The 130,543-nt window shown below is 41.1% G+C and overlaps 2 protein-coding genes across 2 annotated transcripts; one reads left to right on the top strand and one right to left on the bottom strand.

Moving 5' to 3' along the window:
* Positions 1-12,963: 12,963 nt before the first annotated feature.
* ENO4 (enolase 4) lies at positions 12,964-34,326 on the top strand. Its single transcript, XM_086616803.1, is given in 19 exon segments — positions 12,964-13,135; positions 15,734-15,778; positions 15,781-15,860; positions 17,090-17,117; positions 17,120-17,205; positions 17,207-17,252; positions 17,255-17,279; positions 19,275-19,306; positions 21,076-21,245; positions 21,472-21,603; positions 22,985-23,063; positions 23,792-23,838; positions 25,835-26,002; positions 27,746-27,782; positions 27,785-27,885; positions 30,202-30,382; positions 31,346-31,413; positions 31,975-32,092; positions 34,163-34,326. Coding segments are annotated over 19 exon segments (1,779 nt in total).
* Positions 34,327-36,617: 2,291 nt separating this feature from the next.
* Positions 36,618-91,936, bottom strand: SHTN1 (shootin 1). The gene is given in 20 exon segments (XM_086616801.1): positions 36,618-36,652; positions 36,655-36,821; positions 45,143-45,192; positions 45,194-45,297; positions 45,300-45,326; positions 46,249-46,369; positions 49,218-49,271; positions 49,892-50,019; positions 50,662-50,664; positions 53,730-53,812; positions 55,541-55,646; positions 57,798-57,951; positions 59,265-59,411; positions 70,882-70,976; positions 73,599-73,680; positions 74,653-74,750; positions 78,038-78,206; positions 80,366-80,460; positions 85,008-85,068; positions 91,892-91,936. Coding segments are annotated over 18 exon segments (1,710 nt in total). The 5' UTR covers positions 80,453-80,460; positions 85,008-85,068; positions 91,892-91,936.
* Positions 91,937-130,543: the final 38,607 nt, after the last annotated feature.

Genomic DNA, 130,543 nt, shown 5'->3' with positions numbered 1-130,543 from the left:
GGAACCAGTGCTGCTTCTGCACCAGTGCCTATGGTTTATTTGAGGAGAGGAGGGAGAAGGACTGCTAATGATCTCCCAGAGATAAATGAAATTGCTGATTTAGTCAAGCTCATTCTTGACCTTGACACAAGACGGGACAGGCAAAGGGAAGAGCTCAAAATAGAGTAAGTGAAAGAAAGGAAGATCAAAGGAATGCTCAGGTCTGGCCAAGACCCCCCCTACATTCAGCTAACACCTGGCTGAGTTAGAAAACATGACCAGTCCAACCTTCCTGTTGGAGCCGATTGAAGCTGTCAGCTCCCGGCTTGTCACCCACTGCATCAGGAGGCCCCTGGGCTGCCACAAGAGCCCTAATTAGGCAGAAATGGCACTTCGGCAACTGACCCGCCAGGACCTTTGGCAAAGCATTTAACATCATTAGTTAACATTTTTATTAAAAAAAGTGTGAATGTAAATGAACAGCCAATGCATTTCAATAGGGTTTGTCGGTGGCATTGCACGCCCCCCCACTCTCCCAACCACACACACACTTTTTTGCATGAATAGTTCACTTGTTTTCTCTAAAGGGGGATGGGGACGTAGAGAATGTTTTTCCAAGGGAACTAGACATGTTCAAAGCAGAAGCAAGGTCTTAAATAATCAGACACAAACTTTTGCCTTTTGGGGAGCGTGTTGGTGAGTGAACAAACAACTAAATGCAATCTTACCTGCCATATGCCTAAGGGGACATCTGAAAGGGAAAGTATGCATAACCCACACTGGAACACAGAAATACACAATCACATATTCGTCTGATTGTTCCAAGTGCATTCATTGCATTTTTGTTCTTTTCTGTCACATCCAAGAATAGGTACCTAATCCAGTAAGCCTGCAACCCTTTGCCGGAGCTATCAAATGCTGCAGCGATGTAAAAGGATGAACGTCTCAGAATATACTGTCCTTCTCTTTCCTTACAATTTCTTTAATCGTTGCATATTAACTTTGACAGAAGATTATCAAAAATACCACTCAGGCAAAATACCACTCAGGCATATTAACAACACACCTTAATTAAGTCTCCACTGGCAGCAATTTATGTGTGAAAAGTTATTATTCATACAGAAGAGTATGCAGCCTTGAGACAGTTTGTTAGGACTCATTTTTTTTCTGCAGGTTCTTTAACTGAAGAGTTTCCATAGTTTATCAATACTTGACCAAAATCCTGGCACATTTTTTTGGAGGTAAGAGACACAAGAGAATGAAATAATTACGAACAGATTTTGTAATAAAGAACAGGACAGGACTTGGAAGGGTATCCAGTCCTCAGATATTTTATGTCTACTTCCCAGGATATGCTCCAATCCATGCTCCTTTTATTTTCTTTGAACCCATTAGCTCCTTCTTCCTCCAATGGAAGCTACAAAATACAGCACTGAGGTTGTTTCCTTAGCCCAGATAAAGACTAAAAACCTTAGGTTTTGGAATTTGCTCCCTCAATCTGTAACAGCCATATGTTACCAGCAACACTTTTGTTGCACCAAAGAAAAGATTTTTCATTTGTTAGGAAATCATTCCATTACATTGTAGCTTTATGGACTATCACACGTTCTAAAATAAAGTAGAAAAGCAGTAAGAGATTAAAAAAGATCTTCCACATAAGGTACTTTTGATGAAGGATGCTGAAGATGTTGGTTCAAAACCCAACTCATCAGACTTGCTCTGCAGCCAATGGAACGTTATCCTCCTTCTCAGAGCCACATATTAGAAACTGAAATAATAGTCCTGTCATTTTCGCACACATTGGCATACCCAGAGGTTCTGGTCCCTGTTTCCAAGCCTCATACATGCCATATCAGGGAAAAAAAAAAAACAACCAACCAAACAAACAAACGAATGAAACCAAAAAAACCCCACCTCGGCTATGCACCTTATCCCTGTTTGTTCCGTTTGTTAAATAAGCCAACCTTCCCCCTCAGCCCTGACCTCAGTAGAAAGGGAGAAGCACTGCACTTCTGTACACCACCTGCCAGGGAAAATCAGAAGACCATACCTTCAGACTACAGCAGATGCCTCACAAATCTCCTGTTCTGTGACTGAAGCACAGCAAATTTGGTATCCAAAAAGCCAGAATAAGGCTACACTAGGACATACCTCTACTCCACAGTGCAGATGCAATCATTGTTAACTTGTTTAGTTCCTTTTCAGGAAACTTCTATCTTGTGTTTGTGCTACGCCTGGTATAAAAATGTCTGCTGACTCCAGGACCTCTGCACTAATAATAACATGCATACACAATAGCAAAAGAAAAAAAAAGGAACGTTACACACGTACACAGTATACAGGAATACACTCACGCACAAGTATTGTCTGTTCACAGGATGGGTAAAACCCTCTCCTTCATAAATACTTTGTGATCTATAGATTATGTCATGGAAGTTCTTACTGTGTGTGTGTATGTATACACAAACAAGAGCTTTCATTCTCTTTTTAAACAAGTGTGCGTAGACTTTGAGGATAATCTAGAAACTTAAAACAACATGGACTACATTAAAACAAATGTAGATTTTTAAAGCACGATACCAAGTCTAGAAATCCATGTAGAAAGCCTGGTTTGATCTTTTGACTCACCTGTGAGCAGCTAATTTTAGCAGTATTCAAATCATTTTTTCTAAAAAAAATCTGTATCTTTCTTTCTAAAGCAGAAATAGGAAGAGATAAATATTTTAAAAAATCTTTTTGCTGACAATAATCATATGGTGACTTGCCTATCCCAATGATGCAGTTTTTTAGAAGTTATTAGCTTTAAAACAGTGTTAGCAAAAAGAATAAAGGCTTTTTAGGAATTACTCTAAAAGCTGAAACATACTGGGCTCAGAAAGTTGGTAACAGTAAGGTGTCTATACCTGACCCCTTTTCCATCACATGACTCTTTTCCAGTCTAGTTCTTCAGTATGGCTTCTCCTCTCCCGCCAGGAACGAGCGGGGTGGGTGAAGGGAGAGAGAGGTGACAGCTTATTGAAAAGCTCGTGCTCCCTGCCTAGTTTTGGCACATTTTCTGCAGGTGCCTCACACTATAGCCACAATAGGCTCTGGAAGAGAGGATTCAGACCTGTCAACAGCTACAGGAGGCAACTCCACAGCTTTGTCTTACAGGCTACCGTCATTGTTTGCTGTTCTGAACCCTGCAGCACAGGCAGCCACTAATGAGACGAGCCCCTTTTCCCTCTGTTTGTTCCTCCCTCTGTTTCTCTTGCCTTCTATAATGATTTAACTTGATCGTATTGGTTCCTCTCTAGTGGGGATGGCTCCAACGATCAGATAAGATAATTGCCTGTAGAATACTGCTCAGCAACAACTATTACTTCCTTGGCTGAAAATGTCAGAGCAATTGAAAGCTCTTAGTGAAGTTCAAGAACAAGGAGGTAAAAAGAAGCAGCTCCTATATATGGATGCATCTGTGTATATATAGCGAGCCTGCAGTGGCCTGCTCTCCTGGATGGTCCTGCTTTATAAGCACCACTTGCAGCATATTTATATTTTCATGACTTTTTAAGAAGCTAAACAACATAAATATACACACACCAATTCACATAAGGAAGTATTTCTCTCATTTACTTTGGATGTGTATGTAATTTACTTCAGCTTTGGAAGGCAATATTATATAATTGCCTGTTTTGAATTTTCCCCACATCCTATTCCATTTCTTAGTAACAAAGCTAAGGCAATTTCTTTTTAATCTTAAAATATTGTCTGCATACAGAAGACGCTGAGGGAAGGCCTAGAATTGTTTGAAGAAGTGGGTGGAGTTATTGAATAGTGCTGTGAGTTTAATGCCCTTCAGATTTAGTCACTTGCTAGCAACAGTGACTTGCCAAATATTCCAACAAGACCATGTTTTGTGTAGCTCTGCTCTGTAGTTTTACGAAGTGACAGCTGATAGAAAATGCGACACCGAGAAAAGATCATGTGAATACCGCACTCCGAATTAAAATAACTGAAATAGTTCGGATCATTGTTTAATTCATTTCTTCATCTGAAACATATGCTGTCACTTCTCACAAACATGTGATGTTATGCGCTGAGGAACAACTCAAGAGTGCACCCAAAGACATCATGCTTTTTATCATTAATGTAGGCCTAGAGATTTTGTATGAAATCGAGATCTCCATTTATTTGACTGACAGTACAAATAAGCAAGGAAAAGACGACACTTGTAAAAATTTACTCAGAGCAAAATCAGAGAAGCTGCAGAAAATCTCATCCTTTACCATTTTCCAAGTCACATTTTTTCTAAATTACACACGCACTGTCACCAGTAATACACCATCACAAAGTCATAACCATCAAATGTTTTTATCATAAACTCCATAAAGAATAAATAGCTTTTGGAAGCTGCTTAGAGTTTTGCAAAAAGGATGGAGAGCTGAATCAGCAGCTGGATCACTACAGGCTATTCATATGCTGAGCTGCTGAGGAACCACCACAGGGAAATTCCTTTTTCTGTGGTAAGGAGTTCCAACACAGGCAACTACATGAGGGCTGTTTTTGTAGTATCACAAGATTACAAGCACTCAAACCAGTGTGACTGATAAGATATCCGAGAAATCCAGGCTCCAATCTTGCAACATAATTGAACCAGACTCACAATAGTTTAACTACATGAAGTAGAGAACTAGTAACTTTTTTATACATTGAATATGTCAGAAACTGAACTACTATTTTAGAACTAATATCACGGGTATGTTTTGTTATATACAGCTACCTGCAGTAGGGCTTGCTCCTTGATGATCTGAATGAATCATACTGCAGGTATCCAGTTAAACTCAGCAGTGATTTCTAAAGTCCATAATATAGTTTACTCGGAATTACTTTAAAGCTTTCCTGGATGATATAATGTTTAAAGCAGTGAAGTAAAAGGATTCATCAGACATGTGAAACACCATTTTTTCCTCTTACTCTTTTCACAGGTATAGTTGGAAAACTCGATAATTGCAATAGGATCAATTTTTTTCAACTAGGCAGCCCCATAACTTGTTTGTCAAAATAGAGTGGAAATTCTATTTAAAACTTAGACATCAAGAACTGTGACACAGGAAACTGAGAATAACTGATCTCTCTTTGTGTCTGAAGCTTAGACTAGCAGTCTGGCTCTGGAGCCCTTGACAAAAACTCACACTTCTAGAGAAAGGCTGGAAGTGGTAATTGCTACTGATGCTTGTCCCGAAACAACATGGCCTTTGAATGAACTCCCATCACAGGGCAAGACTAGCGCAGTAGCGTCACAAACACTTCATGGCAGTCCTGAAAAAATGACCATTTATTAGTAGGAAACACAAAAGAAAAACTCTACTGTCTTCTGACGAGTAGCCGGGGAATTTCAGATGTTCCTGTGCTCTTTTTCTTGCTTATTATAGTCAATGCTTACAGAATATGGGTAGAATTAAACCACAAAATTGCTAATTAAGAGCTATGCTGTTTATTAAGGCAGTTTGCTGCAAGCAGGCAGCAATTCATCTCAAATTAAAGCCTAAAAACCTTTCAACTTGTAGATCATATGCAAAAAACAATGCAGTGCTTGGTATACGCAGGAGGTCAAGAGTAGGTGATCTGACAGTCCTTTGTGGATTTAAGCTTGTAAGTGCTAGGATACCATTTAACTTCAAACAGAGCAATAGTAAGCACTTCTCAAAGTAATCTCGTTGTGTTATTTACATACACACAGCTTGCACTGCCAGAATGTTTCTAGGTTGTGTGTGATGGACTGCTCCCCCGCCCGTGAATGGAGCCAGTAACTGAGTGTTAATAAACCAGTGCAGCCAAAAAACGTAAAGGTTTTACGCTCTGACAGTTGTGTACCCTTGGTGCTACTCTTAGTTTGATCATTAGATAACAGTTGACAATAAATAAATACTCTTTCTTCGCTGAGGAAAGTGGTGATTTTTATGATGGATGTTGGGACACATGAGGTGTACTGATGGCTTCTGGGTTGAAGCCTGATGAATTTTACATAGTCCTTCTCGTTGCTTTAGGTTTGTTTCACAAAACATACAACTGCAGATGTACTCTCTTCCTCTAGTTCTAGAGGGTTTTTGTCAAAAACTCTTATCAGCTACTCCCCGCACGTTGCATACAGTAGTTATTTGTATGAAATGAACACCAGAAAGCAGCAGTCCTGTATCACAAGTAAAGGTGAATTCCTACCAGTGCAATATACAGCAAGCAGGAAGTAATTTCAGTGGGAAACATGCATGGTTTTTAATAAATATTCAAATCCTACTATAAATTTAGAGTCTGGCATTAGGTTCTATCCTTAAACACAATTCCAGTTACACTGCATCAAACTGAATCTTTCTTACACTAATATAGTCAAATACACCATATCAACACACCATAACCAAACACAGTTACACCATTTCCAACAGGGCAATTAATGCAAGAAAGATACGGACTTACTGGAGTGAGTCCTGCTCTGGGCACAAAGATGGTTAAGGGAATGGACTGTCTTTCATGATAGGAGAGGCTGAGACAGCTGGAACTCTTCAGCCTGGAGAAGAGAAGGCTCAGAGAGTTCTCATCAATGTGTATCAATACCCGATGAGAGTGAATGAAGAGCAGGAAGCCACACTCCTCTCAGCAGTGCCCACTGGTAAAACAAGAGGCAATGGGCACAAATTAAAAACCAGTACATTCAATGTAAGACAAGAATATGCTTTTTGCTGTTAGCATGGTCAACACTAGAACAGGTGGCTCAGAGAAGTTATGGATTCTCCCTCTGGGAAGATATTCAAAACCTGACTGGACATGGGCCTGGGCAACCTACTCTAGCGGACCCTGCTTGAGCAGGGGAGATGGAGTAATGATCTCAGGAGATCCCTTCCAACCTAAATGATTATGATTCTGTAATTTACATCATAGTTTAGCTTCAAAAAAGAAAGATCAAGTTTTGTGAAAACTCTTTTGAGAGCCATACCCTTGTGCTCGAGGAATCTGTAATGTTGGGTTAATATTAAACAGCATTTTCTTCTAAATGTCATCATGTTAATTACCTTACTTATTTGGCATATTTCTCAATCATTTTGCAGAACCAAAAATATTTTCCAAAACCAAACCACATTCAGAAGCAGAATATTTCTACATTTGCCCACGTGTTATTTGATTCTTGAAACCCATTTATGAATGTTTAAAGAAGAAAATCAAGGGAGTTCTTGTATTAGAAACAGTCTCTATGTCTGCATCAGCCACTGCTTAATTTTAGAAAATAGGGATATTTGAAATCTGAACTAATCCTCCCTGCCTGCCTATTTCTCCAATAGTCTTACCTTTTCCTATACTCTGCAGACCCACCAAGCTGACCTCATGTTCATAGATCTCTTGAATTTCAAACCATTCTGTAAGAAACGCTATGGATTTACAAGCCTCATTGACTTTCAGCAGAAGTCAAAGGTGTTCAAGCTCGCTCAAAATCTGCTGCTTCGAGACAAGCCACACAACTAGCTTTAATAAACACAGACTTTATAAAAACAGTATTTGTGGAAGAATACACACCCCTCCCAAGCAGTAATACCAGTCGATAGATTCTTTTCCTTCAAAATAAGGTATTTTTAATTGCATCAGCTGGATGTTATTCAAACGTATGGCTGAATGACTATCTTGTATGGAACTGTGACTATTATGTATTCTTCAGAAGTCATACTCTCAAAAGCTTTTCCATTTGCAATCACATCTAGCTTCAAAAACAGGCATACTTTTTTAAGAATACATAGGAGCAACATTTCCTTTTTTTTTTTAACTAAACGAGTCTTGAACTGAAGAAAACTATTAAAGATAAAAATGGAAGCAGGGGAAAATAGAGAATTTTATCTTCACAATTCATGCAGCATTTCCCTAGCCTCAGGGGAACTATTTAAATCTTGTTTATAGAAAAAAATTAAGAGCAAAATGGTTAAAAATGTAATATGATTTGCACACAAGATTTAAAAATTGTGGGGGGTTGTGGAAAAAATACTGGCAACAGGAGGCAAGTTTTTTGGAAAAAAAAAAAGAACATATTTTTGAGTTAAAAAACCTGAATTAGTGCAATGGAAAAAATGAAGTCAGTTATAAATTCATATGATCTTATGGGCTTATCCTGAAATGACAGTGAAGCTTTTGCTCCAGATGGTGCAATAGTGTTTGTGACATCCACTTTGAACTGCAATCTAGTTATGTGTCAAGCAGGAGAGTCCATTATTCACTGCATCAGTGCTGGGGAAAGAAGGTTAAAAGTTCAAGACATGCCCCAAGTGATTAAGGTTGTAAAAATCAGGCGATATACCATGGGGAAAAAAAAATGCCATTCTTCCTTTTCTTCTATACTCAGTTTGTCCCCAAAAAAATGTGTTTAAGCAAAAAAATCACAGGATGCAGGAAAGCCCCAATTCTCAATAGTAACGTAAAAATTACCTTTTTATTTGAACTCCTTAAAATCTTCTGTTACCAGCTTCAGTTTTTTCTAGAGAGAAACAGAAAGGCTTCTCTTAAAATCTATCAGCAAGTTACAGGGCTTGAGACCGCAATTAACACTATTTTGCACTCGTTGCAACATTCACTTCAGCTAGTACGTACTTGTAAGTAGCTCTGATTTCAAACTTTATTTTTGTATCCCACAGATCACCAGTTCATTTGCACTAGTCATGTAAGCCTTTGATCTGCTAACCAGTAACAGACAACCTACAGCTTGCTTCCAACCACCCCAAAAGTTTCTGTATTTGGAACTGCAAGTACTGCTTCCCAAATAGATGAGCAAGTTTGGGGGATTTTTAACCCAATATAAAAGGAAAGAGGAAGACCCAAAGCTTGAAGGGTGAAGCTAAAAAAATTTAAACTGAAAAAAATCTTCTGCAAAATTCTTTATAGTGAGAGTAATGACTGGAAAGATTTACCAAAAAAAGGTGCTTTAGTGCTTAGAACCTTTAAAAAGATATCAAATCATTCTTTTCAGAAAGCTATCTCATTTCAACAAGCAGGTCAGAAAACTAGAAGAGAGTAATTCCCTTCTAACTAATACATTGATTTCTCTGACTGGTGCTTAAGCTGCAGGTTCAGACTAGAACATCAAGAAAACCATTCTGAATATAAAAAAAGAAATAATGAACAAGAATAAATTCCATCGATTTATGTAAAAGCAAGTTTTTCTTTAGCAGCAATTACCCAGCCTCAGAACTAGAAAACTTAAGCACATGGTGCCGCTTTTCCAACTCTCTGCTCACCTCTGAGTTTGGCTGCTGGTTTGTGCAAGTTGCAAAGGTATTGGGGTCACGTCACCACATCAGCTTTGACATCATACCAATACCTCATATTCAGTAACTGATGTACGAGCACATATTTTTATTTTCATGTCACAGAAAACATTTAATATGAATTTCACCAAGCCTGGTAACATTCAGACTCTGTGGATATTTTTAAGTGTATTAACATTTCAGAGTATGATATTGACAATGTACTGATAAAAATCCCTCTAATCCATCACATCAGGTTCTGTGAATGAGGCAGGCTTCAATAATGTCTTAAAGCTTCTAAGGGTGACTTCAAAATGCACTCACAAAGAAATCACGTAGTAAACTCCTGATACCCAAGACTAAACCGAGCATGTATCAGTAACCTGTGCATTACTTAAAAAAAAAAAAATCTACACACTACAAAAAACAGCTATACCACAGAAATTTGAGGACAATCTTCTGCAAACTCAAAAATCAGCTCAAAACTTGTCTTTAAATACTGAGCTTTCCAAATTAACTTTAGAATGGTAAGTCAAAGCCTATCAGCTCTCATGGGTTGGTTCAGCAGGCTCCTTTAGCGAAGGCTAGGCTCACCCTAGCACAGCAGGAGCTGAGCAGACCCACAGGAAGAATCCTCAAACTTTAGAAAGAAATTAGTACTAAAACCCACTCGACTTGAAGTAACCGTTGGAGCGGAGAATGATTACTCAAGGCAAATGAACTCTTATGTGAGTACTCTGGAAATTAAAATAATAATGCTAGAGGGGGTGGGGGAAAAAAGACCTAAATCATTACTAGAAATTTCCAAATATCCAGTAAATATCTGTTAAACAAGTTCTTGGAAGTTTTTTAATCTAGACTCAAAGCCCAATCTAAACGTTATGTACTGCTGCATCCTAGGACCAAAGCTGTTGCTCACTCTTGCACATAAAGTTATATTCAGCTTTGTTACAAGTATGTTCTTTATAGAACACAAAACATTAAGAATTAAAAGAAACACTACAGAAGCATTTTAGGTGTAAAAAGAAAAGAAAATGTAACAAGCCTTTTTCATTTAAGAAATTGAAATGCCTCGAAAACAGTGATGTACAAGAGTATTATCGTTGCCAAGCTAAAACGGCAATCCTGATTTTGTTGGAAGCATCATGCAGTTTTTATGTACTCAGACTTGACTTCAGAGAAGACCCTGTCAGTGGAATGAGCCAGCATTACTCTTCTGTGAAATCCTACAAGAACACAGATGGCAGTGAGACCATGATCTTAATTGATTTAAGGGGCAAGTTTGTATCTTTAAAGCAACATTTTAGAACAGCAAAAAGCAAACCCTTTATGCGACACTTAAGCATTCCATATTCTACCTGGTTTTAGAGTGCCCTGGAAGCACCACGTATAAATACTCAAGTGAGATGCAAAACATCTTGTGGAAAAAGGAATGCACACGATGCAGCATCGTAAATGAGGCATTGATCATAATTTATTTCCTAGCACAAAAGTTATAGTAAAGGCAATAAAGGTGATAAAAAAATTACGTATAGCTGCTTTCAAAAGGAACACAAGTCCATTTCTCTCTCCACCCAAAATACTATACGATCTAAAAGATTTGGGGAAAAATCTGTTGAGAAGACAGATGACAGATCAAAATACGGTGTTAGTGGACATGCCTAGGAAAGTGACGATTGCAAGCTCACACAGCCGGTTTGTACATTTTAAACGTACACATTGATATAAGTGAAACATATTCATTGTTTAAAAACAAAAAGAACTACTGTAGGATGTCATTTGCACCTGGTCATTTCTCAAAGGCCAGAGGCTTCTCCTCACTGGGTTTGTTCCTTGGGGCTTGCTACATTTACTTTGATTAGAGAGTTTTTAATTACACTTTAGCCTGTTAGCACCATGGAGCAATAAAACTAAGAGAAATAGAACTAAATTCTCTTCATTCAACACAACTATTAACTAAACACCAATTAATTACACCCACACAAGCCTAATGAAGATAATGGGGTTGCGGAGAGTTCACCGATGGTATGAAGTGGCTTGCAGTATCCTAACCTTAATCAGTTAACTACTTCATAATAGGCAGGATCATAGGATAAGCCATCCTCTTTCTACTTGCTTACAATTACTATTACTGTTAATGGAAATTACATGGCCATATAGATAATTCATGTAACGCTTGATCATGAACCAAAAATGCTAAAATACTTCAGGACGATAATCTTACACAATTGTTGTTGTTCAGAGACTTTTAAAACTAAAGAGTACCTGCTCGAGGCATTCTGACTTGGAAGACTTCAGGGGAATCCTTACTGGTTTATCAAATGGTTTATTAAAACAAGAGTGCAAGGTTATCAAATAATCTGCTTCCACTCATTGTTTTTCTAAAGCAAATTTGACAAGTTTCTTTTCCTAGACTTGATCAATACCCATAGAGCAATAAATGAAGCTGTTTCTCCACGATGCATTTTATTTAGAGCCCTTTAAAATGCAGAAGGGGTGAAACTGACCTAGAGGTACTTTGTACGTATCAGAAGGTGTAACTCTTGCATTGGGTCGTGTTATCTAGCGTATGATGATGCTCTCAGAGCACCACACCAGCACCGTTTCCTTCTGAAGTCTGTTCTTCCAGGAATATTTAGTTAAACCGGAGCTCTCTGGGCCAAAGCAGACGCACGTCACACAGCTCTGGCACTCCTTCACTATTGCTGCCTGGCCCACCGGCAGCGCGAGCCCCTCCTGAGCAGCGGCGGACCCAAGGAGCAGCCTCCACCACGCTAACCTGCTCCGCATGAGGAAAATCCAGCGAGGAGCCCGCTGCCCGCTCTCCTTCAGGAGTGAGTAGTGTCAGTTTAGAAACTTCTTCGGAGGAAACGTTTTAAAAAAAAAATGAGTTTAACTCTCTGGAGAGGTACCATACTATTTCTGAAGGATGTGAAAGGAAAGGAAAATGATTCAGTAGGGATTTTTCTTCATTATCAGCCAGCCTAGAGAAGTGAACACACAATGGCCGAAGGTCTGCATCTATTGATTTTAGAGCTAAGGAAGTGTGCTGCTAACAGCTTTTTAAGTATCTCCATTTTCAGTTACTTCAACAAAATTACCAATGGACGGTGTAACAAAGCGAAAGTTTTTGTAGGAAATTGCAGACTAAAAATGATCATTTAGGTTGTGAAACGTTCTTTTCATCGTCAGTAAAGGGCTTTTAAAGGCGGCAGCAGAGTTACCGGGGCGTTTTGCAGCGTTATCCTCACCAGACGTCTCACAAACCGTAACCCGTCTCTCTTTCGGGGACGGCGATCTTACACAATTGTGTTGTTCGGAGACTTTTAAGGCTAAAGAGCACCCGCTCGAGGCATTCTGACTCGGAAGACCACAACCAGCCTCTGAGGGAAGCGCGCACATCGCACGGCACCAGGAAAACCGAAGGGAACCGCTCCCCGGCTCTCCAGCCACGCCCGGCCCACCCCAGCCGCCGGGACAGGGCGCTCCGGAGCGGCTCCGCGGGGGCAAAGAGCCGTTCGCGGCGGAGCGCACCAGCGCGGCCGGGGCGACGGCGCCCGTGAGGGGAGCGCAGCGCCGTGAGGGACCGCTCTCCCGCCCGGGGACACCGGCCGGCGCGAGAGGGGAGCGCGCGGCGACCCTGCGGGCGCGCGGCTGTCGCGAGGAGCGCGCGCGCCTGTCGCCGTCGCCTAGCAACCGGCGCGGCCGCAGCCGCCGCAGCCCCGCCATGGAGCCCCGCGGGCGGCGGCGGCAGCAGCAGCAGCAGCAGCGGAGGCTGCAGGGGCCGCGGCAGGAGGCGGCAGAGTACTACCGAGGCCAGCGAGTGCCGCAGCGCATGGAGGAAGCGCTCAACGCCCTCTTCCACCCGGCGCCCCGCGGATCTCTACGGGGAGCTGGTAGCGCGGGGAGGGGACGCGGCGCCCCGGTTTCCTCCCGAGGGAGGCCGCCCGCAGCGCCGCGCCTGGCGCGGGCTGAGCGGCCGCCGCCCCTCGCGGCGGGTTTTGGCGGGGCCGGAGGGGGCTCTGCTCGGCGGGCGGCCGCCTTCGTGGCCCCGCTTCGGGGTGCGAGGAGCGGCGTGGAGGGGGGAGGCGGCCGAGCGGCGCTCCCGGGGCGGCCGCGGTTGCTCGCCGTGCCGGGCCGTCCCCGTAGCCCACTGCCCGCTGCTCCGGCCCTCAGGCAAAGGGTTGCTGCCCGCCCTGGTGCTGCCTGCCCGCCCCAAGGGTTCGATCAGCCGACAGGCTGGTGCGAGGAGCTCGATGCCTCTGGTTGCAATTGAGCTTAAATAATTTCCCGATGACTCGGGCCAGGCCTGCGATGGTTTTGTGTTTGTGACCAGTGGCGCTTTGACCCTGGGACACATACTTTTCCGCAGCAGCGGGGCTCTTTGTCCTGTGCTGGTTGCTCATCTCAACACTAAAACAAAGTGTGTTACCTTATGAGGGCACCGATGGACGTCCTTGATGAAAGTGCTGCTCAGCGTGGTGATGTCTCAGCCCAGTGGCAGCAAGAGACTGGGTGCTGTTCACACTGCAGCTCTTAAAGCAAATGGGCCTCAGTGGAAGTGTCCAGAATCAGACCGATTTTATCTGTTCCCAGTTGGCAAAATATTGTGGCCAGTAGTCCTAATGAAAGCTCTATTAGTAGTGATACTGGAATTGTCAACAATACAATAGTGAGCAACTCTTGGAAAAAATAATTTCTCCTACGTTCTTTGATGTGAAAATGGCTGTGGAATGAAACATAGCATTACATAGAATCATAGAATGGTTTGGGTTGGAAGAGACCTCAAAGATCATCTAGTCCCAACCCCCTGCCATGGGCAGGGACACCCTGCACTACACCAGGTTGCCCAAAGCCTCATCCAACCTGGCTTTGAACACCCACAACTTCTCTGGGCACCTGTTCCAGTGCCTCACCAGCCTCAATCTAAAAAAATTTGTACACCATTTCCCATCTCCAACTGTTTTGCCATTGCCAGTGGAAGGGACCAGGACTGGTAATACCTCTTGCTTTGCTTGGTGTTTGGTGTGATCCTCTTCCATATAGCTGTAGGTGTTTCCTAGTTTTCCTGTTGGTAAGACATGGTTTGGTGACCATCTCTATACCAGACTAAAGAAAGAAATTAGTAAGGAGTATGTAGTAAACCTCAGGTAGCAACTTAATCCTTCTTTTAAAAGCAACATCAGTGTTTAATAATACGAACAGAGCCCCAGATATATACTCATAGTGGATGGTGACAGTTCAACAGGCCCATTAAAGACCATGTTGGAAGAAGTAAGAGAACTCTGCCTGCCAGAAGTCTAGATTTTCACCTTTCTGACCTGGGCTCGAAGCTTGCTAACCCAAAATTCCAGATTTCCTGTGGAGTCATGACCCCTAGCTACATCAGTTGTGTTGTGTTACTGTGTGTGGCATACCCACAACTCCTTAAAATTGTGCCAGCCCTGTTAGCTCAGTGCTGTCCAACCAAAAAACCACTTCTAATTAGGAGAGTTTGGAATAACCTTCCATCAAGTCTGTTCTGTAGGAGAGGAGTCTACGAAAGGAGTGGTGTGTCATTGTCATTGAGGAACTTGCAGAAAAACTTCTCCTCCTTCCAGATTAAATCTTCTGCTATGAAGATCTTTAATATTGCATTAGTTGAGTGTTGAGACATATGTACATATGTATTTGATGAAATGGCCTTGAAACATAGTTAGATATCTAGATTAAGTACTTTCTGTAAGCCAGAAGTGGTATTCTGAAAATACTTTCCATTTTTCCCTGTTTGCAGCACATACAAAATTTTATGCGTAGCATTTCACGTGAGAACTTTTTCTGAGCAGGAGGATTTTGATTAAAGATTGTTTCTATTATTTTTGTTAGGGAAAAAAAATTACAATATTATTCTAAAGCTTAATAAATACTTGTTAATAGATAAATAAATGAAAGCATGCCACAGGGAATTTTAATATAACATTAGGATGTAGCCAGAGTTCTGTATGGATTCCTAAGAGTTTTTCTTGTCCAGTATCTTTCTTTTCTCCTTTGACGAGAATAGAGACATGTATTTTTTCAAGATTTATCCACAGACAAAATCATTTTATAGCAGCTCACTGCACAGGGGAGGATATGTGGATTCTAATAGGAATGAGTTTCATGAGTAGCACAATGACTATTTTTGTTATAGTTTGTAAAGCCAAGAAAGCTTTGGACAAATTCCTGTTTTCCAGGAGGATTAAGGAGGTTGTGATACTCGTCACTAACTTTGCCAAATAAAACTCGTATTTGTCTAACCTGGATGTGGCTTTGGACTTCCATTTTGGGATCTGTTCTCTGTAACCTCATTCTCAAGCAGATAACACAGAAGTAAACGTGCAGTGTAACAGAAGTATTTTGAACATGGGACGTATAAATGGCTTTCTCAACGGTGGATTTGATTGAAATATATTTAATGGAATAAAAACCTCTTTGCATAGAAATTGTCTTTTAATGAAGTTCTTTTCTCTTTCATTAAGGCTAATACTTTTCTAAATTTTCAAAAGCTCCAGTAATATGCAATTTAGTGGAAGAAAAGTTCTCGATGGAGTTGGTCAGCCAACATTAGAAGTGGAAATATACTGTACAGTTAAAAACTGTGAGAAGGTATGAGCTGCTTCTTCCTGTTTTTTTTTTTTTATTTTATTTTAATAAGACAGTATCAGGGGGATGGTACTATTCTACTCACATCGTAAGGAACGTTTCATTTTCCATCTTTAATGAAAGGCTATCAATCTCTGTGACTCAGACAACAGTTGAGTGTTGTAACTTAGAAAAAAGCCTTGTCATGTAAGTTAGACAGTGGCAGCAACTATAACACTTTATTTTTGGTGAATTAGACAGTACTTGTCTTTATTTTTTGAGTGGAATGTGACAGTGCATCTTTGTATATTGAATTTTTGTCTGTCTTAATGATCATGTAGCTTTCCCTTACACCCCATATCTAGCCCTGTAAGATCATTTCCCTGTTTATTTTATTTTCAGATCCTTGTATTTCTGTTTGTATGACAGTGTTTCAGAAAAATACAGTACAGGTGAAAAACACAGTATTGATGAAGGCACTTTTTTACCCTGAGCTAAGAGGCTGATATGGGTGATACTGAAGCCAAACATGTCCACCTAGCATCTGCAATGCAAAATTGATGGTGCATTGCCATCTGTCCCTTAACCTGGAATATTCAAGATACTGTCTTTGCAAATTTAGCTGTTATGGAGTAATTATTTTACTTTTTCCGAGTTAAGCTATGGTTCACTTCGTTCTTGAGTTAAATATAATTTCATAGATCTTCACAGCGTGTAGAGTTGATATTACTAATGCAGGCAACTGTGATATTTGTAAATGATGTCTTTCATTAAGTGAGTTTCCTTAAGTATCATTTATTCTTCAGCAGTACAGAAAGGTAAGTTTTAATTACCCAGGTAAGACAAAATATTGCTGATGATGAGGGATAGCATTAAGCATGAATGCTGATGAATCATGGCTACAACAGGCCATCAACAGCTGCAGTAGAAGATGTCCTAGTGACTGTATGGTCTTTAAAATAGCTCCTTCTATTCTGATAACAAAATATATGTGCAAAGCAGATCCTGTCAGGAGGTTTTTGCCTAAGTAGTTATAATTTAGGTCAAGAAACTTGAATAACATCTGTGGTTACCAAAGTATATGAGGACTAGGAAGAAGGTGCTGGATGGAAAAAGATAAGTGGAGCAAACAGTAAACTTGGAGAGAGGGTACCTGTAGAGTTGGTAAGGACATATACTTCTTAGTCTTTCAAATGACATTTACAATTTAGAAATTAAATAGTGTCCCTAAGACTTTTGCATTTTTTTTGCAGAGGATTTGTTCCACTGTGATGTGTTCTCATCTCAAATACCTGAAAACGCTTTACCTGAAACAACTGAATCTGATGAGAAAGAGAAAAGTGACTCTGTTAACACTGCTGTGGAATGGGGTCAATGAGTCACTGAACGCAATGTTAAGAGACTTGGAGCCTACTGACAGTGTAAAGTTGATAAGGTGCTTGGGTAGGTCTTGCATATTATGCAAATTACTGCATTTGAAATATACACTGTCGATTTATATTGTAAATGAAAAACATATAGAATATTTCAATTCAGTTTTCTACTATTTTTTATATATAGTTTTAGGATGTGATCTCAGATACATTGCGCTGTTCTATTTCTACTTTTTTCATAATTACGATATGAAAATCATGCTGTTTTTTACAAGGTTTCCTATATGAGATTCAAAATAAGAGTCCCTAAGGAAAAAATGCCTGAACAAGTTCTTTAGTCAAAGCCTCCCTTTAAGAAACTCATTCAGTGCCAGTTTAATCCAGTGAGGATGTTTTTTTCAGACGGCCACTCCACTTCTGTTCATCGCACTGCAGAACGCAAGTGGTACCAAAGGCTGTGTGTGTCTTCTGCATTGAGCTAATCCGCAGGAAACATGTATATACAAACAGTTTTAAGGTTCTGGTGGAGTCTTCTTTCTGAGCAAGCTGCTCCAAAAGGCCTCTTACTTGGGCCAATTAGTTTCTTTGGAACATAGTTTTTTATTAAACATCCATGTTTATTTTTTCATACAAACATTCTTGAGAGCGTCCCAAAGTGAAAAGAGTGGCCGTATTCTTCACTTCAAAGAAATAAGTCTGTTTTTATCAGAAAAAAGACGTAAGTTAAAAGTATCACAGATGTATCTGAATGTATTTTTATGGTAACCTTAGAGGAGTTACCTGGCAACATTATGGCTTTCTTCACCCTGGAAGCAGTGGTATGGCCTGTCATCCTCTTCTGTAGCTGGAAGTGTTTCTTTCAGCTACATCACTGAGGGGAACGACACTGCATCCACAGAGGAACTGGTTGGGCTGCCACACTTAACACTGGACTGTGGCCAACAGACCTAATTCCTTCCACATGCATTAGCTTTGGGGAAACTTTGATGAAGGGAACAAGGACTCAATTGGAAAGAAATTCTTTCAACTGAAGTGAGTCTGAATAAGATTTAATACATCATTTACACTTCTTTATATATCTTACATACTCAGTTTGCCTGAATGGGTGACTGTGACCCATGAATGCAGTTTCCACTTCGTGCATGTATCATAGAATTATAGAACGGTTTGGATTGGAAGGGACCTCAAAGATCATCTAGTTCCAACCCCCTGCCATGGGCAGGGAAGATGTCATGTAATTGAAATTCAGCCACTTCTGAGCTTGCGGCCACGTAGATAACCAGTGCACAACTGACCTATTGGCTTGGCAACCTGGGCAAAGCTGTTGTGTGTCATGAAGTTCTGACAGGATCCCTTACTACCCATGCAAAGCAAATCCATCCTTCACGCTGAGGTTGTCTGCACAGAGCTGACTTTCCAAACCAGTGTGATTGGAAAGCATGTGTTAAGGTTTATAATACTTGCTTGGGATTCTTTTTGTTTAACCAACGCTTGCAGATGACTACCGAAAAATAATGTTATTTATTGACTTTTCCAGCTTCACACAATGAGTCTATGACACAAGCTCAATAGATGCCCTTAATTCACCTCTTAGCATGTTATTTAGCCCGTGTCTTGTGTCTGCTTGTCACACATCTAACAATGTTTTGAGCCTGTAATCTTTATGCCTTTCCCCAGTGAATACTTTGCAAAAACGGTAGAAGAAAAAAAGAAATCAAAAGCAAGAAGAAGAAGCAGAAGCCACTCTTGCACTTCGTGCACTCATCAGCAACAACGTTACCTGGGAAAAAAAAAGCAGGAAAGCCAGGTTTTAGTTTATTTGATTTTAATATTTTCTGCAATATGGATATTGATAAAGGTGCTAAAATACTTTCTGAAGTATTCTGTGGACACTGAATACTTCAGAACACAAGAGAGTGTCTCATGTTCAAACAGTTTGGTTACTCTTTCCTAAACCTTTCTGATCACAGCAGTTTCTACTGCCGAAATGAGAGAGGGGAAAATACAGAGTTTCCTCATCACTCACGTGCATTGGTTGAACAGAGTTTCTGCCTTTGTTTTACAGTTGGCTTAGGCAGGAGGTTATTACTCTTCAGAGTGAGGAATAAGAATGGAGGAGGATGCAAATGAAGAATAAAAATGATAAGGAAAGAAAAGGGAATCACAGAACTGAACAGGAAAACAGAAATAGAATTAGGATAGAAGTTGAAAAGAATTAAAAGGAGGAGGGAGGGAAGTTTCTTGCTAACACTGAGAAAAGGAGGAAATAAGGTGAAATTAAAAGAGAAAGAAGAAGGGATGAGATGGGAATGATGTGCAGTACAAAGAAGTACGCAAACAATGCTATTAAAGGAAAAAATAGTGTGAGAGTGGAGAAACAGGGTAAGTATATGTGGCTAAAAAAGAAAACTCCGAAGGAAAAAAATACCATGTGTTACCTCCATATATGCCTTACTCTCAGAAAAAAAAAAAAAAAATTATCAGTTATTGGAACGGCAGAAAATTTTGGCAAATTATTGTTTCTTATCAGTTTAGTTTCAATGGTCATATACTGTCAGTACACCCCTCCCCCCCCCCCAATTAATATGTTAGATGTGTGCACAGAAAATCAGAAAATTAACCTTTGGCCTGAAATGTGACATCTGCAGTTGTCAGGTCCATCCAGATGTCATGTTGAATGTTAACACTTCTAGTCAAGCTTCTGCTGATACACGTACTGCTTCTTTTCAATATTGTGTTTTCTTTGTATTTGTTTGTGACATTAACTGTAGTAATACCTGACTGTAGGAACCAATGATTATAAAGCTACTTGTTATTTCAGGGGACCATTAACAGACAGTGACTTCCAGTAGCAAGTGCTTTCCGAGGTAGCACCTGTGCTGGGATTTATGCAGGTTACAAAGCAGTGCAGTGTAAGGATCTCTGCCAAACACTGCAGTTTGTCAGAGTTGCATCTATGTGTGTAGCTCTTCGTTCTCTGTGTCAGAGGTGTAGAACCTGTGTATGGTATGCAAGTGATGTATAATCTAATCTGCATGTCCAGTTAAGTTTCTATTAAGAACATTTTCATACGTATCATGTAGTATTATATTTTATTGAAATCAAAGCCTGTGTGGCACTCCTGTTAGGAACTATGTGTTAATCTATTGGTCAGATTTACAAAAAAGTACTCAATGCATATAATTCTTGAGAATCAGATCACTTATTTCGGTTGGGTGCTTACTGTACATGTTCATGTAAGCATGGTAGGCAAGAAATATGACAGTGGGAACTGCTGGGTTTCAGGAATTTGGACAAAAGTTACTCTACTGTATCTGAAAGAGAAATAAGTTTTTTTGAAAATTTAACAAGACTATGCATGTGGAATATTTAAAAGACCTCTTTTCTCATTGGAAAGTTAATGGTAGTAGGCCTACATTTTTTTCACAGTCATTTTTAAAAGAAATCAAGTATGTGTACTCCCAATCAGGTTATAATGTAATCTTCCAAGTTGTCTATGCAAAAGCTGAGCGTCTAAGAAGGATGATGAAGAATACTGAAGTCATGCCTGTGAAAGGAACCTGAAAAATGAATAACATTACTGGATATAAACATAGATAATAAAAATAGAGATTTCAGTGGCTGAAAGATCTCCAAAAGAAATGAATTTGAAATACATTTGACACCAGAGTGAGGACAGATATTTTGCTTACTTGTAAGGTTTCATATAAAACAACTGACAAGATTAAATTTTAGAAAGAGAACTGATTCTTTTGTAGTACCTTGAGTACATACTGAAATGACAATATCGTATTTATCATATAACTGTGATACATAAACTCATGTTTTAAACCAAGAAAATACTTAGCTACTACTCTGTCTCGTAGGAAAGAAGATGTCAGTTGCAGAGAGGACAATCCCACCTGCAGAACCGGTTGAATCCGTGCTTTGTGGCAGCTTAGCCATTGGGGGAACATCACTTGCTATAGCTAAGGCTGGTGCCACCATTAGCCATATCCCACTGTACTTACATATTGCACTGCTAAAACATGATCAGGTACATGTCACTTTTGTAATTTGTTTATTTTATCCCACTTACCACAATTATTCTAGAATTCTGAAGCTGCTAGTCCCTCATGGCGGTGGTATTAAATATACCCCATAGAATACACCCTTAAGACCATTGCTTGTAGCAGTCTTTGAACCCTGTGCCACAGTAAAAATATATGAGAAATTATTCTGATTTTAACATTTTTCATTTCATGTGGTACCCCCAATTACAGGTTTCACCTAAAGAAATGACTCTACCACTCCCAATGGTTACTCTGTTGAACTGTGAAAAAATTTCACCTGCAAAACTGAAATTAGTGAAAGAAGTTATGCTGATACCACCAGTTCAGGTATCACTCAAACAGGTATTGTTTCATTTTGTTTTTATAAATGTATTCTATAGACTTAGTATAAACCATATATATACATAAGTATAGATCTTTCCAATATAGACCTTACAAACTGTATTTTTCCTTTTTGTTTGCTTGCAAGGCAAATGTTAGTGCAGAATTCTAACACAAGGAACATTAAAAGTAGTAGTAGATGAAGATTCAAGATTTAAAAGAAGACAGATGGAAGGTTTCAAGTTAAAAATGTAGTGTTAGTATAGAGTAAAAAATCAGTGCATTGAAGATGATGTAGGGGAATTGCATTACACAACAAGAGATTTGTTTAGAATGTGGTTTTACATTAGTAGATGTTGATTGATAGAACATACAAACCAACAAAACTTATAACAAATTCACAGGAAAGCATAGAATCTTTTGGAATAATTGCTTTAAAAATGAAATTGTGAAGGTAGAAGGGTATACAAAACAGAACAAAAGAGGCAGGAAAAACTGCATCAACCCTCTCTTTTGTTTAGCCACGTGTTGCATTAAAGAACATATCTGCAGAAGATGCCTACATTAGCGCTGTGATTTTTGCTTTTGGCTGGTGACCTGAAAAACAGCTGATCTCGATTCTCTTTCCTTTTCCTTTAACTTTTTAGAATTGTCCCAAGAGCTCTTAATAAGGTTGCTAATTCTGTACCTTTCAAAGACATAATGCCTCCTAGTGCTCATGGGAGAGCAGCAATCTGTTTGCTGCAGTGCAAAAATCGTAGCCATTTGTCCTGAGCTGATGTGTGTCAGCTGTGACTGACTTCTGCCCCCTTCGGTATTGCTTTACTGGCACAGTTTAAGAAAATCTGAAACGTGATGCACAAAGTTAGCATGAAACCTTTACTAACTCAGCTGTAAAGGAAAGAGTCTTGCATTAAAGCAATGGATCCATTTAATGGAGTGTTTCTCCATTTCCCAATGTTTAAAATGAAGACAGTGATTTTTTCCCTGCTTAGTAGAAATGTTCTAAAGGTAAATACATTCAATTTTGTCAGAGTTTCCAGTTAGGAAGTCATAGATAGAGTCACAATTGTGAACATAATCTCGGACATTACACAGAACCAGGTACCACTTGTTAGATTTGGGAAGAGTTCCTTTTGGGGAAGAAACCGCTTTTCTTGCTATCCCATTCAGCAGCATGATCAAATGTTTCTGTGCATTCCGCTACTACTAACCCTTTCTCATTGGACACTTGACTGCATTTTGTGGGTGGAGGGATTGTGTTGTTAGGAAGTCTATGCGTTTTTTAAAAAAGGCTATGTTAAGATTTGCATTTAGAATTAAGTGTTCTCTCTCTTTGATTTAAGCTGCAAAAATGAAATAATTTATCTTTCTTTTGAAGATTACTATTGTTTAATTTCAGGGCGTAGAAAGAGTTCTGGATATTCAGAAAGAAATGATGAGACTGTTGGAGCCTCCAGGCAAAGTGGTACAACAAAAATGTGTAATAATAATGTGATGTACTTCCTTTGGTCTTTCTACTACTATTGTCTTTTTAAGCTTAAACATGGAACATTTAGCCTGTGATCGGGCTTAGTCTTATGGCATGGAACAGATGATGTGTTTCTCTGACAGGTGAATACAGCATTGGCCATTTGGTGATATTAAATTAACACAGATAGAAAAAACATTGTTCTAAGCGTAGTAAGAGTTCCTGTTTACCTGAAGAAGTATACTGGGAGTGAATGGTCTCACAGTGAATATACAATATATGGTTCTGGTCTTGGAAAGTCTCACACATGTGCAACATGCATTATTCGAGGTACTATTACTGTAGTAGTATATCAGTCTTGATATGTGCATCTGCATTTTGCAAAGAGAGGTTTTGGGTTTCTCCAGTTATGGAGTCTAGATTCTCATTTCTGAGATGCCCTGTATTTTTGATAGGCTGGGTGAGAACTTTTTGAAAAACAAATGATGGTTGGGGTGATGCCGACATAAAATAAACATTGATTTGAGTTACCACCACAAAATGAAACTGAATAGCTGCTGATAGTACTCAAGACAAAATAGAAGCTATATCCTAACTTCAATATTTCCAATCTCTTTGGATCAAAATTCAGTCAACCGTTGGTTTTTTCTTTAATCCTGAGGTCTCTGTCATTTTTGGACTTTTCCATGGAATTGATATCTTTCTTCTTTCACTCTGAACAGCCCAGTCCTCAACTAGCAGACAGTAAGAAAGGCAGAGCACATAACACAGGGAAGAAAGCTCTGGTAAGAAAAGAGATTTTTATTTTAAGCCTTCAGCAAGGTATTAACAACAGCAGGGAACCAAAATGTTCTTAAGAAAAGAAACATTAATCTACATTACCATTTTGGAAAGGTCAAGGCAAGACTTTTAAATATTCCAAATGCTCATATTTTACATAAGAATTTGGATTCTTCTGACTATACCTTCCCTTTCTGTGGAACAATAACAGGAACGGGAAATTCTTCTGAAATCTGGTCATTTTCTCATCTAGAAATCCTGGTGTATTATCCAAATAGCATTTTGCAGGCCTGTAGCACCAGCAGAGCACATGCCCTTTTGACCATGTAGGCCATATAACTTACCTGTAAGACTTGCATGTTGTGCCGTTTCCTAATTCTGGGAGCATAACTCCCCTCTTACTCATGCTGCATTAAGTTCCCAGTTCCTGTTTGAGGTTATAGATAATGGCAGATACGAACCAGTAGCTAAAGGGCAACACTCACAATAGTGCACATGACATTATTTTATGTGATTCGAATGATCTTTTTTTATCAGTTCAAAACCTGTAGTTCATAGATGAGTTTTCCAAAGAGTGGAAAGGAAATGCCATGCGGTGTTTGCTCTCCATTCTGAGAGGATTAAAATATTATCAGGTGAGAATAGTTGCTGTTGTGGAGTATACAAAAGAGAGGATGAACAAAAGTTATCCTATTTTTTGTTGCTTAACTCAAAATTCATCATTATTAAGCAGCTGGCCAATGCTTTCTGGTGAGTAATTTCCATATTCTTATCACATATGTGTGCAAGTTAAAATATTTCCTTAAGATATGCACAAGGAAACAATGCATTAGCTTCTCTGAAAAAAATCCATTTATTTCAGTAGGAAAAAACTAAAGGAGATAGTAGTGAGACTAAATTTTAAACTGATAAGTTTGAACTTTTTAGGGGGAAAAAGAATGTTTTTATAAGGATAAACAATGCTTTAATAGAATGTAACAAGGCACAACGTATGGGTGCCTTGAAAATCACATGAAAATGCAGACTTAACCTCTATATCACATTAAATGCAGGAAGACTGCAGCATTTTGCTGTCTGTTGCTGCAGCTTAGTGTTCCAAAAGCAACAAGTTAAATAGATTGTCTCTCCTTGCAGAGATTACAAAATAATCTCATAACAATTTGACCTACGTTTTTTCCTAATTTTTTATGTGAAGGAATATTTACATATTCTCTGTAGCTGAGCCTGTGTTTTGTCTGCTGTGGTTAGTTCTCTAACTCTTGTCAAAACTGATGCTTTCCAATTGACTTCTCCAGTCTAAATCAGGATTATCCTGCTGCTTTCTGGGCAATTTAGTGTCATTCTTTATAATCAAAAATTCACAGACTTTAAAGTTAAAAATCGGAGTTTGAGAAACCTACAAAAAAACTGAGAACAGAAGGGCACGCGAAGTATTTGCTCAGTGCAACTCTGCTTGGGGCTCGTGTCCAGGAGCACTGTTCCTGAAGCAGACAACTCCATACAGCCGTGCTAGAGGTATTGCCCCTCTATGAAATTTGCTCCTTCTTGGAGCAAGAAGTCTTGGAAGATTCCAGTGTTTCTTGTACTCTCCATGGAGGCAATATCAAGCTGTAGTTGAGGATAAATGAGTAAAAGCTGTTTAAAAGTGGAGAATATGTTTTTGTGGTAAAGGGATGGTCCACAGCACTGGAAACTTCTACATAGCACCCATGACAACTCAGTGATTGTTAAGTGCCTTTAAAATCTTTTTGTAAACCAGTACTGACCATACAAGAACGAGAACTACATGACGAGTATTTCCAAGGACTATTATCTCTCTACTCGTTAGCACCTGGTTACTCCTGGTTCATAGAGAATTGTCCTTAAAGTTGCTAATGCAATTTCTGAGAACAGATTTGTATTTTGATGGCTGAATGCAGACTGAAATGACCGTGAAAACATATGTAAGTATTATGTATATACATGTGTGCAAATAACGTGATTATTTTGTTTTACTTTCAGCCGCGAGCCTTAAAAAGAATATCACACTTAGGTTGCCTAATAACAGGATGCGATAGTCTGGAACAACTGCTACTGCTCATGCAAACAGCTTGCAACAATGTAGGTCTGAAGCTAGGAACAGATCTGTATTTAGCAATAAATTGTGCTGCTCACGAATTGATGGATTACGTAAGTTATTTTCAATATCTATTTTGTTGGGTTTTAAAAGGAATGTAGCTATTTGTTAGCATTATTCATTATCACATTGCAAACTCATCTAGAAGCTCTAACTCTATTTTTTGAGGTAGCAATCAAGCAAACCAAAAGAATTGTCTCTGTGTTTATAAATTACGGTCGAATCAGTCCTACAAGCTTAGTAGATATGTTATTTGATCGTGAGTGCAAGGGGACGAGACGTGCAGACATCCCCTGGTAGCTCGAAGCAGCGGGGGCAGTGGGAACACAGGTGTTGCTCCTCCGCAGCTGTACCAGCGTGCTGGTGGAGCACCTCGCGTGGGATAAGGCTCGGTGGCCCTGGGCGGACCCCAGTACAGCTTGTGTCCTGCCTGCAGGCATCTCTGAGACTTTCATGATTTAACTTTAATCATTCAATGGGACAGGCCTGCCTGCATTTAAGGAGTAAAAGCCAGCTTTACTCCTTTTCTCTATTTGTTTAATAAGATTTTTCGGATCAGCGTGTGTCGAATGCAGCAAGCTGGTTTGCTGGGCAAACACCTGCTACATGCTCTGTGTAACGAACCAGCATCATTGGACGTTACATCTCAGACAATTTTGAGTTAAAGTATTAAGCGACGTATCTTGGGGTTCTGGTTTTCTTCATTTCGCCACAAGGTATAAATGAAATAATTATCTTCTACCCACCTTGCTTTCATGGTGAAGAACAAGAAATTATTTACACAAGTCTACTTCTCTAATTCCACTAGATCCTTCTTTCTCCATTCTATTACACTACATCTGTTGTTTTTTCAAACTAACGTGACCTGTCCGTATTTTTACTATGGTATGTGCGTGTACCCACTAACATTCATCTCATTGTGTATCAACACTCATTTTTTAATTTATTTTCAAGATTTTAATATGAAAAACTTTATTTATCTCCAGCCAAAGTCTTAAAGTTCTTGCCCCTGTTTGATGACCAATCAGGTTTCTCTCTAAGCAGAGAAAGAAACATCCTATTCCATGAATACCTCAGGAGATTTTGTGGGTTTGGGTGTACTGTACTGACAAACTTTCCATTATTAATATTTTGTGTAAGCAGTTGCGCTCCTGACAATTCCTGATATCGGTATCCTACACCAGGATGAGCAAAATCTTAACCAACGACTTACCAGTAATTCCATAACTTTCTGTTACCAAAGCAGTGGATGTTCTGGCATAGTCTGACAACGTGCACTCAGTAATCCTCCTGTGCTGCAGTTTGTGCTTCCCATAGTGATGAGACTGTTTTTAAACTAGTCTTTTTTTTGAAAGGGGAAAGAGCATAGCAATATTTATCCCATAGCAATATTTTCTTTATGAAAATGAGGACAAAAAAATTAACTCTTTTTGGCAGTGAAAGGTGAGATTTTTCAGCAAGGTTCAATAAAAATGTCAAATATTGCTAACTTTATCATAAAGTAGCATAGAACCAGCAGTGTTGCCTAGAAAATGCTGAAATAGATCTCCCTTCTTTTGAGAGTGGCATCTTTTAGAGACTTTGGCATGAGCCACTGTTAGTTTAGGCAGAGTTTTCTACAACAATGTGCTGACACTCAGAGTACAGCGGACAAGTGAATGTGTGTTTATTGAAGAACTCACAGTCCACCACCTTAATAGAGATACTACTGTCACCAGATCTGTGTGCTTGTGCTAGTACTCTGGGTTTGAAGTATTACCTTCCTTATCTTTTATGGGTTTTATTTTACTTTCTAGGTTAAAGGAAAATATGAAATACTCACTGGAACCTTCAAAGTCCTGATGAAATGGTTGACATGTATGTGGAACTGATTAATAAATTTCCTTTTATTATTGCTTTAGTGGATCCCTTAAGAAAAGAGGTAAGATACCACATTGTTGTCCTTGAAAAACTGATAATACTGTTAAGTGGCATCTCACTGAATTTTTCACATTTTCACAAACATATAAAACACAAAGCTTCTGGTTTTGGAGTCTTTGGGCAACATATCACTATAAAAATGTATTTAGCAATTCATTTGCATATTTGCTATTGATAATAATTCTAAATTTTTCTATACTTTGACATAATTCCTGACAGAAAATAATCCTGGCATGAAAGCATGTGGTCAGTACATATTTTAAAGAATTACAAGAAAATGCTTTTTTCTGATTCTACTTACTAAAACCACTGTCATTTTTATTACATTTTCATTCTTACATTAATAATTCAAATTATAAAATAAATTTATAAAATTCAAGTGTATATTATATATTATTATATATATTTATATTATATTTATTATATATATATATTATATTATATTAGCTGAAATTGATACAAAGAGAAAAAAAAATGAACATAGTTCTATATTCCTTAGACTCACTAAAAAAAAAAAAATTGCTGTTACTCCTTTATGATGAGTTTATATCCAAAGCCAGAATAAACCTGTCCCTGGCAGCATTTCTTGGCAGAATTTTAAAGCTGAAGTAAGATACCTCGTATTTACCACTGTGATCAAATTTAGAGGAGTTAATTTAGTACGGCCAATACATTACAACAAAAGTAGTTACATTACAACTTGTTATCAAGTTATAGATGGATGAAAGAAACAGATTGCCTAACCTTAAATATTAGCATTTATACATGAGATTAAGTTTCCATGTATTACAAAAAAGATAAAAACTTAACTGTAGCAGGACCTACAATCACAGACCTAGATTTGCCGTGCACAATTAAAAAATGTTCTTGCTGTTGAATTGCACACTTTATCTTCTTTAAAAAAATACGTGGGGTTTGTTTTCATGAACAAAACATGAAGACCGTGATTGAGGGGGGGGAAGCAAAGTGATGTGATCTTTGTGAATCTGCCCAGTACCTGAATCAATAATTCTAAACCAGATGAACTGCAAATCGATCTGATTTTGTTCTTGTGTGGAACTTTAAAAGTTTATTTTTCAAATATCTGTGCTTACTGTTACTCACTCTAGTCAGCCGTGCCTCCTGCGCTGTTTCAGTCCGTCTCTCTGAACTACCCATGTTCCAAAACACCAGATTATTCCCCGCTCCTGCCAGGGCTGCAAACTTCCTTGAGAATTCTTTCGAAGAAAATATTTGCAATATGAAAATCTGCAGGAGCATTACAGCAGATAGTGAAGTACAGTTTGAAATAGAACACTGTTAAGGGACTTGCCTCTCCTCGTCCTCCCCCTCGCAAATCTACAGTTCACCCGTGCCTCATCTTTGCCACAGATAATTAGGTCCGTGAGGATTAGCTCTGGTACCAATTCAACAATTCATCACCAGACAGCAGACCACTTAGTGCTTAAGTTTAAACATTTGTTCAGATGTCAAAAACTTCATTTTTGCTTACATATGGGCTGAAATCCTCATAGGAATTTACCCTTATACAGATTGCAACTATATAGGTACAAAAGTCTGTCGGATCTGCAGACCAAGGATTATTACTCTCAGAATTACTAAGTAGAAAACTAATTTTTAATGTGAGAACTGTGCATTCTGTGGACAAAAAGAAAGCAAATTAATTGGTAAATTTCTTCTTTCAAATTATTTCTATATCCTTTGTCCTTTTTTTATCCTTAAATCTCAGCACCATGTGGACAATGCTTTAAAATCAAAAAGACCCTTAAAAATGGAGCTTGTGCTGGAGAGAGTGTTGTATTCTGCTGTTCCCTACGCGTCAGTCTTACAGCTCTGATCATCCTGTCTTGATATGTGTCACTGAGTCTATGACTGCCTCCTGTTTCGTTATTTTGTATTGAAACAAATGTTATGACACTTAAAATATTAACACAACAATGAGTCCTCTGAATAAAACAATAGAAAATTATTTTATATTCCATTAACATTAAATAAATCTCAGGAAGGAAATCAAAATAGCAAACTCTACAGTTAATTTAATTTGAAATATTTTAAACTATACTTGTGTGCAACTAGCTTTAATTAATTCCAGATTAGAATTTAGGTTTTTTATCAAAATCTTAAAATCCTAGCAAAATTCTGTTTTTTCTTAGGTAGATTTAAAATACAGTATAAAATATAGTATGTTATATGAAGGATATCTTTAGGATTAAATCCAAATTTTTAATTTTTTTTTAAATTACTTTTTACCTCCTCAGTTAGGGTTTTCATTCAATTTAGTTTTCTAAACTCCAGTTATTTACTTGATTGTTTATGCAGGACCGACAACAAGGAATAATATTGTTGTGCTCTTGGTTCCAAATGTTACTTGATTGCTGAAGATGCTGCCACATGTATTTCCAAACTTAAAATTGACCAAACCATAAACATACCAACGTGCAGTGGTGTTGTCTTAAAATATATTAACCAAACGAAGGTCTCAGACCTCGTAGAACTTACTGGACTCTTAGAAGGTGAGTAGAGGGAGAAAAGGCTGACTTTCACACCCCACAAATCAATAAATAGTGTTGCTACACCTGCAAATACTACATCTTATTTAATTATTGCTGCTTCTGATTTAGAAAGTGCCTGTCAGAAGAAACTGAAATTCATGTTTTGATTCACAAACCTCTGTTCAGGTGCTTAAAACAGCATTCCAGGCTTCAGCTGCCGTCAGTACCCTGTGGATGCTGTGACACTGTGGTGCCCTGTGACACTGCAGCTCAGTGTCATACAGTTAGATATCAGAACTGAACAAAATAAAAAAAGATGTAGTTGAGTATTCTGAATTTGACTAATACTAGTGTTAAGAAATCCAAACAAGTCCAAAATGTTTGAGATGATTGCATTTTACATAGATATTGACCACGTACTACTGAGCCTTTGTGGTGACAGTACTAAGAACTCGGGCAGTTTCATCTGTAAGATTTCTCTTTGTATCAATTTTTCTTATTCATTTTTCTGCCTAAGGAATAGATGGACAAATTTAATATATCTAAGTCCCTTCCTTATTCCTTCAAAAGCCCAGAATCACCGTATCAAAGCGAGTAAATAGCAACTTAAAGATTTCATTCAGTCATGATGGCAAACTCTCTTTTACAGTGAAGAAAAATCATTACTGTAGTAAGGAGCACATTTAAAATAAACAGCACAGCCTCCTAGCCTGTGGAATACATTGCCAGACACATCAGTGAGAGACCTAGAAATCAGGATAGGATGTTAGATATTCCCTCAGCTATGCTGAAAATAAAAAGTAGTGTTAATGCAGCAAACTAACGTAGTTTACATCTTTATGACATGGGTTTCATTGGCTTTACGCCTGTTTGTGTTTAAGCTTAGATAGCCCAATGGTAAAAAAGAAGGAAAAGTCCCAACAATTTCTGTGTGGAAGATATAAAATATACACTAATGAAGGTTTTACACTCCATTATATATAGGTCAAAGACATATTACCATATTAGGAAGTCCAGATGGAGAATCTTCTGATGATAGCCTTGTGGATCTGGTAAGTACTGAGAGCTGTTCAATTGCAGAATTGCCAAAACACTGCTTTTAACATGAACTATTTTTTAAGGAGAAAGCCTGTTTCTGCTGAGAAAGAAACGACGTTTTACAAAATGGGCTTTTTCTAGAGGGTTGCTTTTTGTCCTCACAGAGAGTTCATCTTTGAGTTTGAAGAGAACACAGGAAATTTGCCAAAGCACGGAGTATATTCAAAAGTGTGTATGATCTATTTCGGCTGCATTAGTTTATAAAAAAGTGCGAGTCACTTAAAACATTTCTGAGTAGTAATAATATTTTAGGCAAAAACTCTTAACACTAATGTATTTAGTCTTTCGGATTAAATCTACATTTGCAAACAAAATTTCATTTCATACGCCAGTGAAAATTATTGTTTGCATCCAACAAATCTTTCATGAAGAGATTTTATTTCTGTTTAAAGGAGGGCTTTTATCTGTAGAAAGATAAGAGTGTTAAATTAGAAGTAGGCTACTGTGTTTAATAATTAGGAATGACTTCACTTCCCAAACCGTGCAGTTTTAAAGCGTGCACTTTCTCGTTTAAGGCTGTTGGACTGGGTGCCAGGTTTATCAAGTTGGGAGGTCTTTCCCGCGGAGAAAGGGTGACCAAATACAACCGCCTTCTTGCTATAGAGGAAGAACTGGCCAAGAATAGAACGCTACGTATGAGCTTCTTTCTTACTTTGTTTTCAGCTTGCAATGAATACGGGAACAAAGATTGGAGGGAGAATGATTGAAACTGCACCGCAGGAGGGAGCGAAATCAAAAGACTATAAATAAGTGCTGACAAAAAAAACCTAGGATAGCACTTGCCACAATGTATATTGTTGTCCTAATGGATTATCTGTTTATGAATGTTAAAATAGACCCCTTCTTGAAGAGTAGCCTACATTAAGCTTTTTTCCAGAATTAATTGGTTGGAGTCTTGAAGCCCACAGTGCAAAGGAACAAAACAAAACCCATGCATATAACACGGCGAAAAGCTGCCAGAACAGGATTTTAGGCCAAATACCCCACCTCCCTCAAGCCCCTAAACATATATTGCTAACAAAACTTCATTTCACAACCCTCTTTTTTACATTTCCAGCAAAATGTGTTTGGAAAGCTACAGTTGCATGGGCAAGCACTAAATAAAACCCAAGAAAAAACGAAGCTGACTAGGCACATTCAGCCTTAGCCACTTGTAGGCATCTGCCCCAGTTTCAGGATCTGCATCTTCTTTTTACACCATACTCTGCACTGTTAAATGCTTAACAGTTCATTAGAGCCATTCTCACTTGCTCAGGTATCAATCAAGGCAGAATAAAGGCATACAGTTGAAGGGGAGGCAGAGAGACAAGGAGAGGAAGAAAGGAAGGAAAGGGTTTGTGAGAATTTATTATGCTTCAGAAAAAGAAAATGAAGAATTGAGTCGTTTTACCCACTGTTTCTTATGATTTTCAATTTCCCATACATAGGATAGCAGCACTTGACGTGCACGCTATAGAACAAAGTTTTTATTAAAAAAAAAATATCGACAGTATTCTTTGAGTATTTGAAATCTCCCCCTTGCTCATGTATAGTCATTGCAAAAAAATTGAAACATAGCCAAAAATTCTTTTTTGCTAAGTAGTTTCACAGAATGCACTTTTCAAAAACAAGACAGATGATTATAGAACTCTGAGTTTTAACTGCCTCAGCACTATCAATATATTCCCTATTCAAATGGTATAGCCTGAACAGAAAGCTGGAATCTGACAAATATTAAAACCTGTATCTCATAAAATGAAATAGCAACAATTCCTGAAGCCGTTAATCGTTTGGCAGGATAAAATCCAATAACTAAATCAGCAGCAGGGAAATATTGAGATAGCATGTCTGAGCTGCATACCAAACCCTTCATCTGTCTGGGCTGCGAGCTCTGGAATACACCCGGGAGCCGGGAAGTAGAGGACTCTGTGAGTGGCTCAGAGATGGGAGGTGACACTGGCCCACCAGGAGTGCTCCCAGGAGCGACCCAGCAGGGCACGCAGCTGGGCCGGGAGCGCTGGGACAGCCCGCGGCCTCGGCTTGTCCTACTGCCTCGGCCCCCTCGCTCCGAGCAATCCGGGATGTGCCGGCGGCTCTGCTCAGCGCAGCCCCAGCACCCACGCTGTGTTTCCGCCGCCAGATGCACCTGGAAGGCGTGTGAACTGCTCGGAGCTGAGCCACAGAGCCCTTCCCTTTGCTGCAAAGTATCCCCTATAGCCCAGTAGCCAGTATGGGATAGGGTGGGCCTTGTGTGGGGGACAAGAAAAGGAACTGGGTGGGTGGTGAGGGAGGGGAAGCAGTGTCAGAACTGGGAAAACAGCAGAGGTGAAGTGCAAACGACAGGAGCAACATCCGAGCCTGTAAGCTTACGTGGTGTTAAAGGCTGGGGTAGAGCAGAGGCACGGTCAGCTGATGGGAACTTTTGCAAGAGCACCAGCCCAGAAGATGGGTGTTCAAAAAAAGGGCAGCAAGGTGAAACGATTTGATTAGTGAAGGGAATGCAATAAATATCCAAACTCCAGCTGCTGTGCACCATGCCCTAATCCTGTAATCAACATGCAGGGCTGTTGCTCCTATGTTTCTAAGGACCAGGTTTTAAAGGTGTTTAGAGACTCTCGTAAGCATCACGTGGCATTTTTAAAAATCCGAGAGCACCAGAGAACATCACAAGAAACCGGATTACAGGAAACATAAGAACAAGCTTCTTTTTCTTTTCTATTTCAGGTGAACCAGTTCTTGAATTTATTGCTTTTGCTGAAGAATCACAGCCAGAAAAACGACATTCTGTAGTCCCCCGAAGCAGGATTTGTTGCCTCCCAGCTCTCCCAGCCAGCCCTGCAGGATCGCAGCCTGCTGCTCAGCTCCCAGAGAACAGCACGCTGACCTAAGTTGTCAACATTAACATTTGGATAAATTTCTAAAAAAAAAAAAAATTCTAGTAGAAACTCATAACTATTCCTTAATCCATTTATTTTCCAGCACCTTAGCTAAACATTTTTAAAAGCATTCAGATATGAGCTGCTCTTTTCCCAGGATGCTGTTGCTTTCAGCTAAAACCAAGTTAACTGAGCAGTGGCTCTAGTTTGAAAACATCAGGAAATTCTGTGCCTTATTTACAAACTGACAAAACAAATACTTCTGTGTTAGGTCCAAAACTAAATGTTTGTTTTGGGAAAGTTGAAGTCTCTCTCCATACAAAGAGCAAGCTATTGACAAACAGTAAAAAAAAAAAAAAAAAAAAATTACAAAAAACAAAGGCCTTGACTGTTAGGCTGCTCCATCCCCCCACACACCCTCAATGCTGCTCTTAGATCTAGCCTACAAGGGAAGTTTGCTCCAGTTCTAGCTATCAATACAAGTGCACCAGTGCAAACCCCAAATGTAGGGCAAAGCTGAATTGGCATCACTGGGAAGCTCGCTTCACTCCAAGGCAGGGAATAACAAGTCAATTTCACAAGGTCTGGGAAACTTGTCAGGAGTCTCTTTAATAAGCAACAGTGGAAAGATAAATAGATAATGTCTGTCCTAGGTAACAGTTTCAGTAAAAGCAATACTTCTTAAAAACTTCTGGGGTTTGTATAATTTGAAAACTTGAACATATAATACAGTAGCAATAATTTGAGGAAAAGTACATATATGAAGTGTTGCATTTTAAATTCAGTGTAACAGATGCCTAAGTGAAAAATTAACGACCAGAACCAACCCTCCTCCCCCCGAGAAATGAGGATATCAGTGAGAGACAAATTTCCCCAGCTTTAGGAATTCTATGTAGTTCAGTAATTAGACCAAGCCCAAAATTTTTTTAGCAAACATGCAAAAACACCAAAAAAGATGTGAACGTACCACACTCGTTACTATCATTTTATTTTTAGGAAAAGCACCAGACAGTTGCATGCAGAACCAAACCAACAGACTCGGAACATTCATCCTTCACTACTATCACTGTTTCTAATCATTAAATAAAAAAACCCAAGTGCGTTCCAGTACTTGAGCACCCAATTTCAGCTACACCGATCTTTAGGTAAATCCCTGATTACGTCTGTTCCTTCGTTACCAAAGAATGAGACGCGGTGTTGAATTTAAAAAGAGACTGCAATGGAACGTGGATTGGCAGTGGAGCAAATCAATTGTGTACCTATCTCACTGTCTTCGTAGGAAATTAGGGCTGAGGGAAACTGGGATTTGTGTCATCAAATACAGACATCTAAAGTGTTACCTAATAAAGAAATTAATGCCACCAGTGCGAACCAGGTTCGAAGCAAAGCCTCATTTGTTAGTGCTGTGAGGTTTCAGCTGGGAGTTCTCAAAATGTTGATTCCAAATAACTTGCCATCCTAGAATGACTGAATCCCAAATGTACTCCGTGCTCACGGGAGCCCAGGATAACTTATTTTTCGCAGCAGCAAATACAGACTGCAGCTGCAGCAGTTCCAAACTTTTCTGAGTTTTTTTTGTGTTACACACAGCAGAGATAAATCCTCATTTGAAAAGCTTTTAATCCAAAGGAGAGCACCAATCCCAATCCACGAGCTTTGACTCTGGCTTTCGTTACCACAAGTCTCGGTACCAAAACGACAGGCAGCACTGCCTCTGCTCTCAGGCTTTGGGCTAGCTGTCCGCTGGGGAATCTGCAACGGAAGCGTTCTGCTTGTGCTTGTCATTTCCTCAAAGGAGCATGTGTGGAGCAGCAGTAAGGAGACCTACAACAACTTGTTTTTAAGTAGACAGAAAAATATTTTTAAAGCAATGTGTCTAAAACCTGGGTTTTTTTTATTATTAGCAATACACCCCATACTAAAGCTGATGTGTGTGTAATCCCCTTCGCAGGGTGTAACCTGAACCTGTCCGGATCAAGAGGGATGCAAGGGGCTTCTGGCAAGCTTTAAGGAGGGGCTTTTGACATGGTATCTTCTCAACAAGAGAATAATTAAAAAAGCCTTTTCAAATAGAGTTTTAAAGAAAATATTAACCATACCTGTGAAATTAAAATGGGAAAGTGATAGTGAGTAATACATAGTTATTGAACACTTTAATGCATGTAACAAAACTGCATACAAAAGACCAGTTCAATCTGTATTATTGAAAACTGGAGTACAGACCGCAGCCCCTAGTCACACACCTAAGCAATTCACATGTCCAGATCGAGATTCCCAAAAGATACAGCCTTTCGGAATAACAATTAACAGTTAGAACTGTCTGTTTCTTTTATTTCTCAGTTTCTTTATGCAGTGGCCTGCTTTTTTCTTCTTTCATTTTGTTCGGATTCAGCGTGTTTTCAGACGTCTGATCCCCACCGGTGGAAACGGGATCTAAAACCACAATGGATTCTGTCTCTTTTTCACTGCTAGAAGCTTTTCTTGTAAATTCTGTATGACTAGTTGATCTAAAGGAAAGAGAATAAATGTATGAATGTAGAGAAGAGTTCACACATTTAGGAGAAATAATATATACAGAAAATAATTTCTATATTAGTAGCACCTATGACCAGGACAGGTCTACTAAACTAGAAGATTTCCAGCTGTCACATACAGATGGTAGTTCACAAAACACAACAGTCACACTACCTCTCCTGAATCACGTGTTAAGCTGGCCATGGAAGGTATTAAAAAGGAAAACCAAACTTCTAAAGCACTGAAAAAATCCTTAAGACTATGATAGAATCAGTTCAAAGTCTTAAGAATTTATTTTCTCTCTGCTCATCTCAGAGCTGATTTAGGTTCCCTGACGTCTGACAGAGCAGTTGCATTCAGAGAAAATGCTACCACCAGTTCCTGTAGCCTATAGGCTGGAAGTCCTGCAGCCTGAAAGGAGAACATGGCTGCTTCTCCACGGCTCCATCCCAGAGCAGCTTGCGTGGGGCTTCCACTGCGCTACGCTCTACCATTCGACAGGGATTTTCCGCCGCGGCTCGCACCAACAGGCTGCTACTGGTCTCACTGGGAGCAAGCGCAAATGATTTCTGAAAATTCACCTGCCAGAGTGGCTGAAGTACAGAGGGCGTCAGACCGACATTCCGTACTGCGGAAACGGGGTTACGCCGGGATTGCTCGCGGTGCAGGGATGCTTGCCAGATAAAGAGCCCTCCGAGCAGGGGGGAGGAAGGAAAGGTCAGAGGCCCCAGGGTTATCTGTCGAGGCTGGCATCATGCTACAAGCACTAAAAGCACTGTCTGCATCCGAAAGCTTTGTACTGTGCTGAAAACGCGCAGGCAGATCCTTAGATTGGTGGGAACACACCAGCAGAGAATGAGGCAAATGCTGGGAAGGCACAATCTGAGCACGTCGCAGATCGGGGTGTTTCCTACGCCACCTTCATGCTGCCGTACGGAGGGGCACGCAGTGTGCCAGCACGGGCTTACACCTCCTTCCTGTGCTTCCCCGAGCCTGCTGGCCCCTGTGCCCCAGGGCACGTAACCAGGCAGGCTCAGAGGGCAGTCACACGTGCGTGCTGGGCCCTCTTTAGGCAGGGCCTTACAGGACGCTACGAACACCATCGAGATGTCTACGCCATACAGCTACAGCCACCAAACTGGGCAGGTGCAAAACACCTTCGTGCAGGGAGGTCCGACACGCACCGATGGGTGTGCGGCTCTGCTCTGCCAGGAAGCCTCACTGTGGAGCTGAATGCCACTGCATGTGCTGGTCCAGAGCCTTTTTTTTTTTTTTTACTTTTTCCTTTTTAAATTTTTCATGCTTACTCATAAGGAACGGCCTTCCATACTGCTAGGATAACACCTTTAAAAGGAAAAAGTAGAACCAACTGGAGGCCAGCGAAAGAAATTCAGCTTACTGGATCCATCTGCTATGAACCCCCTTTATTGTGACAGTCTTTGTCCTAGAGAAAACGACAAAGGAAAAAGAGGTCACCCCACTCGACAATTAGAGCACGGGGCGGAGAATGCACTGGCTCCCACCTGACGGAGAGAGAGCAAATGTGCAGGTTAAAACCAAAGAAATAATCACAGAAACAACAGTTGTTGCACTTTCCATTTCAGGAAGAACTTACTCGGCTTGCTACTGAATGCTGGATACAGCGAATGAAATTCCATGTTCCAGCTTTAATTGCAAGAATTGTCTCTAACATTAGAATTTCGGTATAAGTTAATTAATGCAGAAATTGGCGCTAATAGATACAGTTTCAGACTCATTTGATTATCATCAGAAGCTACTGATTTCATAAGGCAAATAATGCTTATTTTATGCAAAAGTTGCCAATCATTCTGGAAAATACAAGGTGGGGTATTCTGAATGTTACAGCAAATTAAACTTTTTAAAGCAGTGTAACCAGAAGAGGGTTATTTCAAAAAGTGCTACCTCTGAAAAGCTGATTGCCCAACACTATAAAAATGGTCAAAGCCATAAATGCCAAGTTCATTTTTATTTCACTTTGGAGGTAACTATCTTTCAAATCCCAACAGCTGGACTATTTAATACAATCTGGTGAATCAAAGTATAATTCTTCACTGGGCTCACAGCGGGGAGCCTGCATTAGTGTATGGCAGCATTCCAACAACTGATGCACGGCCAAGCGCTCTGAAGCCTGTTTCATTTGTAACAAAAATGGATAAAACGGCAATCGTATTTACCACCTTCAAAGGACAGAAAAATGAAAGTTGTCGATATAAAGTAGTTTAATGGAGAAAACCAGTGATTAAATCAGCGTTTCAAGCATAAAAATAAGAATTACTATTCAGACCTCGTTGTACCAGCATTCTCGTCTTCCAATCCTTTACACTGTGGCAGCACCAGCCTGACAGTGCTGCTGTTACAGCTGAGGTAATGTTAAAAATTATTAACCCTGTTTATCAGGTATTCATAGCTCGTTTTCCATAGTTTGTCAAGAGCAGAATGAAGGCATAATAAAGTTTCAGTGCAAGAATGAACGTAATTTTGGTGCTCCCTTTCAAAAAACAGGTTTTGCTGCTACGAATACAGCTGAGAAAAGCAATTAGTACAGATACAGTCAGCCACAGTTTTGAACAATTACAGATTTGTCCAGCCAAGGTATTTGCATTTAGCTCTCTGCAAAGCTCTTCATTAAGATTGTTAATGTTGTTATCAGTATTCCTGTTATTTGTCCAACTAGATATTTAAGCCAGAAATTGAGAACCTAGTTCTATTGTACTCATTCATACATAATTGTTCATAAGCCTGCATGTATTTTTATGACTAAACACATAAAATCTGATCAATGCATTTCAGATTAATTGCATGGGATATGCAAAGTCCCACGCAGTACTGGAGGACTGCTTGGGATACAAAAGTATCAAATGCAATATATTCCATTTATAGTTACAGAAGCTACAGAAGATGTAAAAATAAAGGCTTACACCTGATGGACCGTCGGTGAACTAGTGCTGCTGTGCCCTTTGTAAATAATTTACAGTAGGAGTACAAAAGGACAAACTAAGGATCGGATTGTCAACTGGGACTTGGATTTTCTTTGTTTCCTCTGGTTAATATTATAACCTCAGTACTATTTAACCTTGCTCGGTGCTCTACTCATGAAATCGTTGTAGTATGTTTCCATTAGAAACCAGAATTTTATGTAAATATCATGGAAAATTTTATTGGACGAAGTCCCATCCATTTTCCTAACAATATGTAAAAGCAGAAGGCTAAAGGAAACCAGTCAAGGAAAACGCTGTAGGAAAATCCATGGTTTTTACAGCATATTTAGAAAACATTGGCAAAATCTATTCCATCAAAGACTGGTTTTGCAAGTACCCAGCATAAGCATGGGAGACTCCAGGCAGATGCTCTGCCTGGAATCTGAGCTGGTATGAATGAAGTCGTTTCTGCTACAAAAGCCAACACGGAACACGGCACCAAATTAGTCCACTTTGTCTTTCAACGAGCTCCCTAATCTAGGACGCGGAAATAGCTGTCATCTCTCTTCAAGGCAAAATTGCTTTTAAAACAAAATAAAACTCCACTGGTGCTATTCTTCGCTCCCAAAAGATGAGATTTGAAGCATGAAGCTCGTTTGACAGTTGCTGACCAGTTACTTCTTCGTAACACTTAAACTCCATGCCTGCATGTCAATTATAGCTTGCTATGTGCCTAACCACCTCCCTGCCCTCACCCCATCATTCCCATTTTCCTACAAGATCCCCGTAACTGAGGACAAACATCACTCGTGCAACAAAGCTCATACTCCAAGCACTGTGTCCTTTCCAAACCACCACACTAGGAGGGTTTGCCAAATAACAGCAGCTCAGCTGCCCTGCCTCTGACCCACACCAGCCAGCCCACGGTGCCAGCCTGTGCAGGAGAGCGGGTCTCGGCTGGGCAGAGTGCACCGGGGTCTGTCTGTTGCAGGCCAGGTGGCAAGACATGAGTCCATTTTATTCTCAGTCAAAAACTCTTTTGATAATAAAAGCCACAGATGTGTTTATTAATTTCAGAATATTTAACAAGGCAGGAGAATACAATAGGCAGGACCAAAGTCTAATAGTGAACTATTGTAAAAAAACCACCAATTCCAAGTCTTGAAAGTCCTCAATGAACAAAAAATTCCATCACACTATAGTACCTGTCAAAAGGAAATTACAGGGAATACACACAGTGACACTAGTGAACTAGTCTGCTGGTTCCCTCCTCTGATAGTGCCAGTACTACCTGTAGTGCCAGGCATCCGTGAAACGCAAGAAACCTTCTCCGTTTCAGGAATGTCTCTGTTAAATCTAGCTGAGGAGGAAGGTGGTCAACATAGCAGCGAGCAGAACGGAGTTGCAGATAATCTTTAGTATGGAAATTATTCCCGTTTTTAGGTGCTTTTTCGAAAATGCTCAAAAAGATTGGCAAATTAATTTGAATGAAGAATCTTGAAGAGCTTCTACCTATACTGAGAGAGCGCACAAAAACTACAGCCTAAGCAAAATGTGTGACAGTAGCTTTTTGAAACAGTTAAAACTGAGGAGAGCTCAAACTTCCAGAACATCCCATTGTTTTCTTCATTTGTTGTTCAAACTAAATTGCCCACTTTCAAGCTGCACTGGAAAACCTTTGCAGTCTGGCTGAGGCTGAGCTGCTTCCTGCAGAGCTGGTAGATGATTCAGGGTACTAAGATTACAGCCAGGAGAAGGGAGGACAAATCCTTTAATTGTATAAAATCAGATTAAGACTAACCCTCTCTGTGGTTCACTCTGTTAGCAGAGAACTCTGCTGCCCAGAAACAAAATGTTTACAAAGTGCTGGAAAAAAAAAATAAAATCCCCCAAAACCCAGGGGCCGAGCCAGACACACCTTTCCCTTCTGTGTCGGCACACCGCAGGGAGTCACGGGACCTCTCTTTGCTCCCAAGGGAACTAAACTGTCACCTGTTCTCTTCGAAGCAATTGTGACAGAATTACACTCATGCTGGGTTAAACTTTGGGGAAGAGATTTGCAGAGGAAGTTACCTGAATACTGAGGTAAGGCCTCAACTTCTCTGTAGGACACACATTATCCATGTCTTCCTCCACACCACAGCGAGACGTCACGCATTCCAAATCATCTGCTTAATGGCTTCAGACCTTTCTTCTAACCATCTCCTGCACTGAAATAGCACCTCACCTAGTGGTTCAAAACCCAAATTTTCTTCTTAATTAATTTCTCTGAGCTATCATCACTTAGTTTGACTGCACGGAAATTTCAGAATCAACCTGTGTTTGTTGATTTCACAGCCTTTTCCACAACCCCTCTCCTGGCATCTCACACAAGCAGCCCAGCTTCAGCTGGAGGCCGGTGCTTTGGTAACACCTCACCACACGAGTAACCGTATTACGAGTCCCAATCCAACCAAAGACTGACATTCCTTACCCCGTTAGTACTCAGGCTAGATTGTCGCTGACTCGGGGTCAGTTGGGGAGGATCCAGGATTTTACTCAATGAGCTGACTTCTGTCTACATACTGCTCACAGATACATTTTCAAGACTGGGTCTTTTCCACAGTTGTGACCTTCTTTCTCCATGAGAACAGGTGTGCTCAGCTGTCACTCAAGGTGAATAAAGAATGATGAATAGGGCTGTTTGCATTTAAATGTATTACCTCCTCCTCCAGATGACACGCCTTAGTAAATGGATGGTACAGCAAAGAGAAGAAGTATCTCACCCACAACTATCCCTAAGGTTTTCTATAGGAAGCTGTACATTAAAATCTAGGCGAAGAAAAAAGAATAAACGTTGCACTGCGAGAGACACCTGGTAATTATGAGACATGCAATCCTCTACTGTGCTCTAAAAGGTTTGCCTGGCTGCTGCAAACAGTGGAAGCAGGTCACCCTTTGTCAGATTTCGAGGAATTGCAAATGATGAGACAGCTGCACCCTTTTACCTCAGGTATGAATAAGGAGAAGAGCAGCCACAATAAATCTTTTGTAGGCCGTTGTCATTTAGGGTATCTGGTCACAGCAGCACAACGTGTGTTAACGGGGTCTGCTTGAGGAAATAGTGTGGTGCAGCAGGCGCAGAGGGAAGCAGCCTGTGCTTCTGACCGATGTCCTCCTAACACACGTTTCAGGGGGTTATTCACTGAACCAGCTCTCTTGTGGCCCCCCAGCCAGGCATGAAAAGCTGAATCACATCTTCTGGTTTAGTTTCACTCATCCAATGAATCCAGGGATCCAGTTGGTGCACTGAGACCACTCCAGGATACAAACCAAAGCATAGCAAATGGGGACAATAGGGAGACTTGCTTCAGAAGTGCTCTGCTGATCCAAACTAGACTGCAGGTACAGACGCACACAGGGAAGCCCAGAAAACTGCCTAATTATAGAGCTAAGCTGTCAGACGTATTAGACAAATGAACTTCCTCTGATGTCTGCTTCAAATGAGCCCTGTTTCAAAACAGTGGTTACACACCCTGGAGTCTGAAGGCTGCTTCTGCTAACCTTTGCTGCCAACAGCACCCAGGAAAAAAGCAGTGTACTTCAACATGGTATCTAGGTTATTTCTGCTCCTCCCTGCCAGCCCAGCGGCAGAAGAGTACAAGCGCCCCAGCACCTTCTTTCTCACTGGAAAACCATCCTGAGTGATGAGCCTTTCCAGTTAAGCAGGTTTACACCAGTGACTCCATGCAAAGAAGCCGTGCAGTACTAGAGAATCTGGCGCACCACATTTGTTTTAATGCTTTAAACAGATAAATTAAAGTGAAATGTGTCTTTTTGAATGTCACAGAATAGGCAAGCTGAGAAATAAATTGAGCTTCACGTATGCTTTTATAACACATAACAACTGTGACTGTCAACACAAGATCCTTTTCACTGTCAATTCACCACGCATTCTGCGAGACCTTGGGCCTGCAATTATTTCATTTCCTTCTTGTAAAGCAATGTCCACTTAGTTTGGTGGAATAAAAGGTAGACAAAAGGTGGTAGGAGTTGCTGTATTTTCTGATTAAGGTTATCTGTTCAAAATTGTAGAAATCCGAAAACTACAAACATGGTATTTTTTCAGGAACCACCTCACCTTTCTGCAGGGTAGCAGTTCAAGAAAATGCAAATGGCATTATTCATGTCAAAATTAACTGTTGAACAAATCTTCATCTTTCTGATTAACTTAAAATAAAGATCAGCTTTCTTCTAAGGAACTTAAATGAAATAAAAGGGGAAAATACATATGATTGGAGAAGACATTCTGTTTTTAAAACTCAGTGTGAATTAAAAAAAATTGTAGGGCACAAAAGGAAACTGGGCTCTTTATCCATTTGAAAATAAATGATAAAAGTACCTGCAGGAGAGGTGCAGTAAATACCAGTTCATAAAAATAGATGCAAACTGAATTTCCAGCTCATTTGTCATGACTTACTCCTGTGAACCAAGCAATAGAGACTTGCTAGAATTGGTACTGGTGATATTTTTTAGCTGATAGAACAGGAAATCAAAGTTTTAATTAGCCACGATACAATATTCTGCCGATCTGATTTTTCTCATCTATTTCCTTTTCTTGAAGTGACAAACCGACAAACTACCTGGCAAGGGAACTGAAGCAAGTGCACGGCCTAATTTCAAAAGGAGCTTGGCACTGTTGTAAAACAAACCAATCCTCCATGGGATCTCTCTGAAACAAAGATTTCTGAAGCAGGTTAACTCTCTGATGCCTGACTGGCACCTCGGGTCTTCAATCTGTTGTGACGACAGATTCTTCTGCCCATCTGTGTAAATGCAGAACTAACTGTATCTTTGGGGTTTTTCCTGAAGAATCTCAATCTTGAGATTTCAAGGTAATTCAGAGTATTTACCAACAAACATTTAAGAGTAATAGTCAGGGCTTGTTTTGGTCAAACAGAAACTGCCTGCACACCTGCATACAGACCAATATGATTTATATGATTCTATTTTTTGAAATATTATGCTAGAACTACTTTTTTTAGAAAAAAATCAAGAGTTAACTATATAACTATCATCCCTCTTCTCTTCAGGATATGAAAAAAAAACCCTCAACCTTGCTATTTCTCAAAAACTCTTGAACTCTTTTTTTTTTTTTGGCAGAGAAGATAAATTTTTTCTGAAGAATGTTCACAGATTTACAGGAAAAGAACTTTATTACAGAGAATTCAATTTCTACCTCCACATGACTGCAAATTATTTGAGGAGTCAGTGGTCAACAGCTGCAGACTGTACGTTCATCTGTTAACCAAAATTGACGTTAAATCACTTTCACAATGCACCAGCTAAAACAGATCTGGTACTAAAATACATCTAGAAATCCATATTCTACTCACTGTGGTGCAGGCTTGGAGCCCGTAACACCCTTAAGCTGGCTAGAAACAGGGGCCTGAGTCGGGTACTTTGGAAGGGAATTCTGTCTCCAGGTCTTTCTTGTTCAACGCTGTTTGCGCGGCACTGGCTCCCGACCCCAGCACGGGCAGAGATTTGACTCTGATGTGGCCAAGGTTCCAGTGGGACCTGAAACCCAAAGAGAGTTTAATGCTTCCGTTATCCCGACTGACGGTCCAGAAACAACACACGAGCAGAGCAGAATTCAAGCTACTGCAGAAATCAGAATGGAATTTTAAAGAACAGCGTCCAGTATGTGGAGAGCTTTAATACACGGTATTTGCAGCTTCTGCTCTTCCTGCCAAGATTAACCCTTTCTTGTACCACAAGCAGGGCTTGCTGTATTGACACAGTCATGCACTCAATCCCCTTGCCCCTGGGACGGTAAGTCCTGCTGCCCACACAGCACTACCAAGTCACAAACTTGCCAGTGTTACCCCAGCCTGAAGAGCAGCCGGAGCGACCACCAGTGGAACAACAAACAACCGTTGTCATGCTACTGAGCAGTCAGCGAACTGTCAATCTGCAAAGTCCAAGCTAAAACCATACGGTGACATTAAAACCAGACACATCTGCACTGACTATGGCATGGACTTACACTTGCAGACTGTGTTTCCAACCAAGCAGAACATGAACAGTTTCTTACAAACGATGATAGCAAAGCATAGCTTAAAAATGCAGACCCTTGCTCTGCAGAAGAGGTTAATTCAAAACATCAGTCCTAAGCCCTCGTTCCTCTGGTTCCCACAACTTTCAGAGTATTTTCACAGTAGGCTCAGACCATGAAGTCCAGTAACTATGTCTGAGCTCCAGGCCGGACAGAGCAATCTGCATATACACCAGCTGCGTGCGCAGAAAATCCCGACAGAGGCATCTCTTGGAGAAATGGGGACAAAAAGCAAGAGGTGTGACAGGGAAGTGAGCCACTGTAGAAGTAAGCGGAGCTCTCTGTAATGGCTGAAATGGCAACGGTCTGAAAGAGGAAGTAAAGCTTCAAGAGTTATTTAACGCAGGAAGAGGATGAGGACTATGATGGAGTCCAGCCACTTACTGCCACTGTCCTGGTCAGTGGTCACTTTCCGACGTCGCAGAACTCGTTCCAGCTCTGTTTCACTGCTGTCTGTTTCAAGGGACTTCAAGCTTCGGGAACTAGTGGATTTGTTCAATGTTTCCTACAGCAAGAAACAGGCATGAAAATCTCTGAGGATATATTACGCCTTGCCAAACATCCCATACACACAATGTAAGAAACATTTAAACAGCAGAAAAGTTATCTGCAGCTCTAGACCAGCGTGTGAAGCTCTCTTTAGTACAACAGAGAGCATCTGGGGCTTGCTCACCACTCCTCCCCTTACCTGCATTTCCCGAAGTGGGGATTAACCATACTTATCTACCCTTAGAGGGCTAATAACCACCATCAGGCTTAATAAAGACGCTCTGGACTAATTAATAAATTCTGACGTTTGCAGGGAACTGCCAACTTCCTCCATCTTAATATTTAAAGGATCTTAAAAATCTGCTAGAGTGTTACCATGCCCATAATTAACCTCTACCAGCAAAAAGCTGAAGATCCATATTTTACTACTCCAGCACATTTTATATTTTAGCGTGGCCCTGCGTTGCTGCATCCTGGTGCGTGCACACATCTGCAGAAGTCAGTACGTATTCGCTGCAACTGCAGCATGTTATTGTATCTTACAATCGATCTGATCTGGCATCAACCCGAGCCCATGTCCACCCACTTCATGGTTTCTCTTACGCACAGGATCAGACCTCAAGTTGAAACAGTTTTTTTATACACACAAAATAAAAATACATCCTATTACTGCCTTATGCCAAGTATTTTCTATCAGCTAAGCTGGAAATCCAGCAGCACTTTCTTAAGGAAATAAAAAAGGCTTTGATCAAAGCCTGAAATCTCCCAAAACTGCCCACATTTTAACCTGCACTTCCCAACTGACAAGAGTCAGTTATTAGATCAGCACCCACTTGATTGTAAAATTTCCCAAAATATTTATAATGCAACTGAAAATTTGGGTCCTGTGTGCTATTTCATTCTCCCTCTGAGTCTTGGTTATCTTTGGGAATCCCCAGGAATCCCATTTATTCAGTCTTCCAAAACATGTTGTATAGCATCTATGCTGAGTATAAATAACACATCCTTAACGCCTTTTGTTGACAAGCACATAACTTGTGAGTAGAAATAGCAAATGACAAAAGAAATGGCATCTCAAGTTGCAAGAGCTGTACTACTTTCAGCTACTAATTCTTCACCCCTGCCCCAAAGTTAAAATAATTTTTTTGGCAACTACTCAAATTTAACTGAGCAGGTGCATTATTAATGAGTAGTACGCTCCGGATCCGTACAAACGTACACACACAAAAGCAACTTGCGCAAGGGAGTCACTCAAACTCTGCAATTTACAGAACATAAATGTGTTTTGTTGGTAACAATTATACGGAGGTCTACGTGAAATGCATAATTAGCATAGTAACAACAAATGTTTACTCCATCACATCCCACCCCCATGTTTGTTGTCTGACTGTGCATAATGACTGGTCTCAAGATTAGACGGGAATTGGATTTCATATAGTCTGTCTTACACTGCAAATATCCTGACGGGCTCGAAAGCAACGAGCTAGATACAGAAGCACAGCTACTGCAGGTTTCTTTCTGCTCCCTCTGAAGGACATAATCAAAGCCTCCCCTGATGTCAGTGATACAGCGTCAAAGAAATAAAAGAGCTATTAGGAAACGAAAGGACCTTTGGCAGGATTGTTGAGTCCAACCCTCACTGGTCCAAACAGCAAACCCCATCAAACTATTCATATACTTACGGAGTTCCATTTAAACCATAATCTCCATGTTGCATTTTATTCCTTTTCTATTTACCTCCAGATTTAATTATGTGTCCCTCTAATTAGAGCTCAGCATTAGCGTCTGGCGGCTCTCTAGATCATTTCTTCCCTTCTTAACCCTGCTTTCATGTGACTGGAGAACAGTAAGTTTAACAGTCACTGGTTCCACACTCGTGACTTTAAATCACAGCACGGGCTGTGGCTACACTCTTTGCTGCACTGTCTTGCAGCACCCAACACAATACTGAAGTTTTTTTTACAAGGCTGTTTAGGTGCTATCAGGGATGATAGAATGATTAGCCTTACCTTCTGTGGAGTGGATGTGAAGCATTTTGCTGCAATATGGGCAGAATTTCACCGTATTTCAACTTACAAAGGCAAAATTTCACCTGATGTGCCAAAGTTGCACTTCAATTTTAAAAGCTTCAGGGTCACAGAAGTCAGGGAGCAAGAACTGCAGCTCCTTCTAACTGATCGAATTTACCACTTGTGCAAAGAAACGACTACTTAAATAAGCAAACATAACACACGAGTAAAGGACAGACCAGCAGCAAACAGCACATTGCTCTGAGCAGGACCCACTGAAGCTTAATGGTTTTATTTAGTGATAAATAAGTATGTGGACAGCTATTCAGAATCAATTTTTCTACATGTAATGCAGATGGATTAGAGACCTCTTGCTCTATTTAGGCTTTGTCCATGCTAACAAGAAATTCAGTGCCTCAGGAGAAAGCAGGAGTCCAGAGCGGTTGATGAGGAGAACCCACATCTACTATACATGCAGTCCAGGGGCTTTACTTGGACTACATTTGTATAGCTGCCTCTCCCTCCCTAAGCATCCCCACTGCGAGTACTCGGAAAGTTTCCAAAGATCTATGGCAGGTGCAGACCACAACATCCCCTCTAGTGGCAGGAACACACAATCCTGAGCAGAGCTAACAGGCTAGTCTCTCCAAAATAAATTCTGTTAGCAAGACCAAAACCAGTCTTTCAGTCAGACCAAAGTCATCAGTGGAATCAGGAGATTCGCTCCAAAACCGCTCTACAGCTTCAAACCAAAACACTAATGCAGAGCTCTCAAACACTCGGCTGTGTTGCACAGAAGGCCCTGTCAGCTCAATGAGAAGGAAAAACTGAAATACCAACTACAAGTTTTCTTACCAGAATCCCTTTTAATTCTTTCATTGCGCTTTCAGAGGGCTTTGGTGTTTCTGGCTGTAAACAAACACAACACATGCATGTCAAAAAACACGTGAAATGGACCAAGACGGACTCTGTACTTGAAGACGGACATCGCACGAGGGTCTACTGCACAGGTGTGCAGTCGCATTACGTTCCTCTGCTCTCTCCTCCCACGGGCACGTGGCTAACATTCCACTTATTTTCTTATTTAGATGAAAGGAACAGTCTTGGCTTGTAATGATGTGAATCACAGCCTATATATAAAGAAAGATTATGCTTTTGTGAAGACAGCAAGCAATATTTTATAGTAGTCACATTCATGTATTAGCGCTAAGTGTTGCATAAAAGGAAGAAATACTGCTAAGTATGGTCTACTTCTTGCTCTTGCCCTTCACCCAATTCAGTTATTCCCTCTGTGCTTTAAGTCTCTCATGTTTGCTCTCAGTTCCCTTCTGTGTCAAAGAAACTGAGTTTCTATTTACTTACTCTTGGCTTTACCTCTTTTTCTGTTCTTCAGATATGTGCTGCTGTAGTTCATTTTATTCAAAATCAAACAAAGCAAGTGAGGTGAGGCAAAAGTATTCTTCTGAATGTTTTGCAGAAAGCCTGATTTATTTTCAGTGTAAATTACTGTACTTAGCTAATATTATCGCTCTGGTATTTATTCCAAACCTTGTTTTAGGTCTGCTTGACTGATTGACTGGTCTCAGATGAACTCCCTTTTTAATTCTGTCCATCATTTCTTCAACAGCTTGTCTCTTCAGATCTGTAACTTCTTCACCTGTTCCAAAAACCAAAGAGCATATCACATTCCAGATATGAACTACAGAGAAATAGTACAAAGAAAAAAACATGTTAAACAGCCTCCTGAACACCTTGTTTGCGATATATAGCCAGTTACCATAATCATAAATTCATTTTAATGATGAAACAGCATTTACATATATGTGCACAAACACATACTTAGTTATACTCCCTGCAGCAGGTCTTCCTGCCTGTATGTGTGATACATACTGTTCATGTACTATCCAAATCCATGGTTTTTCTCAGTTTTATTAAAAATTTGCAGCATAGAATCATAGAATGGTTTGGGTTGGAAGGAACCTCAAAGATCATCCAGTTCCAACCCCCCTGCCATGGGCAGGGACACCCTCCACTACACCAGGTTGCTCAAAGCCTCATCCAACCTGGCCTTGAACACTTATGATAAGCGTAAATACATAGGCTAATTTTTCTCCCCCTAAGTGGACTGTCCACAGGGTCCTCTTATAGGACCACTATCTTACCCTTGATTTTCCTCACCACAAAGAGGCACTTTACCTTCCATTGCATACATCTACATGGTAGCAGAAACCAGCAGCCTCATCTCTAGTTATCAGGAATTCTAGTTTCTGCATACAGCACTATTGGTGATCTTTGCTACCAGCTAAACTGTCACAAGCTCTTCAAGGATAAAATGCCAGTCTACACACATTGAAGATCCAGCCGTGGACTTCACAAACATCAAACTGCAGCACCTGCAGAAGTCTGGACAGAAGTAGGGCCCAGATCCTGAAAATGCAAAGCTCCTATAACTGGGAATTGCAAAAGTTCAGTGCTATAGGCTGGAGCACCAAGGACTGAAGAACACAGCTCACTTCCACTGTCTCTCTCTTCCACTCTTCACTGTGGCCTCAGCAGAAATTTCCACAGGTTCATTGATACAGGACTACTTGACAATACCCTATAGTGAGGACTGTAGTGACAGGACAATGAGTAATGGCTTTAGACTGAAAGAGGGCAGATTTAGATTAGATATAAGGAGGAAATTTTTTACAATAAGGGTGGTTAGACACTGGAACAGGTTGCCCAGAGAAGCTGTGGATGCCCCATCCCTGGAAGTGTTCAAGGCCAGGTTGGATGAGGCTTTGAGCAACCTTATCTAGTGGAAGGTGTCCCTGCCCATGGCAGGGGAATTGGAACTAGATGATCTTTGAGGTCCCTTCCAGCCCCAACCATTCTATAATTCTATGTTTCGTATTTCACATGGGTTTAAGAACCTTGCTGGAACGACACATGAACATCTCAAATCAAGCACACCTTTAAAGAACACCGCATCAAGTTAAAGGGTAAACTTCAATGCCATGAAAGGAAATGGTTGCTTTTTCAAGAGATTCAGTATCAGGACTGCGAAAATATTCAGATGAAATGAGAAGCCATGTGATGAACCTGAACAATACCTGTTAACTTATCAGTGTTCTGGATAACGTAACAAAAGACACTTAACATGCCATACCAAAGAGGGGAAAAAAAGAGTACTTAAAGCAAATACATGGAGAAAACAGGGCTGCTGCTATTCAAAGCTGCAACATTGTACCTTATGTAACAGGAATTTTAAATAGACTTTCGCTCTCTCACTTGTCAGAGTACTATTGATGATTCATAGAAATGCAGTTTCTGTATTGTAAGCGGATTTAATGTCAGGCTTTAATTTCACAAACAGGCTGTTTCAAATACAAAAGCTTAATTGGTGGTATGGGATAGAAACCACTCATTCTAAGTCCTTAACAAGGGTCAAAACAAGCCTCAAGTTGGATATAATAACTAGATCTAGAAAGAACTTTCCCCCATTTTTATTTTAAGAACAGCTCAAGTATTAAGAGAAGAAGCAGTTTATATGTGATTGAAGAAAGGTCAGAACTGTTAAAGTTTGCTAATAAATAATGAAAGAATGGGGTGTAGAGAACTTACAGTGATTCCATAGTATTTCCTGCAATCACTGTTATAACAGTCTCAACAAGAACGTGCAATCAAAACATCTAGGATGCTTCGAGGTAAGGAAACTTGATAAATGAAGGCAACATGATTGAATTTTACTGAAAGATAAGATTGACTCTTCACCAGAGATCTCGGTACAAGGTCACTTCTCTAATTGTTTTACCCAGACCAACAACCTTATTTCTCTCAGACTGGCAACCAGTTCCCAAAGATTCTCCCAGGGACCTGCCCAAGTCACTCCATTCCTCAGTTCCTCACCCCAAAAATGGAAGGGGTAGTACTTCCTTTCCCCCGCTTTCTGCTTGTTGGTCTCATCCAACAATCCAGTCATGCTTACATACCATTACAGTCTGCTAACAGCAATTTTTTTTCTTTAACAGTTATATCTTACACCTATAATTTCAGCCACGTTCCTTTCTGCAGCCCCCTTCTTTGTTTAAGTGGCAGCAACTGAGTTAAGCAATTCACTGCAAACAAACTCCTGCTGTTTCAGAAGGAAGAGAGAAGCAGCGAGGGAAACCTTGGTTATTTAACTGGCAACACTTGTCTAACTAGCTCTGACTCTTCAGGCACTCATGGTCATTTGTAAATCCGTACTTAACTCCTGTTCTCAACCTACTAAGTTTCCAGCTTCCATTAACAACAATAAATGCAATTTCAGCTGTTACTTTGCATGCAGAGCCACCATAGTGCAAGATTCTGTTTTGTTTTAGGTTTTCAGTATTATTAAAGGATTAGCATTAACAGTCAATTCTGAGTAGTAATTTCATAAGATGTGAATGGAGGGATGAAAACTGAAGCATTTAACAAACAAGCTTTGCAGAGAGGCTCTGGTGGAAGAAATCACAAACTTCCTGGTATTACCCTGTTCTCAGCTTAATGCTTGTTGGGTTTATTCTTCTGTCTCTTCCAGACAACCTGCAGAAGTGCAAATCCCTGAACATACTGGAGGTGCAGCTACACGCTGTAGTGTCTCCAGTGTAAAGGCATAGGTTGAGCTTCTCAATGCTGCTGTAGTGCAACTACTACAGGCAGTTCCAAACTGCCAGAGTGCAACCTGACAAGCTGCATAGAGTCAGTGTAACAGCATGGGGCCTAAATTAAGCTGTCCTGTTCTCCTCATCCATCTCACCCAGCACATCACCACACCCAGCTAAGAGCTTACCTTGTCAGGTCCTTCTGTGAGCCTACAAAAAACACAACCACCCTCTCTCCAAGGGGAAAAAAAAAAAAAAGAAGATATTTTTTTCTGCCACATCAGTGAATGAAATCAGCTCAGTGATATATCTGTCAAGCATGAAAGCCATAAGTAGGAAGGTAAGAACTTTTCTCAGTTACAGTAAGTGTTAGGTCTTCCCTTAAGGTTTTTGATCTGCAGCCTCAAAGACTGTTCATACTAAAATCCATGTGGAAAAAATAAACTGGATGCTGATGACAAGCTCAGTTGTGAGGGCATAGATGGCTACGAAAACTTGCTAAGGATCTCGAGGAAGCTTGCAGTGCCAAAGCTACAACACCAAAGATACCACTTCCCTTCTCAGAGCAAATACACTGTGCTGCAGTCATGTTTCTGGACTGCAAGGCAGATGAATATGCCGGAACATCGACAGCAGTTGCTAATATTGACCATTATAAGCATTTGCATCACGACCTGTACCCACAGTTCACTTCCACGGGCTTTATCTGCAGTACCTAGTGAATAATCTGCATGACTTGAGAAAGGATGAGCCATACCTGACTCCTGCTGAGGAGGTTTCTCCTTCTTGCTCACGTTGGTGTTGGAGTGAGATCTCTTGCGAATCATTGACATGAGAGACCTTTGGGGAAAATGAAACTGCAGATTGTCATTCTGTCCTGTATTACACACTGTTAGAATGAATTTGAACATGACACACAAACAGCTTGCTTATACCTGATTATACAGCTACTTACAAAAGACTCATTTAACAGTTCTTGAATGCAGATGTATGTAATGAATTACCCCCCACAATGCCTCCCATCAAAATGCACCAGAGAAATTTATTTCTTTTTAACAGACATTAGGCACAAATCAAAACACTCCAAGATTTGAATATTAAAAGACAGTGTCTCATTGTGACACATGACAAATTGAAACTGCTCTGGCATAATAAATGGAAGGAAGAGCTGTAGATACTGAAGCGAAGTATTATTCTCCAGAGGACACTTAAATATGGTGATCAGTATCTCCTCACCAACTCCAAGTTTGTAATTTCTTACAGTGTCAAATAATTATCCCTTCACTACAGTCAAAACGTGAAAGTCCAGGCAAGAAAACGATTCATCTTAAAGCCCAAGTATAAGCCGCTATGCACATCTGACGTGTCAGTGGGGCCCATCTCTCCCTACCGAACACTGTTCCTTATGGAGTGGAGTGATCTCCCTGACATAAAGGGTGAAAGCTCTGTGCTAGAAAAAAACAGCATCCAGTGCCCAGGCTGTGAAACAATCTCTACAGACATAAACTTCACCGTGCTTGAAGGAAACACTCTGATTTAGCTACTTCAGGGCTTCAAGTTAATAGTGTTACCTATCTATTCAAATAATAAAGGGCACAAACTTAAACAAACAATCAAAAAAACCCCACAACACCCTCAGACAGTTAATTGATGCTACACATTAGTGAGAGAGAAGCAAGCAAGCCAAATGAATTAATGGAGGTAAAAGAAGCAAAAGACCAAACACAATTGTTCAGAACACATTTAGTTTGAATTTCTAAAAACAAAGCAAGATGCACAAAGGGATGAATTCTCCCTACTAATCATCTCTATTCATGCATTTAGCACAGTAGTTAAGAAGACTCCTGTATGTAATTTCTATTACAGAAGGTTAGAAAGTGTCATCAAAGTCCATTTATTTTTAAAACCAGGCAGTCAACATAAAGGTTAGCTGAGTTCCTAAAACTAAGCACACTTTAGGACTCAGTTAATTAATTTGGAGTCTAATGTCTGATACATCACATATTAGTCAGCCTCTTTTACAGTCCTTTGCAAAAATCAGGCTTAATTTTTATAATTTCACCCAAAACCACTTGATGATGGGGTGGTGATTTTCTGTTGTGGGGTTTTTTTTTTTCTTTTTAACTTACAAAAGCAATTGTGGGAACTCAATATTTTCATCACCAGTATCCAGCAGGAAGGGACACACAGTAATCCAACATATCCTTTGGTTCAAAGGGGTTTTCTTAGCAGTAGATTCAGACACGCACTTCACAAGTCTATAATTACAGCTATCAGGTGAATAGAAAAAAAGTAATCTCCTATGTTTAGAGGAGACAGGTATCCTCCTCCAAAGTCACAGTCTAGACAATTTGTCAGGCTTGGCAAGGCAGGCACTGTTCAAAACTGGTCAGGGCATTAGTCTGTTGGCAGGTGGGGCAGAGAGCGTGTCCTGCTGGTAAAGAGCCCAAGACAGATGGAGAAAGCCTTTTTTTCTTTGAAGGCACTCTTCCTGCTTGGATGTAAGCTCATGTAGTGTATTCTGCTTCAGCAAAGCATTAATGCTGTGACCCTTGATTTAGCACTTACCGTATAGGGTTAGGAGGAGGGGGAGGAGGAAGAGGAGGAGGCGGCGGCGGTGGAGGAGGTGGCGCTGGATTTTCGGACTGCTGTATTCGTTTTTGAAGTTCGTCAACTGCGCAAGAGCAATAAACAAACTAGAGTGAGCTCTTGGTTTCTCACATCTGTTCTAAAACACAACTCTGATGGTTCAAGCAAAAAGCTACTAATTAACTAAAAAACAAACAGCACGACGAAACCACGCAATTGCTACAAAGTCCTCTTTTGGTAATATTTTCTAGCAAGAACAATGTCCTAGATGCATGGGATTCTCCTTACACCGGTTATGTCCAGCCTGAGTTACTTTGAAACTAAAATGGCACTCTTCCTCAAACAGGATTCTTCACATAAAAGGACAGAGCAGGGAAAAGTTTATCGCATTCCTGCCATAGTCTATTTGAAAATGAACTAACAAGACATGAGATAAATGAACAGTTTCAGCTTCCAGTCTTATCTCTGTGCCTTGCTGATGGACTTTGGTGTGGTTTTTCCCCACAAAAATTGCCCAAACTGGGTGGTGTGTGGAATGTTTTTGTGTCAGATCTAAAATGTGGAAATTACTTTTCCGTGCTTGAAATGTTATCAAATGCAATTAAATGGGGAAGGGCAGAAACAGATAAAAAAAAGTCTTAAATTTCTTTTAGTTACAAAATTCTTAGCAATTGCTTCTGAATACAGTAGGAATTATGGCAGAAGTACAGAATATGATTTCCAAAGTGAATTTGGTTCTTTGTTCTCATAATGATGGATTCAAATTAAAATTATGATCTTTAATATTTACTTTTAAATTTAAAAAGGGAAAAAACCAAATCAACCGAGTGACTTTAAATTCCAAGTACAATCTTTACACCAATAAAAATTCCTTCTGAAGGACAAACGAGCCTGGAAGGAAAGAATCTGCTGTGAAGGTTCAGTCTTTTCCAAGGCAGCTGAGAAGAACTCACACGCCTGCCTAGGTGTATTTTTAAGGCTGGGTAATGTAAAACTCCAACATAAAGCAGTTCTTCTAAGCAAGACAGCTAACAAGCTTAAAGATAATCCTGCTCTTCAGGATATGTTTCAGAAAAGTATGGCTATAGAGGCAATCTTAACAAAGGACAGGGACTTTGGCCCCCTCTGATGGGGGCTCAAATGCTTTCCTCACCAGGTATCATACTTAAAACTAGCACCTGCTTAGCCCTTGAGCTGAACAAAGACTGAAAGCAAAGGCACATGCAAATACTTAACCAGCCATAGCCCCACACTCCCTACAGCGAGGCCACGCACACACCAGGGGCCTGTTTTAAGAGCAATTTTAAATAAAGAGCATTAGGTCAGAATTTCCTCATTCAATAGCTAGGATGCTGCAGACAAGCACCATCCTGATAGCAGTAACAGTATGAACATCTGCACTGCCACAGTCGCTCTGTTCTAAATATTCTGTGAATCCTTTCTGTCCGTATTATTTGGGCGTTAGTTAAATCTCAGACACATAGAGTAGCTGCCAAGACTTTCTTTCCTTTGAGTTGCTTGACACGGAACAAAATATTTGACTACAAGTAAGAGATTTAGACGTATAATTCTCATGGATATGAGTGAAAAAAAAACCACTGGATTTGTTTGGCTAACTCACTTCGTAGGGCTCTGCAGTCAGTACTTAGGATTTTAATATCTGTTTAAAAAAAAAAAAAAAAACCACCAACAAACAAAAAAACCTCCAGATCCTCTCAGATCAGCAGAAACTGTTTTCTCATATATCAATGTAAAGGGCTAAATCATGTCTTTATTTTCACTGGTGCCACCTATTACAAGACTATTAAATGGTTGAGTAGCTTGATAATTATGGGATGTTTCTGTACAATTTTTATTAAAAAAAAAGAGCAGACTTATCTCGTTTTATTTATTTTAAAACTATTTAAGAGGATGCATTTTGACTGACTATGAAGGATTGTATCTCACATAGAAATCTATTTATGCATATATCCATCTGTAAGATTCAGGGCAATCTAACAACAGCATTTTTATGCCTTATAGAAGTTTTGCAAGGTTATTCTTTCACACGCATTCTGGACACAACTGTTCTGTGGTTGAAGGCAGTTGCTGTACTTTGTCTTGTGAAGCACAGGTCTGGTCAGCTATACAAAAGCTGTTGCTTCTGGAGTCTCAAACATGTATAATTCTACTAGATGTGCACCACTCACACACACGCAGTTGTACCTCTAAAATGAAAGCTATTACATGATTTTACCTGAATGCTTTAGGTCTCTAGCTTTTTCTTCTGAGTTCTGACACTTAAGCTCTAGTTCCTTTTTATCTTCTTCCAAAAGTTCTAGTTGCTGTTTAAGACGACTAATCTCCTTATGCAGTGCTTGATTCTCTAGCTGCTCTTCCAATTCTTTGATCTGCAGTTGGCAAGCAACAGCATCCATTACAAAAAAAAGTATTTTCTGTCCTTCTTTTTGACAAATAACCCATTAGGCACAGTTACTCCTGAAAACAGGATGTTATAGTACAGCATTGTACTACCACTCCCAGAAAGAGGACAATTTTTGAAGGAGAGCTGGACAGATTTTTTAGAGATGTCAGAATTTTCTATTCTGATCCTAACTTGTTTTACCTCTTTTTTAGAATACGTCTTTAGCTCCAAAGTACTTAAGCTGTAAGATGTTCCCTTTTTCTTTTCATAGAGTTTTTATCACATAATTAGAATTTAAGTTTGGAACGTGTCTTCATCTGAAGCACGAGAACATTGACATTTTTGTTCTCTTACTGAATGCTTCCACTGACAGGTTGGTTATTTAAACTCCCTTGTCTCAATTCGTGCAAATGCCAGTGGGTGAAGTACAGAACATCAGGTTTAGAGGCAGCGTTCAGGAGCAGAGTACCAATCACTCCCAACTCCCTCAATATATACGTTTTGCTCTAGACTTCAAGAGCCAAAGTTGCAGAGGTCTTCTATGAACTGGCAATTGTTCTTCCAAAATACTCATTCAGAAGCACGTGAGATTATATATAGTCTTGGTATTGCTGCACTGATCAAAGCACAGGGACTGTCTACCTAGTCCTAGCATTACTACATTACCAGAGTTTTAAGAACAGGCCTCACAGCTAAGGGAAAGCTCGTTTTCATGCATTCAAGGGAAGCAATGGTGATCTCTCCCAGTTTGAGGCTGATTTAGTCCAGTTTAAAATAATATATTTATTTAGATCCTAGCACTTTAGATCCTATCACATCACTTTGCAGCATTCACCTAACATTTCCCTGCTCCAGTATGTCTGGTTCTTCCCTACGCATTTCCTTAGCAAGTGACTGGACTCCTATTGTGAACTCTACCTCTCACTTTCTGGTTTTCTTAGCTTATTCCCCCAAAATATCCTTTCTATAATACCCTTTCTATTACTCAACATGCAAAATATTTTCCTGTCACCTCTTCTTCACTTGTGGAACTTCACATAACGTTTGTAATTAGGCTTGTGCTTTACTTAACTAAAGCAGAGCCTTTAGGCTGAAAAACCTTCAGGTTTTGTACTCATGTCTTATCAGTGAACCAGAAGAAGGGAATCACAATCTTCTCTGAAGGTTAGTTTTTAGATTGTAAACGCTTCTAGGGGACAAGATCTTAAATAATTCTGAGCATAACGAATATGTGACACTCCTTAAATGCAGGAGGCTTTCAAAGACTTCTGCATGAGATGAAAAGTAATCTTGTTTTACCTTTTGTTGGTGTTGAAGCCTCTCTTCTTCTAATGTATGGGTTAGCTTAGCATTGTCATCCAAAGCCTTCAAAAGCTGTTGATCTGGAGCAGAATTTTGCAAAAGCAACTGACTTTGCCTTTTCATCTTGTTTTGTTCAATAAACATCTGCCAAAACAAAACCCACCCCCAACAAAAACAACAGTTAAGCACAGTCCAATGCTATCCTGGAAAAAAAGACAATTGGAAAGAAAACGAAGACATTAGCATCATGTTAATATGGTAGAGGGGAAGAAGGTGAGAAGGAAGGGGAAAGGTAGTTTGAGAGCAAAATTTGCAAGAGCTAAGCTCACACTGAAAGGCATCAGGTGTTTGCCGAGAGAACCACCCACTGCTACCTCTCAATTACCCACATGCTGGCAGCATTCAGAATTTAAACGCATCTCTGAATTTTGTTTCCTGGAGATGGGAACAATCTGATCCTTATTCTGGGAGCTCTGGAGAGATTTAAAGACTCTAGGTAGAGGAAAAATGTCTATGAATTCACAGGCTACCTCCTCAAACACACCTGCAAGCCCTGGTGTAAAGCCCACTTATTTGAGGGTCACCTGGATATGTGAATGATGGAGAGTCCTCAGGAAATGAATTTCAGCCCATGTTTGTGTCATCAGTGTATGCACTTGCCCCAGGAAGAGGCATTTCAGGGCAATTTCAGCCTTTCAGTTCTGATCTTTGTGCTCTTTTCCCTTCCCCAGTTATATTTTTGTTGTGGGAAATAGATACATTAGGGGAAAAAATAATCAAATGCTCTAGAGACTTGGCACTGATAAAGAAAAAAAAAAAAAATCACATGTTTCTCTAGGCTTCACCTAAGAGATGCAGAGGCTGTCAGCGCATGCAATTTCCATAGGAGAATTCAGAGAAATAAAAAAGAAAAGAGCGCTTCCTGAAAAAAAAAAATTCCTAGTGAATTTATTCTGCATCTTGACACCTCGTTCAGGTAGAGGGTTGCCCTCCAGGCAACAGGGGCTTCCAGTCTTGACAGACTCAGCTGTGCTTGTTCTTACAGTAGAAACAGGGCTTGGGTCACACTGAGGTTTCAGATGAGTGTGCACAGGTCAGCAAAGCATCCCACTTACGACAGGAGAACAGAACAGCCTGAGAATGCAGATACTCCCCCAGACTGTAAAAACACTGTTGTATAGCACAGCAAAATCAGGAACACATTTTAAGAATAAAGTATTAGAAATACAAAAGTTCCATGAGATCTTTTCAGGTTCTCATACTATTTCTTCACAAACCAAAATTACAGATACAGATTTCTTCCTGTCCGGTGCTACTGCAATACTACGTGATTTACTTATTTTTTTAAATACAATTGGATTTTACAGAAACATCATCTGATGCAGATTTGTGGCAAGCATTCCACCCAGTGCTTTGCACAGACGCTGCAACTGAGTCTTTTTAACAAGGAACTCTCTCTCTAGCTGTAGCTACAGACCAAGAAGCCTGCTGACCGTGCTGAACTTTTAACTCACCGCGCAGCCTGCTTGACCCTGCGTGCCAAGAAGAGTCAATTGATGCAGCCTTAATACCAATAAAACCTCCAATGAACACTTCACTGGGCAAAGAGGTGCCATGAGGGTAGGCGATAAAGGACTGGAAGTATTCGATGAAGAGGAAACGATGAATCCAGGGCTCTAGTACTATACTTTGTTATAAATCAAACAAAACCAGATTTATGACAATACACAGGTCACTGTGGCGTGGTGCAACTGTGCACTGGACATCAGCTCCCTGTCCCAAAATTCTGCCAAACTAATCCTGCTTGCGTTACCTCATACTAGTAGGGCTGTGGCAAAAACAATTCAAAGGTAATAGAAGTTCAGAAACAAAGCTACCCACCCCAGCCCTAAAGGTTTGCCTTTGTATTGCAACTCTCCTCTTTGCTTAACCTTCTATCTTGAAAGAAACAGCGTCTTTGAAACACTATACTTCAGAAAGGCCACTAAATCACTTCCAAAGAACTCAATGCTGTCTCAAAGCCACCTGTTTTCCTGTTAAAGTTAGTCAAAAGTCATTTAATCCTGACAGAAACAACATTTCTCTAGAAGCCACCATGAGCAAACATCGCAGTTTATCTGTGAAATTCCAAAGCAAAGTGAAAACCTGGGTTTCATTTTTTCGGAATCTGAAAAATTAGTTTGAGGTGGTAATGCCATATTTTTGTTCCCTGAGTTTCTGCCACTAAAACCAACAGAACAGAGTTGTTCCAGCCTGAGGGAGAAGAAAGCTGCCAAAACTAGAAGAAATCAAGTAGGCAACTTGATTTCTTCAACTTGAGCAGATACTTCACCAAATGTAGAAAATTCATGTTCACTTTGATTCACGCTCCTCTGCAACAAAATTTTAAAATATCATTTTAAAGACCTGGGTGAAAACCTTCTCATTCAGAAGTTTTCGCATGAAGTCCTGCATTTTCAATTAGCTTTATAAATTGCTTCCATGATATGGCAAATACGTTCCTGCTTACAATATATGTGAAAGTGTCTTCACCACCACAAAAAACTTTGTTGCTTGTAACTTAGTGCTGCAAACAGATACACAAGAATGTATTTCGCATGGGGAGTTTCATCCATTTCAGAAGTTACTTACACACACGCCCTTAAATTACTAGCATATTCTAAATGGAAGGGACAAAACTAGACAAGACAGTCATGGCAGATACAGAAAAAAACAAGCTGGTGATGAACTGATTGCAAGTTTTTGAGAGGTTGCTGTGTGTGCTTGATATGGGACAAAAAAGACCCTTAGAAATTAATTCTAATTTAAAATTAAAATAATCACTCACTGTGTCAGCAGGGCAGAAACCTGACTGCCTGCACAACCCTGAATATTAATTAAAGTGACTGCCGAAAGGGCAAAACAGCTACTAACAGGATTATTTAGACTAGGTGGAATTTAACCAATTGATGGATTAGTTCCGACTTTGCCACCTGCTAGACAATTATCTGCAGAGTATCCCAATCAATGCTAGAAATGTTAAGTCAATACCGAAACCACGACTGCAACTAAAGGCAAATCACAAAGGACAATAGTTTGCTTACATCTATCACTTTCATTTACAAAATCTCCAAGCGTTGTGCAAACCAGCTACCTACATTTCCCTCGTGAGTTTACAAACAGCAGCTCCAAAGTGCAGGAAATCTGGGACTTGGCCACTTTCCATCAGCAGAGTTTGCACAAGGATTGGGGAGGGGAAAGAGAAGGGTGAAATCCTGAAAATAATAGAGTTTTTTTCCCTTGACCTTAATGGGGCCACACCTCATTCTCAGAGCCCTGCTCTAACCATTACCCTACAGAGTGTTCGCTGCAGCTGTTTTTTGTTTACGGCAGAGCTGAAACAGGAATTCTTCCTCATTAAAAAAGTTAGAAAGCAACTCTGTTAGTGTCAAGTCCCTGGGAACTCTGATCCTTGTTCAAATAACGTTCAGGGTATAACTGGATGCTTTCCAACTAACTCTTCTCCCAGGAGCAAAAGGAGGCCAAAGGAAATGCTTTAATATTCATCTTTACATTGTTTGGGTACTCTCTATGTGGAATAATTTTTTTGTCTTAAATGCAGTTTGCAGGAAGATGAATGTCTCAATACAGCAGCACTGTTAAAATAAGGTAACCATTGGTCGCATAAAGCAAAATAAATATCAGCATCACACACTATCCACTATGAATAGAACAGCCATAGGTAGGTAGCAACCAGAGACAAACTTCAGAAGTCTCAAACAGAAAAGAGAAGATGATCAGTCAACTGAGCAGTTGGCCGTGACTTTAACCCTTGGTAGCACTACTCCATCCCCTCCGCATCCTGGTGAGAAATCAGTAAGTCACGCTTACAGAGTGGTTAACTACTCACATTTGTCATAGTTTACAGGAGCTGATGTCTTTTGCATTATGTGCACCCTGAAGCCCTATAGTCTTGCGTTCAGACCTGAAATAAGCCCCACAAGAGGTAGGGTCAAGGTACTTGTACCTCCCCAAAAGAACAGGCTGTTTGAAAGATTTTATGTGTTGGGGGGACAGAGTGATCTTGTGTGATTATGGCTTGACAGGGCAGTAAGTGGGTCTAAATCCAGGAGGTACTCAGTTTAAAATATAATTCCAGGTGTGGATTTCAGTTCAATGGCTAAATAGGAAAAAAAATATATATACACTTTAACTTTGTAACTGCTTAATTGTACTGTATTATCAAGGACACCTGGGCTTGTGAGCTTCACTGCATATAAATATTACAGTAGGAAACAATGGCTAGGGGGGTTTTTTTGATAGAAGAGTTGAGAAACAGATGTATCTTATTAAAACACATCAAGAAACACACCTATAGTTTGGAGATTGACCTAGAAATGCTCTCTTTACACTCAGGCTTAATGCTGCACATTAAGCAATGATATCAGCCTCGTATGAGTTACAAATCCCTTGTGGTTTAGTGTGTTCATAGGTATCTGAAGTGCTACTCAGGAAAAAAGCTACAACAAATAAATAGGTTCTGCATTTAGGACATAATCCAGAAAACTTGCTTCAGCACACGCTTGATTTTAAGTGCATGTGGAACTACCCTGATCTGAAAATTTTGTATCCAGTCCTTATATTCTTCCCTGCTTGGAAAATGCTTGTATGGAAAGTAACCATTGTGTGATGTCAGACAGAAAGACAAGATTACCCAAACAGCTAATACCAAGGGCATGGAGGGCACAGGACACGACTCTCTAACACACACACAAAAAAACCAACAACGTGAAGTATGGACAAGCTGAGCAATGCATTTCTGGAAATGTGTTGTGACCTTCACAGACCTCCTCCTTCAGAGGAGCCAAAGACTAACCCTAGTTGGATTTTCAAAATATCACAGAAAACTGAGCAACATGGTCATGAAAAAGGACACGTGCATAGTAATGGGCAGCCAACAGTCACTCTTCTCTCTATAGATGATTCATAATATTTAATGGTTAATAGTTTTTGTTGAGACCTGCATCAACTTTAGACTAACAACGATACAACACAGCTGCTTTAGTTATTTGGCTAATTGCCAGACAACTTCTGAAGGAACAATTTCTAAAGAGCTACAAGATGTAACATTATTAAGTTTTGTGGCTCAAAAGAAGAGGTCTAATTTACTCGGAATGGGGGAACTGGAGGAGATGAGATAACCCTATTTCTTGTCCATCATTTGCTTCCCACCACACAGGTGCTTGGAGCATGTATTCTGAGTGTGAGAAAACTGAATCCCCATCAGCATTGTAACTTTCTTAAAAACACAGTATTATTTATTTTACCAGCCTGTTCTGTATAAAAGGGTTTGTCAAACTACAACACTCATTCTTCACTTACGAGGCATAACTGTCTAAGGCCAAAATAATCTCTACTGTTACTTATTTCTTCATTCCTGCAGTTACCAGTTTTCTTTTTGCCACAGTAGAAGTATAGTGATGCATTCTGTAACACACTCAGTCTTACAGCATTTAGATGCCATCTATCACATTCAGAAATACGTCATATACCACATGAAAAAAGTGGAAACCTCTTCACTTTTTTTTCCCAATAGATTAATTGCCTGAACAAAAAAGAGAAGGGTGGGGGGAAAAAAAAAAAACAACACAAAAACGGAGAGAGACCAAAGCAATAGTTTCCTAGAGCATACACCTCTTACCATTCTACAAGCCTGTTCTTGGGAAAAACCTTGATGAAACACATTAGTGTTACATCATGCTTCAAAAGTGGTAACATTCAAGCTCAGGAGAATTCAAGTACCAACCACTTATAACTTCTCTTTAATTATTACTTCCAATTCAGTCAGCTGGACTGCAAATTAATTATCTTCCCATACCAGTTGCTGCTGAACCATCCTTGGTCATGCACAGTGTGGTACTTGTCAGCACAGAGCTGCTCCACGAGCGCTGGTTTTGCAGCATCCCCCCACCGACGTAGCACGTTAATGCAAAAGTCCTCACAAATTAATCCAAAAGGTCACAAAAGCATCTGAGGAAGTGTTCTTTGGGAGCTCATGTCACTGAGATCATCAAATCCATTTTTCCTAAATCTTGTAAAATGATAGCCACCTTTTATCTTTCAATAAGGGGAGATTCAGTCCCAGATTAAGTCATGCCAGGTGTGTGCTAGCCCAGGAACGGGATGCAGGCATTTTGAGCCGAACAAGTCAAACACAAACGTGTCATTGTGTAACAGTCATCTGGAAACACGGACTTAGGTACAGCATGCTGTTTCAATGCATCCGTAAGTACTGAGAATTGGAGTAGAAAGTCAAGGAAAAGATGAACGACACGTATTAGAGATTCACTTCATTTTTTTAATCCATCCAGATCACTGTTGCTTTGAACGCAGCTTTTCGGCCTCTCAAACCACAAACTGTTTTACAGATAACCATAAACACTTGGGAAACCCTCCATTTTTTTCCAGTTGTGTGTTTTGAGAAAAAGCCTACGCTAGCCTCAAAAGCAAGAGGGACCCCAACAAAGCTGCTCAGTAGTTTGACGCTGAATTCCTATTTATCCAAGATACAGAGGACACAAAACAACAGCTCCAGTGCTAACTTTGGGAGCACACTGCCTCTTCTCCGGGAGGCTTCCAGAGTAACTTTAGGTGCAGAAGTTGTCTCCATGCCAGCACACACGACAGTAATAAACTGTTCACTTTACAAAATATTGTTGCAAGGCAGGATGTATGCTTAACAAACCATGTATGCTAGATTATTTTGTTAAACTCCTGGGATTTTTACATCGTTAAGACTTTCAATTTACTTCTCTCTCTGGGTTCCTCCCCTTTTGGCTTGCTTTGGCTATATGTATTGCATTTTGCTCATCTTTGTGGAAGAGTGCTTTTCAGGGCTAGCCTCTATATTATTGCAATGGCCTTCAAGGTACTCTCTACCTTCCTTTGTTTTCTTATAAACTGCTCCACAAAGAGCTGAGAGATCTTAAAGTGTCTCTTAAAACATGACACTAGAATTCTGGTTAAGCTTGCCAAGATTCCTGTGTTAACAACCCTGTTTTATTCAGGTAGGTGCAGATTTTTCCATGCCCCCGCCCCTTACACACTCTATTTATTTAGTTCTTTTATGCGGATTCCTGTACCTTTCACAATGGATTGTGACTCACTTAAAACCCTCTTTCTTTTTCCTTCCCCCTCTCCACACCACGGCTGACAATATTTACTCAGTTTCTTTAGAACCTCTAAAGAGCATGAATTCTAATGTTTGAAGTTGGATCATTTTTGATTAATTAAATATATATTATGGTGGTGCCAGCAGCATGACTATAATTAAAGCTGTATTGGATTTTTTTTTTTTCAATCGAAAGCTCTGATTTTCAAGTGTTCGCTCACTCCTATATGTGCTTGCTCCCTCCCTCCCTCGCTCCGTGTCTTTCCTCTCCCCCTCATCTGTGTTCGCTTCTGCACACACGCTCACCCACCCATTATCTCTCACACCTGCACTCCCAATGGCTCATGTTCTGTGGCAAATCCTCCTCGCTTGTCAGAAGGGCAGGACACAAAGGGCATCCCTTCGAAAAGCAGCCTGTGTCAGCCGCTCATCTGGTCTCCTCCCATCCCAGCCACAGGGCAACCCCAGGAGGGCAAAGCTAAGAGATGAAGCCACGCTATGGAGAAAGGAGTTCATCTCGATAGATGGGCCAACTCCCCCCATCGAAGCAAGCTTCAGATACCTCAGCCCCTTGGAAAGACAACGTGCCCACAAGCAAACGAACCACTCCACAGGCAGTAAATCTGTATTTCAGTGAGCTAAAAGACACATCTAGGTTGCCTGAGATGTCACAAACAGTAATATGAAACACAAAAATGTGCTGTTCTGAAGTCTATGCCGTGGTGCTGTGGTGATGCCCCTCCTACTCACAGTGTATTTCCTTTCTCAAAGTGCTCCAGACAAGTCAAGCACAACGCACTGAACACGCACTGTTGGCTTTACTCAAAGCTATTCCTTCTCTCAACACTGCACAGCGTATCACAGCCAACCATTGCGGCTTCTGCAAAACTCAGGCAAAAATTCAGCAAGATTTTTTGTGTTTTCAAGAAACATTATATAGATCCAGAGAAAACATGCGGCTGACGAAAGAAAGCAGAAAATCCCTGCACATCCTTGGCATAATCCAAGAGAGCTCCTGTAAGCACATCCTAGAAACCTCAGCTCTCAAAACACAGCTGTGACCTTGCGGCATGATCCATGCCAGAGGATGCTCGTACCACCTCATGCGAGCATAAAGCTTTGCTGTTGTGGATAAAGCTGTGGGCCAGAGCCTGCCTCTCTAAAGTCTCAGGAACTAAAGGGACACCATCAGTGTGAAACCAGGACAATGAGAAAAGAATTTTAAAGTAATTTGAAAGGCTACTAGTTTCCCAAACACAATTGAGCAACGACTTTGTTGTCACATGCTCCTGTATTTTAAAAAACTTTCCAAAAATCTTTCTGAATAGCATGACACAAAAGGAAGAGAAGTAGCTACACAAAGGCAAGACTGACACAGGCCTGAAGCTCACTGTTGTAAGGACTCCATTTTGGACAGGAGAACTTCATGGAATGAAAAGCCTCAACTGAAGAGCTACACTGTCAATCTGCAGTAACAGGGACCCATATTTTCAGAAGAGGCAACAACTAAATAATGACAAAACCCAGTAAGTACTTGTTCACAAATATTCAGCATTTCACTGGCATTGTACTTAACAGCTTGCCTGTCAGTTTGTTATTCAAATACAAAAAGTACTTTAAATACTATCTTTCAAAATGTATAGGTGTCTGAATATTACAGTTATGAATCTAAGCACGAGTATCAACATTCTGCGCCCAGAGTATCAAATTATACTCTTTTATGATCTGAAAACCAGCTTAACTACACATTTATGAATTAATCATTTCTGAGAGACGTTAAGACCTTCACATACGATCTTCTGCTGTCAGTTAATGAACGGAAGCATGTAATTGTTCCGTACTTCAGAAGATAAAGTAAAGCAATAGTAGGAGAAGCAAGATAGATACTGTAATAATGCATGCTAAATGAACATGCTTAACGTTCTTAGAAATTTGTTTTCTGAAAAGAACAGTTCTGCAGATATCACAGTCAACAAACATGGCTAATAAATCAATAATGCCTGCACAATCTCAGGAGGTTTAGAAAAACTGCTTTATAAAAATAGTTACCATAAAAGCATGGGTGATGAACAAATCCAGGTTTCCTAAAGTTTATAAAATATTAACTTCTTGCAACCATTTTATAACTCAGACTGGTAACAGTATTGAAAAAATCCAAATGAATACTTAATAAATATTGGCAATATTCTGTTTAACAACTTTTGGTCACTAATAATTGCCTCTATCTAATAAATTTGAATGGAATTTGCAGCTCTCATTTTTATTTCTGAAAAACCACAGTGAGCCTTTGATTAAAATGTAAATGGCCCAAAGGCACTGAAGTCATGGCAAAGGGAAGTGTCCAGTTCTGCTCAGCAGAAGAATTTGGGCTCCATCCCACAAAGCTCTGTAAAAGTGAGGTTTGGAGGAGGCTGCTTGTGCAGTCTCTTTGACTTCAGAAATCACTCCTCTTGAGTATTTCTCTCCCACATTTCTTGACTCTAATAGCACCTTGAAAACTCCATCTCTATACTTAAAATCTGGGAGTTGACATTTTAATAATTAGTAAACAATTTTAATTTCTATTGCTTCTTATTCCCATTGGGGGGGAAATGTAGCAGCTGATTTAGCTTTGCCTGAAGTACAGTTACATTTTCAACATGTGGCAGAAACACTGACAACAGGTAGGAGACTGCAGGTATATGTATATATACAAGTTACATAAATTTAAATTTACTTCAGTTACAAGTTGACTCATCAAATGATTGAAGCTTCAGTAGTGGAACTGATAAGCCGTAATTTATCTAAAGCTAGGTTATACCATATATCTGTATGAACGAAAGAGAATTTGCCAAAGCTTAGAACACTTGAATTTGCAAATACTTTTCTCCTTTAGGGTGAACACCCAACCTTGTTATCCAAATTTTCCTATTAACAGAAATTAATCTGTACCTAGAAGTTATTAGGTTTCTGCCAATTTAGCTCTTTTATTGGTTTCCCAAAGGGTCAACAGGGTGACCTTGCAAAGAAAGAACAGGAAAGAGTGGCAAAAGGTGGACAAAGGAGAAAGAGAACCAGCACCTCTTGGCCCAGGTGCCCTGAAGTTCTCCAACCTGTCTCTCCTACACGGCACAGAGATAGAGAGCTCTGAGGCACGAGAGTGGGAGTGCAAGCAACACTGGGGTCAGCTTCCTCACCCCTGGCTTCCAGATTTTCAAATTTGTTTACAGTTTACCTTAAACCCTCCAAAATCCATTTAGTTTAAAATGTTGCTGTATGATTCTGTTCATGTCCTAAACATTCAAATACCCAGAAAAAAACCCACAAGATTAACAGAACACAGTAAGCCTATTCACTGTTTTCTATACAGGCTCAAAATGCATATATGCCCTTGTCTACAATCACTGAATGCAGTTAGATGTACAGGCGTTATCAAACAGATTTTTCAATTTTTTCAGAGAGAGAAACAGCAGCAGCAAAGACAAAAAGCAAAAGAGCTCTCTACTCAGACAAAGCTGACTTCCTGAAGGCTAACTGCTTGCTGGCAACCATGGTTTCAAAATTGAAAATTCATCTCAGATGTCAGATGTTTCCCTTATTTACAATATTTCAGTACTGATGACTCATGTAATTTTAATATATAATGGCTTTCTTTAAACCTGAGCTCCTTGAAAAATTATTACTTAGGAAGCCCAGCTTTTATTAAAGAAAATATTGATGCATGGCTTGGGATAGAAAAGCTTAAAAATATAACCCAAGTGCAGAGCTCTCAAAATCCACAGTGCAAACAGAGCCAAAAAAAGTCAAAACACAAACACACACATGACTTTTTAGGGCTTCAGTCTATCAACAGAATGAAAGAGTTTGTCAGCATTTTCTAAGGCAAACACTGCCTGACACAAGTCATCAGAGCAACCACCAGCCATTCCATAATGCCACCCTGTAACTCATTTTCCTCTTTGGGAATTTATACCTTTTCTAGAACACAGAAACAATTTTTTTCAGCTTGAATGCTCCCTAAACTAGGTTATTCAAAAGGCATATGTTAAATAGCAGCCAAACTTGCACAAACCTCAACTAATATTGTATTTTGCAACACTTTTTTTGTGAGTTCACATATTTTTCAGGCAAAACACAGTGTTTCAAATTATATTGCTAGAAAGGCAGTCAATCGTTCCAAAACCTAACCACTACACATAGAACGTTGAAATGTTATGGCTGACTAAGCCCATTACAAGCCTAAAGCCTCACTTTAAAAGGGGAAAGAGGTAAGACTGTACAGATAACTCTGAAGTGCTTTATAAACGCTGTTCAAATAGTAAACTCATTTTATGGATGAAGTACAGATGTTATCTAAGTAGTACGTGGACATTGAAAGACATCTTTTGTAGGAGAGCTGGGAAACGCAATCAAGTCATCTAACCTGGTAGGTTTGTGCCCAGTTGCAATGTCTTCATTTTACAAGATCTCTTCTTGACTACTCACCTCCTGTGCAAACGACTCTGCTTTCTTCCGCAGGTTCTTTTCCAGTTCAAAGTTTACATGAAGCTCTTCATATTCCTCTACTGCCAGCACAGACACTGTTTATACGAATAAAACAAGATCAGAATGGATCAAATTAAGACGAAAGTACTGCTTGATTTACCCAGACGAGCTGTATTCCCCAGCACTGTGAATCCTTGACTGAAGATACAACTTAGTTTCGCATTTCTGTATACCACCCCCTTTGCAATATTTGTCCTGTTTGCTCTAAACCTCACCATGTATAGGTGCACAACTACTGATCTTCTGAACAGAGTAATACCCCTCCTCCCCAGACTCCAAACCCCAGTAACACGTGTGACACAGACCGTGTTTCGCCTCTTTGGGTGCGAGCAATCAAAGCCTCAAGAGAGCCTTGTGGAACATATCAAACGTTACTACGTTATTTTGGAGGCACCTGTATTTTTGCCTGCCTGGTTTGAGTGAGGTTTGATGGGTCCCTTTACAACAGAGATTTCAAGGAACCTCAAGAAGAAAGCAGTGCGGTTTTGTGTTGCCTGTATTTAAACTTGCTTACAAAAGCAAGGCTTGTATGGGTGGCTAAAGCTAACCATGGGGCATGCTTCCCCAAACCATTTGAAACTGGCCTCAGCCCAGGACAGCAGCCATCATCTGTAAGTACTCAAGTATCAGTGACACTTAACATGTCTCAGTGACCGCTTGCATAAGCTGTAGCTCTTACTGGCTGAACAGAAGTCTGCAGGATGATGACACTGGATATCTAACACAGTCCTACACAAGTTCCTTGCTTCTTTGGAGGTAAGTATAACAGTTTTCAAAGCTACATACAGTAAATGTTACTTCAGTGTGCGATACACATCCCAGACCACCTGACTCTGAAAATTATGTTAACTTAAAAAAAAAACCACACAAGCAAAAAAAAACCACAACCAACACACTTAGAAAGATTCAAGATAAATTCACCAACTCTGACTGAGATGTATTGATTACGCAGCTTAAGATAGTGCCACATAGACACAGAATTTAGTAGGTATTAAATAAATACTTCGATAGTTAATTTCAAGCATAGAAAAAAAAAAAAATCTTGCTTTCTGGTGCCTGTGCATTAGGACCTAACCTGGAATAACTCTTCCTCCCTCGAAAACAGGCAAACGTGAAACAAGGGGTTATTCTTTTTTTTTCAGTTGTGCTTAGAAAAAATAAAACATTTCAGAAACATTTGATTTGCCACATTACCAGCTTCTTCAAGCTGGTCTGTCTAATCAACCTATCCAAAGTTTGGTGTTTCAAGAGTCTTCATGTAACTCCTGTCATTGGCTCAAGCAATGCAGACATTTAGAAGAGGTAAAAGATGAACACTTGGTGGAAGCTTACAAAATATACCCCACTATGCAAACCTTCTCTCCCTATGCTGAGAGACAGCTGCAGCATTCATAGAAGACAAGACATTGTCCCACTAGACAGTAAAGGAAAAAGAGAGAAAATAATTTCCCACTAAAAGTCCACACGTTTCTCTGTAATTCAAAACTCAGCTGTTTCCTTGAAAACACAGACTACACTGATTTTGTATACTTTTTCCAAAGAAAAAGAGAATATTATTGGCAGAAGACCATGGCATGATTGGAATCTTCACTAGTCCAAAGACTGCACTTTTCTTCCATATTTTCACTATTTAGCTGTGGCTATTCCTTCCATCTGTAAGCAGCAGCCCTGGCCGTTCCTTCCACTGCCTGACAAATGTTTCAGAATTCCTGGGAGATTTATTTTTCCTCCCTAGCTAATCAAGTAGAACACAACTGCAGGGGAACAACTTCAAGATAAATCAGAACAACTGGGAATGTGGTTGAAGACCTCCAGGACATATGGTTAAGGTGCTGTTGAACAAACAACTGAGCACCTTTGGAGGGTAGAACAAGCAACACATCAAGACAGGCAAGCATTAGAGGCCAGACCCATTGTCTTCCACTTCAGGAAAATGTGAAACAGTCAAGGAAACTTTTAACCAAACAGTTTTTAATTTTTAAAAGCTAAATCAGCAAGAAGAGAAAAAGGCACAGTAACCCACACCCTCGCCTCTGAACTACTTTTTTGTCAACTATTTCTCAAGTGGAAACACTCACCTTCATTAAGCAAAAGCTTTCCTTTTCTGAGCCTTTTCTCTTTTTAGATTTTCCCTGCCCTCGTTTTACCTCTCATCTCTTTCCAAGAAAGGGAAGTCTCTGCTTTCATTCCATAACTTGGAAATCTTACTTATCTCATTCCCAGCACTCTTGCCTTTTTCTCATCATCCTTTGAGCACACAAGTTGCTCCCAGGTCTTTAGATATTTAAAATTATTAGCTGTGTCCCAACCAAAAGGAAGGCAATGTCATGATTTAAGAAAACAGGAGATTAAGGTTCAAACTCCATCTCTGTGCAAGATTGCCTTCCTGTCCTAGCTTGCTATTTTCACCACAGACCAAAAAGTTTTCCTATTTTCACATTCAACCTGCTATTTACGCCATCACGTTTTCCTGGAGTAGAGACGGTCCAGAATAGTCCATGTGCTTACGTTGTGCCTGCAGTAATTAGGCCGAGTGTCAGATCCAGACCACAGTCACTACAGTCACAGTAACCTACTCTTTGTACTACAACAGAAAAGCTCTGAAGCTTCTGCAAAGGATGTAGCAAACTGCTAGAGAACCTGCTGAGATCACGCACCTCTGTTACATTTCTCCAACAGTTTTTGCTGCTTATTAACTTCTGTTGTCAAAACAGCCTTTTCTTCTTTCACTTTATTCACCTGGAAAAGTGTGAAGATCAAAAATAAGAGTATTTTAGTTAGTGGCATAAGGCATATAGCAAGACATAATGCAAGCAACATTTTGCTTTCATTCTTAGGTTCGGCTTGATCTTAGGGCTTCCAGTGGGATGGAAAACATTTTTACCCCAATTTACAGACCTCATAACAGATGGCATTAAAGGGTTGTGAACTGATCCTTCACCTGGAGCTCCCATGGCCCATTCTCACGGCACGTACCAGTCACAGCTGCAAATATAACATCTTTGGAACCTTTCAGGATGAGGCGCCATAGCACCTGGTTGAAAAGTTACTAGCTTGTCCTTGACTGTTTGCATTTTAATATAGTCAGGCTGCTGTTTTGCTTTTTTCTTGGGCTCTGTTTATTGTCCAAGAGCTGTCAGCTGTGTCTTTCTGAATGCAAGTGTTGCATAGACAGGAAGAGCCACTAAGTCCTGATTTGCATCAGTACATGGCTTATCCAGTTTTCAAGCAGGAATGAAACTCTGCTGGCTCAAAAAGCCAATTTGCTGGTCTAATTACCATGACAGCACACTGCCAATGGCTAAACTCAAGGATATGCTCAACGAAGTAGCACCAGTGATTAAACTGGACATTCTCCAGAAGTATTTCTTGCACATCCACAGGTTTAAGGAAATCAAAAAAACCCCAAAAAAACCCTGCAGACTGTGATGGGTGAGGGGCTATCAGGAAGAGGAGATGAGAGTTACAATATGGGCAGTAGAATAGATGATGAAAAGTCATGTGCCAGCAACAGCAGTAGATGGGACTCTTGACAAAGAAGGCCCCTTCTAGGCATATGCCCCAAGTGGTCCATCATATGGGCAGGCTGGCAGGACTTGCGATTAGACAGTATTCAATTAACTTCACAACTGAGTGTTTTTAGCAAAATTAGATACAAAAAGTACTGACTACACGCTAACGTGGTCTCGCCTTCCATGCTACAATACATACTTCTTCAATTACTTCTACAAGTTTGCACCTCAGGTTTTCCAGTTCAATGGCTAAGGTCTTCTTTTCCTCATGAACAGATATGATTTGGTCTCGCAGCTCTACGGTTTGAGGAAGGAAATGAAAAATATAGTTTATTATTGGAAGAAAACAACAAAGGAAATATAATAGCAATGCAAGTACAATCAAGTACGAAACACCTTAACTGCACACGAAGCATCAGCTGTATTCAAGGTACATCCTCAATAATTTAGGAACTTGGCGTAAGTGTCAAGTAACAGATCTATAACTGGGCCGCAGTTTCACATTTACTCCATTGAGGTAAGCTGCCTTGTTCAGTACTGCTGTCTTTATTTGCATTCTGAATGATTCATTTCCTGCTATAACGGGGCCAATCCTGCCACCACAGAGTATCCTCAGTCCTATTCAGGAGACTGTCACATCACAGAGGCTCTGGTACAGAGGTAGCAGAAAGCAATTTTTAATAGGCATCCTTTAAAACAAATTAATGCACTTCAATTCTTTTTGGATCATGAGTTCTTGTCACAAGGGAAATAAACAAAACAACAGGCAGTTAATACTTGGGAGGTTTTCACTGAAGAAATTGTCCTGAACAGCTGCCAATTTATAGTCTTTGTAACATTATGTGAACAGAGTCAGAATATAACCTTTACTGATGGAAGAGCTAATGCTTGTAATTTTCCCCTCAGAATTTTTGTTCCTTAATTATCAAAATATGAAATAAATTAAATTCACAATGGAATAAAACATTTGATTATAATCACTTCTTAACAGGAGATCAGTTTGCATACATAATATATCATGGTTTAGGTTAACATAAAACCACCACAAAAACATAAATTTATTGATATATATTAGCTTTCAGTAAGTGCTCTCATTCCCCACCTGCTTCCAGTATTTCATAGCACTGCTGTTCATTGAATACCAGGCACGAGTTGAGAAAATTCTTGCTAATCAATTGCAGACGACGATGACATGCTGAATGTCATTCTGTTTGGTCTCACATCTTGAAAATGCTGATTTTACCCCAGTCCCCCCCTCCCAATTCAGGAGCCTCGGATTTATTTTCCGCCTAATTAAAGACGCACACAAACTAAAGTAAATAAAAAGACTTGTTTTCCCAGAAGATTCTTGAACCAAATCGTCTGGTTTATGGATTTATGCTTTCCAGTGAAATTAATGGAAAAAAGAGTCTCACTGAAATTTATGGTAAGTGGATTAATTCAGGTCTCACAATACATATATCAATCTCATACAGAGAAGAAAGCATATCCATATAACTAAATCTTTCTAAATGTGTACAAGAAGTGTTTCTTTTCAACCACAGGGTATGCACTGAACTGCTTGACCAACACAACTGAGTTTTCAGTTCTTGTTATATCTGAAAGGTCAGCTAAAAATAAAAGAAAACCCCAAACCTATAAATGAATTTCAGGTACTGCTCTGAGACTACTCTACACTTCCATAAGGAACTACGGCTTTACTAACACCTTTCCCTAATGTATGAGACAGCAAAAAGAGAGGAAGGCATTTGAGGGACAAAATTTTATCCCTTTAATAAACAAGAGGATTTTAATCAAAAAGCCTCAGACTATACTACCTTATTGTATATCCTTACAGAAAAAGTGTTGGAAGTGAAGGAATCATTCCAAGAAACATCCAATATTTTGCTGAGTGGCGAGAGGGTTAAAAGACTTCCGAGGTTCATGACACAAAACACAACTGCTTGGAATCATAAACATGCAAAGAAGCGTGGATTGCCCCTTCAGCAACACCACAAAGCTTTAAGAGGAGTTTTGAAAACATTTTTCATTGCATACGGTCTTTCGCTTAGCAGGTAAGCCAAGATGTAACTTCGATTTTACCCCGAAGACAAACGCCACGCAGCTTGGCTTGGGCGCGGGGCACAGCCCTAACGCTGCCTCTTGGCACGTGCTGTCACATCGCTCTGCCACCTTACACACACGCCTCTCTCCAGGAACACGGATGGAATATCTTCTCCTATAGCAAATGGGATGCCAATGCTTGCAAAAGCACTCCGCACTTGTAAAAGTAAGGTCATTAACATTTAATAATAAGGCCGGGGGGACGAGTAGAAGCCAGGAGTTCTGAATCCCTTACATTTACATGCCACATTCCGTTCTTTAATGAATTCTTCATCAAGACAGAAAGCATATACATCAGAGCTCTTCTTGAAATATTCCTCTTATCTGACCCTGCTACTCTCCTAACCACGTTCTCTGACGCGCAGCCAAAGTCTTTGCTCTCTTTAAATGTATACTTGACATCTTTCTCCAATAAAAGACCAGAGCAACTCCAGAGCCTGATTTCCTATTCAGATGGGTTGCATAGTGTGGATCACACCATTCTCTGCCTCTTTTCCTACCTCTATAGGATGCAAACCTGCTTATTATAGAAGGGTACTATGACATCTTATTTCCTGGGTAGGATTTTTTTGAAGCATTTTTACAACACTCGTTCTTTTTTTCTCAGTGATACTTTGTACCACGTCATTGAGGCTGCTGCATTCAAACAGAAAACAATTAACAAGGTCAGGCTGAAAGTTCAGGAAAGCTGTACTTAAACATCATTCGCTATTGTAACTCACTATCAGAAAAAAGTGAAAGCTTTTTTGTTTTAAAAAGTGAACCACTTAATCTCTCTGTCACCAAATGCAGAATGTGGGTGTTTCCTTTTCGGATACTATGGTATAACAACATACAGAATCACGATGACTTCATTACAGAGTTAGACAAGAAAGGAAGGCAGATTTTGGATTACAGAAACACCAACTGCCTTTCAAAAAAGAACCAGAAATTTCTTAGTAAAGCACGGATTTTTCTTATCAATGCACTTCTATGTTCTCAAGCTTTGCTGCTTTACCCAGTACAACAGTCCCTTCTTAAGCTGCTTGTTTGGTAATGGCTCTGGAAAATGAATAATGTTTGTGCATTCAAAAGTACATAATGGAAATGAGAATGGAGAGTCTTGTCTTATAAGCTTTGAAACAGTGCCATTGCAGTTGAAGCAATACCAAGGTGACCTTGCCCTTCTGCTTAACTTTAACTTTGTTAAGGATCTGAGGAAATATTTCTTTTATCAACTCAGTAACATTGGACTCTTAGCTGTGTACATCTCAGTTTCCTATTGCATTGAGGCTTACTTTGCAGGCTGTATATCCACCGTATACCTTACACAGCACCACTACAAGCCTACCATGTTCTTACAGTCTTTCCTGGAAGTGCTTTGATGACCACTCTCAGAAGCATGACTCAGAGCCAGCCAGATCTCTTGTCCAAACTGTTTCTGTCATTCTTTAGACAACTTTTGCCTTGTGTGGTGGTGTAGGCTCAGCAACAACACTCACCTTTTATTTGCTGCTGGCAATGCACAGAATTGCATGATCCAGAGTTAGCTTCTGTATCTGTGGATGAATCGTCCTCATCAATGTTTATCTCTTCAGTGATAATTTCTGGGCCCAGTTTTGCCATATAGAGCATACTAATTCTCTTCAAGGTCTTATTTTCTTTGTTCAGCTGAAAGTTGAGAAGTGCAAACAGTAAGAAGCTAGTTAGACTGTCTTTAAGCTGCTGTGCAAGGAAAAAAAAAGTCAACTGATTTTTTTTTTCTTTCTTATCTTTAAAAGATCTAGCAAACAAGATAAATTAACATTAGATTAAATGCTTTATTCAACATTAAAATGGTCTGAAGATGGGAAGCTTGTCCTCTTTCTCCTCTGCGGAGGCTTGAATTCAACACAATGCTTCATCCATGCCCTTCTTTCCTCTCTGATACTTCTGACTAATAAATACCCTGTGTAGCTTCAAATCAAATCAAATCCTTAACGCTATGCATTCTTTGTGATAGCTGCCTCAGTTCCTTATACTTAAGCATGTACCAGCATCAACAGGAGCCCTAACTGAATGACCTGAAGAAGGGCTTGTGTTCCTGAAAGCTCGTCTGGTTTTGCCAGTGATGTCAATTGGTCAAATAAAAACCTCTTACCTCCTCCTACGCCCTTATTTTGCTTATGAACTACAAACATCACAAATACTATACTCCAGTCATGGCAGAATTACCTAAAAATTGTTTTGAATTATTTTCAATTCTCAGCAATTATTACTGTGCAGTCAATATACGTTAAGATGAAAGCTGTATCATAAACCAATTCTTTATGGGTCAAACCACAAGCCAGAAAGCACTCTGGGCTGGATGCTTAAACACATGCCTGGTTGATGGATGATAGAGAAGAGCTGCTGTAAAGCATCTATGTCTTGACCAAGGTGCCAGGAAAAGCTGAACAGCAGAGATTGCTGCAAACGTTTCATTCTCACCATTTCTTTCACTGTTCCGCATTTACACACCCCATTCCAGCAGCTCTCTGCATGCTCAACACAGTCTCAGGGGTGTTCAGGTATATGTTGGGGTGACTGTCCACCCACCAGTAAAGCATTCCCTAGAACGAGGCTCAATTTTCTACTAATTTCAACTTTCTACAACATGTTGAAATCAACATGTACTTCAGAAGTCCAATATTTACCTTGAAATAAACCATATACTGAACAGTTAGGCTGACCCTGAAGTTTTACCTAAGCAATCATCTTTGATCCCCCCTTTTCTAAGCCCAATTACAGGAGATTTATTCAAGAACTTCTTCATCTCATTCCGAAAGGAAAAACTGAGCAAGTGGGAAGGGTAGTGTAAGGAACCTTATTTACTCAGCTCAGAGAGACAAACAAATCAGCTTTGGCAAAGCGGCCCCATGGGGTAAAGCTAGTCTTTGAATTGCCCCCGTATGTGCATTACAGGAAAAGTGCCGAGAAGAAGAAAAGTTGAATAAATACATTCATTTTCTTACTTATATGCTGATTGTCTATCTTATGAATTCTAATATAGTGTCATTATGCAAACAATTAAGTAAATATCTCCAGAAAGTACATTGCTAATGCATCTAAATTAAAGTGATTTCTTGCTGATGTGATTTTTACCATATCTAAGGATGTACTTTGGGCAGGGGATGGGGAGGGGAGGGGGAAAAAAAAAAAAGAAAAAAAAGGCAGTCAGCATTGCTAATGAAATTTGGTTCAAAATTGCTGTAATCCATTTTCTGATGAAGTGGCTCAGATGCATTTTACACAACCAAAAATATATAACAGAGAGATAAAAACATTCTTTAATAATAATGCACTTCTGATGAGATGGAATATAGAAAATTACACACTTGCTAAATTCATCAGACTAGACGCAATCAACAGAGCAGCGGAGGTCACCTTTCCCCTGCCCTCGCTTTCCTTTCATAAACAATCACCTGAAATGTAATGCAGTGGTTGACTTTTTCCATTTGATTTAGACACTGAAATGCTCATTATTGTTTTATATCTCACACAGGACAGTTCTAGAACTTGTTTTCCATTTAACCTAAATGCATATAAAAACTAGATATCAAGATGCTAGTCCATGACTTACCGTTCCAAAATAGAAACTACATTAAAACGCATACATTTCTCTTTAAAGGAAGGAATTCTACCTGCATCTCCATATGGCTTACAGTTTTTGCCACTTCAAAACAATTTCACGGATCCGCAAGATTATACGCAAACATATATGGGACACGTATACAATTTCAAGCTAAAAAAAAAAAAAACAAAAATAAAAAGGAAATCAGATGACACAGAATCACCATAATTCTTCTCACCTTAGAAGCCAAAGCCTCAGCACTTTCACGGCACGTCTTCTCAATTTCAAGATGGTTCTGAATGCAGTTTACTTCCTCAATAACCATGTGAGAAACTAGGGGAAGAGTTTAAAAATTAGTCAGTATTTTCCTGCATTTGACACATGAATCCCATGATCAGCAATGCTGTATCTTTTCTGTTAACTTTCTATGCAAGCATTTCAAATACAGGAAAGTACATACTTAAATAATCTCCATTGATAGGAACTGTTCTGAAAGTCAAATATCTGGTTTATTGCTTGAAGCAACTCTCAAGCCATGTCTGGAGAAGGAACTGGAGATCTGAGCATAAACTTATGGAAGTAGAAGGCCATCAGGAGCCTCCCTGACCATCACCATTCACCATCTTTATTTCATTAACACTTGAGAAATCAGAGTCAGACCACTAAGGATTGTCCCTTCAGATTGCCATCATACTCTTAAAAATTTTGGTACAGACACCGTTTTCAGAAGATTGGAACCTTGATACCTGTAAACAGTAAGATTAACTTAGATATCTTGCAAAGATTATTTCCACCTTCCAGTCTCCAAGTTTATATGGTATTTTAAGTATCATCACACTTGCTAAACACACTGTACAAGAGCTGCAGAATGGACATAGAGTGCAGGCCTGGGGCAAGTTTACTAGGAAATGGAGAAAGGAGTTAAGTGACCAAAGCTTCCATGTTTGTAGTGCCTCCTACAGCACCTACTCCACTGAAGCCAAATCATTAGCACAGCTAATGATGCTTCTTCTGGTTCTGCCCCATCAGCTTCGACACTAGCTGCAGCAGCTGGGATACACCCTGATGGAGGCAATCCTGATGGGAACTCAACGCTGCTTGCACTGCCTGGATTCTGACAACCTCAGCTGAACAACCCAAGTTCTGTATTACTACACAGCAGTAATGTCCTGTTTCTTATTTGAAGCCTCTCCGTGCTTAAGGACGCCCTAAAATAAGCACTGTGGTCTCACTGTCTGCCTCCACAGTCCTACGCAGACTCAGCCACCAGCACGCACCAGGGACACACACAGTATTTCGCAAGACCAGGGCTAAGGGCGAGCTGCCTGACTGCATCCGGAATACAGGACTGTGCTACTGTATTTGATGCCACAGCTGGAAGAGCAAGAGACACATCTGTCCTTTGCACTTACAGGATCCCTACTGCCGCAGTGGGTACACATCACTGTATCGAAGGTGTGTGACATTCCTAGAGTGACCAAAAAGTTATGGAACAAATCCTGTTTTGTAACATAGGATACCAGTGTGAGCTAGAGGACATTTAAAAGCACAGATGCACTTTGGCTTGCCATTCCTCTCACAGCTTCCAGCAGTACATAGGTACTCAACTACTGCTGAAAGTCATCTTCTAAGCAACAAGCTTCAAGTTGCACAGGAGATCTGGAGCAAAGCAGGAAACCCAACAAGTTTCTCATTTCTCAGGCTAGCAGCACCTTGCTCATTGACACAACTCCTCCTCGGCTCCTGGCACCCTTATCTGTCCTAAGCAGCAGCCTGGACCCTAATTCTACAAGTTATTTCATGGTACAGATTCCTTTTCAGTGTGAGGATTTCAATGTGCTGAAAGCACTATTCGCAGTTGAACAATACTTAGGAGCAGGAACAAGGCTGGAATAATATAGTGTAAATATGGAGAACTTTTTCTAGTATCTCCTTTCATTTTCATGAAGATAAGGTTTAAAAACCAGTGAACTAGTGAAAACTAGAAAGTCCTGCTTGCCCTCTTCCAAAACTTTTGCCTAAATACTGAAGAGAGATACTCAAGTCCTCTTTAATATCCACAGGTCATTTTAATGACTACAAAATAGGACTTTAGGATGGCAAAAAGCAGGCTGTTAACAAGTGTTATTTATGCAGCTTTACTGACACGTCGTCAATATCAACTAACGTTTTCGTTAATAACACAGGAAACCAGCAATACATTGGAGTTTGCTGTCAAATCAGTAGCTGCATGCAAGAAACAAGTTCTTCATACAAAATATGAGCAGCCAAAAAAAAAGAGCAAGGCAGAGTACTGGTCCACAACAGTACAAGTACAGTATCTTGGTCCAAAAACTATATTAACGTAAAGTCTTCTAACAACAGAGCAACCACACCTCTTTCTTTGGTTGTCTTTTTATTTCTGCTTTTTCTGACTTCAGAGAAATTATCTGCTCCAACCGTGCCGTACCAGCTGCTATATTGAACTTGAGAGAGGAAAAGCTTCAGGTAGTACATGTTCATATCTCTTCTGCTTTTATTCTACCTACCTGTGGGCATTTGGAGCAATGAAATGCTTTGGATAGGATGAGGGAGCAGTGGAGATACAGAGCTGCTCCCATTTTACAGACAGGAATCTAACGGCCTCAAGCAAGGCTAAAGTTAGGAAACAAGGATTGGGCTCACATGGCAGAACTAGGGATTACTCTTGGTTCATTTAAACTTAATTAACCTGCAATTATGATTAACTCAGGGGAAAAAAATCTTTCCAAATTAAATACAAAAATATATTATTTCCTAAGTCTGTCCAAAGTTCTTATTATGTCAATATTAAAATTCATAAAGCAGCACTAAGTGGCCTGAAACATCTCTAACCTTGACAGTTTTTTTCAGGGGTAATAATAATCCGCAGCAAATGCAGGCCAACCAAAAACCACTTAACTAATTAGTAGTTGCAGTCACCGAGAAAACATGAATCAACACTGTTATTACAAGTGGCACATTTGAGTGGCATCTAATTATGACTTGATGAGCACGATACTTGCATTATCAACATTACTACTGCATCCCATCAGGGACTAAAAGCCGCTGATGGCATTGACTGCGAGAAACTCCCACTCAATGGTACTGCAGCACCCAACAATCTCCTTGGCAGGGGCACCCTCACTAAATGACATGTTAAGCGTAATTACTGGTAGACATTGTAAATAAACAGGATTGGAAGTGAAAATTGTACCAAGTGCATAAGACACAATCTGACACATTGGAAGTGGCAGCTTTAATTGAGAGTTTCTTTGACTGCTCAAGATCATTTCAACTGCATTTCTCGGAGGACAGTGATTATAACTGTGGAGACAGACGGCATAATGGTATCAGCACTGCTGACAGAGCAGTGAATTAAATTGTATCTGCTGTTGTGTGAAAGCCTTGATGAGAGGTACAGATCCTTAGTGGTCTTATCATTATAACACAATGGTCATGTTGTCATCAACCTTGCTGGCTCCAATTGAAAAGAAATGATTGTGTGTTGAAGCTTTCCCCCCCACCACCACCTTCTATCTCTTGTGCTCAATAGAACCAATTTTCAGAGAGCTATGAAATCACGCAATAGGGCCTAAAATGCAGCTGCTTGGCATACAAACGGGGCCCCATTAAACTGGAATCACACACAATATGTGTTTATGCCAGGAGAACAAATAGAAGCTGAGTACAGGCCAAGTTTATTCACAGACACAAAGCCGATGTAGCTCTTCATCAATATAATTGCCTTTTATATTGTCGTTTAAATAATGGGCTCTATTATTGCCTTAAAATCCTAATATTCCTGGCATTTTATCACTATGTTTACAAGGTATGTCCTTTAAAAACGTGAAAGGAAGATAAAAGAAACCTATAAAATTTTACAACATCAAATATTACTTCAAATTTTAAGTCTTAACTACTTGACATTTTCTGCCACACTCTGGTATTCCTTCTATCATAACAAAAACAAAACAGGCTGCAATTTTGTCCGGAGGAATTACAGTTCTTAGAGAACATTCTTGCCTCACAGAACAGTTATCTAAGATCATTTAAGGCAGTAGATGATTCCTGTTGATTTTAAATTATTCTCCATAATTGTGTCATACGAACAATTATAAGACAGAAGTGAGCAAATTCCTCTATTAGAACAGTCACACAAAAATATAGATCATGTGATTTCCTTCTCCTGCATTAACTTCATCCACATTTCTGATGCTTCCTAGTGCAGTTCACCGTACTGGCACAAGCCAGACATAACAGACCGCAATCCCATTGTACTTGTCTCTTCTAAGGAGCTATTCCACTAGGATACTTCCACTCCCATTAGATGTGCTTTGTTGCTTCCAGACACCATACAGTTTCAATAGAACCATTACCATAAAAGTGTAAAACTGAATATTGACATTCTCACAGCCCAGACAAGACAGAACTTGCTCTAAAAATTATCAAGAGACAGCAGTTCATCCTAAAAATCTTTATTGGTGTGACTATGCTTAAAGTACTTTTACTCCTTCTTCATGAAAAAATTACCATTATTATTATTATCATCAATCTCAGCAATAGGGTCAAATCCCACTCAATCCAAGCATACATCATTCTAAAAGTCACTTGCAGAATCCAGGTAAGATAGAGCCACATTTGTACCACTGTATTTTCAGCACTTGGCACCTTAAGAATGGCTATCTGTGTGGGAGCATATAAATGCTGTTACAGCAGTTAGTCTGACAGTGGTCAAATCTCACTGGATTAACTCCTCAGAACAAGGCTTTGAAGGAGAAACAGCAAGTGGACCTGAACCTCAGCATTCTTAGCACTGCTGTAGAGTATGCAGAGCGATGTTCATAACTCTCCATACCAAAAAATTCCTACTATCAACTTACTTTTCTGAAACTCCTCCAGTTTTTTGACAGCCTCATCTCGTTCTTGCTTGATTTTGTCACACTGTAGGAGAAGAGAAAATTAAAATGAAACACAGATCCCGGTTATTTAATTAGCAGTGAGTCACAACATGCAAAATCAACAAAGATCGATTGCCAGCACAATAACATATAGAAGCCTATCAAAGGATTTCTTTTTGCTCTCAGTCATGTAAGATTGATGGAAACTATGCATAAAAAATTCATTACCCAGAGTATTTCCTAACCAAACCAGCAAGTTGTACTTGATTGTAGGTTCCAATTCAGAGCTACCCTGAAAACATTTTAGAAGAGCCACATTATCCAAAACTGATATAAACAGTCATTCGTGTTCCACACGACAGTAAAAGCAATACTTTGCACGTCAAGAATATGCTTTAAGTCTAGTTTCTTTAACACAAACAGACTTGGAAGAGAGGCCTTACATTTCTATGCCTACCATGTGCAAGGAAAACCTCAAAGCCAATAAACATGCTGTTCAGTTTCACAACATCATGAGCAAAGTTTCAGCCTTGAAGAAGGGAAGACACTCATTTTCATAATTTGAGGATTTCCCATCACTCTGGTTTTATTAATTTGGGGGTTAATGCTAATACTATACAGAGCAGCAATCACTGATCTTATGATGGAAAGGTTTCTTCAAAGAGAAAGAATAAAGCAGACCTTAAATAGACTTCTCTAAGAAAACCTCTTGTGAAAGCAAATGAAAGAAATCAAAGAAATGAGTAACCTTCACAAGAGACACAGTCAGTGATTAACCACACTGTGAAAAACACATGACCCAGGGGGAAGTATGACTGGCACACAACGTGTTTTACACACACAGCGTACCAGACATCCTTCCTCACATGCAGTTGTGTATATTCACAGTAATAAATCAACCTAAGACCAGGAGTTAACTTCTGGAAAAGATCTGTGTGACTGAGTTCCTTACAGCATAACTGCAATTACAAGGATACTGGTCATTGGAACAGAACTGGGAAAAAAAACCTTCAAATGATTTTGCTCGATTTTCAGTTTTTCCACATGAGGACCCACTTTGAGTTAGCTGGGAAAGGAGCCTGCTGTTAAGTAACAAGAGAGGGGAGAGCTTGATTCAAAGGCAGCTAAATTCAAGAGAGCACTTCTATCAGCTCCAGTGAACCTTGGATGAAGACCAAAGAAGGATCTGCTCTTGGGCCAGGAGAGGATGCCACTGCTGTCGCCTCAGGGGCAGCCCCCACGAAAGCTCTGGAAACCACTGGTGATGGCTATCTGTGGGAGCAAATGGAGCTGCACTGAACAAGCAATCCCTCCTCTCGTGGCACTGGGGTGATGAGGCAAAGGACAGCAGCTGAGTAGGGGGGACAGGTCAGTCACCAGCTGCTGTTAAGGTCTGTGAAACAAGGAAGAGCAGCAGAAGGAGCAAGATATGCTGAGAAAGCAGCGCCGGACAAGGACTCACCGTTTCATCTGGCCCTGTTAACAAAGAAGCTGTTTAGAGACTCTTGCACAGGAGAGGTGGGGAAGGGAAATCTGTGCATGAATCTTGCTGCTTGCTGCCCTCTCTCTCAGTTTCCTCAACAAAAATTTGCCTTACCTTACCGGCAGAAGCGCAGTCTAAGAACAGAAGGCAACAAAAGATGCAGAAATAAAGTATTTCTGATCCACTGCAAAAGGGGATCAGTGTGAGCTGCTGCCTCTTCGTATTTTACAAGAGAGACACTGTAACCACACTGGCATACTTCACCCACGGATTTTTCTGCATGCTGCAAGCTTTCAGCCCACTCTGCATTAGGCGAACAAGCATATTTAATGCTCAGTTTAAAAACCAGGAAGATTCGTGTTTTAAGGATCTCATCTGTTGCCCATGAAAGTCAACAAGCCACTTTTCTACTGATGGAAACCTTGATGTAGAGGATGTGGTACACTCCCTATCCCAGTGACAGGAAAAACTCCTTTTGAAATACTCCAGCAACACGCTGTAAGGCATAACAGCTTTCCCTGTGCAGCGAAAGGGAAAGTTAAATGACCTCTTCACTTTCATAGCTATTTGCAGAGAGCTGCATGTGGACCACGGCAAGCTGGCTATTCTCCTGCTAGCTACGCATGTTTCTCCACGCGTTCAGGGTCTGTAGGCTGGGGTCTCTGCAGAGTAATTCCTGCTCCCAGTTGCAGCTTTCTGAGTATTTTCCTTTCGCTGCTACTGTGCTCCGGAATGAAAGAGCAGGAAGAAAAGGAGAATGGGAGATTGTTGCCCTTGCTGAAATGATCAACGGAAAGCACTTTGCCTTCTGTCTTGCAATCAGACCTGTGCAAGTAAAGCTGTTGCAAGTCCTACCGAAAAAAATAGTTTATCTCTAATTTAGCTAAGAATCAGAAAAAGTTAAGATTGTCTTTAACTACTTGTGCTGTTTCAAATTGGAAAGTTACGCAAAGTATTCCTATAAAGCAATTTAAACTTCATAATAAAAACCGTTGTCATCCCTTAAAATAAATTGACTTTATTTTTAAAACAGGAAAGTTAAAAAATATCAAAATTTAGAAGTTAGCTACTCTCAAAAAGCTGCACAGAAGCCTTCAAAATTCATAAACACCTCATTTTTCAAAAAAAGTCATTTAAGGCATATACAGTAGAACTGTTAATTGACAAGAATATCAGTAGTCCTAAATGTTAAAAGGCAAATAGCATAACGCTTCTATAAAATCCACCGTTCACTTTTCACATTCAAGCGCATGTAAATGCTGAGGAGAAACAGCTTTCAAGTATTTACTAAGTCCCCCCTTGTCAGTACTAACAGATAGCTCCATACTCAAGAGTATCTTCAAACGAAAAAAAAAAAGTCAGTAACTCCTGGATTGTGGGTCAATTTTCTGGTTTTAATTTTATTTTGTTAAGAGCTCCAGTTTCTCTGCAGAGGAAAATAAGCGTTTATACCTCTTTATTTACTATATTTTAGTCTAATATTTATAGCACAGTTATTCCAATAAAAAACCAAAGGCAATAGACAATATTCCCATTCCAGTCCTGAACCAGCTACAGGAGTCAACAACAATTTCTTGGCAATAAAAAGACATTGCATCTGTATTTTTAGAAAAAATTACAGCTCGTTTTCCAAAATTCATTTTGTGAATAACTCCTTACAGTTTTTCATCTTTGCAGAAGCAAGTTCAGGAGCTTTGCCAATCCCACTCAATTTCAGAGTTTTGCCTTCTCGCTACGCAAGACAGGAGTCAGTACTTTCATTTCTAGCGCGGAGAACTGACGTGCTGACTACTTACACGTAAATCAGGTACATGCCAAAGATCAGTGCTCACAACAAACACTGCATATATACGAGGTGACCAGCAGTACATGAACTTGGGCTGTACTTGGAGTAATCACAATACCAGGACAGCACCATGCCATCACGGGAACCTGACACTACAACGTGATGTTAAGTAGTTGATGCACACAACCACCTGGGAGTCTGTGGATACACAGGTCTCCGCACACTCTCTCCCATCAGCCTAATGACTCTTTGCCATTAGCTCCAGGGAGGCCTGAGTTTCTTGTCTATTCTCTTCTAACAGGCTCCTTTTTTGCCAACTATTTTGCACATAAGCTCCTACTGACTTCAGTAAATGGCCTTCAAAGGGCAAAAACAAGGAGGAGATTGTTCAGCACAAATATTAAGATGCCAGAAGTCCATGTAGTAGCCATATAGTCAATTAAGCCATTGCTAAGCAACACAAGATACATTCTTTCCCGTCTACACAGATTGTGAAATTTATGCAGATTTAATGCTTGTTCTAAAATTATTAGTTTGGAACACTGCTCAAAAAGTGTCCTATGACATTTGCTATACTCTACTGACAGAAAGAACGAACGTGTCATCAAGGCAGAATCCATTCTGCATTCCCATTTGGTGATAAAACATATAATCCACTCGATACATGTGCTTTAACAGAGCAAACACCATGAATGATGTATCAGAGATACAGTATTACACCTACTGTTTTGGAAAGCTGTCTTGCTTTTTTTTTTCCCACCCTACTGGCAGCTTGACAAAACACTGTCAAAACCAGCGTTCAGAGTCATTTCTGTCTGATTAGCAAGTAGTCAAATATTTATTCATGATCTGATTCTGAATATGTCAGAACTGCTATTAAGTTACCTACATTTGTCTGCAACTAGAAGTTACCTATCTATTTTTTGAGAACTGGTATGCACGTTTAGTCAGCTACTTCAGTTTAGAGGATGACCTAAGAGAAGTAATCTGCCAAGGTCATCTTTGCTCCAGTTCTTGAAAGTATTTAAAAACACTAAAATAAAAGCATGCCTGTATCAATTTTGGCAGAGACCCCACCAGAGGCCTCCAAATTGGCAGTTTAGCAAGGCAACGAGGAAGAGAAACTGCAGATCAAAGATCTTATATTTTGCTAGTGAATTTTCATAGTTATTAGCAACCTTCTAATTAACAGTGCTTTGAACAAAGTAACCTACATAAAAGTCAATTTACTTTCTAATCTTAAGAAAAAAATACAGAAAAAAGAGCATATATTTTCCAAAATTAAAATTACATCTTAAGTTAGCTGCCTGTTATGCACCAAGTTCCATGTTTCTCATATAAACTAGGATCATTTCTCCATGACACAGGTCATCTTTCAGAGCCATAGAAGTGTAGTGGTGACTGCTATCTAACTCCCATGTGGTACTTTCCACAAATAGTCTGTAAATCTTTTTCTAAAAAAAACCCTAATTCTCTCTTCCTCCTATCGACACAATGACATGACCACAACTGATAAAGAGGAAGCCATTTGCTTACACTCATACGTATGACAGTGGCAGAAACTCGAACAGAAGTTACCCACAACTTCCCAACCCACAGGCAGAGGTAGCCTGCACTATGCTTCCTCCATTATCAGGTTTGATCCTGCAAAGTATAAACTAAGATACAAAGTTAGAGAGATGCTAATGAGCTTTCAGGATTACCCAGCCCTGTGGTAACACAAGGAATAGCTTCTTCCATTACTGGCACTGTAAGCAAACATAACCATGAACTCTGTATCAGTAGATTCTTTTTTTGTAGAAGAAATGCACTTAGGACCTCACACTTAACCACTTGAGTCCAAGCACTTAAACAATTAAGCAGCACTGCTGACACAAGCACGCCAGTTTGCAGGATGGAGGTTCTTGAATGGAGAATACTTGCGTAACAACTGAAAATCCTCCAACTCTGAGCACGTGCTTAACTAATTTTCGACTGGGGATGTAATCCCCATGTGCTCCGAGTTGGGGGATTTTCAGTTGTTATGCAAGTATTCTGAAAAACATCTCACCAAGCTTCAGAAGAAACAGAGGAGAGATGCAGTTAAAGGAAAGAAGCCTTGTAAGAGAGTGGAGCAAAGCAGAAAGAAGAGTAGAATGCAAGAAACAACCTCAGAACATCTCATTTCCTCTCAGTTTTGGGGACAAAATTTTTCATTGGAATTGCCTTTGAAGAAAAAAATTTTCTAAATAAAAATGCTGCTCAAGAAAAGCTCTTCGTTCCCCGTTCCCCCAACAACCTAAACAAAGCTTTGCTGAAGAAACACCAAAGCTAGCAGGACTTGGGTTCAGGGCAAAGCTGGGGAGCCTGTTTTTCATGTGGTGTACAGTCTTGGTGTGGAACTCGTCACACGTGATGGACGCCAACAGTCAGCACAGGCTTGGGGGGGACAGCACAAATTCAAGGAAGAGAGCTGTGGTGGGCAGAACACACTGCAACCACATGCAGCTGAAGAAGTCCCCAGGCTGCAAGTGGTTTGGAGACTAAAAGAGCACTCTGTGGAGGTGTTACACATGCTCTTACACTCCTCCCTCTGTTGCTGTCAGAGATAGGATACTGGGCTAGCTGGACTCTTGGTCTAATTCCGTTTCATTCTCCTTTTCTTCTGAGCACTAGGAGATGAACTGCCACAGTCTTCCGAACAGCAAAAATAGAGGCCAGATTTCCTGGGATATCTGATGCTCTGGTGCAGGACAGCAGAACGGGAATGCGGCAACAAGCACAGTAAAAAAGACAATGTGGTCAGTGGGTAGGAGGGAGTGAAGCACAATATGCTGAGCTCAGTGGAAATACACATAATCGTTGCTGAATCATAACATGAAGACAAGCTTCAAGTTTTCTTTAATAATGAGAAAGTAGTTAAGGACAAGGTCTTCCCAATACAGCTTTGAATTGCAATGTTTATAACAACTGGACTCAAAATGACCATTCAGAAATGACTTCACAGAAAGCTGAATTCAACCTACATGCCTCAGCAGCTAAGAAGAATTTGAAAACTATCATGTTTCTTGCATCCTCAGCTCACTAATACCAGAGAAAGAAGAATCTTCTGTTTACAATACAGTGTAGCACTGACTCCTCTGCCTTCCTATCTAGAACTGGTAAGAGGCTTTTACTAGCCACAGTTTCTTTTGGCAGATATCTGCTAAAAACCTTTTGCACGTTGGCACGGATTTATGCAACACAACACTGCCATCAAGTCTCCGAGTTCTCTGTTCCTGTCGGCTGCCTAGCAGAAAGCTGGTGTGTTGAATGAGCAAGAGTCCTGGGTGGGAAGAGATACCTTACCAAATGTGCTTAATTCTACTACTAGGAAGACAGTTCATCGTCAGCAGCAATCATATAAAATATATATATTTTAGCAACTTTTCTGGAGTGAGACAGCTAGAATAGCTGCTGGGAGTTGCATTCATTGCTTCTTAATACTTATAGGTACACGTAATACTTCTTACTTTAAGTAATCCGCTGAGCTCACAAAAGCCAATAACCTGCCACAGCCAATAAGATACTCTACTATTTAGCATTTTAGTATTAAAGAAACAATCAATAGATACAAACCTCTTCTTTCGTTTTCTTGTTTTCTGCTCTAAGCTCTTCATATTCACCAATAGCTATACAAGAAGAAAAAAAAAGAAAAAAAGTTAATATTGCAGCACCTTCTTTACCCAAATTGTCTCCATTTCACTCCTTTTAAAGCTCTTCTGGCTATCTACACAGACCCCTTAAATAACATGGGTCATAAACTTCATTAATAGCCTATGGGTGAACTGGATAACCTTTTAGAATTGAAGTAATTGGAAAGTGTCTGAAAAAGATGGTGGCTCCCAAAACAATCAATTTTTGATCAATGGAGAGTTAAACAATCTTATTGATTGAGTTCAGAAATTACAAGGTGAATGTACTGGCTTGTGGTCACCATTTTAAACCCGCACTGGCTCAGGTTACAGATCAATGCTGGAAAGCATGGTTAATGCAATACTGTTACACATGTGTACCTCTAGAGTAGCTCAGCACCTTTATTTATTTAGTTGCATTTTCTTCCAACAAAAGCCCTAAGAGAGATTTTTTTTTTCTTTAAACTCCACAGTGGAGACATGAAAAGACTGTATGATTTACCCAAGATCACACAAGAACTCAGCTGCAGGGAACAGGATCAACCTCCTGTATGCTGGAAGTCCATTGTTTCAAACCAATAAATAACATGCAGAAACAGTTGAGCAGCTACCAATTAAGTTTCCAGTTTACTGTGTATTTCTGTGTGCCCTTCTTAAACGTTTTATTTTACCTCCTTGGGGACATGCCATCGTTGCCCCAACTTCCCAATTCTATTGTTCTTTCAGTGTGTCCCATTTGGGTTGTCTGGCCTTTGAGACTATAGAAACTTTACTGCCACTAGAAAGAACCTTAATATGCCTCCAGACATTAAAGAAACAAACCTTGCTTGAAAGGAACATTTTTCAGTCTTTCAGATGAGTACTGCAATAATAAAATGAGAGGGCTGTTGAAATTACTCTAGAACATCTTATTCCAGCCCCTCGGTATGTCCTCAAATTTCTTCTTGTACCTAACAGAAGCTACACTAGCATACAGGTATTATTTCAAGCCAACTTAATTAACACTGTATAAAGGCTATGAACATATAGTTTTCAGCTAATGACAGCAGATATGTTGTAGTTTCAGCTTAAACTTAACATGTCTTACCCTACATCTGAAGACATGAACATGTAGTCTGGTAGATTAGACACCTGAAAACCTACTAACCCTTTCTAGATTTAGATAAACTGCCTCAAATAATAAGCTCTTACAAATAAAGTTACACTTTACGCTGTTGTGACGTCCCTCTTCTCCCCCATATCAGCATTTCAAAATCTGTTGAAATAAAACTAATGGAACTCACTCCTGAAAGCCAGGTCCACAGCACCACTGTTCTGCTTGCCGTCACCGTGCCTACGCCTCTCAGCAGCAGCACAGAAGCACCTCAGACGTAAAAAACTCAAATTATCCTAATTCCTCTTTTCTTCAAGATCACTTCATTTTAGAGATGCAGGACTGAGGTACATGAAGTCTGGGATATAGACAGCAGTATGAGCTCACAAAACACAGGACTCTGCCCCTCATGTGCCCAGAGCAGCAACAGGGAAATGGCAAGACACTGCAAGACTATTAACTAGGAAGGGAAATTGAGCAACAGTAGAAATCTCTTAGCTCTGCTGTTACCAGCAAGTGTTGAAAATTTTCCAGGGCTCTCAAATAAGAAAAAAAAAAAAAAGTGAAATAAGACCACTGAAAACAAAGTCACAGGCCACATGCAAACTCACAGGAAATCTGTAATTTAAACAGATGGGGAAAAGTCCTCACTGCTGCTCATCCAAGTAAAAAGGTATATCTAAAGAGTGAAACGAACAAAACGAGGTTTCTTTAAAATGTGCCCTGCATTCCCGCACCAGCAAAACCAGGGTCACTCATCTATCCCTTTACTTTATCCCCACTTCTCCTTACCTACCCCTGAGATCCCTACCCATCTCCTGTACTCAAGAAGCAGAAAAAATCAACAGGTAGATGAACAGGGAAGAAACCATGCTGATGCAGGTGCTCTAAGAAAGGACATCTACAGTGAAACAACATTTTTCCTACACAGGAACACAAAAGCTATGCCTGTTGATCACTGTTCCTCTTCTAAGCCACTTTCCTGTTCCCTTTAGGAAAACAAGGGAAGAGATTTCCAGCATCCAGACGCAAGAATAGGAATGAAAACTGTATCAACAGATAGAATTCAAGATTCTTCATACTTGAAAACTGCTAGTGTTTGCTCACCTTTAAGGCAAACTCATACTTGTTATTCAGTACTTTATAAATGACTGAAAAATGTAAATGTAGGTTTGTCCCACCCTTAACAGCTCTCCTCACATGCTCTGAGAACCCAGAACTCTGAATCATCAGCCCTCAAGGTATGGATACAAGAACAAGTTACCAAAACCCAAGAATATGAACTTGGACGATGCTCCAGCAACCCCCAGTACGGGCTCACCTGTGTGAGACTGGGAATTAAACCGCCCGTTCAGGGTAGCCCTTCCTTCTTCTGCTGCAGATGTTAATCCATGGCACGTTTGTCATGGAATGCAAACACAAAACCATCAGCTACCTCGTGCTGCATTCACATAGCACCTTTCTTCAGTGGCTTTTCACGATGCCCACCCTCTCACTGCCATTGCAAAACTGTTGGCTCTTCCTTGAACACAGCTAATGCACAGTAAGGATCTGGTATCTTAAAATAAGGTTGTTCTTCATGGATGGCAATCTCTAGATGATGCTCCCACATAGATCCCATCATTCAGATTTTTGGGTATAGAATCTAATACCTAATGAAGAAAATGCTGGTTTTATCAGGCCTGGAAATAGAAATAATAATGAAAAAACAACTGCACACATTTTCCACTATATATTGGATTTTCTGCCAAGGCAGAAGATGGCTTGGAAGTTATGAAGTGTGACTGGAAGGCTGGTGCATTTTCTTTTTTTTTTTTTTTTTTTTTTTTTGAACATTAGGCAGCAGTTATTGGGAAGTTGTTATACAAAGTTTTCCAAGTACAATGAAGTTTTGAGGCCATTTCAAAAAGTCTAGAGTCTACACAACCTTCACTGAAGCAGTAAATGGCATGTGAGAATGACCTCTTTGCCCTAACACTACCCTGGAACAATTAATACCAGCAGCACCAGGCAGCACTTTACACGTTCCAAACAGCATATTAGATTATTTAGTTGTAAAACCTCTGTGTTAGAACAGGAGGCATCATTGTCACTCTGCCATAAATGCTGTTACACGAGGACTTCCCTAAATCTTCTCAGAGAGACAGGACAATTTTTTCTCCTTAACCTATGAAGGCTCTCACACAATATACACGACAATGGTACCTGAGCATCTCAAAACTTCTTACATCTCACCGTGACTCATTCAGATTATGCTGTATGTAAATTACCATAGAAAAAAGATATCTCTTTCCAATAAAAGTGGTGAATGAAACAAACAAGTGAAGATGCTTTACTAAAAAAAGGTGCTACTGAAATTCTAGAACTACACATCACTTTTTTAAATAATCAATAATGTAGCATATATTGATAGTAAAATGCCTCCAGTGAATCCTGAAGAACTATAATAAATATATATCAGACACCTCCTGAGATACTGTTGCTGTCTGACGCTAAATTAAGTTTATCTTTAATAGAATTATTCCTGATACACAGCAGTATCATATAAACAACTGATCAGGATACAAATCACATTTCTTTGCTTCAGGCTATCTTCATGCAGTCTGAGGGCAACACCACAACTTCACTTCAAGACTAAGGAAAGAAAAAGGCTGGGAAAAGGAGAAAAGAACAGAATATTTTGGGCTACAGCTCTTTACCCACTGAAAACATATTCCCAGCCAACCCTGCTCTTACTGTAAAACAGTGGAACTACTAAATAGCCAACATGAGTGAACACAGCATGCTGCTTCATAACACAACCATGCTCATTCACCAACTACTCACTCCACAGCTCAGCTGGCCAGAAGAGACTGTCCTGTCAACATGTATCAGCACACTTTACCTGCATTAAATTCAACAGATAACTTTGTATACAGAAGTTCCTTTAATTATATCTTAGCCTTTTGATTTTTAGTTGTGAACCTGCGCCTCCTGACCCGGATTTGCTAACAGAAGATATGTATTATCTAAATTAGAAGTTTTATGTAATAGATACTTAGTATGGCTAAAAAGCACTTATTAGTAAAACAAGGTCATAAGGGTACAAGTATGTAATTACTATAATTCATAGTGAACAACAGAAAAGACACCTTCATTTACATAGAGCGAGGTGGTGAGCCTCTTATTCTTTTTATTAAAAAAAATTCATCAACCCCTTTCTAAAGCTGTACATTGAAAAAAACACGAATTAAAAAAAACAACCTTAAAACCGCTACATGCATATACTTTAGCATTTATATTGTAAACCACAGTGGCCTCCGAGTAGAATGAGAGCCCTTCCATGTCAAATCAACAAGTAAAGCCACTTCAGCATTTCTATCCTACTTACTTAATCAAAAAGTAAGTAGAGCTGTCAAGGAAAGCAAGTGTTATTCCACTATTTATTCTTCCAGACTATGGACAAGGCATGCCTTTATCAGTACAGGCAAGAGAAAGAGTTTACAGAGCAAGAAGTCCTTAGCTCTGAATGAAACAAGCTAACCTAATGAAGTCATTTTTTTATTGGTAGAAGTAAATTAACATCTGGCTTTTTGCAGGTTTGGATATATCATCAGAGAGAGAATTACTCCTTACAGCAACACTGCATCAGAGGCTTTAACTGGACTGCTGCCACCACCTTCCTCATCCCAATGTACCTGGAATAGGAAGAGTCAGGCCAAGGCTGTTGTACAATCCATCTCTCAAATAGCAACAGACTCTCTACAAGCAAGCATGCACAAGACCTGGGAATTGCTGTCAAGAGTATAAACAAAAGTCAAAAGAGCTCAGTTTTTCTCTTGTTCCCTGTTTTAGGCTCAAAGATCCCTTCCACTAAACCCAGGTGATCTCTATTTCAACAGGATGTGATATGGCATTGGCAGCACCAGTCATGTACAAACTACTCCTAACTGATGCTTGGGCAGCATTTTTAACATCTCCTGGGCCTCCATGAAAGAGAGATGGAGCTGAGGAATAAGCCTTTATGGGTTTCTGTAAAGATGAATGTATGTGATGGCATTATACCGTCACTGTACACAATGGCTCCAAATATTGAGTCATTCAGAATACATAAATCCACCATGAGGCCTAAAGCTTACATGGCCAAACCAAGCTTTTGGCCACCTATCAGTTGCACTAGCTGATACCTACAAGATTAAATTACCAAACAGTTCTTTAAAAAAACATAAATAAAAATCATGTGTGTAAGTATGTAAAGGTAAGCATTAAGTACAAACACTGTAAGTCAGATCCTGTGTCTGTGTTCCTACGTGCCACCATTTTACTCAAAACTGCAGAAGTGTGTTCAAAAAATTTTTTTTAAATTTCAAGTTTGCATCCTGCAGTCTTACAGCTTCCTGGAAACTGGACAGGGAAATTAAACACACCACAGCCTGATAAAGCCCAACCACTAAGCCCACACTCAAAGATCTGCCTTCACAAGTTTCTGAAAAATAGGTATGTTTCAACATAGGAAACCAAAGCAGGAAACACTTTTAAACCCTAACAAATGAAGAAAACATTAAAGCAGGATGGGTTCTGCTGGGGAATGATCACTTCTGTCTATGAACATCCACATACACAGGTATATGGGGAAAAAAAGATAAATCTAGAGAGCAGATGACTACAGAGAGGAACATAGCCAGTAAGATATCCTACCCTAAATAAATTCATTTGTCTATAAAGGTTACTCCTCTGCCACAAAGAATCATCAATTTGTCAAACTACATTAAGAGCTTGTCAATAGCATATACTTAAAAAGTACTACTCTGAGATACTGCTGTCAGATCAGCAGTCTGTTCCTTAGAAGATACATGGTATTCCCTTATTCAAAGTTTCTGACATTTAAAAAAACATTTTATAGAGATCAAATAGATCTTAGGAAAAAAAAAAAAATCATATAGAGCCACAGTGCTTGGGACTAGAGACTGGAAATCACACTACATCAAATCCAGCCAACAAACACAGAGTAAGATCAGATTTTAAAACTGACGAAGAAAAATCAAGGCAATATAAACATGTTTAGTATATGTGCAGTTAACAGTAGTTGTTAACCACTGTAATTCTGCAAAGTGACCAGAAACATGGCTATGATTGTGGCAGCTGAAGTGTAATTTTACCTAGTTTATAACTCCAGACATTTTGGTTGCTGAGTCCTGTTTTCAACTGAACAAAGAAGCAGAAGATGACTCTGTCTTTAATGGCAAAGTACCAGCAACGCCAATAAAACCAAAGACAAACCAGGCAATTTTCCAGGCAGGTAACCAGCTGCTGTTACACTGCAGTTGTTAGTCAGGTTTGCTACTGCTCCTCAGGTTCTACAACCAACCATTAACAACACAAGGTTTTGCCCGCTTGATTTCGTTCTGTTTCAGTTTTAAGTCTTACCTATAGAAATTATAAGGGCCAGTTGAACAGAAACGTGCACTGCTGGAAACAGCACTTAGAGTACAGTTACCCAACACTAATATTTACAGGGGATCTGCTATATCTCACCACGCCATCTCAGAAAGCTATTCACAAGATTAAAATTCAAACAACACTTTTAAGTCCTAAAGATCATCAATAAAGGGATCATGTTTCTTCTTGATGCTCACCTTAAACTTGATAATGGAGCAAGCCGAAGAACGACCAGTGTCAGGTATCTGAGTCTAACACACAGGACTTAGAAAATTCAGCACGAGTGAAAGATAAGAATATCTCACACACAGCCAGCTTCAGTGTCCTTGCTGCCATGCAGAGCTCTGCCAAAGAGCCCAGTGAATTTGCCCAGGCACCAGTCAGTGTCACAGCTGCCACTGAGAACTGAGCGGGCAGCTCCACAACACCTGCCTCAGGTTCAGTCTACTGACCTTGTTTAGGAAAGGCACAAACAGCAGCTGAAAAGCGACAGCCATCAGTCGCACACGCTGCTGCTTGCCTCCCCCCCACCTTCCGTGTCACTTCGCAGACAGTTTAGTTACCTGGCATCAGGCAAACCTCTCACGACTAGAAAAACACATCCTGAAAGACAAACTGAACAAATGTTCTCTGGAATCCCTTCAAATCAATGGGTGTTTTTCAGAAATCTGACTACAGACCATAATGGTACAGTTATCCGAAGCCATATGCTACTTCGAATGCAATAAAGATAGGGCTCTCAAAAAGTATGTACACTCATTACCCCGAACATTCAGAGACAGCAGATCCTTCACCAACTCTGCAAAGTAATTTACTTGCAAAGTAATACTGTTCATCTACACCTGGAAGCAGTAAAGAGGAAAAATAAGAGAATTTTTTTTCTCCTCTTTTCATGCTGCCTCTGTTTAACAGAGCATCCTGAAATTGCTTGAGGAAAGTTGCTAGTATCTCAGATAGTCTTGCTTTGTTGTCAGTAAGAATGGAGGGCAAACTATATATTCAAAATTACAGTATATAAAGAGGAAGCAAATTTACTCACCTATGGTAACAATATTTAGGTCATTACTGTTAGGATAATTTTATGCACCTCATCACTTTTTCATCACTTGGACTCTTTACTTTGGGCACCTTAGATTTGTCAGTTAACATAATTTAACTACGGGGTGCTACCATAATTTTGCATTGTCTTAGATGGAAAACAGCATATAGAAGAGTGTTTTTCAAAAGTTTTCCACTGGGTAACCTGTCACCCATATAAAACAACTTTCTCACCAGCCATATCATTACAAGAACGTTTTTTAGCCTCACAAAAACATACTACAACTTCTACGTTTGGGGACGAACATCCATCAAGAACAGTGTCTTGCAGGACAGGGTTTGCTGAGTACAGTTTCTAATTCAACAGATTAAGTGGATCTGGGACAGCCAGTCCTCAAGTTACAGCAATTTTCCCTTGAACTAATTCCTGCAGTCCCTGAACATTTCATTAGACATTAAAGAATACTCAGCCTACTGGAGCAGACGACTTGCAGACATTGGAACTGAAGCCCCAGTCTAACCAATTTCAAGAGGCTAGGATTTCTCTAAAGAATAACTCAAAATTGCCTTTTTTGCAACTGATTATTGTCATTTTAGCAACCGTCCTTTTGGCATAGACACCTCCTCTGGAGCCAAGAGTCCTAGAGGGAAGCAGTAAGTCAGCAAAAACCAGCTTTTTAGCATTAGTTTTTGGTCCCTTATTATCAAAACACACACCTACAAGATCACTGAGAATTTTACACCCATTGAAAACCTTGTAAGTCAGAATCTACCCAGTGCACCCGATAATTATGAATTTACAATGCTGAGTGTACAGGAACAACAAAGAAAGCAGTGCCAAAGCAGATCATAAATGGTTCATAAATACCCCGCTGAAATTTGGTTAAGAAAAGCTTCTGCTATACAGCAAAGGTGACTGAGCACATTTATGGTCAGAACAAACGACAGAAACCTCTGTAATACCACTCTTTTTCACAACTTTGTCCAACAGGTCATCTCCAAACAGCTCATCTCAGGCTCTCAGAAGACCAGGGGAATGTAGCTGTGGGAATTAACAGCTGTGAATTCCAGCGTTGGTACTCTGCACCTACTGCACATGAAGCTGTGAGACAGAAGGCACGTCGATCGTTTGACACGTGCTCACAAGCAGATGTCCACGATCCAAACAGCTGGTAATGCTGGTTCTTCAAACATTGTCTACCTGCTTAACTAGGTAAGGTAAAAAATTTGCTGGACCAACCTGGTCTGGGGAGAGACCGACCAGGGGAGTTAGGAAAGCAGGCTGCCTTTTGAGCATTCGAGCTCTTTTCCACACCCTTTCTTACAAAAAATGAAATACGACGTTTTAGTTTCTTAGGTAAACTACACACTCGGAAAGCTGATCATCTACAAAGCTGAAGCAGCGGACTTTTCTACAAAAGCACCGAGAGTGACTCAACACAAGGAACCACACCAGCCCAGGACAAGCACTTCCTCTCACTTACACTGGAACTACAAAGGCTCTATGGAAACTTACAGCATATCAGGGCGAGCCCTGAGCTATCAGCAGGAAGTTTGCACACTGATGGGGAGCGGGATGGAGCATGTTTGATGGGTTGGGTTACTATCGGATCCCGCAAGGCAGAGCAGGAGACGAGACACAATACCAGGTTAGGTGCCAACAGGCACTTCATGTGAAGCTCAGCTCCACTGGGAGACAGTGAGGCAGATGGACCTCTCACCCCTCGGAGCCAGCTGGACATTCGGGCATACCGGTACCACCGGCCGGGGCACCAACGCCAGCCGTCAGCCATATGCCTGTTACCAGCACAGGGGCTGGACTGGAACGCCGGGCAGGAAGGTCGGGGTTGACAGCAGCGACACCCTCGTGCTGCGGCACCTCAGCCTCCCGCCCTCGCCCCAACCCGCCATCGGCCGCCGCGACGCCCGCGCTCACCCCGGGAGGAGAGGCAGCCGGGGCGGGCACCGACCAGGGGAACAGTCGAAACGCTCCACTCCTCTGATTTATTCTTTTTTTAAGGCTCTTTCTCCCTCTGCGCGGGCAGAGAAAGGGGCTGGGGAACGAGAGGGCAGCTGAGGGGCCGGGGGCCGCCCAGGCCGCAGCCGCCCGCCCCTCACCGCCGGCGCAGGCCGCGCCCGCCCGGACGCGCCCCGGCCCCCCGCGCCGCCGCACGCCGCCCCGCGGCAGCCGCGCTCCCGCCGGCCGAGCCCGAGGCAGCGGAGGGGGAGCCACTCTCTCCAGCGCCGGAGGCGGCGCCGGCGCCGCCCGCTCCTACCTTGGTCTTTCAGGCTGGCGAGAAGCTCCAGCTGCTTCTCCTCGTCCGAGCTGTTCATCCTTCCCCGCCGCCGCCGGCCAGCGGCTGCCCCGCTCCGCCCCACCTAGCGCGGCTTCACCTGGCAGCGGCCGCCGGAGCCCCGGGGCGCGGCGGGCGCGGCGAGTGGCCCGGCCCGCTCTGCACATGCCCAGACTCCCGCGGCGCCCCAGTGAGCATGTGCGGGGTGCGGGCACGGCGGCACCGCGGCCCGCGGGCGGGCACCGGCTGGCGGGGCGGCGGGCAGCCCGTGCGCGGGCGGGGTCGGGGCTCCGGTCCCTCGCTGCGCGCTCCCCCGGCCAGGCAGGGCTCGGAGGGCTGCTCGGGTTGTTAACGAAGGGAGAGGAGGGGAAAAAAAACACCAACAGGCCACCGGGCAGAGCGGTGCCAGCCGCCCTCGTGCCCGCACGGACAGCCTGGGAACACCCTTCCCGCCGGACCCCGGGCAGGGATCTCCCACGAGGTCCCCCGTGGGCTGAGGAGAAGCCCTCCCACGCTGCTCCCTGGGGGTACGTGCATTTTTAATAAGCTCTTTTGCACGTGTTGCAGAGGGCAGCTTTCCGCTTTGGATCCATGCGCTGCCCGGAGGAGCGTTGGGAGGACATAGAACTGCTGTGTGAGTACGGTGGTAAGGAGAAAGCTAAAAGATTTGGGAAAAAAAAAAAAGATTTGGAGGGTCGCATTACTGTTTGCAACAATGCGAGGGAGGCAACTGCATCCAGCTCTGGTCCTCCAGCACTTGACTGGAACTTCGGAACCACATGAGGGCCGAGGGCTTCGACAGGGACCCCACATCTCAGGAGAGCACAGTTCTCTGCTGTTCTCTGATGATCCCGTTGTGAAAAAGGAGGAGATCCAGCGATGGTCTCTGTACTAAAATGGTTACCCTTCCAGCCTTATCCCAAGGCTGACACTGAGTGCACCGCAGGATTTGTTTCAGCCTATGTTTTTTGCTGAACTGCAGAAATTCAAAAGTCCGAAGTTTGAACCAAAATTTTTACCGTGGATATCAACTTGCCACATGCTGTGCTACACCTAATTCATAATGTACAACACTAACGTGACTTTGCAGTTGAACTCGCTTCGAAGCCCTGTTGCCAGTTGCGCTAAAGCCATGGTCCACGGTAGCGCTCCGCTGAGTGGCAGCTGTGTTTGGATTGACTCCTCAAGCGCGGGCAAAGGCACGTGTGGTACACCTCCCTCCTCCTGTGGCAAACACCTCCAGTTCACTGTTGGAGGCAGGTCAGAAAACAAAGCATTCCCACAGACTTGGCAATGTTACTTAGAAATACCTGGGAAGGAAAAGAAAAACTCCTTGCTACGGAGAGTTGCTCAGTCCTCCTGCCTCTTTCTCCCAGGCTGCATCCTCTAGTCGTCTTGTCTTGATCTAGCAAAGCTTTAAAATGTGAATAGACTCCATATTGGTGTTTTACAGCGTTATCTGTCCTGGAAGTAGTTAATAACACGTGTAGCTTCCTGACAAGAAGCCAGGAGATCCACGTGAGCTCTGTCGGTGTCTCATAAGCACGGTGTGTTGGTGTAAGGCAAAGGAGGCCAGGCAGGGAAGTTCATAAGCCAGTCAGCTTATTTTGAACTAGTCAGCACAAAACACACTTAACTCTACCAAATGCAAAGTTAGAAATTCGTGCTTCTAGAGGTGGAGTCATATGCAAAGAATGGGAAATCATCCTGGAAAACGAAGGCTGTGTAGAAGTGGGAGGCAAAGTGTGCAAGTAATTACATATGTGCTGCCAGCAAGGTAGTGCTGTCAGCAAGGTAGTGCTGCAAAAGAATTGGATGTACACTGACAGCAGGGAAAAAATGTCTTCGATGACATTGACAAGACCAAAATAAAGTTACTATATCGAATTCTTCAAAAGATGATACAGAGACATTTAGAGAGAAAGCAATTTATCCATGGTTTGAGAAGAGGGCTTTGCAATGAGACACCTCAAACTCTTGATCGTTTTAATTGAGCAAAAAGGAAACAAATTGTTCTATTATATTAATTTCACAGGAGAAGATCCTCGGTATTTGGGAGCTTTTCAGCTTCAACCAGAATCTGTGTCTGTAACCAGAAGTTGAACGTAGAAACTACAAATAAAGTCACACATCAATAAATGCCTCCGTTTGAAGGAACACAGAGGTCCTATTTAGGTCCTTAGAGTTCTGGGCTGACCCCGGTTTGAAATGGCCTCCTCTCTTAAGTCAGAGCAGTTTTGCCAGTGTTTTACTTTTTAGCATCCTTTCTTGGGCTGCCCGTTGGCTTCCCTTCAGCCACAGGTCCTATTCCAAGCCCTGCTTCCCATTGCTGATATCATCCCCCTCTGTTTCCAAACCAGTTTCTTTCATGCAGCGCAATAGCAGGATTTGCAAAAGAGTCATTGTAGAGTTGCTTATCCCTGCACCGTGCCAAGACACCGGACATCTTCGTCTTGCAACAATGTTCTGTCTGTTGTACGCAGCCAGAATGGGGCATAAAATCTCTTTGATATCTGCAGAGACAGTAAACCGATTCTTCCATTATTTTATTTATTTATTCAAATTAAAGTATTATGGCTCTGTCAAAAGAACTCCCTTCCATAATTTCTATATTGCAGCTTCATCATTGTTCTTGTTATTATTCCCTTACACCTACATCAAGTTACAATAGCTTGAAAAGTAAGCATTTAAAATAAGGATGTCCTTGTTGCAGACTCTTTTGCTTGCAATAGCAGGATGTGTGCCACGGCAACATTGTTCCTCACAGGAACAAATCCTCCTCCATCAATTGTTAATCAAGCGTTGCTTTTCTTTTTCTAAGTTAATCGACAACAGAAAAATTAACTCCATTACTAAATTCGCTAGTGGATCCCCCTGTGCTCTAAGGATTTAACATCCCCAGAAATGTTTCTCTGGATTATGAATTCAGTTCATTGTTTCAGGATTTTTTAAAATAAGAGTTAGTCCATAATGCCTATGTAATATAACGTTACACTGTAGTTTGATAACTGATCCCCTAAACCATTAAGATCATAAAAGGCCTGAGCGGGCAATATAAGCATCTAACATGGGATTGGGTAGCAATTGCTTCCTCTATCAAAGAAAAGCAACATTGTACTTTGAACATACATAACCACTTTCTAGTGATAGCATTTCAATAGTACTATTTCTTCTTTGTTAAATGGGAAAGCTAAGACTAAAGGTGTCTGAAAACTTCTTCAGTACACAGTTATTACCAGTGCTGGAAAAAAAAAAACAAGGATTCAGTCACTTTGTACTGGACATGACATGTCATTGATAATCCATGTTCTTCTGGAGACAAAAATTCAGCTGGATTCACCATGTCTTTAGGTTCCACTCATATGTGCCTGTTCTCCCAACAACAGGAATAGCTTTGTCACACACTGTAAAGTTTTGAGAATCACAAATTATTCTTGGTAGGAAAATGGAAGAAAGACGTGATGGGGAAGGTTAGAAGCACTGTAGAAAGTGGGATTGGAATTCAGCTCTTGCCCAAGTGGAGCAGTGATTTAAACTAGGTATCATTCTACACAACGCTCTCTTATACTACATAGGAACAGTGATAACCAGATGCATCAGTAAAATAAGTGCATTGTGTCTTTAATTTTGAGTAAATTAAGGTAATATATGGCTGTGAAAAAAGACAAAATCTGGAATAGTACATAAGGCACATTGGTTTCTTCCTGATGAGTATCCACACAGATGGACTTTGCAAGTTGACCATATCACAGAATGACAAACTGAAGCAAATGCTAGTGATTATTCACATAAGTCCTAAATTCATAACATCTAGAGCGAAGAGCTAGGAATAGGAAAGAATTATCATGTGAATGAATGATTTTGCCCTGGGATCGTCTAGAGACCGTAGATTGTGAACCTTATCTATTCATCCTTATAGAAGATGATTTTTTTCTCATTACTTAGCTATTTAACAGAACACTGCACATAATTGTACATGCAGAAGTGAAGAGTGTGCTACCTTATCAAATAGGTACTACAATCAGAAATTTGATGGAATTGTTTTCCATGCTAGAATGTGCATATTCCTGTTCCTCATGTGGGCTAAAACTTACTCAGACCTTTTCATGGACAAAAAGACAGTCTTGCTTCTCATATGTAAATAAAACCCCGACGTCTCCAACAATAAACGGCAAAGGAGGGAGCAGTGGACCTCCTCCGGCTGGGGGAGAAGGGCGTTCTCCTCTGAAGCGGCGGCATCCATCAGTCCCTGCAAAGCCTAAATTAAGTCTTGAGGATTCATCACCCTCCTATTGAGAAGAGGTACCTTGTGGAAACAACTGTGACTGCAGGCTGAAGTTCCCCTCAGGGCATGACTAGAGCCAGATATTTATGACTTTCAGAGCAGACATATTTGGGGGGGGGAGGGGAGACACAAGGAAGAATAAACTGCATAATCACTGCATGGATAAACAGGTATTAATAAACTCCATAAAAAAAGGAAATGGCAATAGCTGTTTGAGTATATAATTAACACGATGAATAAGACTAAGCAGCTTATCTGCTGAGGTAATGTATATTTTTCCATCAAACCAATCAGTGCTGAATAATGACTAGCATAATATGTCTGGGTAAACACAAGCACTTCTTGTTTCCCTAAGATGACAACTAACTAATCAACACACATTGAAGCTGGAGTATAAGTATGATTAAAAATTTAAAAAAAAAAACAGATAATATGGATTCATTTGAAAAACTTAACCATTTGATTAGAGACACTGGCATGATATTTGCTAGTTGTCCCCATCTAGGATGGCAAACATGTCTATCTGCACAAAAAAAAAAAAAAGACACAAACTGATTGGAAGATAAATCAGAAGAAGTATTTAGCACGGCATTTTAAAATGCTCTAATTATACCATAATTAACAACCCTGCATATTAAATTTGCAACTATAAAATATAACTAGGCAAATTAAATCTACCCACCCTTCATAGCAGTACATCGTACTTTATGGGTGCTCACCTGGTATAATTTGTTTGAAATAGGTGTTTCCTCTGCAAGCACAGACAGGTGGTGGGTTTCACCTACTGAGATGTGAACATCTGCCAGCAAGAGCAAGGGCACATGCTTAGAGACAACAAATAGCTCAGGAATGACTCACTATGTTCCTACCAGATCTCCCTTGCTTTCCAGCCTGGCAGGGACAAATATCACACTCTTGGAAAGCTAGAAACTTCTGGAGTGGCTCTCCAGATCTCTTTCCTGAGGTGGGGGACCCCATTTCACCAGCGCCACACTGGGAAGGCTGTGCTTCATCAGTTGTGGCAGTGGCTTGTATGTGCTCCTCTAGGGTTCTTCTCTGGTTTATTCTATAGCTGTAGGGATAAAATGGGCTACCAGAGCAGAGAGGAAGAGGGTTTGTACGGAAATGTCCTTGCAAGAAACACTTTTGTGTGTCTTGTTTCTTCTTAGAAACTACATTACTATGTTCGCTGGGAGTATCTGAGAGTTGTTTTGTCCAGTTCGAGGGAAGGAATAGGCCACTGACTGAGGCACCAGTGACCTGAGTCATTAAAAGCGCAAACTCTATGTGGGCCTTGTGACCCAAGAGCTGGCAGTTCCTCTTACCGTTCCCAAATTAATTCCCTTGTTTTCAGATGGAAAATTTTGCATAATTTAGCAATAAATTATTGATTCCTAAGTGTTAAAAGTACTTTTTTCTACATATGGAAGAGGGAGTTCAGCAAAGGGTCTCTGAGATGATGAAGGGACTGGAGCACCTCACACATGAGGGAAAGCTGGCAGAGCTGGGACTGTTCAGCCTGGAGAAGAGAAGGCTCGGGGAGGAATCTCATCAATGTGTATAAATACCTGATGGGAGGGTGCAAAGAGGATGAAGCTAGGCTCCTTTCAGTGGTGTCCAGTGATAGGACAAGAGGCAACAGACACAAACTGGAACACAAGAGGTTCCCTCCGAACATTAGGAAACACTTTTTCACCTTGAGGGTGGCCAAGCGCTGGCACAGGTTGCCTAGAGCAGTTGTGGAGTCTTCATCCTTGGACATACTCAAAAGCCATCTGGGCATGGTCACGGGCAACTGGCTCTAGTTGGCCCTGCTTGAACATGGAGGATGAACAAGATGACCCCCAGAGGTTCCTCCCAACCTCAACCAGTCTGTGAAAGATACTCTCCCTCCACTGATACCTCTGGTCAGATGCATTCTCTTCTATGGTATTCTGTAAAAATGAGAGATGAGCTGGTAAGAAATTTCATAAATTGCCTGTTAAGAGGTATTTGGTCTGTGTATTGCTCACCTGAAAATACTGTAACAGCATTTACTCTGAGTAGTCCATACTCTGATACCTTTAAACAATTACAGTGTGTTACGTGATGATAAATGACAGTAAGAGAGAAGCCTTTTTTTTTGTTACCCTAGAAAGAAGGGGTCATCTATCGGATTGGGTGAAAAAAAAAAATCTTAGCCATGTAGGATCGAGTATCTCTATGCTCATAATTTCATTGTGAAACATGGACATAATCAGATTTTGGTGTGGACAGATGTTTATCATGGGAGAAATCTTAGGAAAGGAACACACTGAAATGTAATGAAGTGTCACCGAATACAAAAACTTATTCCTTGATAAGTTATTCCTGGAGCACGCAGTGGTATTTTAGACCTTGTTCTTCGATGATAAACAACTAACATCATGTCAAACTAAATAATAAAATCAGTTAGTTAGAAACTTAAATATGTTACTATTCAACAGTCAAGGTCTCTTGGTACTGATCACAGGCATGTTAATAGACTATTCATTATGCATAGCTTTTGAATTCAATGCCACTGTTATTTTGCCTACATCTTTATTATGCTGCTCTGTAAAGTTGCCTTCATAATTAATTTCTACAGGAAGGGCAATTCATTTCACTTATATTTTGCAGCTTATGAAAAATAACCCATTGCCCTGCTTCCTCAACAACTTTCCATCAAGTATTTATGTGCAACTGGAGCCACTTTGTCTATCTCTCTCCGTTGAACTTTACATACAGCTCAACAGCAGTTGATGCTTTTGTTCTTGCTGCAGACTTGTCCATTTTCTGGTGCTTGCACTACCTCCATTTTCACTACATAATTAGGGTCAGATGCTAGTTCCTTTGAATTAAAGGGCATTTGGGCTCTCCTTCCAACAAACCCTTCTACTCCCTTCTTGCAAAACAAAGCTGTCACATGCATTCTTTAGATGGTGTTGGATTACGTTACACCACTTGACCACACTTGCTACACTAAGTTAATTATGCCAGGTATTTTGCTGATAAAAATCACCATGGCATTATTGCATGCTGTGGAGCTTTATCAATTCATGCCAGTAGAAAAGTGGGCTCTTTGTAAGAATTTAGGGACAGAGAAAAAGCTCCAAGTTGCCATAAGGATTCTCAACAGGTTAACCAGCATTTCTGAAAGTTTGTCGACAAGGCACAAGTAAAGGAACCGAGGAGTAGGCAAATTTACTTCCATAAAAAGATCAGACAAACTTTCTTCCACTTGCCCAGCTGTTCATCATCAGGTACTACATAAATATATCCTTTACAACACTCTTTATTCTGCTCATGTGCTGTACCACAGGACAGCTCCTACAGCTCACTCAAGCGCTGTTACTGGCAATATAATATAAACAGAGATAAAGAAATTGTGTAATGAACCTTGCACTAGAAATTCCAAGAAGTTTATAAAGAGCTGTTCAGGAGAGAGAAAAAACTGTTCACAGTGGAGTTTTACTGGGACTGAATTTGGCCCAAAGAGTTTGTTAGCATTTAAGAGGACTCCTTTCTCTTGGAGCCTACGCAGGGCAACTCATTCTGTGAGCCCTCGGCCGCTCCAGTGAACTCACTGCCTGGCTCAGCTGGAGCCAGGGTTTGCCCTGTAGCTTCTCAGTGTTACATGGTGTGTTAAAATGTACAGCAAGAGATTGTTATGAGTTCCCACAAGAGTCTGAAACCGAGCATCACAGACAGTGGAAATGGAGAAGGACCTTGTGGGGCAGCACACCCACCAGTGGTCACCCAGCCAGACCCTGTGGAGTGTTTTAGCCAATAGACCACTCCACTGTGTCTTCCCTAAAGAAACAGGCCATACAAGAACTCCTTAGAGTGAACATTGCGGATAAAAATCCTGCTTGCCACACTAAAATTAGTTTTCAATAACCACCTTGACTTTAAAATTATTCTTAGTTCACCCCATTTTAACAAAGTGATGTTTACTCTATTCCTTGGATGAGAATATATACTATTTCTACCACCAGAAGTAGTATATATCATCTTCTCACCCTACCTGTGCTTTTCTTTGTATACTGATTCTATGTTAAGGCTTGTTAATTAAAGTAGATGGCAAATCATACATTAACCACATCTCTGGGTCCAATCAGAAGATTATTTTTGAGATTAATTGCATTCTTTTTAACTCCCTTTGTGTTCCAAATATCAAGTGTATTTTTACTCATATATAATAAAATACTGTAAAACTATGTGAAAATATGGAAAAAATGGAAGTCTTAGAGAAAAAACTGTTCACTACATTGCACAAAACTAGTGCAATGCAACAATCTAATAAATTGGAGTGTTCTCACGAGGTGAGTTGTTTTGTCAGTTGAGTGCTTGAAATGCTATCTAATGTCTCTGTGGAAATGACTGAAAGGAACAACAGATGCCTCAGATTTTTGCCTTTCGTGTCTTATCAAAATCAAGAGAAGATGGAAAGGCAAACAAAGAGTTAATAATTTTATGGGGGTTTTTTTGATCGTCTCCCTGGTCTCCCTGGAAGAAGTTCCTGTGAATACCGCCTACAAGAAGAGGCAGCGATAACTGAAAGACAAAAAAGCAATTTAGATAATGATAAGCATTAATAAACCAAAAGGTTCATTGAGAACCCTATTCCCAAGGATAAAAGGTAGAAAGGAGCCGAGAAATTCTGCAGGCCACTCGTCTGAATAACATAGCAGTGCCACTGCAGCCTTCAGCATGGCCATCTTGTATTATTTCCCCCTCAAATGCATTCAGCTGAGAAATTTCAAATGAGATGCTTGTGATCCGATTTGTGCTGGGTACTTTCGACTTCACTGTCTCGCTCAGACTTGTAGCCGTGGCCTCTGCAGAGCCACATCCGTGCTCTGCAGGGACTGAAAGCTGTTACCTAAGTAAGGCTCAAGGTATTTGAGCATCTAGCTTGATGATTACAGCAGAGCTTTCCACTGCCATCGTCTAAGATGTCCCCATCTCCTACTTTCCTCAGCTCCCTACACTGCATTGTACATGAAATAGCAACGTTTGCCGTTGTTGATTATCTGCTAAACAACAGGAAATATTAAAATCTGCTTCACATTGCTGTGGTAGCCACTTACACTTTGTGCTAGAAGCCAAAGCAGACACCCTGTTATGGTTTGAAGTGGGGGGGGAGGTCCGGGTGGCAGGAGCTGCCCATCAGACCGGACTCCCGTCCCCCTCGGGGCTTGAGCCAATCGGCGCCTCTGCGAATTGCCCTATTTATGTCGGACAAAGGAACCGGAAAGGGGTGCCGGTGCCCAGGAGCGAGGAGGCGGGAGGGGGGCACGGCCCCCGCTCCCAGCTCCCGGCCGGGCCGGTGGCCTGGGCCGGGCCGGGCCCGCTCCGTCGAAGATGGTGGCGGCGGAGCCGCTTGGGGAACTCGGGGAGAGCCCCGCTGCCGGGGCGCCCACCAGGCCGAGTTCACCCAGACAGGACTGAAATCTAAGAGAAACGGCCACACAGATAAGAGGTCAGTGAAGATGGAACGGAACAACGTGTGCCGCGGCTGAGTCCCCCTTGCGAGCGGCCCCTTTGTAACAGCCCTCGGTGGAGCAAGCAGAGACCCACTCGCAACCAGTGGGTGACCCACGTCGGGAAGAGATGCCTGAGCCTGAGACTATTGTGAATCATGGGCACAGGTAGAGACACATTTACGCATTTCACATTTACGCATTTATGCATTTGAAGCCTGTACGGAGACGCGTTTAAGGTCGACATGACGACCCACGCCGGAGCACATTTAAAGTTTGTTGATGACCCACACCAGAGCGAGTGGCTGCGGCTCCTTAAAAGCCCAGGACTGGTAAAGCCCGCACTTGGGGCAAATCCGATGGGGTAAGGATTTGCCCCCCAGTGGGTAGGATTCACGCTTTCGTCGTGAGTAGGGGATCCACTGGAGCAAGGGACAATGGTGTAAGGACTCCTTTTCCTTTAAGAGAAGTGGCAGTAACAACTTGGAATGAACTGACCTGCACTCCCCCATTCCCTGCCCCCCTGCGCCGCTGGGGGGAGGAGGTAGAGCCGGAAAGAAGAAGTAAAGGCGGGGGGAGTGGTGTTGTTTTTAAGACCTGGCCTTGTTTTCTTGTTATTCTCTCAAGTAACCGTTTTTGTGTGCTTTTCTCTTTTGTAGGTAGCTGTTAATAAATAGTTTTGCATTAAGAAAAAGCCTCTTTTGCCCGGGACCGTGGTTGGTGGGTGCTCCTCTGTTCCTGTCTCAATCCTCAGCTCTTTTATTACATTTTTCTCTCCTCTCCATTTTACTGGACTAGGAGAGCTGCGTGGGGTTTAGTTGCTGGGTCGGCCTAACCCACAACACACCCGATCCCTTATTCTATTATTTTCTCCTGCTCCTGAAGGAAGATGGGTATGTAATTTGCATTGGCTGTACAAAGCTTCTCTTGATAAGATGAAAACACTTAGGGAAAATGCATATGCAAAGTGTGACCCAAGCAGTATTTCTGAGCCCGTATTTCAGCTCTGGGAAGAGCGAGTGAGCGCGCTCTGAGGATCAGACGTTCAACCAACGTTCCTTGTGCGTGTCACCGTGCGTTTGGCGTCGCGCAGCCCACCGGAATGGCTGGCGGCTGCAGGCGGCGTGCCACGACGCTGCCTGCACTGCCCACCGCACCGCTCACTCCGTGCCTCCTCGAGGCTGCCTTTTCCCCTGCTCCCACACCTCCGTAGGCAAAGGTGTTAAACTCTGAATCATCCCAGGCTATGTACAGAAGCGCTCGACAAAACATCGGAGAAAAGGTGCCAGTGCAGGAGATCAGAATGTTCTGCAGTATAAGCCACTTAAAGATGTGCAGATACTCTTAAAAAAAAAAAAAATAATAATCCTCCTTTTGCATTCCAGAGCTGAAATTGTGTAGAGGATTTCACACAGAATAGGTTAGCTTTGATCTTAAAAACATGCTGCAAATAAAGGAACTGAAGAGATGATGTTTCTTTCCTTGGTTGTTTTCATTTAAGGCCTCAATCCCAAGGTGTTGACAGCAATGGGCTGTGCTGATGCTAAGTGCTTCTGAAAACTGACAAAACCCAGTCTTTAAACCATCCCATGAATGATGTCATATGTAACGCCAAAGGCTACAGACACTGAAAAGGTTTGGTTGGTGGGTGGTGTATGTGAATGTGTCTTTAAAGAAGGCTGTCCTCAGGGACTGTCAATCAGAGGACCACAGAATAGTTTAAAAAAAAACTATTATTGATTAATTTTTAGTTACTCCCTACAAAGATAGAGCACTCTGCATTTATATACAAATGCATGGGAATCAAAACACTTCTGTACCTACTGTAGAAGGTTTCAGAGTAACCGTAAAGTGGGTCAAGTGCCAGGTACATGTCATTATAAGGACTAGTTTGCTTTTGCTTATAGCATTGCCAAAAATATAATGATTTGGACTAAAGAATTCAGTGGCAAGCTTCTGGCTAAAGCCAAATTTTGGGATTGTTTCAGTGGTTGCATTGTCACTGATTTTGGGTACCTTAAGGGGAAACAAAACAAAACAAAAAAAAACAACAAAACAAAAACAAACAACAAAACAACTTATTGCCACTTGGTTGGGAAGCTGTGGCACCTCACCACCTCATGACACCTCTAAAAACCCAGCCAGGGATCCTTGTGGTGGCCAGGAGACCTTTTGGGCACACAGTTTGATTTGCCAAAACCTGGGAAAGACGAGGCAAGGGCATCCTGGAGAGGGTGGCCTCTGCATCACCTGAGCTGAAGCAACCTGGAGATGGGCAGCGACAGCCTTTTTGCCTCAGGAGTATGAGAGGGTACATGGCAAGAGCAGATGACGTATACTGAGGCTGTAGTGAGAAGGAGGAGATGGAGTGGGTGGGAGCGAGAGTCACTTACAGAGGAGAGTATGGAAAGAGGAGGGGACAGTGGCTCGGAAAACAGGTCAAAGAGGATCAGTGGGGTCTGCAATACTGAGTCCCATTGCCCAGCTGGAGTGAATCCCTTTGTTTCTGAGCATCAGATTCCTCCCTGTCCCCACAGCTGATGATGGAGCCCACTGGCAAAGCATCTCCATCACCCCTGGTGGGTGCCAAACTGCTGTGAGCCCCCTCCGCTGGCTGTCAACTCCTCCAGACAGCAGGTCTGAAAACTTCATCCTCAGTGATCACTCATGTTGAGGGGAAGCTCAAGACTATTCCTACATGCCTCCTGTCCCTCCTCCTCATAGTTTTTAGTAGCTAAAAATTAGGAAATAGCATCCAGAAGTATAACATCAAGCATTACCCAACTGTGAAGCACTTGCAAGTTTGTTTTCACAGCAAGCATGGCGTGCCTTACCTCATCTGTACGCTTGAGGATGCAGTCTTTGGTACGTGATCACATAATCGTTTTCCCTCTGGGGCCCATCTTATTCCTTCCACTGCAATTATCAATAGTAGCCCTGCCCATCTTGTTTTGCAGGAGCTAGAAGATGTACAACTAAACACCGGAGCCTGTTAGAGGTAGTTAAAGCAACATTCTATAAAAGTTAATTTTCCTTTTTTTAAAGTTAGGATTACTGTTTGTGTTATCTAAGAGCCTTTATATTGTTTCTTACCAATTTAATTGCATTTTCTACTCTGCAGATTTTTTTTCCGGAATACGAGGAGTTAAGGTCTAATTTTATGTGCGGGTTTATGGCACAAGGTAAAAACTTCTTTCCTCTTGGTGGTAAGGAGTCGTGTGTATGGATTAAAAACAAGACCTTTGAGTATATCAGGTGTTACAATTATTCTCACACTTTTCAAAGCAAAGCATGCCAGCTCGAGAAATCACAGGTAGAATAAGAGAGCACCATTCTGCGCTGCTTACAGAAAACCTGTCCTGCTTCCAGACACACTAAGAAGAAACACAGAAAGAGGCTCGTTTCTACAAGAGCTGCTTGAGCCTGAGCATGGCATCACGACGCTTCAATGTGAAAGAGCTACATTTGAGCCCTGAAACCACAGCATCAGCCAAGCAGGTGACTCCCCTGAGGAACGGTAGGAAACGGTCCCACTTTCTGTGGCTGGCTGTCCTGCAAGAATACTCTCTAGGAGAATGCTCCATACTCTTCTATATGTCTTGATCCACTGCTTCAGCACATTTTCATTCTCCATTTAGATTTTCTAATACTTACGTGAGATACCCTCAAAGTTAATACTCAGGTAGATTGCCTTCCCGAAGTCCTTGACTCTGAACCATCCAGAAATGGCAGCCAGAGCAGTGCAACAGCCACGTTCCCTCTTATTTTTGAAGTAACTCACATCCAGACCAGAACATTTGCAGAGTTGCCGTGGCAGAAAAAAGCAATCTCTGCAGAAAAAGTCATCCCTGTTCTGAGAAGTTTGCACTGCTCGGTAATACTGGTGAAACTGCTCTGGTGAAAACACCACAACTCCTGTGTGACACGTCTTCCTGGGGCTTTCATTTCTGGAGCATCCAGTTAAAGAAAAGCCTTAAAGACTGCGATTTTCAGAAAAAGCTGAGTGTTTATCCGCCCAAAGTCAGCTAAGGCCTCTAGGTGGTATTATGAGACAAACACGAAATAACTACCTTTTTTGAGGACGGTAAGTTAGGCGCTCAACTTTGTAAAGAAAAGATTTGGGTCTGAGTGCTCTGAACAAAGACTCTAATCTTGACGATTCTTTGCTGGAGCAGGAATTTACAGCACCAGGTGCGGGAGGAAGGAAAGGAAAAGGGAGCCCAGCAAAGGGGCATTAACCCTGCTATTAGCCCAGGCTGCTGTAACACGCATTCCTGTCCCACGACAGGATTACAGCTACAAGTCTGAGCAGCTCCATCCCCTCCAGAGAGGGGAAGATACAGAGCCACTTCGTTCTCTGCTGTCACTGAAATCAGGTGGTCCATGGCTGTGGCACTGCTCATGTGAGGCTGCTGAGGCAGGAGGGTCATCCCTACAGGTTGTGCAATACCACCAGCTCCGAGATGTTAATAGACCAGCTGTTAGGTATAGCGTGGCTTTGTGGCAAAAATAACACACCAACACTTCCATCTTGGCTCTGGGTCTCTAAACCGAATGAACTGACCTACAGCCACACCAACTTTTGAAGAAACCACTCTCCCGTCTGCCAGACACATACATGTGCTTCTGAGCCGCTCTGGAGGCAGCAGAAGAGCCAAGAACAGGCAGTCGTTATTGAACAGCAGATTTCTTTGGAACAAATGGTTGGCAAAAAAAAACACTTTTACATTTCTGCTTCCTACAGTGCCTCAAGAATTAGGTCTGTTTAACTAGCATGTGCTTATTAAACTGGTAAAGAAGGCATTCTGGTGTAGTTAGTAAAAAACACAGGCAATTGTGTATTGCGTGGGACGTGGTCCAGCTTGCCAACTCATCTGAACAGCCTGTTCTGCTCTGTTATAAATGGCATTTGACTTTTACAAAGGAATCAGCTATATTTTGTGGAAGTAAGGGCGGATCCTCCAACCAAGTCCATTGGCAGGAAGAGTCTGGAAATGAAGGTGGCTTGCGGAGGTGAGAATCGCTGCCTGTCTGGGGAGAGCTGGCACTGCAGATCGATGAGATCTCCTCTAATTTTGGCTCTAGTGTAAGCATCAGAGTTATTAATGAGTTTCAAGACAATCTGGGTCTGATAAAGTCCTTGGCATGCACCAATGGTGATTTAGTCTCTATTCTTACTCTTTCTGCTGAAGAACAATGGACTGCAGTCAAAAACCACTATAAATTGTTCCACCCACAACTCATTTATACAATCTACCAGTGCTGACAGATGCCAATACCTTTCTGTCTCTTTCTAAAAGCTATTTACATCAGCAAAGAAATCTTGACTCAGTCTGAGCTGGCAACCTGAAGATGAACAGTTTGAATTTCAATCTCCTCTCTTATGCCGTCTCGCCAGAACATATTCCTGCACATCCACAGCTACTAAAAGCCAGTCGCACTTTCAGTAAACATAAATTTTCTAGCTCTGCTGCTTCTAATACTCTACTGTCTTTGTCTCTGGTTTTGACAGTTAGTATCTCGATAGTGCTTTTAAAGTATGTCTTAGCCTTGAGTTCCAGGTTAAGAACCAACTGGCTTTTGTCAAACATCAGAAAATCATCCTCCTATCAAGAACACAGGAGGAAAATATCTTCAAAATACCTAGCACTTTCCAGTTCTCTGATGTCTAGGATGAAGCCAACTTCTTCTCAGTGGGACTGCATCAAGCTCAAAGTGTCTACGAATGCTCAAGCAGTACAAATTGGACAGAAGTGTATGAAGAGGAGAAGGAGTGGAGGGAAATATCAAACAAACAGAAGACCTTATCAGATCACAGTAGGAATGAGAGTTTGACTAGGTGGGCAATATTTAGCATAGGAAGAATCATCCTCCTAGTGTGTACTTTGTCTCCCCCTGCCTTCCTCCCCTCTTCATTTCTTTCACCTGCTCAGCAGAGTGAAAACATTGCACTGATCAGGTATTTTCCAGGTTTCTTCAGGTTCCAGGTTCACTCTGCTCATGTTGCCTGCCACCCACCGGTGTAGCTGGGACAGGGATTCCCCACCTGGAATTGCTCGGGGTTGTATTCAGTTTGTTTGCATTGCAATGGCACCTAACCAGCTCCAGCTGAACCCTGTGCTCATCATCCTACCTGCCATAAAAGCTCCTGGAGAGAGTATACCCATGAAATGTCTCCACCCCCATCCCCTCCAAAAAAAGGAATCAGCATTAATAGATAATGCAAACAGAGACTGGTAGAAAGGAAGCACTACCAGTGCTGTCATTAGACAGCCTCTGTTGCTGTTTTTCCGTCTCCTCTTGACTGTCAGCAGCTCTTGGGCTCAAGGCTCTGAGCCTTTTGTCCTTGCTTTGCCACATTCAACATGTGGGATTCAGCATCTCATAAGGGTAGCATCTGCTTTTAACTCTGCAGGCATTCTATAAAGCATTGTTATCATTGCTCCAAGAGAGGAGAGCTATCAGCACAAATCATACAGATGAACTGAAAGATTTTCAGGATTAATAGGTCTGAAATATTTCTGACAGATCAGTTAAAAGATGCATTAAGGCAGAATACAACGTCCCTCAAGCTCAAGAATCGCTTTTCTTTCCTTGACTTCTACCCAGTGGAGCAAATGCTGAGCCACTCTAGGGCAGGAATAAATGAAAAAAACACTAGTAAAAATACATTGCAGAAGCTCTGTAATAGCACTCTGTATCTTAACATTACTGATATTTACAACAGTTGTTCTTCGTAGGGTTGCTCAGTATCCTGGGCAGCCAGGAACCACATTCATTTTAGATTATTCTTACTTGAGGTACAAGTGCATCTCTATTGACATAAATTTGGAAAACTATATGCAGGGAACAAAAGTCAGCTCTACCTTCCTTGAAATTAAATCAAGAATGATGACTGCAATAATGGACTGTGACAGAGAGCCTGCTGTTGAAATATTAGCGTTACAACAGAACGATTGTCTTCCCACTTTGTTTTGATATAGATCAGGAGAGAATCTAGCACTGCTTTTCCCAGTGAAGAGAGGGGCAGTGGACACCTTGGAGGAGCCACCAAAAAGTAGTCAAACATCTCCTTGTCAAATCGCCAGCAGCAATGGAGGAGTTGTTCCCAATTCCTGATCGTTGTGTGGATCAGGGAGGTTTGGGCTCTCAGCCTCCATCCCATGAGCTGCAGGGCTGCCTAAAGCGGCTGGGGCAAAGCAGCCCCAGGAAAGGCTTTTGGGCTAGTGGAGTATTGCTGAACTGGAGTCAGGCCCATGGTGTGATTCATTAAATAAAGACCAGTTTCCATAGCAAGGCCTCCAAACTGGCAGGGAGGTCTAAGTGTGAGACCTTCCCTCCTGGAGACAGGGAGTGACCCCAAACTACCTTAACTAAGACAGCTGTGTCTTAGTAGGTGCTTAGCCATCAGCAGCTGATTCAAACAGGAGCCACCTCTTGGCAGGTGTCTCTACGTGGGCAGGGACACTGCAGCACTTCATCCTCCCTTTGCTCATCAGACTACACAGTCATGCTCAAGATGGTCAAGCTTCCTGGTCGATACTTCATCTCCCCTAGGTAACACCACTTATCCTATGTGGCTGAGTTTACTTTTATGGCATTATGGAATCCTTGGACACTTACAAATATAAAGACTGCATTGACTAATGCTTCAGCCAATATTACGTGTATATAGTTCAAAGTTAACTGCACGACTGATTCATACTGAAGGAGGATGACCTATTATCCATACCTGGGAATAAAAGTAGGTGCTGCATAAACGCACTTAACTGCCAAATACAAACTGGATTATGGCTTTATTCTTATATAAATAAAACACCAACTCTCTCCCATAATGGTAAACAGGAACAATATTTAAAGGACCTAAAGTACATGATGAGCAGTCTCAACCATTTTACAAAAGAAAATGTCATAATAGAGGAAGAGAGGGGTCTTATAAAAATATTGTAATGAAAATGGCATTCAGAAATCCATTAGCAAGTGAGGGTGCTTCATCGCAGCACTGGGAAAGTATTTTAAATGTAAGCAAAGATCTTTGCTTTTAAAATCCTTAATGAAGATGTAAAGTACTAAAAGCCACCGGGAAGTCTTAAAAAATGAAAACAAGACCACGCAACAAAGCTAACACCTTGGTTCATAATGGATTACAAGTCGATACTGTTGTTCCTGCCTACATTACTGCAGACTACCATTATCTGGGTGAATGATACTACAAAACTCACGTACATTTTTTTCCTTGGCCTCCTTATCTCTAGTAAGATTTGCTTCATTTATTAGTCTCCCTGATGGGGACCATAGCAATGGATGAAACAGGATCATTTATTTAAACTGCCTTTTATTAAGATAAACAAAATGCATTCAGGTGAAAACTCAAAACTCTAAGAAAAGATCAAATAGACACTGAAACAAGGAGAGTGCTTGCAGAGGATTGGCTTTTGAAACCTAGCTTAAAGTTTGTACTTTAGCAGGAAATGCAATATAATCTGTATGTTGCAAAACTCCTGGCTATTTTTAAGGAGAAAGTTAGGAAGTTAGGTTTTACTACGTGCAGAAGCTCCTAATTGGGCAAAGAGATCTGTATCCTGTAGCAACATCTGGAGTTCAGAGCCTCCTAGTGCAGATGGTGAAGACACCACTACTTAAAGACTTCTTCAAAAGGCCTTGCACTAAAAGGGAGCTTTTTCCCAGAGACATATATTTCAGACAAAACCTGTGATTTTTTTATATGACCTTTTTTTTTTTTTTGACAAGTGCTCACCTTCTGCATTTTCTTGTCAGGTGTGGCTATAACAGAGTGTGTTGGGCAGCCACTGAATATCTTTAATGAATGCAAGGGCAGTTTATAAAGGCAGAACTTCACTTCAAACAACTCATTCAGTAGCACATTGCTTACTTTGCCAAATCAAGGAAGAGAAAATGCCCTGGAATTTGCAAAGTCCTGTAGTTTATGCTTTGCCAAGAAATGAAGTGAGGAAAAGCAAGCTGATAACTCATATGGAATAAAATCATAGAATCATTTAGATTGGAAAAGACCTTTAAGATCAAGTCCAGCCGTTAACCTAGCACTGCCAAGTCCACCAGCAAACCATGTCCCTAAGCACCGGGTCTACATGTCTTTTAAATACCTCCAGGGATGGTGACTCAACCACTTCCCTGGGCAGCCTGTTCCAATGCTTGACAACCATTTTGGTGAAGAAATTTTTCCTAATATCCAATCTCAACCTCCCTTGGCACAACTTGAGGCCATTTCCTCTTGTCCTATCCCTTGTTACTTGAGAGAACAGACCGACTCTCACCTCGCTACAACCTCCTTTCAGATAGTTGTAGAGAGTGAGGAGGTCTCCCCTCAGCCTCCTTTTCTGCAGGCTAAACAACCCCGGGTCCCTCAGCTGTTCCTCATAACACTTGTGCTCCAGACCCTTCACCAGCTTTGTTGCCCTTCTCTGTACACGCTCCAGCACCTCAATGTCTTTCTTGTAGTGAGGGGCCCAAAACTGAACACAGTATTCAAGATGCAGCCTCACCAGTGCCGAGTACAGGAGAACAATCACTTCCCTAGTCCTGCTGGCCACACTATTTCTGATACATGCCAGGATGCTATTGGTGTTGGCCACCTGGACACACTGCTGGCTCATATTCAACTGACTGTCAACCAATGTCCCCAAGTCCTTTTTCACCAGGCAGCTTTCCAGCCACTCTTCTCCAAGCCTGTAGCATTGCATGGGTTGTTGTGACCCAAGTGCAGAACTAGACACTTGTTGAACCTCATAAAAAAAAAAAAAAAAAAGCACCGAGGTCAGCCTAAGAGGCCTGTAGTTCCCCAGATCCTCTTTCCAGCCCTTCTTGTAGATGGGTGTCACATTTGCTAACTTCCAGTCAACTGGGATGTCCCTAGTTAGTCAGGACTGGTGATAAATGATGGAAAGTGGCTTGGTGAGCATTTCCGCCAGCTCCTTTGGTACCCTTGGGTGGATCCCATCTGGCCCCATAGACTTATGTGTGTCTAAGTGGCATAGAAGGTCGCTAACCATTTCCCCTTGGATTATGTGGGCTTCATTCTGCTCTCTGTCCCTGTCTTCCAGCTTAGGGGGCTGGGTACCCAGAGAACAACAGGTCTTACTATTAAAGACTGAGGCAAAGAAGGCAGTAAGTACCTCAGCCTTTTCCTCATCCTTTGTCACTATGTTTACTCCCATATCCAGTAAAGGATGAAAATTCTCCTTAGCCCTCCTTTTGTTGCTAATGCATTTATAGATACATTTTTATTGTCTTTTATGGCAGCAGCCAGATTAAGTTCTAGCTGGGCTTTGGCGCTTCTAATTTTCTCCCTGCATAACCTCAGGACATCTTTGTAGTCCTCCTGAGTTTCCTGCCCCTTCTTCCAAAGGTCATAAACTCATCTTTTTTTCCTCAGTGCCAGCCAAAGCTCTCTGTTCAGCCAGGCTGGTCTGTTCACCACCAGCTCATGTTTTGGTACACGGGGACAGCCTGCTCCTGCGCCTCTAGGATTTCCTTCTGGAAGAATGTCAAGCCTTCCTGGACTCCTTTGCCCTTCAGGGCTGCCTCCCAATGGACTCTGTCAACCAGACTCTTAAACAGGCCAAAGTCTGCCCTCCAGAAGTCCAAGGTAGCAGTTATGCCGATCCCCCTCCTTACTTCTTCAAGAATCAAAAACTCTTAGCATTTCGTGATCGCTATGCCCAAGACGGCCTCCAGCCATCACATCACCCACAAGTCCTTCTCTATTCACAAACAACAAGTCCAGTGGAGCACCTTCCTTAGTTGACTCACTCACCAGCTGTATCAGGAAGTTATCTTCCTCACACTTCAGGAACCTCCTAGACTGTTTCCTTTCTGCTGTATTTTATTTCCAGAAAACATCTGGTATATCAAAGTCTCCCATGAGAACAAGGGCTAAAGATTGTGAGACTTCTCCCAGCTGCTTATAGATTATTTTGTCTGCCTCTTCATCCTGGTTGGGTGGTCTATAACAGACTCGCACCATAGAATCATAGAATGATTCTCTATCATAGAATCATAGAATGTTTTGGGTTGGGAGGGACCTCAAAGATCATCCAGTTCCAACCTCCCTGCCGTGAACAGGGACACCTTGAAATAGATCAGGTTGCTCAAAACGTCATCCAACCTGACCTTGAACACTTCCAGGGATGGGGCATCCACAACTTCTCTGGGCAACCTGTTCGAGTGCCTCACCAACCTCATTGTAAAAAATTTCTTCCTTCTATCTATTGTAAATCTCCCCTCTTTCCTTTTAAAGCCATTGCCCCCTTGTCCTATCACTACATATCCTTGTAAAAAGTCCCTCTCCAGCTTTCTTGTAGGCCCCCTTTAGGTGCTGGAAGACTGCTATAAGACTGCTGTTTGGAGTGTTTTCTGCAGCAAGAACAACTGTCATGGCTGGGCTAGTAACGCTGTGCAGCTCTCCACGATAAACTGTCTCCCATTGCTGTGCTCGAACCAGTGCACCTGTGCTGCAGGTCCTGCTTAATCCACATTGCATATGCAGGGAGGTGTGCAGACAGGCACCAGGGAGGACAGGGATATCCCATGGCCAGACAGCAAGGCACATCGCTCTGCATGGGCAAGTATTTCCGGCATATGGCAAATTCCATCTCTCACCACTGCCTGTACAAGAAACATATCTATTTAGTGGGAGTCTTGTGTTTACACCATTTACTTACTGATGCAAGGGCACTGCCTCAGCTTCTCTGGATATCGTATTTTTGTTGTCAGACGTGCTCAGCCTGCAATACATTACTCTGTTGGACATGTAAAGAAAAGGAGCCGTACAACCAATAACTGAAAATTAACTGCTCGCCTAGGACTGAACCCCAGCACCTTTATAGTGGGAAAAAAAATCCCTGAAAATAATTAGTTGTAAAACAGTTCCCAGGGTCTCACATTTGGCCATCACTCCATCAGAAGTCCAACATACTCCTGGACTCCTGAGTCGCTTTCTGCTACTGGCAGCATCTGCTCCTACTTTCTGAGTAGGCATGTGAGGAGCACACCCTCCTGGCACCTGCTTTGCAGTCCAGAAAAGGTTAATGTTCAATCCTAGATTGAAGCAACCTGGCTTTGAGCTCTCAATTATCTTAGATAGGACCAAGTACACTTTCCTAAGGCGAGAGGAGCTGATGTAAGAGCACACAGCTGTGTAAGGGATGGGTGATTCACTTCCTTATGCCTGATGGAAAAAGAGAAGTTAATGTCTTAAGTGTAACCAAGTTGATGAATTATGGGATTAGAGAAGTAGATCTCATATGTGAATAAAAGAGAATGCAGCAGGCCTTCAGGGTTGTGAAACTACTGTGTATGCACTCCACAGCTTAATGAATAGCATAACAATATATAGACATTGGTTTTACAAGTTAACATAATGATTTCATGCACAGTAGCTATTATAAAGCAATGTATTGTTTATTTTTGCTGTCAGTGCCCAGCAGTGACTATTTATTTGCTGTCTCCCTGCACAAGAGGGAAGTTGACAGGAGTCTTACCTTGAAGTCAGTCATAAGAATCATTTTTAAATGGCTGGTAAGGCCCTCAAATGTGCTACTTTACTTAAACCTTGTGAATGTCAGTATGCATTTCTTCAAAGGTCTGAATTAGTGTGGTTAGTTTTTATCTCTCCAAGCCTCAGTTTACCTTTACAATCCATGATTCCAAAGCCAGGACAGGAGAACGACTTCTTTTTCTCATGCACCAAAGCTCCTTGTACACAGCCACCTCTGGCATGATCTTTTGCTGCTCAGGGTGCTTGAGCCAACAGAGAATATCAGGACGTGCTGTTCAGCCCCACGCATCATCTCACGCAATACCTCACACGCTTATTGAGCTCCCTTTTAGGACCAGATAGACACTAGTCACACTTACTCTGATTGCAAGGCTACTCAGATGCTAAACTACAGGTTAGACAATAACTACCTACCTATTCATAGCATCAACCTTACCTTTTAGCTTTTCTCCCTCAGGACTCTTTTCCCTACATACTTGTAAAGAGTAATAATCTCCCCTTTTCATTCTCATTTGGGAGGATGAGAAAGCAAAGCTCTGTTAGTCTCTCTGAATCAAAGGCTCTCTATTCTCCAAACTTCCAGCCCTTTCCTCACTTGCCTCGCTCCTCTCCTCCTTCATGCTACACAATTAGCTGCTTTCTTGACTCAAACGTATCTCAAGTACAACTTGTTCCCTTAACTCTACACAGGCACGGTGACTGCCATGGCTAGTAAGCACACACATAGTAAACTTTGAGCAGGAGGTGCTCAAAGCTTGACTTAAATGCTCGAGCTTAAACATCCATGTTTTGTTAGAATCATTATGGCATGAAGCCCGAGCTCCATCTTTTGACTTTGCGCTTGGCTCCCAGAAAAGCACTGCCTGCTTAGGACCTCTGCTTAGATGAGAGTCTGTCCAGTTCTCCAACTGCAGGACCAAAGGGAACCTCATGATTTAATCAATCCTTTCCAGTGCTCACTCTCCAAGTACGCTGCAGTTGACTTCTGTGAGGATTCACAGCAGTCAATAGCAGAAATTTTGTAAAGACTTTTTAGACAAAAACTGCTTATTTGAGATAACATAGTATAAAAGACTAAAGTGCAACAAGCCAGCCTAATAGTTGAGATCAAAACTTAGATCAAGAGACACACACCAGCAATGCAGGCTTAGGCAGAGACCAGCTCATCAGCCAAGCATGCAGGATACAAACCGGAGACACCCTCAAACCAGGCTGAGATGAACTGCACAAAAGCAGCCCTATATGTGGGCTGCTCTGAATAGAGCTACGGCTTGCAGCAGGGTCACCAGAGGTGTGGTTAGGAGACAGTAATTGCTTGGTGGCCTCAGCTGGGACAGCTCAGGTCCCAGCCCAGGAGCCTGATGCTCATCAGTTGAGGAACACAATCAGGTGAGAACAGTGTGGCAGTGCCCTGCTTCCAGACCTCCCTCTTTGCCTTGGCCCTCAGCTTCTCTGTCTCACACTACTCTCTGCTTCTCTTTTTTGCCTTCTTCAGAATTTTTCCATTCCTTTCACAAACCAGACAGGGCTGAGATTATTTGGGATACAGTGACTTGCTTTTCTAAGCCAGGTTGGTCACTTGTTGATGGTTTCTAAATGGTTGCCTGTTACAAAGGCTTCATCTGTGTTGATAAACAGAAGTCCAGGGAGAAATCTCTGTCCCCAAGGTCAACAGGCTCACCCTGGCTTTTATCCTTCAGGGCTAGTTCCTCTTGATAGGCCATGTTTACACTACACTGGAGGGGGCTCTGGGTGTTTCCTAGGCACACGGTGGCCTTAGACAGAAATAATTGTATTTTTAGGGTTTCTTTTTAACTTTCATAATACCTAAAATGACACACAGGCTGTGTTGCAGCTCACTAGATTTTTTTCAAGGTTTTTTTTTTAATTAGCATAAACCAAGACTACATGTTTTGCACTGAGATTGAGACACAGGGGTCTGTGAGAATGTTTGGGACTGCAAAGCCTGTTGAGATAATGCCAGAGAAGCCAAACTGCATAGTATCACAAGACACGCTACCTTCTGGGAGCAATCCCTGCAACAACCTGTCCTTAATGTTATCTTGGAGACTTAGCTAGAGCCTTGAGAGCAAGCTGGGAAGTGATCTAAGCAATATGGTCAATGGGAGGCCCAGATGTCCAGCCTGCTCCTTCTCTTCTTTCACGTAACTGTGTAGGTGTACCCAAAAATAGCAGTTGCCCTCTCCTCAGCGAACAAGGAGCACCTCCCCTGCTTTCTGTTGCCGGTTGCCTTGTGATGCTGTCCAAGTCCACGCAGCAGCAGCAAATTCACCTGGAAGCCCACTATCTCCATTTCCATACCCCTCTCACCCATGATGGCCATCCTGAGTTGCTAGATACCTTGATCTCCCAGTGACTGGGACAAAGACACATAATGGAGAGTCTGGCATTGTGCTTCTAGCACAGACAATTTTTAATGATCACACTGCTATATGATTAGAAGCGGGAACAAAGTCTTTCTTGTTAGAAATAGGATGGAAGGAGCTGCATAATCCTACTGCTCTTCCTTTTTAATCAGTATTTTAGGAGACTTCATTCAGGAAGTTCCCACAAGAAGCCCTGTGATGGGGTAGGTGAGGCGCCTTGGAATACATAGAGAATAAAGATGGCCCTGTTCCACCAGTTATCACCCAGCCCTGCTGCCACTCTCCTGCGCTGAGATTTGAGGCACTCGGTGTCACTTTGCTGACCAGCCGCAGGTTTCCCGAGTGACGGTGCCTGATGATTTGGGGCCAGGAGTGAGAGAGAATGAAACATTGCCCTGCAAAGGCAAGAAGGTCCCGAGAGGCATGAAGGGTTGGGAAAGGAAAGCAAAGCTCATGCTGCGCGTGCAAGTCTGGACATGCATCGTTTGGGTCCTGGCTTCACGGGGACTTACCGGATTGCCATGTGTTCACGTCTAACGAGATATTTGGTTATTTCTCATCCTAGGTCACATCAGACCCAATTCTTTCCTGAACTGGGTTATGCAAAATCCCATTATTTAGTGGAAGTTGGGTATCTCTCTGAGGACAGTGGCTGTATGGTGGAACAAAGACTTGCCACCCGCTGAATAGGACAGGAATGATGGGAAAATAAACATTCAAAGAATGAAATGAATTGTGCAGACTAATGAAGTCAGTACAGATGTATGCAGTGTGGACATACGCCCCAGTTGTTTTTCTCTGATTCATTTGATGGTTTAAGTTACACGTGCCAAACCCCAGCCTTGATCTTTCTTCCTTTATTGAACAACTCATGTCCTTTTTCTCTTAATTTGTAATGACCCGACTGCTCTTGGATGGTCCAGAGCGGATTCGCTGTTCCAAAACATCTCTGTTTGTACAATTTACTGTATTTCCCATCAAGCTGCCTACTGTTGTGGGCACTGGCAGAATCAGAGCCGAGTCTGTTCTTCCTCCATAGTACCAGGGAATTAAGATTTCAACATAAGATCTGCGGGCCAAAAGGCTTTTAGCCATGCTGGTACCAGTGGAGATATTCTGGCTTGTATCTGCTGAAGCTCTGGTCTGGTATTACTGGGTCAGCAAAGAGTTTGATGTTCGACCTCAATGGACCCTTTTTATTCTTACTATTTTTCCACAAGAAAATAAAGCTTTGAAACTGCTCAAATGTTGTCAGACTTGTCTTATCGTGTGTAATTTTGAAGCATTTGTTCCAGGCACACTACGATTTTTGCCATTTAGTGATTACCTTTAAATTCTGCGAAGCCTTTTCTCACGTGCCCTTGTGCAGCGCTTTGGGAGATTGTCTGATGTGAAAGGCACTATTACACATTGAACTGATTATTGTTGTTTGTTGCTGTTAACACAGTCAAGAAACCCTCCTGGCAGGGAAACAACTTCTTTGCTAATAAGTATTCATAATTTCTATCTCAGCAAAAGATGTAAACATATATTATCATTAAATAGGCTGTAATTTTAATTGCCTATAAATGTTATTAATTCTGATTGTGATTATTCAATAGGTAATAAAGATAAAGGCTGTCAAAATTAATTAAGTACATATTCATTAAATTCAAGGTAGCTTCAGTTTCTTTATTGCGCAAATACAATTAACACTTAATCTGAACCTCAGTAAGTTACACAATCATGTGACTCAAAATAAAGGGAGGATACAACCTTGGCCTTTTACTTTTTACATGGGAAAACATTAATGATGCTGACATTGGAGACAATTAGACAGTGTCGGCCAATTGTTTTTAGTCAGCTTTCTCTCACATCTGTGGTGTCTACAAGCAAGAAGGGCCATTGTTTCTGCAGGCCTCCGTCGCGCTTTGGCTCTTTGTGCTAACCGTCAATCTCTTGCTGAATATCAAAGCTGTGAGGAAATTAGAACAGACCAGCTCTACTGCACCACACTAAAGCTTAGCAGGGTGCATCCACTATGCTACTAATTAGGCAGTGGCCAACAAAATAACCTGTCAATGTGTGCTTGCCATTTCCCACACACCTGCATTTCATACACTAATAAGCGTACAGCCAGGGAGAGAAAGGGATAACTGCTGAAGTGTGAAAAATGAACAAAATATAACAATGTTTCTCTCCCCACCTATACTACTGCCAATTACCATTTAACATGAGGTAGAATCAACATGTCGGAAGAAATACAATACAGTATCTGAAGCTAAAGAGGGGGTAGGAAGGAGCAAAGCCACACATAGCGAGTGTATTAATGTTTGCTGCAGAACGTCGCACTAAGTGGAATCTCTCCTTATTTGTATAAATCAGGAGGCTGAAAATGATCATGATTAGGGTTTTCCTATTCACGTCAACCCGGAGAGAAATCCATATTTTAGCCGCTTACCAAAAATACATGAATCAACACCGTGGCAGTGCTCTTCTAGCAGACCACATCCTTCACGTGTACTGGTGCCGCTAAGCCAACGCAGACTGATCAGACCCCTGATCTCCCTCTTATTTACTTGCAGCCAGTCAGTTGCAAGCCTCTTGCAAACTTTTGTGCGCTGTCCTTCCACCTTATAATTCCTTCATTTAAAATCATATCAATCAGGATGTCAGTACCAGCTTGCCTGGTGGACTTTTATTCCGTTTGTGCTATTATTTCCTATCGTTAATCTTTCCCCTATCAAACACACGGTTAGAAAACTTCTAGAAATGACTTTTCAGTCCGAGTGATAAAAATGTACAAAACTGCCCTGTTATTACTATTAGGAAAGGGGGAGGAGGAACGCTTAAGCAGTGATTACAAATATTGTGTTCGAAAAGGGCTCATCCTCAAAATACAGAAATCAGTTTCATTACAATCGTTATAACATACCATCGCTGCAAATTCACACAACTCCCACTTACAAGCCTTTGTAAATTGCTAGGTTTGGTACAATAGTAATTCGCACACCATATATTTCTTTCTCTTTCCCTTTGCTTTAATGCCTGATCAGATTGCAAGAGTGATGATTTAGAAGTGATATGCACTGAAAACAAAGCAGACCAGAAGTAAAGATATTAAGTCAGGTGCAAAATACCTGGGGCCAAGCTGCTCAGGCCATTACTTCCGCTGAGGATCTGGCTCAGCCGAATTCAACGCTTCGGACTTGGAGCTCTTCAGTTTTTTCCAAGGGGTATAAATGCAAATTTACTCATATGAAACACAGTGATTCCCTTGTAGGACTTTCTCCTCCTCCAGCCTGATGCATATACTTAAATTATATATATTTTTTTTTCCATAGGCTTATGAGCATTGGTGGATCAGGTAGGTAAGTGGCAGAATTCCCCTCAAAAGAGATTTATGGATGTGTGTCACTCCTGAGCAGCTGTCCTACTGGGCGTCTTTAATGTATAGCTGAATTTAAAACAAGAAATAAAAACCAGAAGGGCCAACGCACTGTATGGATGACGCTGTTTTCCTCTACAAGAAAAATCACTTCGTCTCAATACGTAGGAGAAATGACTATATTGTTATTGCTATCCTTGATGAAAATCATACAATACAGGCCAATATTCAAATGGTATTTGTTAGATACTTTGGAACACCACTCTGCCTTTCATTAGACTTTATCCAGGAGCAGCATTTTCAATTATAAATAAAAACTTTCTCCGCCTCTTCCCACTTGAGCTCAAGTACAGAAGGCCCCTATTTAAAATGCAGCTCCCGAGCAGGCCACCAGGCCGCCTGTTCAGCTGCCAGTGGCTTTTGTGTACAAAGATGTTAATTGGTCCTAATCCCCTCCTAGAAGCTGTTTTGGTAGCCTGACCTGGCACCCCAAAGGACACCTTGGTGTGAAAAACTAAAGGGCCCATTGAAAAGAGAGTGAAAAGCAGCACTGAGCATTCCAACACATTTTAATTTCAGGAATTAAAAAAAAAAAAAAAAAAAAAAAAAAAGGGAGGGTGTAGCCAGAGGGGTTACGGCAGAGGGGGGCATGGCACACATCATCTTGCTGATTCTGAATCGGTCGTACAAAGC

This window comes from Tauraco erythrolophus, chromosome 9 (assembly GCF_009769465.1).
Source record: "Tauraco erythrolophus isolate bTauEry1 chromosome 9, bTauEry1.pri, whole genome shotgun sequence".
Classification (NCBI taxonomy): Eukaryota; Metazoa; Chordata; class Aves; order Musophagiformes; family Musophagidae; genus Tauraco; species Tauraco erythrolophus.
This window is presented reverse-complemented; position numbering and strand designations above follow the sequence as displayed.